The sequence below is a fragment of the Mauremys reevesii genome, linkage group 1 (assembly GCF_016161935.1).
Source record: "Mauremys reevesii isolate NIE-2019 linkage group 1, ASM1616193v1, whole genome shotgun sequence".
Classification (NCBI taxonomy): domain Eukaryota; kingdom Metazoa; phylum Chordata; order Testudines; family Geoemydidae; genus Mauremys; species Mauremys reevesii.
In genome coordinates, this window is record NC_052623.1 from 108,243,182 (window position 1) to 108,387,360 (window position 144,179).

The 144,179-nt window shown below is 41.6% G+C and overlaps 2 protein-coding genes across 5 annotated transcripts; both read right to left on the reverse strand.

Annotated features, from left to right (window-relative positions):
• Positions 1-35,676: 35,676 nt before the first annotated feature.
• Positions 35,677-89,361, reverse strand: EFNB2 (ephrin B2). Its single transcript, XM_039520335.1, has 5 exons — positions 88,303-89,361; positions 62,790-63,073; positions 41,584-41,676; positions 40,729-40,842; positions 35,677-39,218 (listed from the first exon to the last, which is right to left on the reverse strand). The coding sequence occupies exons 1-5, from the start codon at positions 88,428-88,430 to the stop codon at positions 38,836-38,838; spliced, it is 1,002 nt and encodes a 333-aa protein (XP_039376269.1). The 5' UTR covers positions 88,431-89,361; the 3' UTR covers positions 35,677-38,835.
• A 9,163-nt stretch (positions 89,362-98,524) lies between these two features.
• ARGLU1 (arginine and glutamate rich 1) lies at positions 98,525-108,550 on the reverse strand. 4 transcript variants are annotated; one of them, XM_039498529.1, is made up of 5 exons: positions 107,895-108,546; positions 102,675-102,900; positions 100,795-100,852; positions 100,286-100,369; positions 98,525-98,662 (listed from the first exon to the last, which is right to left on the reverse strand). In XM_039498529.1, the coding sequence occupies exons 1-4, from the start codon at positions 108,242-108,244 to the stop codon at positions 100,347-100,349; spliced, it is 657 nt and encodes a 218-aa protein (XP_039354463.1). In that variant the 5' UTR covers positions 108,245-108,546; the 3' UTR covers positions 98,525-98,662; positions 100,286-100,346. The 4 variants fall into 4 exon arrangements, with proteins under 4 accessions (XP_039354463.1, XP_039354433.1, XP_039354444.1 ...); XM_039498499.1 differs by having other exon boundaries at positions 98,629-98,662; positions 100,741-100,852; positions 107,895-108,550; XM_039498510.1 differs by lacking the exon at positions 98,525-98,662 and having other exon boundaries at positions 100,728-100,852; positions 107,895-108,550.
• Positions 108,551-144,179: the final 35,629 nt, after the last annotated feature.

The window sequence follows — 144,179 nt, forward strand, 5'->3', positions numbered from 1 at the left end:
ACATACCTACTGCCTCTTGCGGCGGTGGATTTATTACACTGATTGGATAGCTCTCTCCCTTAGGCCCTTAATAATAGCTTAACCCTGGTCTACACTACAGTGTTAGGTCGAATTTAGCCACATCAGGTTGATTTTATAATGAATGCGTCTACACAAGCAACCCCGTTACGTTGGCCTAAAGGGCTCTTAAAATTGACTTCTGTACTCCTCCCTGGCGAGGGGAGTAGCACTAAAATCGACCTTGCTAGGTCAAATTCGGGGTAGAGCGGATGTAAATCGACATTAATGGCCTCCTGGAGCTATCCCTGAGTGCTCCAATGTGACCGCTGTGGACAGCACTTTCAACTCTGATGTACTAGCCAGGTACACAGAAAAAGCCCTGGGAACTTTAGTATTTCATTTCCTGTTTGGTCAGCGTGGCGAGCTCATCAGCACAGGTGACCAGGCAGTCCCCCCAGAATCCCAAACAAGCTCCAGCATGGAGTGAACGGGAGACACTGGCTCTGATTGCTGTATGAGGAGAAGAATCTGTGCAGGCAGAATTCTGATTAAAAAGAAATGCTAATATATATGCCAAAATCACACAAGGCATGATGGATAGAGGGTACAACAGGGACACACAGCAGTGCCGTGTGAAAGTCAAGGAGCTCAGGCAAGCCTACCAAAAGACAAAGGAGGCAGATGGTCGCTCTGGGTCAGAGCCCCATACATGCCACTTCTATGATCAGCTGCATGGCATTCTAGGGGGGGGACCCTACCACTACCCCACCACTGTCCATGGACACCTGCAAGGGGGGAGTCTCACACAACACAGAGGAGGATTTTGTGGATGAGGAAGAGGAGGAGGAGGAGAATGTGCAGCAGGGAAGCAGTGAATCCGTTGTTCCCGGCAGCCAGGACCTCTTCATCATCCTGGAGCCAATAGCCTCCCATGGCGGGATCCCCGACCCTGAAGGCGAAGGCACCTCTGGTGAGTGCACATTTGTAACTACACTATAGAGTTTAAAAGCAATAGTGTTTAATGTTTGATTTTCCCTGAAGAATTGAGATGCATTCATGGCCAGTACAGCTACTGGAAAGGTCTGTTCACATGCCTGGGGATGGAGCGGGAATCCTCCAGGAACATCTCCATGAAGCTCTCCTGGAGGTACTCTGAAAGCCTTTGCAGAAGGTTTCTGGGGAGGGCTGCCTTATTTCGTCCTCCACGGTAGGACACTTTACCATGCTAAGCCAGTAGCAAGTAGTCTGGAATCACTGCAGCACAAAGCATGGCAGCGAATGGTCCTGGGTTTTGGTCACATTCAAGCAACATTCGGTCTATATCTTTCTGTGTTAGCCTCAGGAGAGTGATATCATTCATGGTGACCTGGTTGAAATAGGGGAATCTTTGTACGTGAACAGTAAAAGGACCCCGTTCATGCTGGGCTGTTTGCACTTGATTAAAAGGGATCATTCCTGAGAATAGCCATGCGGCAGGGGGAAGGGGGAAGATATCATCTCAAATAGCCATACAGATGGGTGGGGGAAGGTGTGTGCTGCACATCCACCCGAAAACTGCAGCCCCTCCTTTAAATGGCAAACCCAGTCAGCATTGCTTGCTATGGGAAAGGAAAGTGCTGCAGTTTGAAAACACTCCCACATGTTATGAAGGCATTAGAAGCCAAACCCACATACCCTTTGGCTTACCATAGCTGCCTGGAAACCAAATTCTGTTGCCCAGACATGTATGATGTGTCACCATACTGGCAGGTGCTCAATATAAAAGGCAAAATGCAACCTTGTACCTAAAGCACATGTGCTGTCTGCTGTGAATTGTTTGATTCACTGTGAAAAAGTCTCCCTTTAGTTCTCAGAAATGTATCTTCTTAAATTTTACTCTCTCTTTTTATCCCCCCACAGGTGCAAATGTTTTTATGCTTCCCCTATCATCTCCATCCCTGAGGTTATCGCAGATTAGAAGGCGAAAAAAACGCACTCGCGATGACATGTTTTCCAAGCTCATGCAGTCCTCCCGCACTGATAGGGCACAGCTGAATGCATAGAAGCATCCAGTGGAAGAGTCCAGGAAAGCATTAAGTGAGCACAATGAGAAGAGGCAGGATGCAATGCTGAGGATAATGGGGGAGCAAACGGACATGCTCAGGTGTCTGATGGAGCTGCAGGAAAGCCAACAAGAGCACAGACAGCCCTGCATTCACTGTACAACTGCCTGCCTTCCTCCCCAAGTTCCATATCCTCCTCACCCAGATGCCCAAGAACATGTCGGGGGAGGCTCCAGGCACCCAGCCACTGCACTCCAGAGGATGGCCCAAGCAACAGAAGGCTGTCATTCAAACAGTTTTGATTTGTAGTGTGGCTACAATAAGCAATGTGGCCTTGTCCTTCCCTCCTCCCCTCCTCCCCCACCCCACCCTACCCCACCCAGGATACCTTATCAGTTATCCCCCTTTTTTTTAATTAATAAAGAAAGAATGCATGGGTTCAAAACTATAGTGACTTTATTTCCTTTGCCAGCGGTGATTGAAGGGGGAGGGTGGTTGGCTTACAGGAAATTAAAATCAACAAAGGGGGCAGGTTTGTATCAAGGAGAAACACACACAACTATCACACCATAGCCTGGCCTGTCATGAAACTGGTTTTCAAAGCCTCTCTGATGCACAGCGCACCTTGCTGTGCTCCTCTAATTGCCCTGGTCTCTGACCATTCAAAATTGGCAGCCAGGTGATTTGCCTCAACCTCCCCCCCGCCATAAATGTCTCCCCCCTACTCTCACAGATATTATGGCGCACACAGCAAGCAGTAATAACAATGGGAATATTGGTTGCACTGAGGTCTAACCTAGTCAGCAAACAGCACCAGCGCACTTTTAAATGTACAAATGCACATTCTACCACCATTCTGCACTTGCTCAGCCTATAGTAGAACTGCTCCTTACTACTGTCCAGGCTGCCTGTATAAGGCTTCATGAGCTATGGGAGAAAGGGGTAGGCTGGGTCCTCAAGGATAACTATAGGCATTTCAACATCCCCAACAGTAATTTTCTGGTCTGGGAAGTAAGTCCCTTCTTGCAGCTGCTGAAACAGCCCAGAGTTCCTAATGATGTGGAGTTCCTAATGAGCTTGCACCTTTGCCGGCCATCCCTCGTTGATGTCGGTGAAACGTCCCTTGTGATCCACCAGAAATACCCTTGTGGTTTATGTACTGGTTGGCAAGGCAGTCCGGTCCCAAGATAAGGATATGCGTTCCGTCTATCACCCCACCACAGTTAGGGAAACCCATTGCAGCAAAGCCATCAGCTATGACCTGCACATTTCCCAGAGTCACTACCCTTGATAGCAGAACATCAGTGATTGCATTGGCTACTTGAATCACAGCAGTTCCCACAGTAGATTTGCCATCTCCAAATTGATTCCTGACTGACCAGTAGCAGTCAGGCATTGCAAGCTTCCACAGGGCTATCACCACTTGCTTCTCAACTGTCAGGGCAGCTCACATCTTGGGATTCTTGTGCTTCAGGGTGGGGGAAAGCAACTCACAGAGTTCCAGAAAAGTGGCCTTATGCATGCAAAAGTTTTGCAGCCACTGGGAATCATCCCATACCTGCAACACTATGTGGTCCCACCAGTCTGTGCTTGTTTGCCGGGCCCAGAATCAGCGTTCCACTGTACCAACCAGCCCCACTGCCGCCATGATGTCCCAATTGCCACATCCCATGCTTTCAGGAATGTCTGTGTCCAAGTTCTCATCAAAATCCTCCTCGTGCTGGCATCTCTTAGCCCGGTTCTGTACGTACTGCAGTATAACTCGTGAGGTGTTTACAGTGCTCGCAACAGCAGTGGTGAGCTGAACAGGCTCCATGCTTGCCATGCTATGGCGTCTGCACGGGTAACCCAGGAAAAGCGTGAAATGATTGTCTGCAGTTGCTTTCACAGAGGGAGGGGAGACTGACGACATGCACCCCAAACCACCTGCGACAATGTTTTTCCCCATCAGGCATTGGGAGCTTCACCGAGAATTCCAATGGGCAGCAGAGACTATGGGAACTGTGGGATAGCTACCCACAGTGCAATACTCTGTGTGTCGATGCTAGACACGGTAGTGAGGATGCACTCTGCTGACTTAATGTGCTTAGTGGGAACATAGACAATTGGCTGTATAAAATCGATTTCTAAAAATCGACTTCTATAAAATCGACCTAATTTCATAGTGTAGTCATACCCTTAGAGAAGCAGTTGTGGGTTCCTGAGATACCACCATGTGCTATTTCTAGGCAAATGTTGATTTTTAATAGTAGTCACGGTAACTCATCATTATTCATTAGCTTTAGCTCATTACACTATTTCAGAAGCAGTGACAGGTTTTCAGATAGGTACAATGCAATTTGAGTGGGAAAGGTTTTAGCCTCTTAAGGGCTGAAGTGGTGAAGGAACACTGAGCACTGACAAATGTTGTCATTGATGTTACTGAAAGATTTGGTAGCAGAACTAAAGAGACAGGCTGATGTACTCAGGAAAAAAAATCAATGAATAAGAGGTATTTCTTTGATGACACATGGCTGGTTTTAGACTCCAAAGAGGTGACAGAAGAGAAGAGCCAGCTGCACAGTTTGAAAATATGAGTACAGTGGAGATAAAGCGCAGAAGAATCAGGATAACATGAAAGGTAATGACTGGGTAATTGTGTGGACAGGTATTAAGAGAGGAAGGAAGTATGGCAAAAGGAAGGCTAAAGTAGCAGGGTCTAATGTGTCAAATATTAGATATCACTGATGGTGATTCAGAGGATGGGATTGTACAACACAGGGAAATGAATGAGGGAGTGATGGAGTAAAATAAATTGGAGCTGAACAAAAATATGTTTCACACATGGCAAAATCGGAGGATAGAGGGGAAAGTTGTTCTCGCCTCACTTTTTTCACAAAAGACAAAAAGAAACAATAAATCGATATATTTTACTGGGATCGCTGTTCAATTCTCACGTGACTTTAATGCAATGTGTTTGTTGTGTCTCTTGTTTTTAATGATTTCTGTCCTCCTCTTATATAATTCAGAAATGGTCTCCATGTCTCTACAAATTCCTTCAGTTTATTCCCCAGCCTGTATTATGTACATTTTTGTCAGGAAACTGTGCTCAGTTAACAGCTGCCATTGTTTAGCATATGCACCATTGCCATGAAGTTTTCAATGAAGCCCACCCTTGTTTAGCAGCTACCATCAAGGCCAAACTGTGCCTGTGAGGCACTGGCCTGGCCTAGGTAGCTGTGAACCTGCACTGCTAATGGGGAGGTTAAACTAGGATTATACTTCAAAGAAGCACAGTTCCTTCCTGGTTCACCTAAACTGCTCCTTTCTACCTTCATACATCCTGTGCCCTTGGAGTGAGAGGCACTTCCATGAGTACTCAGAGGAAAAAAATCACTACTGTTGCACCTGGGCCATCCAAGAACCTGAAAAAGAGGAGGTGGGGAAGACTTATCCCTATCTCCTGCACAAAGATCTGACGCATTCAGCCTTTCATTTGATAGCCACAATTTTATCAGCACGCAAGCAGCAGGGAGCAACTAATTAAATGTCACAGAAATCATGGGGATTATAATAGAGCTGGTCAGAATGTTGTAAATATGTCTCAGTTTTACCATTAAAATGGCTGTTTTTCAAAAAACAGAATTTGGTTTTTAGAATCCAAAAATTGTTTGTTCGTTTGTTTGTTTCCTTGTTTGTTTTAAACAAAAATGTAAAAGAAACAAAACCTTTCCATTTCCCCAAAGAGGCAATTTTTCATCAATTCCTTTTAAACTGTCTCTAATATACAGTGTTACCATTACATAAATAAATAGTTACTACCAAAATTGTAACCCCTTTCACTTCAAATAGCCTTTTCATTTTTGGACTGCCATGTATTCACTTTCCTGAGACCCCTTCCCACATTTAATTAGTTCTCAGATATTGTCAAAACTGCTGACTTTTAAAAATTTGCAAACCTCAACATTTAAGGCACATACTGAAACAATTGCATAAACTGGTCCTCCAGATTTTCCTGAAATTCTGTAACAAACCACTGCTCCTCTCCTGTGCAACCTAATCTTAAACAACTTATTACCCGGGGACTCATTCATTGTGAGCTGCATTTATAGTGGAGGGGATTGGAAGTCTGAATTGTCTGAATGCATAGCAATGTGTGAGCTTTCCAGCCACAAGGAATTTCCCTCTTAATAGGTGAAATCCACCCCCTGCAGAAGGTCAACACAGGCACCTAAATTGAATTTAAGCCATCAAAATATTGCTCAAGTAATTTATGGACCTTGAGCTGGCTCTAGGCACAGGAGTGAATTTCACCAATGGTGAGATTGTTGTGTGAAAGGATAGAAAAACTTTTTAAGAACAAGATTCCACAGCACTAAGCAGACTGAGTTAAACAAGAGACCTGACAATGAGCCTGTTATGACCAGGCATGTTGGAATGTACAATATGAGAAAAGTAATCTGAGAGTTTTGAAAATCCATTCTAAATTCTTACATGGAAACCAAAGAGAGAGAGACTGCATTTTCATTTGGCTGAGCAAGCGGGATCTTGAAGTAGAGATATTCTCATTCAATTCATGCCTGTCCAAAGGATTTGAATTTTCAGACAAACTGGAACTGAAGTGATGGAAAAATCTGAGATTGAAGGATATACAACATAATACTGATAAGGCAGTGCATCATTGTTGCTACCACTGTTATACAATTGCGACAAATCTTGTACAAAGTATATCATGAAGGTGTCAATAGAAAAGGTATAATCTATCAAATATGATTATTCTGCTAAAATCCATGTATCATCTTTGTATCTAAGGTTATGAATATTGGCTATTGATTTATATCTTATATGTGTGTTGTATTCCTGGGTAACACCCACCAGATAAGATTTACATCAGGCTAAACAGCTATATATTGATGGCCCATTAAAGACACTTCATTCTAACAATGGGCCATCAAAGAAACTCATTCCACCCAATAAACCTTTTCTGTGGATACCTCAGAAAGAATATGGGCAATGGCTAACCCCCTGTGAATCATCAAAGCATATAAGGACATGTGATATGCTCATGTGACCCTGGACACCATCTTGGGCCAGTAACTTTCCACAAACAGAGGCTGTGAGCTTTGTTTGAGAGACAGTAACATTCCATGCACATGGCAAAGGATATAAAAAGGCATCTGAGACGTCCCCATTTTGTCTTTATTTCCTGCTTCATTTCTCTGGACTGGATTTCTAACATGGAAGCTCTAAACACGGACTGATGACCCCCAACCCATTTGGGTAATTCCAGGGAGAGACTTTACAAACTAGCAGTTTATTCCATCACTGCTATGATCATGATCTATGAACACTGAAAAATCATTTGTATATATATATATATATATATATATATATATATATATATATATATATATATATATATATATATGATCTATTATCCATTTATAACGCTCTTCTTTTCTTTTATTATTAAATCTGTAGTTTTAGTTACTAAAGAATTGGCATCAGCATGATTATTGGGTAACATCTGAGTTATATATTGACCTGACTAAGTGGCTGATTCCTTGGGACTAAAAGGACCCTATGTTCGATGAAATTGGTTTTTGGTAACCACTCACCATAAAGTCTAATGTCTGGGTGGTGAGCCAAGGGCTGGAAAGCCTAAGGAGACTGCATTTCTGACTTCTTCTTAATCAGTGTGGTGAGACAAAAGTTTACTTTTGTTACTGGCTTGATATAATCTAATGATAGAATAACCACCAGTTTGGGGTAAGTCTGCCTTATTTCTCAGCGGTCTGTCCTGTATTTTCTGTTCTCAGCTGTGACCCACTGAGGCATGATGACAGGGAGGAGACAACATTATAGAAAGATTCCACTGATCCTATGTCTCCACTGCTTAATACTGTAGGAGAAAAAGCCATAGAGGGGTTAGAAAAAATATAGTTTAATCTGGTAATGTTTGTCTATGTGATACAGACCAGAAATGAAAACCAGGGGTCATGAACTAAGCCTTAGGAAATTAGGAATTTCAATTTGTACTGATAAGGAAATAGACGGGATAACTTAATAGGTATTTTCCAACTCTAACTTCTATAATAAGAGCAAATATGTAGTTCATTGTGTAAGGTTACACAAAAGATAAATATATAAGGCCAAATTTTGAAAGATGCATCGACCTATCTTAAGAACATAACTGCCATATGAGGTCAGACCAAAGTTCTAGCTATCCCAGTATCCTGTCTTCTGACAGCGGCCAGTGACAGGTGCCCCACAGGGAATGAACAGAACAGGTAATCACCAAGTGATCCATCCTCCATTGCCCATTCCCAGCTTCTGGCAAACAGAGGCTAGGGACATCATGCCCATACTGGCTAATAAAGTGAATTTATCTAGTGCTTTTTTGAATCCAGGTTGACTGTGGAACTATTACAAATTTAGAAGTCTATAGTTTCACATACCCCTTTCCTGCTAATGTTTCTGGATGTGGGTGTGCGTACTGAGGTATAACTACATCCCTCAGGGTGTGAAAAATCCACACCCCTGAGCAACACAGTTATACCAACCTAAATCCTGGTGTAGACAACGCTATGTAAATGTTAGAGCTTCTCCCATCAACATAGCTACCATCTCTTGTGGAGGTGGATTAACTACACCAACCAGAGAAGCTCTCCTGTCAGCATAACAGCTTCTTCACTGACGTACTACAGTGGTGCAGTCGCTCCACTGCAGCATTTTGAGGGTAGACCTGCCCTAAAGCTATGTCTACGCTTAAAATGCTACAGCAGCACAGCTGCAGCATTTCAGTATAGACACTCACTACAGCGATGGGAGAGGTTCTCCCATCACTGTAGTTAATCCACCTCCCTCAGAGGTGGTAGCTAGGTCAACAGAAGAATTATTCCATCATTGTCTGCACCGTAAATTAGGTCACCATAGCTACGGGCAGGTTTACACTATGGCAGGAATCGACACTCTGAGATCGATTCATTGGTGGTTCATTTAGCAGGTCTAGTAAATACCCACCAAATCGACTGCAGATCACTCTCCAGTCGATCCCTCACAGTGTAGACCCTGCGGTAACTCAACCTAAGGTACGTCGACTCCAGCCACGTTATTCACGTAGCTGGAGATGCGTAGATAGGTCAACTTCCCGCAATAGTGTAGACATAGCCTACATCTCTGAGGGGCTTGGATTTTTCACATACCTGAGAGAGATAGTTATGTCAAGGCAAGATTTTAGTCTAGACCAGTCCTAAGCTTATATATGCATTTCTTGTTCCTATGCACCTAACTAACTAAACTGCAGACACAAATGCAGACTGCACATCTACATTCAAGCTTTTACATAAGAAAGGTCCTAAAACTAGAGAATGAATTTGAAACTACATGGTGCTCAAACTAAAGGGCAAACTACTTATTATATTTACCTAATCACGGGTTGTTTCAATGCCTGTCACATCCTAGTACAGCATTCACTTGAATGGATGTTCCTAGGAATAAAACTGAAAGTTCTGAATACAAAAATAGTGAAATTTTCTGCTGAATACTCATTCACTTTGGCTATGTCCAACTACCACTTATGTCGGTATAACTTATGTCACTCAGAGATGTAAATAAACCACCGCCCTGAGCAACGTAAGTTACAGCGATGTAAGCACCAGGGTGCACAGTGCTATGCTGCCAGGGCATAGCTACTGCCACTCATTGCAGGTGGATTAATTATGTCAATGGGAGAGCTCTCAGAGCAGCTGCACACAAAAGCTTACAGCAGTAGCATGCAGCATGCATGATGCATTGTGCGTAGCTCTTGTGTAAGCTCTGTAAGTAGACAGCAATAGTCAGGTAGTATATGTATTAACTAAAAAAATTACTAAAGAGTTAGTGCAATTTGCAAAAAAGCCCTTTGTGCATTTGGCATTGTGAAGATTTTTTTTTTAAACTTTGGTCTTGCACAAATGACAAATTTTTTTTAATTAAATAATATATATATGAATGAATGACCCTTTTTTTTTTTTTGAGTGACACCTGGTATTATTCTGAAAAAAAACTGAGTACAGTACAATAGAAAAGGAAAAGAAAAAAATACAGGTTTTTGGAACATAGGTTCACTTTTGCAGGTACTCAAATATGGAGTTCATTTTAGAAAATATGGCATATAACTACCATATAACTGTCCAGAATGCTACTCCCCTATGCAACTCTACTTCATTGCCCTGTTATATATAATTTCTGAGATTGATTTCAAAACTGTGTAATTGAAATGGCAAATTCCTCAACAACTTTTACTCCAGCTCTCTGTTAGGTATTCAGCAAATATAACAAGGTCTTGTACTAGTGGATGTAAAATTGATGTTGTTAACCTATTTTCACTGATTGTGAAAAGCTTATTCAATATGTGATTAGCCAAAGCAAAACTGGTATCTGACACTAGAAAATCTGAACTGATTTATTATCTAAAGCTATCTATGATGATTATCTATGATGATAACAAAATACATTTTATGTTGCATGGTTCAATTACTCAGACTACCTCAGCCTTGAGAGCTAATCTATATCAATGCTCATTAAACATAACCAGGACTGTCGTGCATCCAGCTATATCCATGGGAGAGGACTGCAAAAGAAACTCTCCAAACTGAAAAAAGTGCTACAATGTACCATAGGCTAAGTATACAGTCTTCTTCCAGAATGTGTATATATAACATGGAACACTGTGTGGGCTGAGTTCTCTCTTTCCTGGCTATTTACCCTTCTTTCCTGATTCTTAAATATTCTGTATACTCTTTATGACCCTCCGCTTTAATTAATAGCAGCAGTGGGAACTCATCCACCCAGAAATTTGTTTTAATTTTATTCCTAGATTTGTTTAAATGATTTTTATGCAAAATAATAATTTTTAAAAATTACACACATGCACGCACACACAAAGAAAAACACACTTTTACAAAGTAAGGCTCAACAACGTCAATGAGTTGATGAGAAACATTAGCATTTCTACTGACTCAGGTATTACAGGCTAGAGCAAAAATCAAGTGAACAGGGATTGAGATAAAACTAAGAGGCACATACTTATTGGACCAAACTGCCTTTCCTCTTCGGCAAGTCTTAATGTTCTTCAGCTATGACAGCATCAACTTGATTGTGCTCTTTAAGCCATGTAGAATGAATGCTGAAGTTGCCCTTTCTGAATAACATATCATTTGATTACACCATATGCCACAATAATGCACTAGATTTAATTACCACTTAGCACCTGAACATTGAAATATTTGAAACCTACCAAATAAAATTTTCTAGGGTTCTTCTGAAGGGACATTATAATGATTATGATTATTATTGACAGGTCTATTGTGTGAAACCGACTTATCATTTCTTTACTCTGGGACATTAAATTGTTCAGAGCACTGAGCTCATTCCCTGCTCAGTGTGTTGAGTCATGCAGCTTCTATGCAGGGTTTTCAAAATTCCATTATCTCTTGTCACCTCTGTGACCTCCCCTTGTGACTGACTGTCACCTCTGCTGTGTGGGGTTACGCTACCTTTGGGTTTTCACTTTGAGGAGCTTTTGTAAACTGTTCTTTTAGAAGTCAAACAAGGCCTCACAATTATGAAGTAATCCAGGAACCTTTTCTCTCTTTTTAAGTTCTTGCACATATCTCCAGTGTAGATGAATCCCAGTGTCTGAAAGAGCTCTACTACAAAAAAAGATAAGGATTACAATTGTAGTGTTTAAGATGACATGTGATTATTTGAATTGAGTCTGACATGGATATACTGGATTCTAAAAGTTGAAATGGCCATTGGCAGACTATTAAATCCTGACAACTCAACAAACAGTATTTTTAAAAATTGTATCACAGTGATGCCTCAGTTCGAACGTTCATATTTTCATAGTCTGGGTTGGAAACTTTAGCTGATAATGTTGTCAGTAAAATCAAACATTCTATCAAGTCAACTGATAGCTTTGGGCAATGATGGCTTTTTTCAATTAGCAATTTGCTTTTCAAAGTTGGCCCATGTGTAAATTGGCAGGAGCACTCAATGAGCTAAATCAAATGAAGCTGAACAGCCAAATATCTGAAAAGAGACAGCTTTATCTAGGCAACTTGCAAAAACAAATCAGAGCAACAGAATTTTTTAAGCAACACAGAATTCAGTACAACAATCTGTCTAATAATTTTGCTTCAAGGGACAGGTAGGTGTGGAAAGGTATGGACTTGAAAAGTTTTGACTTGATTTTTTTATAAATGTTCATATACAAGCCTACACTTTTAAAGAAAAAAAATATATTTGGATTTAGGTTTTGCTAGTGCATGAAAAATACAAGTTTAAGATATAGATTTGCAAGTAGTTATTTTTAAATGATTTCTTGAGCTTTGTATTTTTCTTGAATTGTACAATATTTCACAGCTGAAGGACATGAAAACAAAATGGAGAGAAAAAGGAACATTAGTTGTTCAATGACTGCATGTCACATTTGATCTAGACTGTAGAAAAATAAATTAACCAAAACACATTGGTCACAATCCATCTGTAAAAACATGGCAATGTAGGTCTAAATTTAGCAAAGCACTTAAGAATGTGACATGTCCCTTTGACTTCAGTGGAACTCTTTTATGCTTAAATTTAAGCATTTACTTAAGTGCTCTGCTGAATGAAGGCTGTAGAGAAGTACAAGGTGAAGACACTTTTGGCCCAAAAGATTTTCAAGAAATAGAAAGTTATATCCATGTGTTATGCTAATACAAAATAAGAATTATTACTTTTTCTTTTCAGGAAGAGGCACTATATAACAAAGTCAAACTGAAATACAGCTGGTAGCAAATGAGCCCCCAAAATCTCAGTGATTCAAGTTTATAAGAAATTTCTTCTACTCCAATCAGTCAGAGCCAGCCCCCTTGCAACATGTGAAGTACTAGCATATTAGCACATAGCCCCACTGGTTTCAGTAGGATTATTCAAAGAATAAGGAAGTAAGGGTCCACAGACTAGCCCTTCCTGTCTACAAATGTGCACCTCCCCACTTATCTATCTTGACCTTGATAGCGTTGCTGTCATGTACCATAGCCACAAACTGTATGCTATTCTCCCCAGCCACTGCTTCTAAACTCTCCCCTCAGGAGCAGTCTCTCCTTACTCTTAACAGTTCAAATTTCTAATCAGTTGATGAAATTGTCCCCTGTAAGGGCATCATGTTGTTAATAACCAATGAGAGTTTTTCAAGGCTCTATACCCTTGTCAAAGCTGGGACCTTGATGGGATTGGTGGGTGGGAATGGAGAAATCAAAGTAGTTACCTTGGGGGCTGCCAGAGAGAGTTTACTGCTTCTAATTTCTTTTATTTCTGGTAGACATAGCTCAAAGGTGGGGGGAAGACTAACATTAAGTAAAAGATCTATTTTAGATCATTTTTCACTGCAAAATACTCTTCCAGTGGATAATAAGGAAGGAATCTATCATAGCCATCTTCCTCAGCTGCTCAGTAGCACTCAGTGGTTATTATTTCACTAAATACATTTTCCCCTTAAATGCCACTTTGTTGTGCTATATTTTATTCAGTCATGATCAGCATAGTGCTTTACTTCTGTGTGAGTAGCCCTGTGGCCTGGAGCCTGAGAGAGAAAAAAGCTCAGCACTGTCACCTGTAGATGACATGGGAGAAGGGCAGACCAGAGCTGCAGATAGGCAGAGGATCCACTGGGGCTGGAGTTCTCTGCCAGAATCAGCGGGAGAGAAAAAGAGGTTGACTGAATGGACCAGGCCTCATTTGCATTTTAGTTATGACAGTTTGGGGCATTTGGTCAACATTCAGGTAAGTTTTGAATTTGGGGGCAATAAAACGTAACTGACTTTGTTGGAAAATGCATTGACACTGAATGTGCCTGCAATCACCTGACCAAGACTGCTGTCAGGTGCAGTTGGGTAAGGGAGCCTGCGCAGAATTAAAAGAGCCCCCAAAAGACTCCTGTTTTCTGATGGGAGCACGTCTCTGGTGGTGAGGACTCTGTCAAGTGTCCTAGATACCACTTTTGCTGAGTTGAGACTGTGAAGAGTGCAGGGCAGTGGCAGCTTCAGGGCAGTGGTAGCAGCTTGGTGGTAGACAGCACAGAATGGGGGCAACAGCAGCTTCTCTGAGGTGACGGACATCCCAAAGCAGCAGTGGCAGCGTCTTTGAATAGCACAGAGTGGCAGCAGATCTAAGCAGCTTGGTCTGAAACTATAGACAGAGCAGCAGCCTAGCCAATGGACTCTGCTGTGGGCCTCCCTTCCTAGAAACTGAAGCTGAAATCAGTCGAGATGGGTCAATCTGGTAGAGCCCCCAAAGCAGCACAGGCAACATGGACCTGCTAGAATCCTCAAACCCAGGCCAGCTAAATGTGAGTGGGTAACTGAGGAGCAGGGAAGTGACCAGAACACAGCAGCCACTCACAACAGCCAAAGGACTGAGGTTGGACTATGACACACTAGGAAGGTGGGAGTCTTACATCATAGAATTTGTTAATTTATTAATAGTTGGTTTGCCCAAATTCATTCTGCTATCATCCTTTTTTCCCTGTTGTAATCCCTGGACTCAGTGCTTGCAAGTGGGGAAGAATTGCCCATCAGGGTTGCCCAAGGTTGTGTATATAGTTTCCCAGGTTTCTAAGTCGGGGCTTGAGCTGGTTTTAAGTAGGTCTTTAAGGAAACCGCCTAGAAAATTGAACCCGGCCCTTTTTGCTACCATCAACACCTGGCAGAATGGTTACATCTGTTCTTTCTTAGTAAATGTTTCCTCAAAGGCAGAAAACTATCCAAGTTCCCATTTATTTCTTAATACAAAGATGGAATACGGAAAGTGCTTGCTCTGCTTTTTATTAATGCACAGCTTACAATGCAGATAATCCACATGATCCAAAGAAGAAAAATAGCCACTTTATGCAGGTGTGTGGGCACGGCTGAGCTGGCAGGTGCTGCAAGAAATCTAATATAGGTCTGAGGATTTATCCTTGTTGGATAAATATGTAATCCTTCAAGTGGTTTTGCACCCAATACCTCACTCAGTAACATTACAAGAAGCTATTTGGCATGTGGCATGAGGTACAGTATTTACAAAGCCATGGCACAATAGTGATTTATCTTGTTTAATGGGGGGTGTGGGGGGAGGAATGACTAATACCCAATCTCTAATATTTCTTGGAACCTGGAAAAAAATATAGCAAGAGAGAATCTTCTTGCCCAGTGACAAGAAAAATCTTCAGGGATTTTTCAAACTAAATCTGCATGAGGCTATCCAAAAACGGCATCTTTTCTGTCAGTTTGAGGGATTTTGGGGGGGGTGGGGACTATTAAGTAGAATATTCTGTTTGGCTCTACTCTTACATTTTAATACCAGATGTCACTGTAAAATGAAAGGGATGTCAATCAAAAGCATATCTATTAGCTCCCATGCTCACATAGGCTTTATTGCTGCTAGACTGTTGTAAAGACAATCCAAAAATTCTACAATACCTCCTGTCAACTACGCCAGAAGGTTACACACTTTATTATTATGTATTACATGGATTCCAGTGGCATCTAGAGCAGGGGTGGGCAAAATTTTTGGCCCAAGGGCCACATCTGGATGGGAAAATTGCATGCAGGGCCATGAATGCAGGGCTGGGGCAGGGGGTTCAGGTACAAGAGAGAGTGCGGGGTGCAGGAGGGGGTGCAGTGTACAGGAAGGGGCTCAGGGCAGGGGGTTGGGGTGCAGGAGGGGGTGTAGTGTGCGACAGAGGGCTCAGAGCAGGGGGTTGGGGCACAGGAAAAGTGCAGCAGGGGGTTGGGGTGCGGGGTGCAGGAGGGGTTCAGGCCCAGCGCCGCTTAGCTGGAGCGGCTCCGGGGTGGCAGCGGTGAGCAGCGGGGCTAAGACAGGCTCCCTGCCTGCCCTGGCCTCGGGCCGCTCCCGGAAGTGGCCAGCACCACAACCCTGCAGTCCTGGAGGAGAGGAGTTAGAGGGCACTATGTGCTGCCCTCCCTGCAGGTACCTCCCCCAAAGCTCCCATTGGCCATGGTTCCCCGTTCCCAGCCAGTGGGAGCTGCAGTTGACGGTGCCTGGAGGCGAGGGCAGCACACAGAGCCCTCTGCTCCCTCTTCCCCAGCGGCCGCAGGGACGTGGTGCCAGCCTCTTCCAGCAGCGGCATGGGGCCCATGGCTCCATGGGGGTGGCAAGCCCGCGGGCCAGATCCAAAGCCCTGATGGGCCACATCCGGCCCGCAGGCCGAAGTTTGCCCACTCCGATCTAGAGGCCCAAACTGATTTTGAGGCCCCCATTGTGCTAGGCCCTGTACATGAGAGACAGTCCCTGCCATGCAGAGTTTTCAGTCTAAGTTGATAAGACAGACAAAGATTGGGAGAAGAAACAGAAGTGAAGTGACTTGTCCCGGTTTGCACAGCAAGCCAGCGTCAGAGCTGTAAACAGAACCTTCTAATTTCCAAATCAGTGTCCTGTTGTTTGGACAGTGTTATCTCTCAACTTTAGCTGAAAGTACTATAAAAAGTAAAGACAATTTACCCTAACATTATACATCACCTTCATTTTGTGCCTAATTCTGCAATGCTTATGCTTCCTCTTTGAGTAGCTCCATTGATTTCCCTGGGATATCATAGTAGGTTGGTAAAGCTATTCAAACTACTTACAGGGCAATGTAACACTTTGAGTGAATAAGAGTGGCAGAACTGGGTCCTTCATTAATAACTGAGTAAGTGAGACTATTAAGCAGAATATTTTACTGTTGGTGTATTCACAGTTTACATAGCCTTATTTCTAAAAAAAGCACACTCAAAAGAGTGCACTGAGATGATGTAACAGGTATTATAACAACTTATGTGGTTAGATAATTATAATTAATATTAATAATTTGTCTTAACTGAACATACCTTAATTTTGTAGCAGAAAATACAAAGTATTTTTTCTCTCAGGCAAAGTTTTGAGAAACAGCTATTTAAGAAAAAATATCATGCTTGTATCCATGGATTTGTAACCTATAGGTGTTGACAGTACAGTGTCCCAGTCAATGCCTTTCAGATTTTATTTCCATGTCCGAAGATTCAGGATTTGGTTCCGGGAGCAGGCAGCATATGCTCTGTGTGAGCATGTCTGATCACCACAGGGAATGCTATGTGGAATGTTTGCAGGACGGTACGCCTAGGGTCAGTGGGTAGAGGGAGGACACAGGGTGACTGGATAGGAGGATTGGGGAAGTTGGATGGGGAGGTTAGGAAGTGGGATACTTTGCCCTGGAAGGGGAGTTGAATGCAGGGAATGTAGGGGAAAAGGTTTAGAATAAGATGTGTGCATCAGAACTAAATAACAACAGGACAGAATTTTAGTAAACCTCATCCACCAGTTTTCCTACTTCCCCTCCTGATGTTTATAACTCTTACTTGTTCCATCATGCCTGTCATTGGATTGTAATCCCTTTGAGACAGGGATTGTGTCTAGCTGTATGTTTTGTGCACTGCCTAGAACACTGTGGGGGTTATCAATATATAATTTTCTTCTCTGCTGCTCACCGGCCATTTTCTCTGTTTTGTTAATTGCTGCTCCTAAAAAATCCAAGTGCTACATATTTACTTGTGGCTTGGCTCTTTCTACCTGGTGTGATATGCTGCCTTCAGTTCAAGCAACTAAACTAAGTGAATGGCAACTAGCTTCTCTCTCTAGGTTTTCACTTGCTGCTGCAAGGCGCAAAACAAACACGCTCTGCCCAGTCTGGACTCTGAGAGATACAGCTGTGGTCTAATTATTTCTCCAGTCTGTCAACAAAAAGTTAAAGTGATACACACTTAAAAAAAAAACAAAAAACCATGGCCCAGATCTTACTCCAACTAATTCTCCCATCTTCCCCCACTGACTTCAAAGGGTATAAATAATAGCTGCATTTACCTGCATATCTTTTTAAGGCATTTCTAGACTGTAGGTATAACCTTACAGATATCCTGCTACACTAGCCAAACACATGAGTTTCTTGTTTCCTGTATGATTAATAATTAATGCTTATCGTGAATGCACTTTACAAATATAGTGCAATCCTCATAAAGTATCACAGATAAGTCTCCTCACATGATGGGATAGATACATATTACTTCCATTTTGCATAAAGGGATTCTTAGGCACATCCATTATGTGACTTGTCCAGTACCACAGAGGGAGTACGTGTCAGAACTGGGATTAGAACTGAAGTTACTGACTCCCAGTTCTCTGCTCAGACCACTAGAGCAACCTGCCTTCCTTTGTTAGCAACAGGGTGTTCATAATTAGTTTGCAGGATAAGTAGCTTAATAAATGTGGAGGGGTCATGTGCATCTGAGTCTATTGATTCAGACTTTCTGGGCCAAAGAGATAACGGTGCACTGGTTTTACATTACCAAGTTTCTTCACACAACCAAAAAGGCTACGAATTTCATTCTTAATTTGAAATGAAAATCTAAATATTGAAAAATAAACCAGTTTTTAGTAAGACCCTAAATTATATCTATTTATCAGTTTTTCTAGGCCTGCAATTCCTATTGTCCAAACTCCTGATTTCACTGTCATTGTCTAAGAATACTAATCATGGTATAAAGATAGACGAGAAATACAAATATATACCCCTAACCTTATGTGTTGCTTTTTCTTTTCTTTTCCTCCCCTCCCTAACCTTCTTAAATGCATCTGTTTTTAGACTCAGCCACCTCAGATCTTTGTTGCTTTGCTTGGTCTTGAGCAGTGGTGAGCTGGAGCAGGTTCCCACTGGTTCCCAAGAACCGGTTGCTAAAATTAGACCTCCATGGAGAACCGGTTGTTAAAGGCCAGGAGGTGGGCAAAGAACTCTGGTCCGTGGGCCGGACCATCCTGTTGCTCCCAGGATTCCCAGCTGGGGAGGCTGAGGATCCCCAGGCCCCTCCCCCGCCTCCCCCCAGCTGCAGCATGGCCAGCCTCCGGCACCAGCTGGGCAGCTCAGCTGAGCTCAGGAGTCATCCTGCTGCCGCTTTTTGAGTGGCCCGGCAAGGGGGGGGGGGCTGCTGCACGCTCCAGGGCTGGCCAGAGAGGAGGGGAGGGGGCAAGTGCGGCCATTGGCCCAGGCCCTGCAGGGGCCCCCGGCCCCACGAGGATGTCTGCTCCGGGCTCTCCCCCGCTTCCTCCTCCCCACAGAGCCACAGCATGGCCAGCAGCTGGGCAGCTCAGCTGAGCTCTGGGCTGCTGGCAAGGTAAGGGGGCAGGGGGCTGCGAGCTCCGGGGCCGCGGGGGGGGGACAAGTAGGGCAATTTGCCCCAGGCCCCCAGCCCCATGAGGATGTCTCCCCCGGCCCCTTCCCCACTTCCTCCCCCACCCCACCCCCCGCAAAGCTGCAGCATGGCCAGCAGCTGGGCAGCTCATCTGAGCTCCTGAGTTGTCCTGCTGCTTTGAGCTGCCGGCAAGGTAAAGGGAGTGGGGGCTGTGAGCTCCAGGGCTGTGGGGGGCGGGGGGCAAATGGGGCAATTTGCCCCAGGCCCTGCAGGGGTCCCCATGAGTATGTTTCCCCCCCGCTCCAGCCCCTCCCCCCCTTAAATCAGAACTTTTTATAGGGAACCAATTGTTAAGATTTTGGCAGCTCATCACTGGTCGTGAGGGTTCTACTGTCAGGTAGGATCTGTAACCAGACCTGCATCTGGAGAAAAGAACCAGCTGCAGCCTCCCCATGTTTACAGAAATACAGAAAACCTTGATCAGTTGGATAGTTGCGTAGGACGGTCTTCCCCTGCCCTGGGCTGAGCTTTGATGCAAAGCCTTAGTGAATCAAGAGCAATTAAAGACACACACCCTCTTTTTCTTCTCTTCCACTTGCATGTGTTTATGTGTTTCAGTTAGTGGCGGTGTCTGAGGGGAAAACCTAGCCTCACTTCCACAGCCAGGAAGCTCCTCCTAGCAGAACTGGTGCAGTTCTTCAGTAAAAGTGGGGATGGTGGACATGAGAGGAACAGGCCGGGAGTGTATGCCCCTCTCCACAGCAGTGCCTAGGAGCAGGAGGGGGTTGGCACAGGCAGTTCTGGAGGAGACTATTTCTCTTAATAAACTACATAGGAATAAAAGGGCAGCATGACCCCAGGCCACCTCCAATACACGAGGCTTCCTCAGACAAGGGAAATGATTGCATGGGGCAATGATGAATACAGTGTTGACCTTGTGGTGCTTTTGTTCTTGTTGCCATGGAAAATATGTTGCATGTTAATTAGTTTACTTAATTTTTTGCATTAGCTTGTACACAGACATGTGTAGGTTAAATCAATCATTTGTCAAGAATCTGATGGGTTGGCCATGTCCTTGTCTGGGAAAATGGCTGACATTGCATTAAAGAAGTGAAAATTGTCATCTCCACTAATGGAAGAGTGAAGGAAAACTGTCCTAATCTCATAGAATTCATTCTAAAACTGAAAAATCAGATCTGTTTGGGGACTTTTCTCTTCCATAGCATAGCAGGGGAATTAGAAGCTGTATGGAACACCCAAGCAACTAGCACCTGTGAGAATTTACAAGAAAGACACAAGGGACAGTACTTTTCATTCCATAGGATTATTTGAATAAGAAATACTGAAAGATGACAAAAAATGTCAGCTTGAATTAGGAAGCAAAGAAGTAAACAGATTTGACTGAAGAGTGGGGTGTTTAGATGTGTCCGAGATAAGAAATTAAGGGGCCAAAAACCGGCTGAAGACAGTAAGGGTCAAATTTTCACTTCGGCCTTTAAACTTGGGAATACAGCTTTTTGATGGTCACCCATTTGCATGTGAAAATGGGGTAACTGCACAAGATATCATTTAAGCAGACTAATTATATACTTGTCAAATGTGGGGGGCTGAAGTAAGGCCCCTGTGTCTCTATTTAGGCATCTTAATAAAAATAGCCTGAATTTCAGAGGTGCCAAGAACCCACAACTCTCACTGAAGTCAATTGAATCAGCATGTCTGAAAATCAGACTGCTTTTATTTAGGTGTCTAAATAGGAACTATGGGCCTAACTTTAGGAATCCACATTGGAAAAATTTGGCCATATATTTCAGGACTGATGTACTGCTACTCAGCCTCTCTGACAGTGACTGGTTTCCGGGAAGGGCATTATGTATGTTATTTGGGTCTGGATAGCTCCATTGAATTCCCCACCAAACTACAAAAATCATCTAATCATTTGTTTCAGAGTAGCAGCTGTGTTAGTCTGTATCCACAAAAAGAACAGGAGTACTTGTGGCACCTTAGAGACTAACAAATTTATTTCAGCATAAGCTTTCGTATACATATCTCCTGTCTGTGTGTTCCATTCTATGCATCCGAAGAAGTGAGCTGTAGCTCACGAAAGCTTATGCTGAAATAAATTTGTTAGTCTCTAAGGTGCCACAAGTACTCCTGTTCTTTTTATCTAATCATTTGGTGACTGATCCTGCTACCCTTATACATAGTGAGAGGCACCTAAGACCCAGATCCTCAAAGGTACTGAGGTGCCAAACTACCATTAATTTTCTTCTCTAGCAGCACCGGATTTACTGGTAGGTGGGCTGGTTCTGTGCTAAATCAGAGCAAAGAGTGTCACCTACTGAATCGCCAGCACCACTTCCTGTGTAGCATATAGATGCTCTTTGGAGTTTCACTTATGCTCCTTTACAGGTCTGATTTTCTTTTTGCTTCCAATACACTTTCTTTTTTTCCTGCTAAGCCCTTAGAACAACACTTTCCTAGCTCCCCCTACTCTTTTTTTTGGCATTGTTCAGATGGTAACTTGAGCACGTGTTCCAATGACATGAAGATGTCTCTCATTTTGAAAAATTCCAGATTATTTTTAAACAGCCAGAAATCTCCTGGAATACTGCAATGGGAGGGTACTTCCTTCATCTATTCTACATTTCAAAACTGTCACAATTGCCAGACAGTTTATTATATATGATAAACCAGACAAACCAGTTCTCGCTGGTAGAAAATGCATGCGTGAAACTGGAGGTTAAAATGTTAAGATACAGTCAGATCTGCCTTCATTGGTGGAATTGTATGCCTTTCCTCTTGCTGAAAAAAAGAAAGGTTCCTTCCTTCCCAGCGACTGTGCTTTTTTTCCCCCATTCAGAGTGGGATGAACCTCAGGAGATTTGGAATCATTGTGGTAAAGGGGTTAAACAGCTTTATAAGCAAAGAATATATGGGACTAAACTTGCTGAAGATCTTAAAATATCATCTAAAAAGCAGCATATTCGTATAGGAACCATCATGGGACAACCATGGAGCACAAAAAGCTGCATTTTAAAAAAGAGCTCTTTATTGGTCAAGTATTTTAAAAGTGTATTTTTAAACATCTGGGGATGTGAAACTAGTACAGCTCAGATCTATACATTAAAGGATAAGGCAGGGGATGGCAGGCAGCAGTGAAATCAACAATGCAGCACCTGGTTCCTGACCTAAAATGACTATGAAACTGAAGATCTCATCATTGGTTGCCACAGCTCCCTGCAACATGATCCCTTTCTAATATATTTTTCTAATGCTCCTTTTAGGCCTCCTGTAGACTGTTGCTGCAGCGAACCATCCCTGTGAGCTCTTTCTGTGGAAATTGGCTAAGAGACGGGAAACAAAGTATAAAAGGAAACAAATGGATTCAAGTTTTCTTCTATCTTGTTATCACTCCCAGCGAGCAATTGTGTCTACTTGCTACACTAGGCAAACTCAAGATTTTTTAAAAATAAGCAAGGGTCCTTGAAGCCATCTTGAAACCCCATGATTCCCCCAATTTTACTCCCTTTCTGCCATCAAAACTCTGTATTATAATAGTCACATTTACAGCCAAGGACTGAATGCATCAGTATTGCTTCTCAGCTGGCCAGCTGTGTTGTTTCTCAGCACTGCAAAGTATGCGCTCTTCACTTCCAAGGAACAAATGCAGCTTTGACGTAGGCAGGTAGAGCACTCTCATTGAAGTCAATTGAAATTGTGCCTTTTACACTAGGGATGGATTTGACCCTAGATCTGCTGTCTTATCCAGCATTCCTAACCCTTGACAACAACCACTAGAGTTTGTTGAAAGACAGTGTGAATTGCGACTGGCTTTCAGATGGCTGCCCTGTGCTACCCCTTTGGTCAAGCAGTGCCTTGCAGTTCAGTTTCCCATTTGGAGCAGAAACTGGTGACCCACAACCAGGTATTTTTTACATTAAGGATGTACATTTTCCACACTAGGGGTGAAATCCTGGCCCCAGTGAAATCAACAGGAGTTTTGCCATTGACTTTAATGGGGACACAATTTCACCCTTGGTGCTAAAGGGTGCTTCCAATCATATTAGCTCACTCAGGGTACGTGTTCATGAATTACAGTAGATAGCTACATCCATAAAATCAATTAAACTGGTCCATATGTTACTGTAGCTACAAGGTACTGGGGACTTATTTACACATCTTGAATATACATTTCTACTCTGGCTGTCATGAAATCAGCACCTCAGCCTTGCCATTACACATGACAGGTACTTTAAATTACAGTCAATGCCTCATATTTCCTTTCTTTCTGGTGGCCAAATTATGAGGCTCTGCCTTGAGTTAAAATAGGGCTCATTGTCCTGGTTACAAATACCCTCTTGAGCAGGGCCACCCAGAGGGGGGAGCAAAGGGAGCAATTTGCCCCGGGCCCCGCAGGGGCCCCCAAGAGAAGAGCGGAAGCTCCCGCCTCCGCCCCTCTCCTGGAGCCTCAGCGCATCAAGCGCAGAGTCTCCGGCCGAGCCCCTGAGCCCCACCCCGCTCAGAGCCGCGTGGTGAGGGGGCGGGGCTGGGAGCTCCAACGGGGCCGGGGCCTGAGCCCCGCCCCGCTCAGAGCGGCATAGGGAGGGGGCGCGGCTGCGAGCTCCGGGCTGAATTCCCAGCCCCGCCTCACCACGCGGCTCTGAGCGGGACGGAGCTCAGGCCCCGCTGGAGACGCACTCGGGTAAGGGGACGGGGCGGGAAGCGGGACCCGCCGCCGAAGCGCAGCCCGGTCTTCGGCGGCGGGGGGCCCCTTCTGTTCCGGGACCCGCCGCCGAAATGCCCCGAAGGCCCGCGGCGGGGACCCCCCCCGCCACCGAATTACCACCGAAGACCGGGCTGCACTTCGGCGGCGGGTCCTGCTTCGGCGGTAATTCGGCGGCGGGGGACTCCCGCCGCGGGTCTTCGGGGCACTTCGGCGGCGGGTCCCGGAACGGAAGGGCCCCCCGCCGCCGAAGACCCCGGGCCCCCGGAATCCTCTGGGCGGCCCTGCTCTTGAGGCTTACTCCTGGTTCTTGGCCCCATGAAGGTATGCTCACTGCTGCTGGAGGAGCTGTGCTGATGGACTCTGAAGGGAACCATGCCAATCTCTTCCCAACACGATGGTCAACCTGATGCAAGTTTGAGGGTGGGATCAGAAAAGGTGAAAGACGCAGGGGTTCTTCTGAGCATGGATGATTTACCTGAGCAGAGGGGAAGAAAATGGATGAAGAGCTCCTTTGGAAAAGGATTTTTATGCCCCAAATTGGTAGCTACTTGGTATAATGTTAGGAAACTGATGCAGGAGTACCGGTATTTCAGGGATGCATGGCCTATTTTTATGTTGTGAGGGAAATGTCCTGAGTTCACGGAAAAGAAACAAAGTTAGAAACCCATTGTGAATCCTTGTGACTGCAGCCAATAAAATATAATGCCTCTCTCTGGACAGGATCTCTAAGCGATGCTAAGCACTTTATATTCCTATTGATGACAATGGGAGTTAAAGGTGCTTAGCACATCCCACAAGGTTTTCGGCGTCTCAAAGGATCAGATTCTATGCCTGCAGACAGAAATAACAAATATAGAAATGGATTGTCAAGAATCAAAGAATTAAGATAAATGGAAACACCTACTACCTGTATTAATTTAACAGCTGAGCTGTAGGAGGGAAGATGAATCAATGTGGGTGAACTTGTTATACATAACTAATAATTTTTATAACAGGATGTATACTTACTGTAACCCAACACTTAACTGTCTCAAACATTCCTTATTAGGTCCAGTATTGTTTAGTATATTTATTAATGATCAAAAAAGGGGGCTGAGTAGTGAAATAGCAACATTTGCAGATGACACAAAGTTATTTAGATTAGTCATGACCTGAGAGGAGTGGGAGGAACTTCAGAGAGACCTAACTAAGTAAGGTGAGTGGGCAATATGTTGGCAAATGAAGCTTATTGTTGATAAATGCAAAGTAATATACACTAGGGGAAAACTTTTAAATTTACAAGGTTATAAATTAACTCTATAAACTTAGGAAAGGGACTTGGGTGCACTGCAGATAGCTTGATGAATATCTCTGCTCCATGTGCAGCTGTGGTTAAAAAAAACTAACAGGATGCATAAGGAAAGAGATGGAGAATATTATGTAAAATACTATAATGCCCTTTTTATAAATAGCTGATGCAGTTATATATGGAAGACTGAGTACATTATTGGTCACCCCATCTCAAAAAAGATATTGTAGAATGAGGGGGGCAGGGTTCAGAGAAAGGTGACAAAAATGATTAGGAACATGGAAAATCTCTTGTGTCTACAAAGATTGAAAAGATTGGCATTGCCTGCCTGAAAAAGGAGATGAATGAGAGAGAATATGATAAAAGTATACAAAATAAGGAATGGTCTAGAGATCATCTGTTCTTCCTGTATTACAACACAAGGATAAAGGAATTAAAAGGTGTGAAATTTAAAACTGAGAAAAGGAAATGCTTTCTCATACAGTGTGTAATTAGACTGTGGAACTCAGTACCACAGTCATTGAGGCCATGAACTTAGCAAGATGCAAGAGTGATGGAGCATTTAAACAGAGATCAAGAATATTCAGAGTTATAATTAATGATAACAAAAATGGTGGAAGGGATATTGAAACTCATGCTTCAAGGCTTAAGTCAATCTCTAATTATTCTAGATCAGGATGAGACCTAGTGTTTACCCCACATCTGCCAACTGTGGGGTTCTTGTATCTTTCTCTGAGGCATCTGGTACTCACCACTGGCAGAGATTGAATACTGGACTCGATGGACCTTGGGTCTGATACAGTCTGGTAATTCCTATGTTCCTAGCTCTGCTGCATTCTTTTCTCTTGCATATCTGACCCTCTCTTTTACTGGTTATGCAGGAAATGTAACTGGTACAGTCAACAATTTTGTTAATCTTCAAATAAAATAATTAGTAGCTGAAAAGGGTTTTTGCATAAATAACATTGCTAAAAGGCTTAACACTGCCATATTTTTAAATAGTTTAATTACTATCTAATTTATAGCTCTCACTTGGCTAGTAATCATGGACCAAATTCCCTGGTGGGGTAAATTGGTGCCGCTCCACTGACATCCTTAGTCAATTTACATCAGCAAAGAATTCCACCCTCTATTTCAAATAACATTTCTAGACTTCAGACACGGCCCAGGAATACCAACAATGCCCTGAGAAGGAATTATGTACCTCTGGATCATTCTGCAGTCTGTAAGGGATGTTGCTAGGCTAGCTGCTGTTGCTGTCTCTTCCTGTCTTGTTGATGATCATCGCCACACACGGGATCCTGCTTATATAAGTGTTAAGCCAAATCTTCCACTTTGCTCCCCGACAACATATTGTAGGGAAAGCACTCAGCCGTGGTGCATCAAGAGATATAACCAGATATACTGTAAGGGTCAATTTCTGCCCTCATTTGCACTCCTCCATCCATTAGTTACTCCAATACAACCCCACTGACTTCCACACTGTTGCATAGACATACCTGAGGGCCAGAATATGTACATTTTGTACTGCTCAGTAACGTCACATGAAATTTTCCTTCTGTATTTAGCATACGGTATTTGTGTTTGGCAACTTACTCTACCCAGGGCTGACTGTGAAGGCCATGTGCAAATTCTAACTTGTCTAATACACAGCAGCCCATCCTCTGATCAAGGAAGAACACCAAAAGCACACCACACTAGTGCTCTGCATGTTCCACTGGCTCCCCAGTCATTTCCAGATTCAGTTCAAATTCTTAGTCCCAGTCTTAAAGCATTCCTTGGGCCTGGGCTTGGCTATTTGAGAGACCATCCATGATGTACTCTGACAGTCAGGGCCGGCTCCAGACCCCAGCGCGCCAAGCGCGCGCTTGGGGCGGCATTTTGCCGGCAGGGCAGCAGGCGGCTCCGGCGGACCTTCCACAGTCATGCCTGCGGGAGGTCCACCGGAGCCGTGGGACAGGTGGACCTGCCGCAGGCATGACTGCAGAGGGTGCGCTGGTCCCGCGGCTCCAGTGGACCTCTGCTCCACCGGAGCCGCGGGACCAGCAGACCCTCCACAGGCACGTCTGCAAGAGGTCCCCCGGAGCCACGGGACCGGCGTGCTTGGGGCGGCCAAATTCCTAGAGCTGCCCCTGCTGACAGTTGTGCACAATGGGGCCACTGCAGTTCTATCAGCTTAATTTCTTATAAAAGCTGCATGGCTATGGTATCTGATTCCCCTCAAAATGATAAGACATAAAGATATTTATATCTCCCCTGTCTAGTTAGCTGGCCCTGAAATTTGTTTATTTATTTGTGCGTGGTGCTACTTTGGGAAGGCTGCATTTAAGACATGCCATTTGCTCTCATGCTCATAGCCACCTGGATATCTTCAGCAAGCGAGTTTTGTATTAGTGGCCAGAACTAGACCTGGAGAGGAATTTTTCAGCTACAGTAGAACTTCAGAATTATAAACTGACCAGTCAACTACACATCTCATTTGGAACCAGAAGTACACAATCAGGCAGCATCAGAGACAAAAAAAAAATTAAAAGAAAATACAGTACAGTACAGTGTTAAATGTAAAGTACTAAAACAATAAAAGGAAAGTTTTTTAAAAAATAAAGATTTAACAAGGTAATGAAACTATTTCTGTGCTTGTTTCATTTAAATTAAGATGGTTACAAGCAGAATTTTTCCTCAGCATAGTAAAGTTTCAAAGCTGTATGAAGTCAATGTTCAGTTGTAAACTTTTGAAAGAACAACCATAAGGCGTTGTTCAGAGTTATGAACAGTTCAGAATTATGAACAACCTCTATTCCTGAGGTGTTCGTAACTCTGAGGTTCTACTGTAAACATTTTTTAACTGAAAAATGCTGATTAATCAAAACTGACAATTTGCAAAATGGGGTTGCTTCTGATAACTCTCCTGCCTCAAAAAATTATTGGGGAAAAAAAAGTGTTTCAAAACTGTTTAAACATCTATGACGAAGTGGAAATTTTCTATAATATTTTTATGATGCCTATGTGTGCCTCAGCTTCCCCTGTATATGCATGGTTATCCAGTGGAGGAACAAGGCTTAAGGCATGGTCTACACTACATGATTAGGTCAATGCAAGGCAGCTTATGTTGACCTAGCTGTATATGTGTCTACACTCAAACTGGTCTCCCACCACTGTAAGCACCCAGTTATGCCGACATAGTCACACCACCTCCCCAAACAGTGTAGCGCCATGGTAGATGTACTTAGGTCAACAAAGTGCAAGTGTAGACACTGTATTAGTTAGGTTAACCCTAACTGTCCTCCAGCAGCGGTCCCACAGTGCCCCACACTGATTGGTCTGGTCACCATTGTGAACTCCACTGTCCAGGGGTCACAGGGACTGGAAGTCCCCCCTCCCCTCGAAAGCTCCGTGAATGTTTGAAATTGCCCAGCTTGATGAGCACACCAAGCAGCTCTCCATTGTTGAGTGCAACTGCCCAGCTGTCCATGCTGGCTCCATTCGCCAGTTGCACTCCTGCCTGGAGTAGACAGGAGACATTGGAGCTCCTAGGCCTGTGGGGAGCACAGCAGGCACAGCTCCAGTCCAGCCATAGGAAAGTCAATACCTATGAGCAGATTGCTAAGAGGCATTGGGGTGGGGGGTGCGTGTGGCCTGTGGGTAATTGAAAAGGACTGGCTCTGGGCTAACCAGAATGGACTATGCTTTAAGCTTCATTTCCCTGTGCTAACCTAAGACCTTTCATATTCTGTGTGCCGGGTGACTAAAAAATGGTTACCTTGTTTTGAAAAGGCTGCCTGTGTCATTGCAAATACTCACTGAGATCATTGTGCCCTGAAGGGGCACAGTACAAGCCTTCCTTCAGACTCCAACCTGGCTGGATATGCCACAGGGAGCCAGAGAGAGAGAGAGAGAGAGAGATCACTGGGACAGAACAACCAGTCTGGGAATCTGTGGAGGCCACAGACTTGCCCCTGTAGAACCATCTGGGTCTTTGGGGCCCAGCACACTAATGGGGTCACTGCCAGGAGACCGTACAGGCTGGGCATTAGACCAGACCTCAGGACAACATCCCATGTAAACATTTTTTTAAATAAATAATTCCGGTTTTTCAAGTCAAAACAACTTTTCTTTCAAAATTTTAGTAAATATAGTCTAAAACCAAAATGTTTCAACTGGCTCACACCAAAACATTCTTCAATTTTTTGGTTTGTGAAAATGATTGAGATTTTTGACTTTTTGTTCTGATGGGAAATTTGTCTGAAATCTTGAGAAATTCTCACAGGACAGAAACCCCATTTCCTGCCCACCCTAGGCAGAACCCAGGACAAAATGCCTGCCCCCAGGTCATATTAGTGTCCATGGAGAACCCTCAACTGAGATCAGAACCAGCACAAGCCTGATTGTTTTGGCACATTATACAAAAAAACAAAACAAAAACCCTTTTGCACAAGCCTTTGCTCAATTGGAGCTCATTATTATTTCTTATAATCAGATCATGACTGAAAGAAGAGGAAGAAAAAAATCCAAATACTAACAATTTGCCCAAGATATAGAGAAGAGCCCATTATAGACAAATGTATATTTGACATCTAGATCCCTTGATGATTGAGCACAGTGAAATGTAATAGAGGAATATTTCTCAAAGCCACTGTATGAAAGCTATACATAAATGTAAGCTGCCCTGAGAATCCCCCACATGTACCTAGACATTAGTATATTACTAGTGTCTTCAGTGAGGGAATGCTCTGCAAACATCGGGAGCAACCAGCTGCATGGAGAAACAAAAATGCTTGTGTAAGTACATTTCTGACAAATGTAGTACTTACTATTTTATCTTTAAAATATTTTAACTTTGAGGTGTGGGATGAAAGGGAGGGGGGAAAAAACCCTGCTGCTCTAACACAGACTGTTAGCATGGGGAGAAGGGGAATTTATGTTTTTGTTGGAGGAGCTGTGTGTTAGTATAAATTGCTTGTATTGTATGTAATCACATAGGTTACACTAGCTGGTATCCCAACCCCGCCCCCGACTTCAGTTTTATCACGGCATGTCATAAGAGACTGAACGGACAGTGCTACATAAATAAGCCCAATGCTGGCTGACACCATACAAATGCACAGAACAGTAAAACTAGTGAAGACTTTGACTTCTCAGTGCTGACTATTAAAAAGAAGTATTGATTATTGCCAAAAGTCAGTCTATCTTTTAAATACTTGCATTCACCTGTGGGCTTCAAACTAGTCATGGTCTCTTGATTCTGCCCAAAGGATGTCTTCCAAAGTAAACTACTTAGACTTTCTTGGGAGCAGATTTACTAAGATTTACTTTAAAAAAACCCACCACACAGCTGAATGTTTTTGTATAGCACAATCTACTGAGGAGAAGAAATGTAAAACCAAATGGAATTAAATGAGCTCATCTTGAGTTTGTACTTAGGAAATTCACTGCATGCATTTTTTTAACTTGGACACTCAATTTAATAAATACTAAATGGGAGTTCCCGGCTAGAGGAGATTGGAAAATAGGTGAGTTGTAGAAAATCATGAAAATTTTCAACAAAACTTTGTTTTTCTTTTTCATCAAAAATTTTTGATCAACTGTCATCCAGACTCAGCCATACAAAAGGAAGAAATTCTATGTTAAAAAATTCCAAGAGAATCATGCTCTTTGCACCTTTAGGAACCTTTTGTACTAAAGCTTATTTTGGGCTACATCTCCCACTGGGGAAGTGAATTTAAAGAATCTCTTATCCCCGTCAGCATGCGTCTGATGAAGTGGATATTCACCCACAAAGCTTATGCTCCAATACGTCTGTTAGTCTATAAGGGGCCACAGGACTCTTTGTTGCTTTTTATCCCCTTTGGAAGCAGCAGGACAGGATGTCACCTCAGGAGAATAACAAAGCGCACTATGTACACTGTGCAGCACAATCAAAAGAAAGCATGGTCTGCAAAAGTGCGTGTCCAGCTGCGATCAGCAACCAGGCTCTAACTGGGGATGCATGATGCTCCTTTTCAAAGCAGCAGCAAAATGTACCCCACTACTTGATCTGTACGTTTGAACCATAGAAAGTGCCCTGATTGCATGGGTTCTTAGATCAGAAGGTACATAGGCCAGTGTTCCTGCTCCCCGACCTTGCCAGTCCAGGAAGGATTTGCCCCATAACATGTACCAAAGGATCTTGGGGTTGGCAATACTGGGTAAGTGACTGGGACACGGCACAAGGGTATGTGATAATGGGACTGAAGGAAGCTAACAATGTGTATATAAGATGTCCACCATTTTGGTAGACACCAAAAATTCAACTGGGGACCTCCAGAGATAATAGAATATTCTTTACTGCTAGAGCTAAAGAGCCAGGTTCTGTCACTAGGGCCTGTAACGGACTCACATCCTCTGTATATCAGGCACAAGGAGAATGCGTTACTGATCGTGGGAGGGGGTTATGCATAGAAGGAAAGGGAAAGGAAATATGAGGAGTAGCTTATATGCAAGAAACAGGTGGCCAGTAGTGACAACCCCACAAATTCAAAAGTCATGAATCAGGCTCCCAAAAATCACTAGATTGGCTTAAGAATCACGAGATTTTATAAAGTAATAAATTTGGAGTTCCTTTTATTTGCCTTCTGGCTTTTCAGGCTTCAAGATCTGTGTTCTCTTATGTTTCTTCATAGTCAGGAAAGCTACAAATTTATATTAAAAAAAACCAAAAAACCCCCACAAGAGCTGAGATTCTCATGTGACCCCATGACTCCAGAAGGAAAGGCTTTTAAAACAATACCAGATGTCATGAGACTCATAATAAAATTGCAATAGCTGGCAACCCTGGGAGCGCAGGATGTGCAAGCGAACAGCTACTGTAAAAGTAACTAAGGGGGCACAGACCATTTGGGTTAGTGCAGAGGGAGCAGGGAGCTGAGGTGAGAGACTATTTGGTGGTGGATAGTATGCCCAGAGCAGAGAGGGGACAGACCATTTGGTAGGTAGGTAGTGTGCCCGGTGCAGAGGGGGGCATAATAATTGAGTTTAAATATTGTACTGAGAGGATGAGAAGAGACATTTGAATTGAAACCATTTTTATTATACATTTGTTAGTAAGCCAGCCCACAATAGCTATTTTTTAATAAAAGTAAGTAGCAAACTACTGTCTATGTCCAATGAAATACAAATTACAATTATTATGGAAATTAAATATCACTTATAAACACATTGTTATTAATATAGTTTTCAGTCCACTAATGGTAGTGCTAAGTGTAGTGACACTTCTATAAAGCATTCTCTCCCCATTGAGGGGCTTGGGGTGCCATAATACAATCAGCATTGTGGATGAGTGTAGAATTCAGGACTGTGAGAATATTGAACCAGATGCTAAACCGAGCAACGTTAATTTACACCAGCTGAGGATCTGGCCAGAGAGTACAACACAATCACTTTCCCCAAGTTGATACCCAAAGACCAGAGAGATGAGGCAGGCCCTCCCTACTTCTTGTTTAATTAGTTGTATTCTGGCAGCACCCATAGACACTGTCCATACGTGTATGAAAACACAAGACCAGGCCCCACAGGGCTCAGTATCTAAGTGGCAAGGGGGCTTGCGCTTTTGGATCTCTAGTAACTCCAGCTGAGTCCAGTTCCTGGCTACCCTCTCTCTTCCACTGGCTTCTACTCTGATCCTATCTGTGGCATATTTGAATGCTGGTTCCCACTCTCCTCTGAACTGCATGTTCCTTCTCTCCTCCCAGTATCCACTGGCCGAACTGCCTAGAACCTGGCTTCCCCCCTGCTCATAGTACAGTCTATCACCTGGCTATCCTGATTTCCCTTTCCAGTATCAGCACTTTTCTCCATGTCTTGTTCAGCTTTGCAACATCTTTTCCAAAATCTGCACCAAGCCATTATCATCAGCAATGGCACAAGAAATTCTTGTGTCCAGCTACCCCCAGAACTGGGTCTGACATCTAGGTCAAGTTTGGCTCCCCACTGCTCTCACAATTACTGATTCTTCTCTGCACCCCTCCCTGCCATTCCCAGCACTGCTCAAGCAGATGCGTCCCCCCTCAGCTCCACCCCATCCTTCTTTAGGACCTGCTCTCCACCTCCATCATGTGTGGGTAGAACCTTGCCCATGTTTGGCAAGGCTGTTAGGCTCTGTTCCCACTTTTAGCATGGGCAGAAGTTCCATGCACAAATAGGAAAAACACCACACCTCCTATCATTCTTCTTTCCATCATCACCATTACCTGTCTGACAACTACTAGGAAGAACATGAAGCCCTGATTAATTAAGCCTCAGAGCATGCCTGTGAGTTAAATTGTATGTAGATAGAATCTCATTTTACAAACTACAGAAGAGTCAACAAGCCAAGGCCAGGCAGTCCATCAGTGGCAACAGAACCAGAGTTCCAACTCCCAGCTCCCTTATTTTTCCAAAAAGTCATCACTCTACTTGCAGTCTGATGCTTCTCATAGTGAAGTAGCAACTGTGTCACTAGTGTGTTTTGTATTTTACCACACCGGGGTTTGTTTCCCCCCTTTCTCTCCCCCCTTCTGATTATATCTTTGGTGGCTACAAAGACCAAGATCATCCTTCAAAAGTCGTTTTCCATATTTTATTGACTTTTCTGATTTCTATTGCTATTACACCAGTTTTTGAATGAGTAAATTTTCTGCAGAAAGGGAATTTACAGTGTTCATGGAATCAAAGTGTGTCACTCACTGAGTGAGCATTTGATTGATGCAACATTGCAATGTTCAAAAAAAGAGAGAACACTTCAGACATAGGTAGTAACATTTTGCTATGCTTACTCTGTGAGACAATATTTCATGTAATAGATTCTTACTCCACTTTAGATGGATAACAACTGTACATTATAATTTTATTTTCCACTTAGCAGAGCCTATTGACTCAGACAGACTCCTACTAGGGAACCAGGCTTCATAATGAGGGCAGTAAATTTTGATTTTGTGCTTGTTTGATAATTAATAGTGCAGTGTCAGCAGCAGTGCAAAAATGCAAGTACATTTTTTTTCTCTGCATGTTATAAAAGATGGGCTAAGTCAGCAGCTTTATGTTGGGTGTACTTCTATAAGGCACATACCATTCACCAAAAGAAATGTCACAGACTGAATGGAGTGTCTATCTGTTTATTGATATGCCCCCCACCCCAGTAATAGAGTATCTCAGCACCTCACAATGGTGAATGTATATTCTCATAATATTCTAGTAAGATAGTGAAATATTGTTAACCCCATATACAACTAGGGAGTGGAGACAGGGAGACTAAAGCCCTTGGCCAGCAAAGCATCCCAGTAACTTTAAGCACGAGTAGTCCCAAACAAAGTCATCTACGTGCATAAGATTTTATAGGATCAGGCCCAGGTGACTTGCCTGAGAAGTCAATGGGACTACTCACATGCTTAGTTTTACATATGCTTAAGTGCTTTGCTGGAGCAGGGCCCAAGTGACTGGCTCAAGGTCATACAGGGGGTCTATGGCACAGCAAATTAATGTCACTGACATTCTAGGCTTCTCTCAAGTCCAGTATAAAAAAAGTGTCAGTGCATCTCATGCTTCACCTATAAGTTTACTTTTCATCTGTCAGCCATTCTTTCCTTGATTATTCAGCAAAGACAATTTGACAAATGGGAATTACACGACCAAAAGCGATGAATAACTAACTGCCTTTCTCGAGTGGAAACTCTTAAGACAACTTGGCATCAATTGTTAAAGTGACAAAGGCATCTTTCCCCTCCTCAGACCTCCCCATATATTACTCTACACATGATTGTTCAAATTATGTGCTTTCATGGTGACTGGGCTTTGTGGAAAAAAATGACAGTATTTGTTAAATGTGGGTGTCAGTTGTTTAAGTGAAAATTATAGAGCAGCACACCCACATACTCTGTATTAAGGCTTGTGTTAGCTTGTATGTCATAGGACCCAATCCTGGGAAATCTTATGCACTTTAACTTTATCAACATGAATAGTCCCATTGAGTTCACTAGGACTACTCACTGATAGTAAAGTTAAACATGTACGTAAGTATTGGGAGCACTGGGACACTGAGAAATCCCACTGACTTTAAGTTAAGTGTCTGCAGGTCAGACACCAGGTCCTCGTTCCGCAAGCTGATCCATGTTAGTAGGTCCCTATGCCTTAATGGCACCCACTGACTTCACTGGGGCTCCGTGTGGGCATAGTGACCAGCCAATACGAATCAGGTTGCAGGATCAGGGCCCTAATTTGAAACAAAAGTAGACTTAAGTTCTCCTTATAAATCACTAGTAGCTGTGGAGAGTTTTTTTTTTTAAAGAAAAAGAAAACTAACAAAAAGGAAAAAAATAAATAATCAAAAACTAAAGAAAATACTTAGAAGGCAAGATTTCCATAGGAAAAAAATATTTTATTTTTTTAAGAACAAATTCAGTTTGAAACAGTCGTGGAATGTGATTTTCGTAATTTTCATTTTCTGGGGGCTAATTGCAATGTGGAACTAAAGCAGATTTCAAACCTATGATAGGCTAGTTAAAAAACGAAAGAAAGAAAGAAAGAAAATTATTTATAACTCAAGCATAATACTGTGTTACTTACAAACTGGACAAAGAAATTCTTAAATAAATATTCATGGTACACACTTACAGCACAAATATGCAGCAATTTGGCAACCTTTTATACCATTTTTTTTCTCAGTACAGTGCAAAGGGGAATGACACTGCCTTTAAACAAGCTGTAGCTAAATACATTGCAAAATTCAAATTTTATACAAAACATCTTGCTTAGACTTTATAAAAAACCAACATTGCTCTATATACACAATCTGGTTAAGAAAAGCCATTTCTATCTTGTTTTCGTGTGTATCTTTTTTTATTTAAAAAGGTGAATAAGGCTACTGTAACACCCCAAATCCATATACAGTAAATCTGAACCTATTTACAGCATCTTCACTTAGACATGATGGTGCAAATTCCAAGTCGGGTGACTAGGGATGATAATACAAGCAAGGCATTTACAGTAACTTTTCAAAGCTGAACCAACGTCAAATAAAGGAACAGTTGGTAGATTGTCATAATGCTGCACCAAACACAAAACAGAAGCACAGTACATTTTTTCAACTGGTTGCAGGTTGCTCTTCATCAATTCATCTGATTTTTTTTCACAGTTTAGTACATAACCAGAATGTAGCCAACTGATGAAACATACACTTGATTTAATTAAAATCAGATTCACTATGCCTTTCTCCTTTTCCCCTTTCTCCCCCTTCTTCAAAATAAAATCTTAACGACTTACAAGAAAATCTTGTATGGATGGTTTCACAGAAAGGAGGGGTTGTTGCAAAGAATTACATATGTACTGTAGTTAGTCACCATGGTAACCTTCCACAGAACCAGGCTTTTTTTTTCTTTTCTTTTTTCCCCTCCTTTTTGACCAACATCATTTTCAGGTTCAGGAAATAGAGAGAGTAATCATTTCTATGACAGTTCATTTTTTTGCAGGTGCTCGCTGGAGGTTTGAGAACCTTAAAATGCTGTTGCTACATTTTCTTTCCAATTCTGAAAGCAAAGTGTTACCATAGTAACATGACCACGTTAAAGATGTCTATTTTGCATAGCACATAAAAAGTAGGATTCTTTTTGTTGCTGCTGTTCAGCGTGGGGAATGTGGGGGAAAAAACATGCTAAAGCAGAAAAACTTTAACCTGAAACTCCCCTTCTGTGTCACCTGCTGAAATCTACAGAACACTTCAGTCCATAAGGCAAGGGAAAACACGACACAGAAAATAAATGCCGGAACATCTTGTCATTGTAAAATATATGATTCAGTAACATTGATTTCCTGGATTTCTGGGCTTGTGTTTCCTAGTCTATGGTTATGTGAGACGCCTTTACAGGGCTTTGTTATTTTTGTATTTGCACTCATTATTGTTATTTTTGGAATGAAATTGTTTTTTTCCCACAAGCAGTCATCCAATTTTTATTTTTATTTTGTAATGCTGAGAAATTAAGACCATTTAATTGCCACAAATTAATTTCACATCTTCTGGTGTAGATTCTGTGCAATCTCAAAATATATATTAGAAAAACAATCTTTCACTTTATATTCCTTGTGTTTTATACACCTATTATAAATAAGTCATATCGTCCTTCTCCCTCTCAGTGTCATAATTTATTTTATCCTTATGGTAAGAGGTTTTCCATATGTGCTTTAACTTTGAAACAGAGCACCAATGAACTGCTGTGTCAGTCACCGTACCTACACTGCACTGTGCAGGGACAGCCCTACCATAAACCAAAGAGTCAAAAGGCTCAATCAGAAACAAAATCCTGTTCTACTTGGAGAGCTGAGAATGTATTTAATAACTCCATTGGTGATGGAATTACTGCTCTTTTGACCCTTTGGCTTATAATCATCTCGGTCAGATTTGGCTCTCCGCTATTTTCTTAAATGCTTTCCCTGTGTTTAGTAAAATGTGATAAGTATAGCAGCTGAGTCTGCTTAAAAAGTCATCCAAAGCAGACTACGATTTTGCGACAGCGTCCAAGCTGTATATCTTATTGCCAGTACCACAACAGTTCTGCCCTAATACATCATCAGCGGCCTACTATTGTCTTGTCCTCCAGGCCTGTTCATTTACTAACACTACCCCTTTGTCCTACTGTATTGAAGGTACTATTTTTTTCTGCACATTGCTATTTGATAACCGTGAACTCCTTCAAGTGCAGCCCTAATCCACTGCGCATGTTGTGTCTCCTACTTGCCTCTTAAAACTTAGCACACCAAAGTGCTGTGCTACCTAAATTATGTTTCTTTCTGGCTTCTATTTCAGAGGCAGCAGCATTCAACTGCAATTGCAGTCAGCCCTTCCCTGCCACCGTCCAGTCCTGGTCTTGACTTCACTGACAGCCTAACTTTTGGCTGGAAAGCTCCTTATTAGCAAACACAGTTTCTATAAATGTATTACCCATTCAAGAGAGACTGCTGTAGCAGATGCATGGAGCATGGCACTCCAAATGTTAATGTTCCATTAGTGATGCAGGAGGTGGAGTGAATGGAAATCTTATGTGAAGGATGGCAGAACCCTGGATAACAGAAATAAATGTAACAGTGACGGACTAAAAGCAAGAGAATTTAGAAGTCTTACTTAGATGCCGAGGTCTGTGTGACAAATCCAGTCTGCACTGAGAGAGACACACAAAAAGTTGTAAGATTGCATTTCAAGCCTGATATCCTAGAGCACCTTCCCAGGATGCCTAGAACTATTAAACGTCCACAAATCTTCCCTTGGCTTTTGTACATGCCTGGATGCCTGCAGCACATGGCTTCGAGGATGATGAATGTAACAAGAATACAGCAATCAGAGAATGGGTATCTTCTACGGAAAGTCTTCCAGCTTTTAGTGAATGTTTGTTCACTGAGACAGGAATTCTACAGACTAGATAAGCTGTCCAGCTCAAGAAGGCTCTCTGAGAAAAGGGTGTTGCCTCTTCCCCCCGTGCCTGAGTCAATACTAGTGCACAAGGGGGTCATCACAAACCCCAACAGAAAGCATCTGACCAGTAAGTTTCCTCTATAACTCAAAGGTACCACAGTTTGTCAGACTTTGTAATAAATGTTTGCTGGACTCTGAGGAGGCATCTCTTGAACTATATACACTGGATGTCCATAGTCTCCGCTGACCTTTTCATAGTGAGGGCAAAAAACACTGTCTGCAGTCCTTAGAGGAATGATAATGTCACTTGGCTCAGACCCATTGTTGTTGCCACTACGTTTTGGGGTGGCTAACGTACTAAGTGACAGAGCTGTAGTGTGCTGAGGTGAATGCTTCCTGTGTCTTCTCCGGTACTTCAATAAAAGAACCACCAAAGTGATGATGATGACGATGAAAATGATGCACCCTGATGCAATCCCTGCAAATAAGGCCACCTCTGAACCAAGTATACTGGAATGTCCAGCCTTACTGCCATCTGTGCTGGATCCTAGAAAGAGAGGAAAACACAAAGGAAAGTTATCACTGTCCTGTGACCATTTTATGGTGCTTAACTTAAAAATGTGAAGACTCAGCAGGACTGGAAGAATTAACTGGCAGCTAAACTTTGACAAACCAATTACCCTGTTAGGTAGCTAAATGCAAACAGCTGAAGTCAGCAATCAATATTAAACAAGACTTTGTGTCTGTTGGTCTTACTTTTATGCTGCTCCCAAACCGCATTGTTTTCTTTTCATATATCATCATCCATCAGCAGCAAGGCCTGGGACTGACAAGGCAGCCTTTGATACATTCTGCATCTTTTAACAGATGCCGGCCAGCTCAAGGCAGCAAACAGGGAAATGGCAAATCTCAGGACAGCTGACACTTTGGTATCATAGTGTTGCGACTTTCACTTTCAGATCCTAGTTTAAATTAAACCACGGATTTTGTCTACGTATTTTGCTTACTAATGAAACAAGGAAGCTGCAGGCAGCAGGGGAGGTGGGTAAAATGTTTATGATGCAACTAGTTTTTATTATTTAAATTACATTTATTTAAAAAAAATAGATTTGGAAGGCAGAAAAAACCTCTCACTCTGAACAGCCTGCTGAGTGCATGGCATCATCGCATTATCAGTTTGCCACAAGAATTCAATGAATTCTTACTTAGAAAGTTTGAAATAACTTCCCTCTCTTGATGCTCAGTTCCAGATGCAATAATGCTGTGGATGCTAAATTCTCATAACTATCAACTCAGCCTACAATAACCTTAGCACAAAATTGCTGACACCTGCTCGACAACTGCCAACTCAAAGATTCATTAGCAGGGTAGCAAATAACGTAGCCAGTGAAGACAGACTTGAAGCCATTGGTGAAACCCAGAGTCGACTGATAATCAGTTTGGCTTTGTCATATTCTAAATTTGCTATCTTTCACAGTGACCTTGTTTATTTTTTTTTTCACTTAAAGCAGTTTGAAGATATTGGTCTGAAAACCATGAGCTCCTCATATTAAAAAGATACATTTTTAAAAAACCTTTTAAAATTTAGGATCAATCAGTCATCCGTAGACTTTATAAGATCAGATAAGAGATTAGAGCATTAATTATACATGCGTTAAAATAAACCTTACAAATGGCTGTTGAGAACCACTTGATAATGTATCAGACGGGAAGAGATAGAAATATTCTCTCATCTGCCAGGGTACTAAACATAAGTCAGCACTTACCACTGTAAAGCTATTCAGAGAAACTACTACCCAAAAACTTTCCTGGAAATGAATGATTTTCTTAGAAGATGTAATTTACTCCAACTGCAAAATGGGATAGAGGCAATACGTGCACTGGCCAAAATGTACAGCTTCTAGCTACCATCCACTGGTGCATCAGAACACATTTTTGTTTGATCTCACTATGCAAATATTTGCTTTTAACAAATTCAGTGCTAAAATAATGATGTAAGGAATGGAAAAAATCCCTTAAAATGGCACTTCCCAAGACCAAAAAATCCTGATGTGTACCTGAATTATCCTTTACAAATGGACTCGTTGTGGAGCTTTTTCCATTGGTACCAGCTTCTTGTTCAGGACGTTTAGTTGGATCAGTATTACGGGGTGATCCAGCAGAATTGGGATCTGTACGAAAGAAAAATGATTGATTTCAATTTAGACAACTGAAGATATTAAGCTTTATAAGGCTGCTATATATCATGAGATAGGACTAGCTTTGAATAGAAGATTCTTTATGCAAAGGGCTATGAGAGAGAAGAATATAATTTTCCTTTTAAAGCAAAATTGATTTTTTCAGAGGTTTAGATTGTGAAGCCATCTGCAGAAACTATAGGGATTCCTGTAATTGGCTAGAAAAGCTTTGCAGATGACATTTCAGTTTAACTGAGCAAGTTGAGTGACTCCTAAACCAATTTCTAATTAGAAGAATAATTCTTTCTTTCTGCACAATAGGTTATCTATATATAAAGAGACAATGAACAAAACCCTCTTCTGTAGTTAGAATTCATAACAAAAAAACTATAGAAACATTAGTTTCCCTCCTCTCATTTATTCCAAATAATTATGAACTGTGAAGTTGTGGTTTTGTTTTTAAAATAAAAATAAAAATGACTGAAATGCATTACTGGCTGTCCTTCCCTTCTAGAGAGCTCTACAATAAAGAGATCTTATTACACTAGCGCTCCTCTTGTAGAAATCTGTCAGTAGCTTAGGTACAGAAAATAGGCTTTGCACTCAAAATCTAAGGGAAGAATGACCAAACTAGACTCAGTTGGCACTCTGTTCTATGCTATTAAAGGAAACCTGCACAAAGTGGGGGACTGAGACTGATCAAAGTGATTTCATGAAACAGCAGATGGTCTTTACCTTGTCCAACTTTCATGAGGATCTTCATGGCTTTTGTCTGGCACACCCCTCCCTCCTGGTTATCCAGGCCCTCTAATGACCCATTTGATGTTGCTGATTAAAAGAAAAACAAAAAAAGATTTCAGGAAATCAGTAGGCAAAGTGATGTGAATATGCATGCCTGAAAACAGGGATTCCTTTAATCTACTGGAATCTGTTCCTGTTGCTCAGGTTGACCTAGGAAAAGCTGTGAAATGTTGAAAGCCAAAAGAATGAATACATCGGTAAGTCATACATTATATACAAACGCTGGAATGAGTTATCAGGTTTCAAATTTACTCAGCCACTTTTTCTTCTATGCACAATTGACTGACTTTCTATTATGCCCCTGGATGAAATGGCATCACCTTCCAAATAAAGGTAATGGAGTCAGCTGAAAAAGAAGCCCTGCCAGGCTCAAAGCAGCAAAGTACTTAATTCACTTTTTTTTTTAAAAGCAACATCATCATAATCACCACAGTACACCTGCTTCCTCTGTGACAGATCTCCTGTTTAAGGAAATGTGCACATACAAAAGACAAGGTGAAATCCGAGATTCCACACTGATTGGAAAACAGTATTTTATTTTTTTTAAATACAATCTTATTTTTCTTAAGGCTTTTAAAAACTGTTCTACTTTAACAGAAACCTTTCAGCTTCTACAAACAAATTAGTGTCTCTCCCATGTTTAAATTGTTCTTTCTTATCTGTATGCTTGCTTGAACTCCACATACCCACTTGCAGCCAACTGCTAGCTGGAACTGCAATCTGATTTGTGTATGAAGCACAACTCACTTCGGGAACTCATACAAATCAAGTCAGAGTCTACATGATTTTACTCTATCGCCAATATTCAGGGGAAGGGGGGGAGATCAGTTTTCTTCCATGCTACACTAATACTATACTGTATTGTATTCTTACGACTACAACTACAATCCTTTACTAGCCTCATCTTTGTAAGTATGCTCCTGACAGACAATATTGCAGATTAACCAAATACATTAACAACAATGCAGTATTTAATAGTGGGGGATGATTCTAAATCTACTTCATTTCATAATTTGTATGAGTGTTTTGTCCATTTCCCTTTATTTCCCAAAACACACACACACTGATACCAGAACACCTAGTGCAAAAAAATAAATAACAGATACCAGTTGTATTACTTGTTGGGATTCCCATGGACTGCTTATATTAAACAGCACTTTTCTTTCTCTAGACTCAGTCGTTTCATCTGAGGACCTAATTCAGCAAGGGCCTCACACTGTCCAGCTCTTTGTTTTCAGTTCCCCTTCCCCTCCCCTTTCAGCTTCCTCTGGGATTTGCTTTTAATATAGCTTATGTGTATTACCTACTTCCTTCACAGTGTCTTCCCAGCCCATGTTAATATTTTTTCTGCTTTAATCTTCTCCTTAGCTATATACCCTTTACACTGAACCTACCTTCCTACCCTGTGATCCACTGCTTGTTTTTCTTCCACTTCTGCTTCTTTTGTGTGTAACCTGTTCCCCACTGCCCCACATACAATTTCCAACTTGTTACTCCTTCTCCTATACTTTGCTTTCCTTGTATTTGGGCCCTCCCGTTTTTTCCCCCCCCTCTACAACTAATCTTGTTTTCCCCTCCCTGACTGCACAATTGTCACAAAGAAAGTTACTGAAACTTCAGTTTGTTTTTATTTCTAATCTTTTCTTTTAAAAAGTTTTCAAAATGAAAAAAATAAAACCCAACAACCCACACCACAATAAGTAATTTAAGATAAAAGCAGATCTGAAACGTGCCATTGCATTGCCAGACTCAGAAAATAATGGAGACATATAGTTTTGAGGTTTTTTGTTTTGTTTTCCAGAGGGAAAAAAATCAATACTAAGAACTAGTTCTGGACATAAATCAAATGTGTCTTTGCTGAAAGTGTTTTTTATGACCTATTTGCCAATGTACAGGCACAAGGACAGGAAAAAAGGAGTAAATAGAAATATCAAAACTGAGCATCAGCTGAGAGTACAGCTAATAAACACTGACTTTATTTTGGGGTTTTTTTTGTTTGTGAGTTTTGGTTTTTGTTTTTTATATCTAGGCTACAGAGATTCACAATCACTTTAAACTCCACTTTCTCAGATTGTAATTGATTAGAGTACAACCCCTTCTCAATATCAGTATCCTTTAAAAATTTGTCTAATTTAACCTACACTGTCGGAGACCACAATAATATTAGAAGACCCACAGTTTAATCCCAGTCTAATACAAGGAAAGTAAGATGGCAATAGGAATGCAAAACTATTACAAAAGCCCGGTCTCCATCAAGATAGCCCAATATTACAATGAAGCTGATGTGTGCTTTTCAGAGTTCAAACTGCCTTGCTTGCTTACTAAAAGAATGCTTTCATAGCTTTGATGCTGGATGAATGAATTTGCAGGAGTATTCACTTTTTCCACAGTCCTTCAAGGGGTTTTCTGAAAGCTGATGTTATAGTTTAGGGGAGAGAACACCATATCCTGTGGAAGGAGGAGTATTCAGTGAAGTATATTCCAGTGGCAAAGCAACTTCTCCCCTTAATTAAACTAACAATTAGTCAAGGTTGGTGGAGGAAATTATTTGAAAAATTTCATTATGGCTGTCAAGATATCACCTCACATATCCCAGTGTGTGGGGAGGAAGACAGGGCAGTTTTAAACAGTTTTAAGATTCAAAAAGATGAAGGATTTTCACTGAGAGAGAAAAATAACATGGGATACCAAAGAAAACACTCTTTCCTGTCAAAAGCTTAGTATGCAGAAGTCAAACAAGGGAACTAGTGCAAAATATTCCTAGAACACTTGCAGCTGTCTTTATATTTGATCTCTGAGTGAAAATTACACCTCCTGTGATCTAAACCTCCTCCATTACACACACACGCACACTTCAGGTGGGTAACCCTGTTCCTGGAGTTCTAATTACATTAATGTTGCATCCTGATTCCTAAGAATTTTTTAAAATAATTAATAAAGGTTTTTACTGTGATTTTATTAAAGGTCATGATCATGAAATCACAAAAATAATTAACTATATTTTAAAGTGCACTTGCTAATCTGAGATTTGTGTGTTTATAAAATATTGAACCAAAATCTTAAACTCTCCACTCAGTTTATTTTAAAAAAGAATGTGCATTTTCTATGCCTCGGCTTGATCTGCTTTAGGAGCATTTGCTCCAAATATTTTATCTGACAGCCTATTGTCATGCTAAGAAGAAAGTTTATTAGGCTCTAGTTACATGCTGACCATGATGTGGTATGCTTGAAGATGACCATTTGTATCATTGTTCCTACCACTGTTATACAATTGCAACAAATCTTGTACAAAGTGTATCATGTCAGGTGTCAATGGAAAAGTTACAATCTGTCAAGTATGATTACGCTGGTTAAATCCGTGTATCATTACTGTATCTGGAGTTATGAATATTGGCTAGGTATTTGTATCTCAGGTGGTTTTGTTCTTGGGGTGATACCGACAAGGTAGGCTATGCCTTCACTAGCACTTTTGTCAGTAAAACTTAAGTTGTTCATAGGTGTGAAAAAACACAACTCTTGACCGATATAAGTTACACTGACAGAAGCGCCGGTGTGGACATCGCTATGTCGGCAGGAGACACCTTCCCATTGACATAGCTACTGCCCCTCACTGGGGAGTGGTTTAATTATGTCGACAGGAGAGCTCTGTCCCACCAGCATAGACCAGCTACACAGGAGCTCTTACAGCGGCTCAGCTGCATCAGTACAGCTGTGCAGCTGTAAGGTCTCTAGTGTAGACACAGCCATAGTTTACATTCAGTCTCGCCAGCCAATTATGAATAAATGAATACAAGAACAAATGGATATAAACTGGCCATCAGGAAGTTTAGACTTGAAATTAGACGAAGGTTTCTAACCATCAGAGGAGTGAAGTTCTAGAACAGCCTTTCAAGGGGAGCAGTGGGGGCAAAAGACATATCTGGCTTCAAGACTAAGCTTGATAAGTTTATGGAGGGGATGGTATGATGGGATAGCCCAATTTTGGCAATTAATTGATCTTTGATTAGTAGCGGTAAATATGCCCAATGGTCTGTGATGGGATGTTAGATAGGGTGGGATCTGAGTTACTACAGAGAATCCTTTCCTGGGTGTCTGGCTGGTGAGTCTTGCTCACATGCTCAGGGTTTAGCTGATCGCCATATTTGGGGACGGGAAGGAATTTTCCTCCAGGACAGATTGGCAGAGGCCCTGGGTTTTTTTTTTTTGTTTTGTTTTTTTTTTGCCTTCCTCTGCAGCGTGGGGCAGGGGTCACATACTGGAGGATTTGCTGCACCTTGAAGTCTTTAAACCATGATTTGAGGACTTCAATAGCTCAGACATAGGTTAGGGGTTTATTACAGGAGTGGGTGGGTGAGATTCTGTGGCCTGTGTTGTGCAGGAGTTCAGACTAGACGATCATGATGGTCCCTTCTGACCTTAAAGTCTATGAGTCTAATAAGCTATTCAAGCTTGATGGGCCATTAAGAATCCATTTTTCAGAAAGCTCTTTCTGAGACTGCCTCAGATAGCAAGGAGCCAATGGCCACCCCTGTGATTCAGCAAAACATGTAAGAGCGTGTGATGTGAACATGTGACCTCAGACTCCATCTTTGTCAGTAGCTTTCCATACTCAGGGTCTATGGGCTTTGATTGGGCCAGTAAATTTCCATGCATGTGGCAGAGGTAGGGTTGCCAACTTTCTAAGGCTTTGGCTACACTTACACTTCAAAGCGCTGCTGCGGCAGCGCTGCCGCAGCAGCGCTTTGAAGAGCTAAGTGTAGTCAAAGCGCCAGCGCTGGGAGAGAGCTCTCCCAGCGCTGTCCGTACTCCACCTCCGTGTGGGGAATAAGGGACAGCGCTGGGAGCCGCGCTCCCAGCGCTGGGGCTTTGACCACACTGGCGCTTTGCAGCGCCGCAATTTGCAGCGCTGGAGAGGGTGTGTTTTCACACCCTGCTGCAGCGCTGCAAATTTGTAAGTGTAGCCAAGCCCTATTTACTAAAAACTGGACCCCCCTGGTCGGCCTCTTCCCCCTAAGGCCCCACCTGCTGCTGCATCTCTTCCCTTGAGACCCTGCCCCACTTTGCTTCTTCCCCCAAGTCCCCACCACTGCTCCACCTCTTCTCTTGAGGCCCTGCCCCTGCTCTGCCTTTTCCTTCAAGGCCCCGCTCTGCTCATTCCTCTCCCCTTCCCCCCATCACTCGCTGCTCTCCTCCCTCCCCCACCCCATCCTTGTCACTCAATCCTCTCCACCTCCCCACCACCCCTCTTGGGCTCCCTCTGCTCCGGAACTGAGACAGGAGCTGCAGCCTGACGCCTGCCTGCCCGCAAGATGCAGGTAGAAGGCAGCCCCGGCTGAGCAGGGGCTGGCACAGGCTGATGACCCAGTGCCTCCCCCCACATGGTAATCAGACTTTTGGTGTCCGGTCAGTACACCAAGTCCCCCTTTTTTACCAGACTTTCCAGTCAAAAATCGGGCACCTACCCTAGTCAGAGGATATAAAAGACACCTGAGACATCTTCATTTTCCCTCATTCCTGCTCCAGTTCTTTGGACTGTGGATTTACAATTAAAAAGGAGTATTCTGTACTATGGACTGAGGACCTTCCAATCTTTTGGAAGTTACCAGAGACACTTTTACAAGCCAGCCATCTGTACCATCATTGCTATGATCCTGATCTATGAACACTGAAAATCACTTTTATGTATATGATTCCTTAGCCATTCAATAACTCTCTTCTTTCCTTTTGTTAATAAAATCTCTAGTTAGTTTACTAAGGATTGGCTGACAACATGATATTTGGCTAACATCTGAGATTTATATTGACCTAAGGGACATGTGTCTGATCCCTTGGGAGTGGTAGAACCTCATATATGGTGAACTGGGTTTTCAGAAACCTCTCACTGTATTTAGACCTGTTTGTCTGGATGGGAACCAAGGACTGGAATGCTGAAAGGGGACTTTGTGTGGCTTCTGGCTAACCAGTGCAGTTAACTACAGAAGCACCTTTGTTACTGGTTTGGTGAATCTAATTATAGAATAAACCACCAGTTTTGGGAGACTGTCAGCCCACTTTCTTGCAGTCTGTCCTGAGTGTGGCATTCTCAGTGTGGTCTATCCCAGGCAACCAGTCACATTCATCATCAGAAAAACTATATAATCCTGCAGAAATGTACATACTTAAACAAAGTTGCTCAAAGGTATGTTTTCGGGATTGGGCTCTGTGTTTTTTATATCATGTCACCAGCATCTTCCAGTAAACTGAAAATAAGCACAACAGTGCTAACTGCATAAAATAGCATTCATTACTCCTTCCTCACCCCCCCCCCCCCCGGATGACACAGGTGCATCTAAGCTTCTGAAGTCCAGTCATGCTCCACTGAAGTCAATGGCAAAACTTCTGTTGATTATACTCAGAAGCAGAATGCGGCAGTTGGTAAGCAAGAGCCTATACCCAACATTTAAACAAACAGACAGATGCCTAAATCTCTCTGAATCCCAATTGTCCCTGTCCAAAGTTTAAGACTAACACATTTTCAACAATAAACAGAAATTGATGTTTGATCACTATACTAGTGGCCTGAGCCAGAATTACTTGAAGTTCACAGTTGTCAGAGTGCAAGGAATACAGGGTTGGGCTCAAAGTGTTTTGTGGATTTGTGTCACTGGATTTTTAAGAAATGGCAGTTAAAGAGACCTGACTAATTCTTGCTTTTGGGACATGAAATGCATCTATTCAGTAATCATAAAATACATTCTCCATATATCCCCTGATTTGAATGGGAGGTGATGAAATTATTCAGATCAAAGCATCCAGTTCTAGTTCTGCCTTCTGTGGTTTAAAATACATAAAAAGCCACTGGAAGTCATAAATCAGTGTTTGATGTTTCATATTTATTTGCTTTTAAAACTTCACAATCCCTGTTTATTGTGTGAAATGCATTAGCCATAAATGCAGAGGCAGGGAATCAGTGACTGAAACAGAATCAGCAGACAAGAATAGTTCCTGGCTATGATTTTTATACAGTCCCCATGGAGAGGAAGTAATATTACATTTTAATATGTCTTCATTTGATTGTTATTACTCGGCCTCCCAGGAGGCTAAGCCGCTCCATGGATCTTTGGCTGTTTTCAACCAATCAGGTTGGTGACTTTGCTCTAATCAGATGAAGAATTAAGCTTCTGGATTTGTGCCTCTATATAGCTTTTCATTCACAAAGAGATTAGAAATGAAGGCAAAGTCACAAAAATCAAGGCTCATTCACTTTTAAAGACATACAGTACAAAATTAAAAACTCCACCACCATTACTTCTAGGAAAATGCTACTACAACAAAGTCTTAGGCCTTTGTATCTGTCACAATTACCTTTATATCTGTCACAGTTACAAATACTTCCATGCTTTTTAAGCTACAAAATAGGCCACATTAGTGATATGTCCTTTGGCCTAAAAACTTTGTAACCACTTTACTTCAGGGCTGGATTGTGACATGGATTACACCCACCCACCGAAGGAAGTAAAATCACACCCATTCCCAACATGCCAGCGCTGCCTTCTCAGACCTTGTGTCTGGGCATGCAGAGATGAGCAAGCACTCACGGCTGAGTGCCTGCTTCCTCCCTTTGAGAAATTGGGCGGGGGAACAGGTGCAGCCTGGGCTCTGCAGCCACCTAGTGTGAGGAACAGCACAAAGGAGACATTGCAGACACAGAGGTTGTTGTAATTTGCTGCTGGTGTAGGCCAGAGTAAGGGCAAAGCAGGAAAGGAATTGTGACTTAGAAGGGTCTATTTGAGGTACAAACCTCCCAGGGATACTCCTGGGTTAGTGAATTCTGTGTGCCACCTCTTGCTCAGAACTGTGCCTTAAGTCACTATCTAGGCCTTTGAAATGTGGGTTCTTACAATTAGAGTTAAATAAAATCAAAACCCTATAAATCTCTTATCCAGCTTTCACCCGATGCTATTCTTGAAGATAGAAAAAGCAACAGAAAAACCCAAGAGTAGCAAAAAAAAAAATAAAAAAAAAAAAGCCAACTGTAGATCCAACAGTAATAAGAAATTATTCTTATTGAAAAGGTATACTTGATCTAATATGTGCTCACAGGATCACTAAGTACATGGCTTTTTTTAATAAAAGAAAATTCCTTTGCCACAGCATCCTGGATGTGTGTTCTAGCTGCTTTCATTCACTTTTCGTCTTTTTAAAGACTTTCTCAGCAAAGCACCAAATAAATAATTCTTTCCCATAAATTATCTACATTTACGAGACAGGTTTAAGAACACCAAGAACCACATACCAAAATAAGCACAAATCAAGAAAGTTGTTTTAGAACAGCCAGGATGATGGACAAGGCAGCTGAGGAGATATAAAGAGTGTTTTAATTAAATAGAATTATATTTGCCTTTTTCACCCAGCAGCAATGTCAGATCTTGATGAGTCTGGAACAACTAAAGAAACTAATTTAGATCAGTTAACCAAAGAACAGGTAAGTCAGCAGGCATTCTGCTTGATGGGCCGCAAGAAATTTTACAGTGGGGATAAAATCTGTTTATTTTAATTACCTACAGATTGCTGATAGTTTACTTTTGCTTGTAGTTACAATCATCATCAGATTAATATTAGCACATATTAAAAAAAATCTCCTGAATCTAAGCTTTGTTTAAACAAGGAATCAGCTTCCAAACTGTATCCATAAAAGGTACCAAATTAGGCCCTGACACTGGAAATACTGACACCCACTCATAATTTTAAGCATATGAGTAGTCCCACTGAGTCAAGTTAGCACGTATGTATATACCTGCAGGTTGGGGAATAAATTACATGCCAATTTTGCAACCCTTATTCACATTCACTACTGCCTTAGTCAGTGAATAATGGCACTTATTCCAATGGGATATGCTATTACGCAACTTGAGTAAGGGTGGCAGACTTGGACCCTTTATTATTAATTATTATTACTATTAAACTTACATCTTTCCTTTTAAGGGAAGTGGCATTCAATGAGGCTGAGCCTGATGCTGCTTGTGAGCTCTAAATTTATTTGCTTCTGCCTGTCAATCTTGAAGAGAAAGGCAGTATCACTCCAGATTAGTGGATACCATGGGTGAAGTGCACTAACCACGTGAAAGCCCAAAAGATCCAGAGCTACATCTTGATCTAATGAGCAGGCACTTCAGGGGCCACACTTGTCTTTGTACAACAAAGGCCCCGCCTGTCATTGTCCACAGTAAGGCAACAGAGAATGACAAGACTACAAGTACCTACTCATGCTAGCCCAAAATATCTGTTCTTTCTTATGAAGTTCAAATAGTGATGTCACTAATGCATGATCTTGGTCACATTTAAGTTAATGGCAAAACCCCATTTGACTACAGTTGAAGCAGGATCAGGCCTAAATTTCTTCCCTTCCTATTTACGGATATTGGACAAATGTATGAGGTGATATGAAGTAATTTGCTTGTGTCCTCCATAATCACTACCTCCTCCTCCCCACCAAAAACTATTATTGTTTCAAGTGTCTTAAAATGAGTTGTAAAGGTTCAGAGCCAATTAAAGAGAACAGTCCTCAAGGCTTTATTGCTAAAAAATATTATTTATACTTCTAAGATCTTTCATTAGAGTTAATTTTTTTCCAACATTATTTCCGTTAAATGGTTCTCATGAAGAACACTCTAGGAAATGTTGTATTTTTGCCATTGTGATCCAGCTACGCATGTCTACCACACACATGGTTTCCTACAGTTTATACAAACAAATTATGTCTATGTGAGTGGTGAACTAAACTGTATAGCAGATGTAAACCTGCTAATTAAAATGTATTCACTTTATAACTTTTTTCTAAAGCAGATTACTGGATAGTTAACTTCATGAGACAGGAACAGATATTTTACACAGTTTGCCCTTCTTTCTGCTGGCAAAAACCCCACATGGATAGAAAGAAATGCTCCCTACTGCCACAATAAGCTTTGCTTAACAGTTCAGCTGAACAGAACTAATAGAATTAGTTAGCATTCAGGTTACATTGATTGTCCCTAATGACAAACGGGCTGTCTAGAAACAAGACCATGAGCTTTAATATTATACAGGACAATATTTTCTATAGCACACAAACTCGACAGCTTCCTTTTCGAATCTGCAGCTGTCTTTAAAATCTCTCTGGTTTCTGACTGAAGCCCTTGGATGAGAAAAGGTTATAGTAAAATGTTTATATTAAATAAACAAAAAACAAAATAAAAGCCCACTCGTGCTCATTCTACTGTCACTAATTGCATGCAATGATATTAATGACCCAGTAATTGCTATACGAGTGGCAGTGAAGTGGAAAACATCATTTTGAGGCAGAGTTCATCTCTAGGTGGTAGGACTTCACCAGTGATTGAGTTAATGCCTAGTGACAGTTTAGAATATAACACTACAGATGAGAAAATGTGCCACTCTCGTGCTTATAATAGTTTAGATGGACATGACGTTATTTGCTTTGACCGTGTAGAGTCCAGCAGTAACCCCAATAAAGTGAAACAGTTAGAGTTTGCCCTACAGATGAACCTCATTCCTTTCAGGGGAGATGCTCTATACTATAACAATCTAGAGCAATTTTCCACATGTTTGCTTCAATAAAAGAATACCTTCATCTCCTGCTTTTACATCAAGCACAACAAAGGCATGCTTTATTGCAAAACACAAAAAGCTATTTACATCATCTAACTATCCTTCAGCAACACACAGTTTGGCACCTTAGTACTAAGATCAATTATGATACTATTGAATGGCTTTGCACTTGGCAAAGCTAATCAGAAGTTAAGTACTGTTGTGATTGTTGTATGTATGTGTCTGTGTCTAGAACTATAAACCATCATCGTTCAGATCAGGGCCCAAGTTTTGAAACTTGGGTGTAGCACTTAAATCAAAGTGGCCTGACCTTCAAAGGTACTGAGTGCCTGTTATTCTCATTAGCTTCAGCAGGAACTGTGGGTTCTCAGCCCTTCTGGAGATCAGACCATTTTTCCTTAATTAGGCTATGTCTACACGACGGACCTTACAGCGGCACATCTATACCGCTACAGCTGTGCTGCTGTAAGGTCTCCCGTGTAGCTGCTCAATGCTGACAGGAGGGAGCTCTCCCGCTGGCATAATTAAACCGCCCCCAATGAGCAGCGGGTAGCTATGTCAGTGCGGGAGCGTCACCTGCCAATACAGTGCTGTCCACACCAAAGCTTTTGTCTGTGAAACTTATGTCGGTCAGGGTTGTGTTTTTTTCACACCCTGACCAACAAATTTTTTATCAACAAAAGTTCTGATGCAAACAAACCCTTAGGAGTCAAACTATTGATTTAAGTATCAACTGCCTAATTCTGAACACCCAGGTTTGAAAATTTTGACACATACCTATGACTGGATAGGAGGATAGATATTTTAAATAAAAACTTTGTTAGTCAAATTTTAAAGCAACAGTTATTCGTAAAAAATAATTTTCAATTCATCTTTGAACTTCATTTGTTCTAAGGTCACAAATCAGTTAGAGTCTGGCCCTGATCCTGCAATCAGAGCTACGTGCCAGCACCCATGTAGATCTCCACTCAATCAATGGGGTTTCAGTGGGTCTGCACCAATGGGTCTGATTGCTGGATAGTGGCCTACAAATGCATTTGCATGCTAACACAAAATAGCTGAAAATCAATTCCTTTTCAACTTACCTGCCAGGACCTGAGTTCAGAGCTCTTTATTTTCTCTGCAGCAGTTCAAACATCACAAGCATATAAAGATGTGTATTTTCCTGCACTTTAGTTGCTTATGGTGTCATCAACTAGTGCATCAGAAACAGATACGCCTATTAGCAATTAAAGCTCTAACCATGTTTTTAAAACAGTTTTTGCAAGTAGGATTCTAGTATAATTTCCGAGAACACTGTGAAGAAGGAACCACTGAACCACTCCAAAGAACCCCTGTTTTAGACTACCTAAGGCCAAATCCTGCTCATCTTACTCACATTAATATTTGTATTGATTTCTTTTGGACTGAAAGCAGAAACTAAGGTGTGGCCCTAGTTTATAGCAGAGCTGGTCAGAAATCAAAAATGGTGATCATTTTTTCATCAAAATTTTCAATGTTGACTAAAACCAGAGATGGGATTTCGCAAACAATTTCACTCAAATTTCACCGTTTTCCAGCCATTTCTATTCTATAATACACTTTATCTAGTGCAGTTCCCAGATAAAAAATTCTACACTAGCCAGGGAAAGTATATTCTGGAAAAATGCATTTATGGCCCCAGGTTGGGAAGGGTCTAAGTAAGGAGGGAAATGATTTTTGATTGTTATATTAATATATTATTTATTTATTTATTAGATAAACATTTCTGTAGATGTCTATGCAATTCTCTGGGCTCCTGTTCCATTAATTAGAAATACATACTATGCAATAAAAATAAAATAATACAAACAACTGTACAATATATAAGACTGCTCATCCCACTTCATAGATAAATATGCATCAACAGAAATATAGAATAAATGTAAGTGTGTTTCTGATACATAAGTGTTTCTTGTTTTAGGTTAATAAATAATATATACACTGGATCTTAATTAAGGGACCTACTCTTTCACCTTGCGAGACAAGTTAAGTCCCATTGATTTTAGTGAGAGTTACTCAGATCCTGCAGCATGAGAATAGGTCCTAAGGCCCTGATCCTGTGAAGATTTACGCATATGCTTAATTTTACACGTGAGTAATCCTACTGAAGTCAATGGAACTGCTCATGCACCTAAAGCTAAGCATGTACATAAGTCTTGGCAGGATCTGGGCTTAAGGTTTTTTTTTAAAGCATTTCAATTGTCTCTTAATGCTAATCTGCATGATGAATAAATAAAGGCTCCTTAGCAAGGAAATTGTTTTCCTTCGTGCATATACTACATCTCCAGTATTGTTGAATCATTTATAAAGCTAAGTGAACTAAAAAAAAAATTGCTATAAATAAATAGTGGCTGAAAATACTAAACTGTATCCTATGAAATATTAAAAGCAGTTTCATTCTGAGCAATTCTTAAATAATTCTTTCTTCACTTCTAAGCAATCATTCTTCATTTCCTGTCTGCTTACATATCCACTTTGCATATATTTTTTTTTCTCACCAGCTCCCATCCTACTAACAATCAGAGCAATCTTGTTCTTTCATTTACTGCCCTTGGGAACAGAGAAGTGGTACTTACAGATTTCCTGCTGTAGTACCTCTGTCTAGCTTTAAATGAGATAAACTGTCAGTATTGCCTAGGTAATGGCACTGAATATGAACAAAGACCATCAATCTAAAATAATCTTATTCTCTTACAGATCCTGTGTGGTCTGGGGCAAAAATCCCAATAGACCATGACTACATTAGTCCTTCAGGTCTTAGACACTGTCAGGAATTTGAAGCTGTACAGACACTGATTTTTTCTCTCTCTCCAATAATATTATTTGTATGAATTGTATTTATATACAAGAGTTAAGTGTGTTGCTGATATATCCCTTAGAAAACTCTCAACAAACTCAAAGACTGACCTTTGGATATCATTTTACACTAAGAAGAGTTGAAGGTAATTCATTTAAGTGTCTGAGGAAGAGGAGAAGTAGGACGAGGAAGGAAGAGAGAATGTACTTCATGTATAGCCAGAGTCAAGGTGGCTTTTAATACATGGGCTTTGCCTCCTGGAAAAAATACAAATTACATTAAATTGCTACAAATGTATGATCTGCAATAAAATTATGAATGACTTTGTATAATGGGAGAAGGAGTGAAAGTCTATAGGTTTTGTGCAGCTTTGTGCCATTGAAACTAAAAACATTTCATAATGGCATCTGTGCTAGTTTCTTTTGGGTATTCGAAAGTTCTCTTGTGAGCCCTTTTGCAGGTTCCAAGTATTACAGACTGAGAACGCTGTGTAAGAGGCATTAGCATCTTCAGCCACTCTGACTAGCTGAGGATTAAACATTGTTTTGTCAGAATACAAAAATAAAATCAAATGTTCATGTAAATCTGCTTGATCACACAAAAAGATTTACTCCTTCCAAGCAGGCCATATTTCAGGACACAATCTGTGCAGTCTTTTTATGTGTTTTTTTCTTTGACGGTTATTGCCTTTTAATTGTAACAGAATGACACACAGATAGCATAAAAGCCTTATGGTTTTATTAAAAATCCACTTAAGGCTAAAGATTCAGAATGAATGTTTAGATCTTAAAAGCCACCCTATTAAAAGACTTCTCTGAGCGCTAGTTCTGCTAGCCAGTCCAACCTTTTAGATCAGTGAGGGATTAAAGATTTTTTAACAATTTAAGCCAGAGGCCAATTACATAAATGGGTCACTTGAAAAAGTTGACCAAAAACATTTAAGGAAAGCCGCATATTCCATTTTGCTAGTGTCAAAGCAAATGATCATCTAACAGTAAACTGAGCTAATGAGGTCGGAGGCAGACCTGGGGGTTCAGTGGAACCCTTGCTAGGGGCATTCTGCAGTCACTCCTTGGGTCTCAAGCATTCTCTATTGAGGAATAAAATTTATTTTTCAAATTTCTAAAACGCAGTGATTACATTGAAAATGGCTATTTAGTGCTTCATATTCAGTTTCTTAAAGACTTTGGACCATATCCCCTTTGCTTTGTGCCACAGAATGGAGGAGATTAACAGAAAACGTGCTCCCTTCGCTACAATTCTACTATATGGGTGGTGTTGATTTGAACAAAAATGACACTGTCTCTTTCTCCAACTCCACGGAAGCCCCTCCAAGCTAAATCAGTGCATTTGGGGCTCTGCAGTTTCTGGGGCTGAAGACACAGCTGGCTGGAAAGGGGACAAAGCCAGAGAAAAGTCACTATATAAAATCATAATCTTCCTGAAGTCAACGGGTGTTTTGTCATTGACTTCAGTGGGGTCAGGATTTCCCCTAGTGCAGCGGTTCTCAAACTTTTGTTTGGTGACCCCTTTCACACAGCAAACCTCTGAGTGCAACACTCCCTTATAAATTAAAAACACTTTTTAATATATTTAACACCTGTATAAATTCTGGAGGCAAAGCGAGGTTTGAGGTGGAGGCTGACAGCTCACGACTCCACCATGTAATAACCTCGCAACGCCCTGAGCGGTCCCAACTCCCAGTTTGAGAACCTCTGCCCTAGTGGTTTTGGCATCAATTCCTTTAAACTCATAATAATTTCCCTAACTAAGATGATTTTGCATTTTATTTTATGTAATCTGGCTCCACCTTAAAAAATCTCCCCTTCCACCTAGGGAAGGTTGGGCCTGCTGGAGGTACCGGGCCTTTTGTGGATATCCTAATAACACAGAGTTTTCCTGTGCATATTGGGATATACAAGGAGTAGAGGGTCACACCTGCCACCTACACAGAGTGGCAAACACATGATGAGATGGTTTAGTGGAAACTCCACAGCCTCAAATCTGTGGTTTTCTGCCTATCTTTGTCCTTCCCATGGATATTTACATTGAAGAGCACGATTTAGCTCCATGCATTTAATTACAGATTTCCTTAGGGAAATAGGGTATGCTAGTTAAATAGCTGTATATTTTAGAGTAATCTGATGTGAATGCATCTCAAATCTCAACTACATTTGACCTCACCCAGCTCTGTTGGAAAGAAATCAGATAATACAGAAATAGATCTACTACAGTAGAACCTCAGAGTTACAAACATCTTGGGAATGGAGGTTATTCATAACTCTAAAATGTTCAATAACTCTGAACAAAACATTATGGTTGCTCTTTCAAAAGTTACAACTCAACATTGACTTAATACAGCTTTGAAACTTTACTATGCAGAAGAAAAATGCTGCTTTCCCTTTTTTTTAGTAGTTTATGTTTAACACAGCTCTGTATTTACTTTTTTTTTTTTGGTCTCTGATGCTGTCTGATTGCATACTTCCATTTTCAAATGAGGTGTGTTGACTGGTCAGATTGTAACTCTGGTGTTCATAACTCTGAGGTTCTACTGTAATTTCCAATGAACCAAAAATTGATGATAGCAAAGTAAGGACATTATTCTATTGCAGTTTATTCATTTTAACAATAGTATGCAACATCATCTTTCCAGTACTGCCATTAGCAGCATTAACTCTTCAGACCAGATTCTGATGCTCTTACTTACACTGAGTTGTACCTCACTCTATCAGTAATCCCACAGAAATGCACTGTATTAATTGCAGGTCAATGTGAGAATGGATAGTTTCCAATACCCTTTCTTTTCTAATGCATTTTAAAGAATCCTTTTGTTTGTGAGGTCATTTTTTTACATGTAATTATTTAATGGAGAAAAACTGCATCCCTACCTTTATACAGGGCTTGTCTACATGGTACTTTAGTCCAAACCAGAGGGTGTAAAAGCTAGTGCGCACTAGTGTGTTGCACACTAACTGACCTGTATGGACCCTGGTGGCATGCACTAGAAGTTTCCTAGTGCACATTAATGTAGTTCAGTTTCAAATAGCACTACATTAATGCATATGAGGGAACTTTTTGTGTGTACTAGCAGGGTCCACACAGGCCCCTGACATGCTAGTGTGCACTAGAATTTACACCCCTCTGGCGCAGACTAAAGCATTGTGTGGACAAGCCCACAGTCAGACTTTTGGGGGAACTGTGGGTATGAAGATCTCTCTCTTATATTTCCATTACCAAAATGTGTAAGTGCCATGGGAAAGCATGAATTTAACCGCACCTTTCCCTTATGGTACGTGGTACAATGGTGTTTCTCTACCCACTTCACTATTAGCAGTGCCATCATCATCATTGCCAGGATCCTATTTTATGAATCAAGCCACAGACAATTCTCAATAGAGGTGGTGCTCCATAAACCTCCCTCCCAAGATCATGATTCCCATCATTCATCTGGTCACACTTAGTCTAGTGCAGGATCTTACAGTGCTTCCAAACTAGACAATGTCAGATAGGAACATACTGTCAAAAATGCAATGCAAAAAACACACACAGAGGGGGAAATATTACAACAAAATATTTGTGTCTCTCATACAATAGATAACTCAATGCATTCTTCCAGGGGAACTGAGCACCTGTTAAACTGAAGATTCAGGAATCTGGAGTTTATGCAAATTATTTGTATCCTAATTTGCATGGATAATAAATATGCATTATGTTATTTACATAATTGACAGCAAATATCTTGATTACCAGTACTTCTGACAGGGCTATATCAGGGAATAAGCTTTATGGACTTGGGAATTTCTGAGCTCCTAGCTGGCTCTGGCATATTTCTGGGCTGGTGTTTAAGTAAATGGCTTCTCTTTGAGGCACTGTCCCTGGTTGCTCCTTGTCCTAGCCCAGGAAGGGGCTGTGCTTGGGCTGCTTGCCCTGGTCTGATGATGATCATAGAATCATAGAATCTCAGGGTTGGAAGGGACCTCAGGAGGTCATCTAGTCCAACCCCCTGCTCAAAGCAGGACCAATCAATCTGGAGGGGATCTGGCTGCTTCCTCCCATCAGCTGGTAATTCTCTGCCTTGCTGGCTACCCTAGTTGGATACCCCTTATCTTTTGTGAACTAACTGGGATGGGGTGTGGGCTCTGCCTGCTATTCCCTAGTTATGCTCCAGCATTGCTCTTGCTCTAAATCTAGGTCTCTGGCCATGGGTGGGTTGGAGGACTATGCTCTACATCTCTGTGGTGAGAGTCCTCCAAGCTGGCGCTCTCTGGTTAGGGACCTGGAATACTCTATTTAATGAGATCCCACTTGGAGCAGCCCTGACTGTAACAGCTTAGGTAACAGCCAAGTTTCTGGCCAGGAGGAACCTCTTGGACAGAGTGGGCCTGAATAGGACAGGCTATGGGTGGGGTAAGCCAAGGGGCAGAAAGGCCAAGTCCTTGCTCCTGCCCAGCTGACCATGCCCTTTGCCCTCAGCAGCGAGGCTAGCTTGGTGCAGCAGTGCCAACTCGCACCATATGTGGTATTTTGCTCAGCTCTCATGGGCGTGTGAAAATATGTGAGAATTTCAGCTTTCATAAAAGAATTTCTCATGATTGTAGGAAAAAGGCTTAGAATAGATTCATATCAGGGTTGGAAGGGTCCTCAGGAGGTCATCTAGTCCAACCCCCTCCCCAAAGCATGACCCATCCCCAGACAGATTTTTGCCCCACATCCCTAAATAGCCCGTTCAACGATTGAGCTCATAACCCTGCATTTAGCATGCCAATGCTCAAACCACTGAGCTATCCCTCCCCCCTTGAAAACATGAACCCTGAAGCCTCAAAAAATAGAAGTCCAAGAAAAAAGCATTTATTATTTTTAAAATATGATGATTTAAGTAATTTTGGGGTCTGACTTGTGATTTCCAAACATTTGGGATTGGCAATACTGTTGGGGGCAACATTGTCACTGATTCCCCCATTCTTAGCCAGGTATCACCTCCCTTCCAAGGAGTGCAGAAGCTGTGGAGCAGAAGTTAACACTGCTCCAAGTAGCATTAATGAAAGCAGCAATTTACAGCCAAATTGCAATGGATTTTCCTGGCTCTGCTCCCCTTGGTTCACTCATCTGATGAATATTAGACCTGATTCTGGTTTTGCTTAATTGGTGTAAAACAGGAGGAGTGCTAACAAACTCAGTGAAATTACCCTGATGTAAAACTGGCATAACTAAGATCTGACTCAGACCCACTTACCTCTGACCCACAGAAAAGAAGGGAGTTTCAACTCCACGATACCTGATTTTCAGAGCTACTGAGTGCTCACAAGTCCATTGCTTCAGCTGTGGGCAGTGGGTGCTCAGCACTTCTCAAAATCAGACCCATGGGCCCAGATCCCCAAAGATATTTAGTTGCCTAACTAGTTAGGGGACTAGATATCTTTGAGAAGCTGGGCCATGGTGCTTATGGGCACTGCCAGCATAATACCAGGAAGGCCTTTTCTTGACACCACAATAAGCAGTAAGTGTGGCAGGCCATACTGTTAGGCAGTAAGCAAGGTATTACTGAAAATCTAGTATGGTTTCTGAGGAGTAAGGCGGCAGGCCAAGCGACTTCTACCCACCAAAGAATGCAATAATCCTCCAGGAAAGGCAATATCTATTATGTCTTATTGTTATAATGAAATAATTATAGAAAAATAAAGAAAATGAGTCATACTCATGGATTTACCCAGAGAATTGTTGACTCACATATGACAGACCTGACCGCCTATCAGAAGGTTTTATTTGAGCCCATAATTCTCAAGTTATAATTATAATGGTGACATTTATTCCATTATATCTGGTCTACTGTGGATTTTTTCCTACACTAGCATTACAGAACTAAAATATTTCACCCTTAAAGCCAGCTACACCTCTACCCCGCTATAACGTGACACGATATAACACGGGTTCGCATATTGCATGGTAGCAGCGGGATCCCGTGGCACATGAAAGGGTCCGGGGCTCCGGCTGCTGTGGGGAGCCCCGGGCCCTTTAAATCACCGCTGGAGCCCTGCCACCGCTACCCCGGGGCTGCAGCAGCAGGGCTCCGCCAGTGATTTAAAGGGCCTGGGGCTCCCCGCAGCCAGAGCCCCAGCCTCTTTAAATCACCACTGCAGCCCTGCCACCGCTACCCCAATATAACGGCGTTTCACCTATAACGCGGTAGGGATTTTTGGCTCCCCACGACCACGTTGTATCGGGGAAGAGGTGTATTTGCGTATAAATGGACATGTTTATGTTCCACATTTTCATTAGGATTACATGCAACTGACACAGCATCTGATCCTGCAGTTTTTACACAGGCAAAGTTCAATGGGTGCTTCACATTGACTACAGCATCAGGCTCTTTTGCACCTACTTTAGTAGACTGGTGGGTTTGGGGTTTTTTTAGATAGAGCCTGACACCATCAACAAACTGCATTTTAAAACTCCCACATTTCTCTATCAATTCTGTGATTATTTCACATTTTAATTATACTGACCGGTTACATATTTCTCAGTAATTTATTATATATTTTTAAGTATAATGAAACTACTAGAAGCAGTCCATATGAATATGTATGTAATAGAGGAGTACGTATCCACTTTATTTTTATTATTTGTTTCCCTTTAACACTCCAATTTTTGTGTATGTTTTTTAAATGATCTATGTTTATTACAAATGAAAAAAATATCCAGGGCAGCTTCTTTCCGGGGCTCAGTTTTCAAAGATAAACACACAAAGAAGAAGATGGGAAGAACCAAGGTCCACCAATGCCCAACCTACCTGTAATTGCAGGAAATGGACTTTCTGGAGTATGCCCAACTCCTACTAGCAGATGATCTCTGCTCAGTTCTCCAGAGAAAGATGGAATGCCTGTAAGGCTTTGAATGAGATACTTTGACCTTAATGTTAGAGAGCCAAACCCTTGGCTGGTGTAAATTGGCACAGTGCCTCTGAAGTCAAGGGAGCTATGTCATTGTACACTCGCTGAGGGTCTAGGCCAGGGGTAGGCAACCTATGGCACGGGTGCCGAAGGCGGCACGTGAGCTGTTTTTCAGTGACACTCACACTGCCCAGGTCCTGGCCACCGGTCTGGGGGGCTCTGCATTTTAATTTAATTTTAAATGAAGCTTCTTAAACATTTTTTAAAAAAACTTATTTACTTTACATACAACAATAGTTTAGTTATATATTATAGACATAGAAAGAGACCTTCTAAAAACGTTAAAATGTATTACTAGCACGTGAAACCTTAAATCAGAGTGGATAAATGAAGACTCGGTACACCACTTCTGAAAGGTGGCTGACCCCTGGTCTAGGCCATAATCTTTAATAAGATTTGGCTGCAGCTAGGTTTAGATACCTTAACTCACAATTGGTAGAATATTACCTTGCAAGAAGCCCCACTGACTTCAGTGGGACTCCTCATGTTGTACGGTAATATGTGAGCAAGGATATAGCCATCCGGCGCTTAGTAAGTACCCAAACCTATTATGAGAAGTCCTTATAGGCATAATGGTACAATCTATAGTGACTGAATACAAGCCTGAAAAAGAGACGGGACAGACCCTACAGATGCAGCAGGGAATGTTAAGTATGTTGTTGAAAACAAGTTGGCAAGAAAATAATTTAAAAGAAAAAACAATACAAATCCAGGCAACTTCTTTACTTGCATACAATGTACATAGATAAAAAAAAGAAAAGAATAAACAAACGCTAACTTGTACTTACATATAATGTAATAATCTTTTTTCCTCTGAAATTCTAGGCCCCAGAGGTTAGGGCTGAACTCTTGAAACTTGATGGTAAATTTAACATCTTGATCTGGCTTGGCACAGTTGAGTAGAGGTGTGTTGTCCTTTTTAATAGTACAGCTATCTGCTTGGTCTTTATCAACCATGTAGACCTTATAATACTCATACTGACCAACAGTTTTAGAGTCCACTTTTGGGCATATAATATCCAGTTTGTCTCCTATTTGTGGGTATAGTACCAATCCTTGTCCAGGAAGGAATCTAAAAGAACAAGGAGAAAAGGGGAAATGTGAGATATCTGATAAAGACTGATTCAAACAAATTGCATGTGAAATGAGCAGACAGGAATACACCGTTTCCAAACCATACATGATACAGCTGAACGAAGCAGCTGTTGATAGTTTGTGCCTGACAATTTAAAATCAACAAGGTACGAATTTAGTTCTTGAAAATTAGAGCCAGAGTATGTCTTATAAGCACTACCCCACTTTGGGGGACTTCAAAAGGCTTTGTGTCCCAAGCAAGCACAATGATTACCAAAGCTTCCTTCCACAGCTAGCCAACTCCACAAGCCAGCGCAGGAAGGGCAGGGTCATGACATCTTTTCTCCTTCCTGTTTTAGGTGGCTAGCGTCTCCAGCCTCACGCTGTCTTGCACTTATTTTGTTTGATTCCTGCATGGGAACCCAAAGGGTGAGAGATTTATTGCACCTCCTGTTCCAGGGCATGGCACAATCTAGCCCTTAGGATTTACTAACATATCAGTTACTATTATGTGTATCGCACAGCACCTAGGAGCCCCAGTCACGGACTAGGGCTCCATTGTGCAAGGTGCTGTACAAATACAGAACAAAAAGGCATTCTGTGCTCCAAAGAGCTTACATTCTACTGCCAATCATACAGTAACGTGATCAGTTTTAATGATCTCCTCTTCTCCCTTTCGCTGCCCGATCCCATCGAGAACATGGTTGTGGTCTTGGTAACTTCAGAAAGGCTTTATTTCTTGTATTGCAATCCAAGCCTCCACTATTTCTCTAGCAGTCCCTTTGGAAACGCTGACACAGATTTCATAATTCTTAGGGAATCACAAGTGTGCAAGCATTTTGTTTCCATCCTGCTATTATATATTTGCTGCTGAAGTTAATTAACAGGCAAGCTTCATCAAGAACATGTCGAGTTACTTATCATAATTAGTCACTCATTGATCAAACAACAGGACTTATTTTAAATTGTGCCTTAAAAGAAATGTTTTACAAACCCATAACGGAAAACTAAAAATAATTAATTGCAATATTGATTCAGCTACAAAACAAAAAGCCCTATTCTTGCAAGGACAAAAGCCATTGCACTTTTCTGCTAATCTTTTTTCTTAAGATGTATTTGGTCCAATTAATGCCTCAAAGCAAGTCTTTAGAGCTGGAGCTACTGATACAATATCCCCTAATGCCTACAGCTAAAAGCTTCTCTCTTCCCTTTTTCTCCTACCTGCCAGCCATATTGCTGCAAAGATCCTCCTTAATGGAGAATTGCTCTGAAAAACTGAAACAATGGCTTCCTAATGAACATCCTTCTTCAAGTGCTAACACTAAACAACACACTTAGAAAACCCAGCTCATCCATAGGCAGTCATCCTGCAGGCTCATTAAAACATCAGAGATGGAGAACAAAGCTGTAAGCCTAAAGTACCCCCATCCTTTACGTAACTAAAGGAGCCCACCAGCTATAGCATTATTAATAGATCAGAAGTCACTAACTCAAAAACAGCAATGAGGTGCCCCAAGTTTCTGGTCTGTAAATTGTGATTTCTTGGTCCTGCACAACGTGAGTTTAGGATTTATGATTTGTACTAATGAATGGGGTTATTTCACTCACAAAGCCTTTCGAAGAATTATATTTGTTGTGAAGCAGCATGTAGCAGGAGAAAGGCAATTGTAATTACAAATGCATTAAAAAAAACAAGACAGTGTTATGGCAAGAAAAGTGCATGTTGCTGTAATTCACTGGGTCCCTCTCGCTCGTGCTATTTAATTTCTGTGTTACAAATACTGGGCTCAGCCATGCCTACTAGGCACAGGCCTACGTTGGGGCCAGTGTGAAGCTGCACTGCCTCCCACAGCTCATAGGCATGCAAGAGGAATTCATCCTGTGCTGCATCCCCCAAGGGGGCTGCATATGTCTCTCCATGGCAGAGATGGCCAGAATGGAGAAGCCCCACACCTTGCTTTCTTCTCCCTGTCACCTTTGGAGAGGCCAGCACCTACAGTGGCACAAGCAGCGTGGCAGGGAGTGGCCAACCCTGCACAGGGAGCATAAGGAGTGTTGGGGCTGGAGAAGAATTTACTGTACTTCTCTCCCATATACCAATACAGGGGCTGGCCACAATCCTGGGGCAGAGGGAAGATTACTTGGGCTCCTCACCACTGTGTGTCAGGACAAAGGCCAGCGGCTGTTTGGTCCCAGGCCTGCAAACATTTACTCCTGTATTTCCATTGCAGATGATGGAAATACTTCATGCAATTCGCAGAAGCGCTTGCAGAACTGGGCCTTTCGTTTTTAAGAAATCAGCTTACATTTGCATGTAACATGGACATAAATATTGCATTATTTGGGTTAGAACATGTACCTGCTTACAATCAATCTTGCCGATATCATTTAGAAGCCTTTCTGAAAAATAACAAAAAGAACCTTTTGAAGCTGATCCTAAATTTTGGGGGCAACGGGTCAATAGAGATGAGTGAAGTGAATGGAAGTTTGGAGTGCAAAAGGAATGCAGGCCAGGGCCCAAAGTCAGTATGGGAGAACAGTTTCAATTAGAAACAGACACATAATGGAAACATGCTTTCGGCGGTTGTTCTTGTTTGGGTTTTTTTTAAGGAAATAAATAAATGCAAAAGAATAGAAAAATGGATGGGGAAATAAAAGGTTAAAGAGCTTTAAAAGCCACTTAAAAGCCAGGAATCAGAATATAAAGGGTAAAGGATAGAACAGTCCCATTTTACCAGAGGTGGCCAACCTGTGGCTCCGGAGCCACATGCAGCTCTTCAAAGGTTAATATGCGGCTCCTGGTATAGGCACCAACTCCAGGGCTGGAGTTACAGGCACCAACTTTCCAATGTGCTGGGGGGTGCTCACTGCTCAACCCCTGGCTCTACCCCCACTCTACCCCTTCCTGCACCCTCCCCTTGGCCTGCTGTGCCCTTGCTCCTCATCCTCCCCCCCCCCCCGCCTCCTGCATGCCACGAAACAGCTGATTGGGAGGTGTGGGGAGGGCTGCACCACGGTGGGTGGGAGGTGCTGGGAGCAGGAGGGGGAGGGGGAGAGCTGATGAGGGGGCTCCTGATGTATTACTGTGGCTCTTTGGCAATGTACATTAGTAAATTCTGGCTCCTTCTCAGGCTCAGGTTGGCCACCCCTGCATTATACTGTTTACAACACATTTTACAAGAGCTTTAACTGATGCACTGGTTAGACATTACAGCAGATGGAATATTCTGGCTATGTGTCTGAACTCGGCATATTCTGAAAATTGAACCTGACAAAGCTACTTCCGCTCCAATTTTCAGACTTCTAGCATCTAACACTAATGAAGTAAAGGGAGGAAAAAAAGGGGGCCAGAAAATGAAAGGTGGTGCTAGGAGCCTGACTGAGTTGAAACCTTCTCCACAGTTTGTGGCTTTGGCTGTGACCTTTACATGAGCAGAGTTCTTGCCATTTACTTTCCTTGTGATAGTAACTTATAAATATGGGTGGAGACTGTAAAAATCAAGAGCTTCACCTGATTCATCTATGTGCCATCACAGAAATGTAGTGACCCATAACTGGGAACAGTTATTATACAATAGCATATGAGTAAGGCTGAGATTTGCAAAAATATGAGACTAAAATTAGGCTCTCAAACTTCATTGCACTACGACCGCCTTCTGACAACAAAATTACTACATGATCCCAGAGGAGGGAGAATCAAGCCCAAGCCCTGCCGCACAGGGTGGGGTGGAGCTCAGCTTCAGCTTCAGGCCCAGGTCCCAGCAAGTCTAATGCTGGACCTGGTGACCCCATTAACATGGAGTCGCAACCCACTTTGGGGTTCCGACTCATAGTTTGAGAACCACTACAAAACCTACACTGCAAAAACTCCCCAAGGTTGCGAGGCTCAGATCCTGGGTCAACTGACTCGGTCTCCCGGGGCTCATGCTATTGGGCTAAAAATATTAGTGTAAATGTTCCTGCTTGGGCTGCAGCCTGGATTCTGAGACCCTCTCACCTGATCAGGTTTCAGAGGCCAGGCTCCAGCCAGAGTAGGAATGTCTACTGCTATTTTTAGCCCCACATCATGAACCCTGCAAGCCCAAGGCAGTTGACCCAGGGTCTGAGACTCACTGCTGCGGGGGGAGGAGGGGAAGAGTTACAGTGTAGATATCCTCCTATATTTTTTCATTTAGGTTCCTAAATAAATAAACTGATTTTCAAAATAAGGCCACTAATATAGGTACCTACATATGGAATTAGGAGCAAAAATCTAGGACCCCACTTTTTAAAAAATCTTGGACTAAACCTTTACATCTGCAAATGGAGGACTACATCCAGCTTTGGTGTTAGTTAACAAAACTTCAGCAGGGCTGAAAATAGCTTCTAATATTTATATCATTGCATCTACTGTTTACAAGTTTTGAGCGTAGCGAGCCAAACACCTCCTTGTTGAAATGGTTGAAGGGCTGCATAATAAAGTCAGTAAGTTGCTCTCATCCTACAGTCCTAACAAAAAAATCAGTGTTTGAAGACAACTAAGGTAGCAGCAGCAGGCTGACTGCAGTGTTAAGACATTCACACATCCAAAATCCATCCAAGTACGCTGGAAGTGTTTTGAAAGGTGTGCATGAGAAGGTGCCTTCAGCTAATTAAAAGCTTATGTCAAATAGAAGTGTAACTAATACGGAGGATCAAAAAGTCTTCTGAATCCCACGAACGATGCCAAAGCAGTGGTGCCAGTGGCATGTGTTACACTAAAGATTACACTCTGGACTGAGTTTCACAGCAAGGATACATTAATTATGTCTGAAACAGTTGGGGCAAATTCTACAGCAAAGATACACAGTATGAGGCTTAAAGGCTAAATGCAGAGCCCATAGTCTAAAATGCTGCCCTCCAGCTGCCTGCTTTCAGTACAGATTTCCATTGCTGGTGAATTCAAACAGGCTATTTCTGTTAATCTATCAAGGAGGTATAAAAGAACAAACAAATACTAATGGGTAAACATACACATACACACATGCAAAGTGAGGAATAGATCCTACTTCCATTGAAATCAATGAGCATGCGGCATATTTTCTAAGAATGGGAGTTTTAGCCCGGCGTGCAAGACCGGAGGAGACTGAGGGACAAAGGTGAATTTAATCTATCTTCATCCCTCCCCAATGCCAGGAATTGGATGGCAGCCACAGGGATGTTCTAATTTGTACTTGGTAGCTGTCTAAGGTCCCAAGGGATCATTCCAACAACCAGAGTTTGCCTGGCATAGGGACACTCCTTTTTGCCCAGGAACGTCCCTTATGCCAGCAGCCCATCACCAACAAAGAAGTCTCCCATTCCAACACAATCCTCAGGGGAAGGATCTACTGGTTTATGGCTCCTTTATGCAGAGAGGCTGCTGCGTGATCAAATATCTGACCCACAGAAATTTGTCATCACAATTACTTTGGGAAAGTATGCAGAAAATATTTTAGGTATAATGAAATCTGGGCATTGAAATTAATGTACTTTCTCTCTGTGTAGGCATATTCATACCAACAGTGCATTTTCACTGAGGGTCCAATATTTGTTGACACTGTTCAAAATCCCATGAACACAAGTCCCATCCATTATTTAAACTATTCACCATCTTGGCCTAATAAACAGTAACGTAACAAATAGCACATTCAATTTTCCCAGAAAACATTCTCAAAAGACATTTTATTTAAAAATTGTACACCATATATTCATATACTCCAAAAACAAAAAAAAATGAGTTGGGGGGCTGGGCAGGAAAGAGAACTGGAACGAACAAGGTCTGACCCTTCGCTCCCATTAATATTACTGTAATTTTCTACAGTACACTTTGTGCTTCTACGGTAAGCCCCAACCATTTCCTGGCATTAATATACTATCCTGGTCAAAGTACTATAGAATTTAAATTTAAAATTCTATAGAAAGGATCTCATTCTCTATTAAATTCGATAGAGTTTTAAGTCCAATTTCTTAAGAATGTAATTAAATTTTATAAAAACCTATTACATTCACCCCTATTAAATTATATGGGACTTTTCCATAAGAGTAACCGGTCAAACCTGCCCTATTTCCTGATATTAGACGCTACCAAAATTAGGAGTACATCTGTAAGTGGAACTTTTCATTGAGAATATGTGCTATCCTTACTACATACGCTTCTGAAACTGTAAAATAGTCAAGGGAGACAAATTCTTAGACTACATTAATTAATCCTGACGCTAAAAATATGTCCTGTTGTGCTTTTCCCAACCAGGGAATCTGTATGTACTCAGCTTTAAAAACTTCCCAATAATGTTTAAATGAATGCAATTATAGAAAGCATGTTAGTACCTATTAACCTCGAGTATGTAACTAGGGAAAGAGTGCCAAATTTACATCCTCTAATATCTTATCTGAAATAATTGGTATCAACATTTAGTCTTAAATTAACATGACAAAAATAACCCTAAAAATTAGAACAATCAAGTTGCTTCTTAAAAATGAAATATGAAACCTTCTGTTAAAGAATCCTAGCTACTTAACTTTATGAAGTTTAACTACCAATCTGACTATAAAGCTACCCATTGAAAAGTTTCATTAAGGAAATGTCATGAATACTAATAGCCTAATATGTTAGATGTGGCCATGTTGCTTGTAAAAGTATAAATTGCAGCAGACTAAAGACTATTGTGCCAAGTATATCTCCCTATTTAAAAAAACAAAAGGAAACAATGGCCATTAAATAATATATATATATTCATGATCTTGCTTTTAAAACAATGACAAAATTAGTATTTTGCATATCAAACCCATATGTCCAAATCCTATTTGCATATCAAAGCCCAAGTGACTGGAAACCAGTTGTAAGTGAATGAGTTGTCTGTTCGATACAGAAATACAACTTTTTATATCAATCACCTTCTTATTCCATTTCAGGTTATGACTATAATTTGGAGGTACTGCACACCTTATTAGGAATTGTATCTATGCATTTTCAGAAGCAGTAACTTTATGGGCCTGATCCCACTGAAGATTAAATTGCCACTGAGCTCAATGGGAGCAGGGTCAGACCCGGCATGTACTTAGCTCCCCAGCAGCTGATGTGGTAGAAATATCAAAATGAGCTGCATCAAGAAAGATGAAGGGGAAGCTCATCTTTCAAAACTCTTATGGAATTTGTTTTTTGTTTTTTTTCTAAAAGCCACTAGTCTTGCACAGGTCCTCTGAGAGAAAAATTACCTCAGACTGTGGGATTGACACCAAAAATATGTGATGACTGAATACACAAATTAGCAGAGTAAACTTTGAAAAATTAAATGAATGTATTCCATTTCATTTCATTTCAATTGACTTAAACATGGTTTGGAATCTATTTTCCTTGCCAGTGTTATATTATTAGGCTATCAGAAAAGCACATAACAAGGTGTGACACCAAATTTTAAATGATGTATTTGTTTTAAAAAAGTCAACTTCTCATCTAGCATCTAATCCACCAAACTCTTACTCACATCAGTAATCTTTGATCATGCAAGAACTCTCTCTTACTTTAATGGGACTACTCATGTGAGGAAGGATTATTTGCATTAATAAAGGACTGCAGGATCAGGCCAAAAAAGAGATTTAATAACAAAAAATAAATTCACAGTTATAACTTAAGATCATGGAAAGTCAAATTAACAAACTACAAAATATCACAATGCAAGTTTCTAAAACTGGGGCTCTTTGACATTCCCTTTCACGAAGGAAAAAATAATGGGGGAAAAAAACCCTCGACAAAGGTACTTTTTAGGCTTGGAAACATTCTACTTATTCCCTTTGGCAAGCCATTTGAATACAAAAGCTTCAAAATAGTATCCATTGAAACAGTCACTTTTCTCCATACTCTATTATTGGATTGTGCAGTGCACTCCACCCTGCTTCTGCCTAGATAGGAGGAAGTACAGGCAGTGTGTTGGAAAAGTAGTGTTTCAGGGGTTCAAACCACTTAGGGCTTGTCTACACAAACATGTAGTTCGCAGCAAGCTGGGGTGTAAATCTACTCCACTTTGAAACAAAAGTAGATCCAAGCGCATTGAGGAACTACTAGTGCATGTCCACACAGACACTCAGCGTGCAGCAGGCTAGTGCTGGGCAGATATACTCACCTACCTGGCCGTGAACTAAATGTTCATGTAGACAAGTCCTCAGTCTCCATTCTGGACACAAAATAGCAGCATTGCCACCAGTTAGTGTAACAGAAGTCATCACAGCACCAGACATGTCATACTACTTTATAGAGGACCAGATCCTACTCCCACTGAAGTCAGTTGCAGAACTTCCATTGACCCCAGTGAGGAAAGATCAGGGTCATCTGGAGAGAGGGGGGTGTCATATACCTATTGCTAAAAGCCTGGCAACTTTTCTACAACGACTCTGTGATGTTAAATTTAGTCTAAATTATAGGTGGATGGGAAAGATCAGTTTCAGCTGTTCCAATTATCAGTTTTTGGTAATCATAGAATAATAGAAAATCAGGGTTGGAAGGGACCTCAGGAGGTCATCTAGTCCAGGGGTCGGCAACCTCTGGCACATGGCTCACCAGGGTAAGCACCCTGGTGGGCCGGGCCAGTTTGTTTACCTGCCACATCGGCAGGTTCGGCCGAGCGAGGGATGTGCTGGCTGCGGCTTCCCGCCACCCTCATTGGCCTGGGACGGCAAACCGTGGTCAGTGGGAGCCGCGATCGGCTGAACCTGCCGATATGGCAGGTAAACAAACTGGCCCTGCCCACCAGGGTGCTTATCCTGGCGAGCTGCGTGCAGAGGTTGCCGACCCCTGATCTAATCCAACTCCCTGCTCAAAGCAGGACCAATCTCCAGACAGATTTCTGGCCCAGATCCCTAAACGGCCCCTTAAGGACTGAACTCACAACTATGGGTTTAGCAGGCCAATGCTTATACTTTACCAAATGCTAGAGGAAAAAGAAAAAGAAAACACAGAAAAAACCAGTGAAGTACTTTTATGCATGTGCCCCAAGGTATATAGATTTTTGAACAAAATAATATTTGATTTGCATAGAGGTACAGAACTGTGCATTGATTGTCAGATAGTGCCGTTATAGCACAGTCCTGAAGAGGGGACATTGTGAAGTCATACAGCCCCAGCTACTCAGCCCTGAGCGACATTGGGAGGCATAACTAGCTCTTGGGGAGCGAAGCCCCTAAGCCACCCTTTAGGAAGGTGCAGCATGTTCTTGTTTATATGGCCAGCCAGCTCAGGAGGCCATTGCCTGGGAGGAGGATGGGGGTGGGGGGGAAATAAGCATGGTCACATTTCTTCCGAACCCCTTATAGAAGCACCTCTAGGGGGCCACAGTCTTGCACCTGAAGGAGCACAAAGCCTCCAATTATGACCAGCTCCTGGGAGGGGAAAGTCCCCGCGCCCCATCCTTTGTGTACATGCAAGGGGCCAGCCACAACCTGGCACTGAATCTGCTCTCCTGGAGATACCATTAAATTAGATACCTTAGCTTCTCATGAGAACGTCTGGTTTTCAAAGGCTATGACTTCAGCTTAAAAATTAGTTCTCATTCAACGGGAACAATGAATGATGCAATGAAGTGCAGCCCAGGCCTTCTACAGCTGCCACCTCAAGCCCTGCACTGATCCACTGCATCTCCAACCCACGAAGCCCAGCAACTGGAGCCATGTAACTGAGTAGTCAGCAGCTTCTTCCCCAGCATTTCTCTCTGTACTGGCCTATTCAAAATTAGCCTCCCCAGGGCATGGAGTGCAGAAGCCCTAATGAATGGCTGCTCTGCCTTCAACCCCCTCATGCAGGGCTACCACAAGATTTTTGGAATACATCACGTTTTCCGTGCGTGCTCACCCATGGGGATGAATTTCAACCACACTGCGTAAAAGGCAAGATTTTACTTTGCTGGAGAACCTCCTTTTCCCTCTCTGTTTGACTGTCAATTAGGAAAAACATTAAACCATGCCCTCCAACCTCCTGAAAATTTAGACAGGCTCATGCTTTACATCCCCCACTACCAGACATAAATCTGGGCTGAGCGATTGGTGCAAAATATACCACAGAGATGGGGAAAACCGCCCTTCCTTGTGCCTGAAAAGCAAAACACTCTCACAGCAAATGCCTATCTGGCTTTTTTTACATCAGTATGGGGAGTAAAGTCTGGCTTTTCTCACACCAGAATGCAAACCAGGTAGTAAGACCTGAGATTATGAAAATGTGTAGGATCTAGCCCTTTTAACTGGACTGATATTAGACTTCCGTTCAAAACTACAGCTTTTATATTAAGCTTTCTTACGTGACCTCCACATAAAGTACTATTCATAGCAATTAGCTTTTTTGTATTATTGTGCAGAAAGCAATTACTGCAGTGCATAAGAATATAAAGCATTAGAGAATTCAGATCCATTTACTAAATCAATTCTGGTTACCACAAAAGAGAAGCTAACATGCTGTAGGCTTGGTCTCCAAATTGAAGAATGTTATATGAATATTACCAATATTCTATTTTAAACCTGTGTTTGATTATATTACCAATATTTTATTTTAAAATGGTATTAGATTATCAGTTTGGTAACACACACACACACACAAACACAACACACTTCAGCAGAAGAGGTTTAAAAAAAACGCAAATGGCTGCAGTGGAGAGTGGAAGCTGGTCTGTATAAATGGGTTATTCTGTGGAATTTCTGAAGAGAAAACACTCAGTAGGTGCATTGTAATTAGTTGCTCTTCTAGTTACCTCTTGATAAATGATGCATGCGGCTCTGGATGAGAGCCCAACTCTTGACCCATGACACCACTACACACTTTAGTACTTCAACCAGGAATCCCAAGCCTCAGAGTTCTTTTTGTTTTGTTTTTTACACAGATGCACTTCTGGTAATACACAAAATGAGCCCTAGATGTTAGACTTCTTTCAGAAGTGCTTTATGTAGTTATGTTCTAAATACACTTGAGGAAGGATTTCTGACTCAATCGTTCCAAATGGGCAGCATGTTTCATGATGGGGTTAAAGGACGGAGTACAGAAAGACACACATATAACATTTACTGCCACAGTGCTTAATGTTAAATGCCTTCCACGATTTTTTAAGTCTCTAAATGCAGAAAATATTCATAAATACTGGTTATTTTAAAGACAGAAGATCAGAAGCCTAGAGAGAAATGCGGCCTCTACCATGAAAAAATACCCTTAAAAAAAATCAACATTTTTTGGATAGCACTTTACTGCCCCCTTTTGCACTTTAACATTAGAACAGGTTTCAGCATGAACTTACTTATGTGAAACTCTGTGTGCTAATGGGGTACAACAATAGAGCACTAGGTTTACATAGGATTAGGTTATCACACACTGCTTTTGGAGCATCTTGCAATTACCTAAAATGTAAACAAGTGAGGTGTTGATCCTTCATGGCCTTCAGTATGCCAGGAACCGATCAGTAATTGGAGGCTTGAATAGACATTTTCTACTTTAATCTGCTTGCATGTGTGTGCTTGGGGTGATTGTTTGTTATCGCAGGTGGCCCTTCTTTCATACTTTTCTAAAGCAAAGATCATCTGCAACTTGAACCTGGTTTATTCATTGGAAAAAAAAGAGTGACAAAGGGTCATCCAGTGTGGGAGCCATTAAGGTGTTAGCAATCCCTGTGCTAAAAGTATAGGTGTGTGTTTCAAACCAGAACTTCACAAACTGGCAGGCAAAATATTTTCATGAAAGGTGAAGACAAGAAGCCTCTAGACATTCAAATGCCCTACAAGCCCAAGGGCCACAAACCCGTTCTGCAACTCTGCACTGCAGCTACAGTAGTTACAGCATTCTTGTGTGTCTATGTCTGTGTATACATATAGTGCAAAAGGTAATAAATCTATAGTCTATTGGCTAGTTATTTACAAAATACTAATTCATGATGACAGAGCCAGAGGGGGCTCTCCCTGCCCCAGTAACCTTGGCTTTCATTTGACAAAGTCCATGTGCTGTTGTGTACACTTATATTTAAACTTAATCCATTTCCCTCTGTCATCCTACAATTACTATACAAGTCACAGTAATATTAAATTTCACTGCCTACAGCACCCACAACTGAACCTCTACTGTAATGAAAACCGATTCCCTTTGATATTAATGCTGGTGTTTTTTCCTCCATTTCTAGCCACAAAATACAGGAAGAGCCTGATGTTGACTTAATTAAAGAGTTTTTGTTTAAAATATGATGCTGGAAACATTAAACTAGTCTTTGCTCTCCCAGTAAAGATAATCAAGTTATTTATTTGTTTGTTTAAAATCCAGGCCATGAATTCAGTGTAACACAAACCTGGTGCTCCACTCGAAGTGCTCAAAAATACTCTGAGCCGAAAATGAGAAGCACAGCATTTCCTTGAAAAGATGCAGAGCTGTGTGTAGTGTGTATGGAAAAGAAAGTCAAATCAAACCATGTGTATTTCTGACAGAAATCACTAAAGTCTCTGCTCTTAGTAAGCTAACAGAGACCAGCTGGCATTTGCCAAAGAACTGGCTTTTAAAGGACACTATAAATCACAAACTAAAGCTGGTAAAGAGACAATAAAAACAGATGTTCTATTACTGTGTTATTCTGTGTTCCACTCTGTTACTGTTACAGAACCAAATCTGGTGTCAGCCACAATGCAAGGAGGTGAAATAAAGTTTTCAGTCTCCTTTCTCTTAAGTATAATTTGTTTGCACCTGTACAGTCTTGTTCCAAGCAATGCTGCCAGCAGCAGTCTATAAAAAAGGGTGGGGCCTGCCTTGTTATTTGGTGAGACATTAATAATCACTGACTATCGCTTATTAAATACATTCCGACAGTATTTTCAGCTGGTTCACAGTTGTTCTAGAATAAATTATTCCATACTATTTGTCTGCATAAGGAAACTGTAGAGTTGGAACAAGTTCCTATCTCATGCCATTTCAGTCTGGGATATGCCGTACCAGCGGTTTGTCACATTATAGGATGGAATAAACAAACAACTCTTTGATAATACACTGGCATGTTACAATCTAGAATTTATATGTAAATATTTTCAGAAAACCCATCCACCCATTTCATTTAACCTTTTTGTTTTATCTTACTTGCTCTTCTTTTCATGTAAAAAAAAAAAAGCTTCAAGAACAGGAGTAATACACAGAAGTTTCATTTAAAGTGGAGATAGACCCAAAGCAAAACTCAAGATATAAACTTGGGGTCTAATCAGAACTACATCTCTTTGTAAACCACAGATTCAATCACTCCTGAACTTGGGGATCTGAAATCCAGATTTAAATCAATACTTTCCCAAAATTCAGATCCAACTTTCAGACTCAGCCCATTTTAGAGCTAGGCTCAAGCTGTGAGCAAGAATCCCAGCCTGGATTCTCTCTCAGATCTAAGATCTTGACTTTGCTCTGGAACAGCTTGGATTCAGCACTGGTGGCCAGCAATCAGGGTAAAGACACTGGCCATACTCCTAACAGCAGGCAATAATATGCAAAGGTTTGCGTCAACTGAGGTATTCATATAAGGTTAGAGCTTGATTAGCAAAATTGATGTGCCTCCTAGGGTGATGAGATAGCATGTGAAAAACTGGGACACATTTTTTTTCGAGGGGCGGGCATGTAGAGTTGCATATATAAGATAAAGCCCTTAATATTGAGATGTCCCAATAATATAAATATGTCTAGTCATCCTATGTACCCCTTGACTTGTCCTTTACTATTAGGGGTCTGCACTGGTAGCCAAACTTTTTCTGTTACGCCTCTCCCCTTACCCATAATGGAACCTGCCTGCATCCCCCCCCCCCTCCCACCACCACCCAAACCATGGTCAGGAGCCGCAGCCAGGAATGGGGCTGGAGTGGAGCTGTGGCTGGGAGCGGAGCCGGGGCTGGCGTCCGCAGCTGAGGCCAGGGCCAGGAGCCGAGGCCAGGGACGCAGCCAGGAGCGGATCTACGGCCAGCAGCTGACCTGCAGCTGAGGCTGGGCCAGACTGAAGCTGGTGCAGAGCAGGGCTGGGTGGCACTCCCGCCCCACCCTCCTTGGGGGCTGGCCCAGGTCCTGAATGTGCTCCCCCCCCCGAATGTTCCTCTGTGCCCCTTTGGGGGGCACACCCCACAGTTTGGGGGTCACTGAGCTACATCAATTACTTGCCACCAATAGGTGAATTGGGCCTATTCCAGAGTGCATAGAAGGCCTTGGGGTTTGATTCAGGCCCATCTCGAATGTAAAGGATTTTACAAAGCTAAAATCTAGGAAGAAATTTATATTTTTTATTATCAAAAGCCTTCTCACTCTAGTTTGAATTCAGGAAAGCACATAAACACATGCCTAAATTCCTCCCTCTTTAGCAAAGCAGTTAAACAGATGCTTAAGAACTCTGTTGAAGAGGGATGCTTTCCTGAATCAGGGTCTCTCAGAGCAAACATACTTAAGGACAAATCCTGCTTGCTCTACCCTTGCATAAAGACCCACTGAACTCAATGGATTATACATGTGAATAAATTGTGCAGGATTTGGCCTTTATCTTTCATGAAAAATCTCTGGAATCAGATTGACTTCTGTAAATTCACAGCAATACAGATTCCCCAAAAAATTCATGTCTTTACAAACATGCCTAGCAATCTTGGCTGCCAACATGATTTTCCCTGCTCAACTAACCTACACATTCTGGAATTACCTTGAATAACCCCCAAAGGTTAAACATTGCACAGTGATTAAAGCAGGCTGCTCCTGAACTAAACTGAAATTAATTAAACATAAAGAAAGCAACTGAAGTGTGGACAGTGAATGCAATGTGACTGTCGAGCCCCAAAAGGAATCAAGATGTTCCTAACGCCAAATTTGCACTTTTATCCAGTCAGGTATAGAAACCAACTGCTGTTCAGGCAATAAGAAAACAGACTGCTAGCACCAGTGAAAATGGAAATGCAAACTGACGCACCACTTGAGAGTCAAAACTGCAGCTATGTATGGATTCACCAGTATTCACTGCATAGTTCCTTAAGCAACCTGCTTCAAACTTGAAGAACATCAAAAGCCAGATGGGTCTTACTGAATGACCCAAAGGCAAAAAGCCAGGATTCCAGTCTGCCGTAGAAATAGGCCTGGACTTGATTTGAGTCTTCTCAGCTCTGACAGGCTGGAATCTGGCAGAATTCCCAAATCCAAAATAATATGGCATTCAATTTTGACTTGACTTTCTCTTTTAAAAAGTCAGACTTTCTCATTAGCTTTAACACATACTTTCCCCCTTAATCCAGCCACTACCCATTGCCAATCTTGCCCCACTGCTCTTTGCAAAGAGTAACTAATAATATATTAAACAGAAATCTTTAACAAAGACACAATAAAACATTAAGAAATAATTCGGAAAGTGATAGGTTATAAGGCTAAAAGGGGTCATTGTGAGCCTAGCCCCCTGCGTAGCACAGGCCATCACTTTATTTTGCAATATGTATATTTTGGTTATTCTTTAATATGTGCAAAGGTCTGGTCCTGGTGAACAAAATCTTGGAAATGTTAATTTAGTCTTTAGACATGCACCTTTTTGAAATGTCTATAGATTAAAAAACTCTACAATGATATGTATATGTCATGCACCAGGAATGATTTACCTAGCAATACAATTTCCTATCAGTCTCCGTAAATCATTCTTGGCTGGGGAACTGTGTTTAAAACCAGACGAAAGCCTAGACTGTTACATCAAAGTTTAAATCAGCTGCATTATAATTATCATGCTGATACTGCAATGAAACACTGGGTGTTGGCTCCTCAGGGATGCCAAAAAAAGAAAGACAGAGGTCCTGCGCTTCTCACTTATATTTAAAATACATATAATCACAACATCGATGCAGAGTCCTATGAATAACGCAACTGATAGAGAAAAAAAATGGACTGTTCTCTTATGCCAAATAAAACTACAAACTTTCAACACTGCTAGAAAATAAAAACCTGGACTATGATTCAGATATACTGAAAGAAAACAACCTTGAAATCTTAAAATATAAAAGAAGGTGCTATACAGCTGAAGGTTGCTCCCTTAGGACTCCATCTAACTCCCACTGAAGTAACTGGGAGTCTTTCCACTTAACTTTATTCGGAGGTGGACTGGGGCCTTAAACATGTCTGTCTTCTTGAAAATGAAGTAATAAAACGGACAAGGTCAAGATTTTCATAAATGAATGCCTACATTTGAAAATCAGATCCTTTATCTGAATATAAATATAGAAGCCTACCTTTAATTGCCCATTTTTGAGAATTTTGGCCCAAGACTCTCTCATCGAGTCTTGTAGTCATAGATTTAGTTAAGGACTTTGAATACAGTGAAGTATTTGGGGGCCTGATCCTGCATGACTGGAATCAATGGGTATTTTGCCATTGACTTCAGTGGGAGATGGAGCAGACTCTTCCTCAGACAGAATTAATATGCAAAGGCTGTGGTACTAGAATACAGTTCCATGTATTCTAAATGGTGCTGGGAACCCTCTACCCATTCACAGAATTTGTACACATACCTTATACCAGGGGTCGGCAACCTCTGGCATGCGGCTCGCCAGGGTAAGCACCCTGGTGGGCCGGGCCAGTTTGTTTACCTGCCACGTTGGCAGGTTTGGCAGACCGCAGCTCCCACTGGCCACAGTTCGCCGTCCCAGGCCAATGGTGGCGGTAGGAAGCAACGCGGATGAGGGATGTGCTGGCTGCGGCTTCCCACCACCCCCATTGGCCTGGGACGGCGAACCGCTCTGGCAGGTAAACAAACTGGCCCAGCCCGCCAGGGTGCTTACGCGAGCCGCATGCCAGAGGTTGCCAACCCCTGCCTTATACTCTCCATTTTGAAAATCTACCTATTCATGTACTGGAGAATGGAGAGAGCAAACTAAATAGTGCTCTTATACTGCCACTTTGTTTTCATACTTTGTTTAGAGAAATGGGCTGAGGGCAATGAGGCTTGTTTTCTTTCTTATGAGTTTCTCCTACTATTTATTTTCTTTTGGAATCAGAGAACGCAGTCACCAACCTCAAGGTCCCCTTTGCAGGACTACTTGCAGATGTTCATAAGAACATCTTTAAATGTAATGTATACGAGTGAAGAGTATTTTAAGAGAATACGGCCTGCTGATTATTCTCAACAGGAACAACATAAATAGACATACCTGACTTTTGCTGCATGCGAAACATTACATAAATGATCACCTACTCTTTCCTATGCCTCACCAAATGTACATAACATTATCTAGTACGTTTCTGAAATGTGACATGACAGGTAGGTTCGAAAGCTAAATGTTGGATAATGGTTAGCAAACAAAGGACATCGGTTTTTGCATTATTTCTTTAATCACTTTAACCCTTGTTCTAACAGAAAGCATAAGGCCAGAGTAATTCAGCTTCCTCTTTTGTCATTTGCCTGCCATAAATATGCACCAGTCTGCATTTGAAAAGCTGAAGGAGGCCGCAAGCTTGCTGGACATTTATCATGCTCTGTTCCCTGTTAACAAGCAAATACTTTAGTTGAATGGCCCATTAGCAATCATTGTCAAATGCAGAATGCAAGGTGCTTGGATGTGACCAGCCTGTAAATTAGAGGAGGGTGCCCCCGTACTTTGCAGAATTTCAGCAAATGAAATGGATCTTTCTATATAGATTTCTGAAGGTTAAACTGGAATAGAAGAAATGTTTTGAGTGCTTCAGATTCCATATATTACACAAATCTGCTCAATCCCCCTCTACCTGGTGGTGTGTGTGCATATAAATACTTGTTAAACCATATTAGCTTCAGAAGCATGTCGATTTTGGTTTGGGACTCTGGATTTGTGTCAGACCTATCAGCTAGGACAAAAACTGCAAATTTGAAAATGCAATTTTCTGAATTCCCTATTCCCTGAGAGTTCAGAAACCTAGAAAGTGACCAAGGCACTGCCAGCAAACAGCACTGAGTTTCATTTTCTCAAACTCATGGAAGGCCCACTTAATCAAAAGAGACAATAGTTATGGTATCAGAGTTTTTTTTCTGTGTCTAGACTCCCGCTTTTTTCCCCTTGCACACAAATGAACAGATAATAAAGCAAATATTCCTTTCTGGACTGCACCTGTAGTTTGCAACACAACAAATAACCCAACAGGCTGGTCTATGGCCTTTTTCTGTTTTTCGGATGTTTATGATGGTAAACAATGCAAAAACAAAAGTCTTAAGCTATTTACAAAGCTGTTTGGGACAAGAGGCAATGAAGGACCAGTGTAGCAGCAACAAGCAAAATCTTTTCTCAACTTTTACAGCTACAGAGCACTTAAAATAAATGACAACACAAAGAGCCAAATTCTTTGCTGTCCTAACTCCATTGCAGTCAATAGAGTTAGGCCAACAGAGAATTTAGCCCAATGATTTTAAATTGCAGGGGGCCTATCTCATTCAACTTTGGATTTCAGATTGCCTTTCAGGAGCAAATACCACCTGGACTAAGCCATATCAACTTGGCTATCAGCAGCTTTATTAGCTAATTTGAATTAAAGCTGGATTTTTTTTCTTTTATATGTTTGCAGGGTGGGAAACACAAAAATTGTACAAGAATCGTCTCGCTAAGGGAAAAGGACAATGCGGAATGTTTACCTTTGCTTCTCCCATGGAGTGTGAGATTGAGACCACAGTCTGAAAGATGGCTGAAATCAAAAGGTCTCTGTTTTCTTTTCAGATAACCCTAGTTCTACCTATCCCCTCTGCTCTCTATTCCTTGCCAGCAGGTTGCTGCCTGAAGCCCAAATAGATTAAGGAAACAAACTCAAAGTGCTGCTAATCCTACAGAATTGCTGCTGCTGCTAGGCCAGGAGTTAAAAAGGAAAATCTTCCACATCCTAACAATTGCAGTGATCTGAAGTTCTAATCAGTCCAAATCTTAATAAAAAGCAGTAAATGAAATCTACTTTTACCATATTATACACCACCAATGAGCAAGAACTGAGCAGCTTTTCTTTACTACTTTAACCATCCCAAGCCACAAGTAGGCCTTTCATACTTTCTAATCCTGGCCTCCAAGTTTTGTGCAGTTCTCACATAATACCTTACAGCCCGGAGCAAGGCCCTTAGTTTCTAACACCCCTTTCAGAGACGTGTCATTTCTAACATCAAGCTAATCTATATGTTGCCATGGCATCACCCTTTATCTGCTTTTACATCTTATGAACTGCATGGATTTACCACATTATTTTTATCTGAAAGACAGAAAATGGTGGTTTTATTGCCATACAATCAGATTACTGCTGCTAGTTTCTCTATGCCTTTTTACCATACTTCAATCAAAAGGGATCAGTTTCTTTATACTCTGCCCTTGATTTACATTACATCTGTAAAGACCTAGTCTGAGTTGTAATCCCCTTATTAACTATGACCGGGGTTGATTTGCCTAAAAATAAAAGCAAATTGTGTCAGACCTTTTCACTTTGTTTTTGATTCGGAACTACAAAATGGATTACTAAAGAAATCTTCAGAGTTCACACGGCTGGTATAGTACTGAATTTAAAATGAGAATTAAACAAGTTAAACATGGGAGCCGTGTCAACGGTTTACATTTTCCATCATGGGAGAAGGGCTGAATTGCATATGTCTTTGTATTCTCTGGCTTTAAAGAGACAATGAAGCCACAGGAGTTTTTCCAAGCTGTTCTAACACTGTCCATTTGCCATCCTCCCTTCCTTTTTTTTTCATATACCAAAATAAAAAAAAATCACCCAAAGACTTAAGTCTTGGCTAGAAGTTTATAGTTCTGTGGACCTGCGTATTTTAATTAAAACATTTTAGACAGTTGAACACTCCTATTTAAGTGTCCACAACATCGCACAAAGGGTGATCTCATAAACAAATCTATGTAGATGTATGATAAATGACCTGAAAAACAGGTTTCTTTATGTCAGGAGCCAGAGAAGGCAGAGATTAGACACACATGAATAACATTTTAATCACTATTTTTCTCAGGAAGATTGTGTCTCATTTGTAATAAGCAATTTTGAGTAGTAAGGTTGCATGATACATTAAGACTAGATCCCTAAAAAAAGTTGATTATGGCTGCTACACCTATTTTTGCCAACACTCCCTGTAGTCATCTTGGTATTTCAAGTAATTTCCCATTATAGGAATGTTTTGTGAGCATGAGATATACCCTACGTGCCATACTAAAGCAATGTGAGCTCATTACAATAAAATATGGGAGAAAAAGAGGTTGAAAAAAAAGAAAGAAAAATGTAATGATTTCAGCTTGACTTTCAGTCACTGCCTATCTAAAGACAATTACCACACTAATCAAAGTGCTTTTCCTTAGTAAGGTTTACAGATAAGAGGCTTTAAGATAATTACTATAAATAATATAGCATTTATACTCCAACTGATCCTGTGTACAAAGGGCTGTAGAAAATCACTGAGTCAAACATTCAGCCTTCGGCTTGTTCGAGGTTTATGTTGCTAATTCACCTGAGCTAGGAGTTGGTCATAGGTGTCAGAAATATCTAATGGGACAGAGGACACTGTTCACAGTTCTCTGCACTAGCATGCGAAGTGTCAACAGCTATGTTTTGGGTAAGATTTAGAAGCATGTGTTTAAATCATTTTAACCTTCAGCTCCTGTTTCTTCAGCTTGAAGCTGTAATTGTTAAGGTTAAAGAGCGCAGTCCCATGGCACAGGATTCCCAAATAAATTCTTGTCTAGAAAGAGGAGACCAAACATGTTGTGAGATATCGTTTTAGCAAGCTCTTTGTGCTTCGGTTGGCTCAGTTGTCCTGTGAAACAAGGACTGTCCATTACCTACAGTTTATCATCCTGACAAAATGTGAGGAATGTGGATGTGAAAGCACTAACAATTCCACCCCTGGTGCTTTGTCCTTTTTTCTCTCTATATTAAAACCGACAAGATTAACCCAAATGCAAACTGCAGAGCATAGTTCAAGGGGCTATTCAATCAGGAGTGAATGTGCATTTGTTTACCTACAAAAATAAGAATTTCAGATACAATGAGAGGCAGACTGGTTTATATGCTCTTGAATAGACTGTTTAAACAGGGCCATCAATTGTAGTTTATTTTATCAATCTCTGACACATTGGTATTTATTCAAAGGCTGATTGTGGCAGATTCCACATATATCAGGTTATCATAGATATTATTTAGCTACCATTTGTCTTCCCTAAGACAATCAGTATACAAAATACAGCTTTTTATGGAGAGGCTTCATTGTGTTATGACAGAAAAATGCTTTGTTAACAGGCCTACCACATACAGCAGTAGCCTCAGACACCAGAAACACTGTGTTGATAAGTGGATCTCTGTAATGTTTGACTAAAATCCATAAAACTACATTCTGCAATGTAGTACAAAGGCAGTGTTGTGCACTGTGAGATAAAACTGAAGTAATTCCCACAATCTATGCATCTCATTTCTCTAGGTGGAAACATGGTACATGGGGAAAATATCTCTAGGTACATGGAGAAAATATTCCCTGATTGAAATGTGTCAAATAACAGGAGTTACATTTTCATAATCATTTGTCCTTATGTTCTAAAGAACATGGCTTAGTGTCAGAGAGTCTGCAAATGAGAAGTCTATCACGAAACAGCCACTATGATGGCGTTTAATTGAACCATTTCTCCCAAAAATGTAATGTTATAGACAATAGATTATTCCTTCCCTTTTACTATGTTTTTTTAAAATTACATTTGAAGATTTAGTCAAGGCAATGAAAGTGGATCTCTAAAGAGAGAACTGTAATGGGGGAGGGGGCATTGATCTTATGTTCAAAGGACTACCATGAGCACTCTATCCCAGTCGCCAGCTAAAAATTATGACCTCTAAATCTAAACACAAAACAAATTTAGTGTATGCTCCCCTCAGCCTACATTTATTATTCCATCCTCTATATTAAACTTACTAATAAATTCCCCTGGCATTTAATTGCTACCCTGTACAGAAGATTTATGTACTGAAACTTTCAACAGAAATATACATGCAACTTCCATAAATAAATTAGCTGTAACACCAAAGCTGGTAATTATTTATTACAGACATAGAAAGCATCTTTAATATTGCACTATCCTCAGATCCTCCCGGCAGCAGCAGGAGGAAATTTTCTAATTTCTCAACCTAGTATTGAGCTTGAGACCTGTGAAAGATCGACCTTTTCTAAGGAGAAATTATTCAGTACCCTTCAGGCAAACCATTGTGACAAGAATTAGAAAGAAATCCTGCTCCTGAAAAGTGGAGCAATCACACCAACAGCAATATCGCTAATGCATTTGTAAGCTTCCTCAAACTACAGGCCTCCAAGTGCCCTATAAATCACTAGGCCCAGCCACTGAAAAAGACTAATTTTAATAGTGTACTTCTTCACTGTGGTGATTAAACTTCAATGAATCACTCAAGAAAACTCAATTACATCAACAGGCAGAACCAATTTTTTTAAGTGTAAATTTAAGTTGAAAAAGTAATTAGGTAGCATCATTAGAACTGCCATTAATAATGTTCAAACCTTTTTGAAGTAAAATATCTTTTAGAATTAGCAAAATTGAAACTTTATTTTTATTTGCTATGATAGGCACTGAACCTTGTACTATAGCAGGGATAAAATTTGGTTATTTAGGCATCAATGAAATGAAAATATCTAATGCAAGCTGTCAGTGTAAGCAAAAAAAGTGAAGGTAAACCAGGACTGGAAGAATGGCATGGAGGAAGGTCTGGTGCACAGACTGTTCTGTTTTGGAAGAGTGACCTCTATAGGAACAAACTGATCACTGGACTGTGGACACAGGGTGGGTGCTCTGGTTCCTCTGCCATTGTACTAAATCTCTCTCAACAGTCACTGCAGGCCTGCTAATGCAATGCAACCTGGTCTTGCCACCAATCTGTGAGTTCAGGAATTCTGGTGGCATTTTAAAAGTGTCTTGTTTGTCTTATTCAAAGATTTGGTGTTTAATCAGAGAAAGGATTTAACTAGATAGCATCATATAAATGCAGGTCCATAGATCTAGTTTAAACTGTGGCTCTGTTTAAACTGGCTTTTCATCTCATATAGTATATGTGATCATTTGTCATATAAAACTAGAAAAAACTGCATTTGAAATGTTTCTGTTCATGATAATCATTTTCCATATTTTAATTAAAAACTACATTGTCCTTTTTAATTTTCCTGTAAAATTTTTACAAAGGACTCATAAATCTTTCCATTCTTGAAAAAAGTCAGGAGACATCTATAATAAATTATCTTCTAAAAGCAGTGGAAGATAAATGTTGAAGTTAGGATGTGATTTCTTAATAAATATTTTCAGTTCCTAGATCTAATCCAAGCTTGTGTAATTTCAGTCAGAATCTGGGTTTTGCTACCAATACACAGTTAGTTCCCTGATTCAGGAAATACTCCACTCTTCTCTGGGCACTTTCCAATATGTCTTGTTCATCTAAGGGCACTTTTACAGATATTTACTAAATGGATTAAATGGGAAAAGCTGAATTCAGTTAATAAACAATGTGAGTATGCTGAAATTTACATTTGTGATCTTCTGTGTGTCTGGTTTGTTTTTAAACACATTTAATTAAAATTATACATTAAATAATATGTTTAGCATAAAACTTTCTAAACTCATTATCAAACTATCCTTCCTGATAATACTGTGAGGGGGGAGTTCAGACTATGCTAAAGAAAATCTTTCCATATCACTAAAGTTTTGATGGGTTTCAAAGTTTATCAAAGCCAACTTTAGATATATGCCTCAGTGGCATAAATAAAACAGTTTGGAACAATACACGTTTTAAAGCAAGGAAGGTTCTCTTTGCATCATTGCCTAGTTTTCTCTTCACCAGGATTTCTTATGCAAATAACATCCCTATTTCCAAAAGTAACAATCTCAATACACCTAAGGAGGAGACTTTCAAAGAATAGGACTATATTTTAAGACTGTGCCTTAATAATTAAATCTTAGAACACATATACTTTCTGCCTGCTCTGACTAGAGACATGAAAATGCCCTCTGATGGACAATACTCAGTACATTACTCACAAGCATGTGCCCTGTTCTCATCAAGTCCACTGGCCAAATTTAGCCTTGCTGTCAGCCGGTGCAACTTCACTGAAGTCAATGGGCTGAATCTGGCCCTGCATCTCCACATGGAGAAGTTGAGCAGTAGTTCTCAGAGTGCACAAAGCACCGCTGCTCTAAGGAAGTGGGACCAACCTGCACTCCCTGTTTTGCTGGAGGTGAGGCGCTACAAGGGTTGGCAATGAGCCCCGCTGGATCTGGCCCTGCTGGGGATCTGTATGAAAAAGCTCATCTGCCCAGAGGCTCTGTACTCAGTCGTGCCCTCTCCCAGTGCTGGGAGAATAAAGCCAGGCCGGAATCCAATTACTGTAGCCCCCATGGGGCCCAGTCAGATTTGGCGTTAGGCGCTGTGCAACTGCAAAGTCATCTGAAGTCATGGCCCCCGTCCCCATCGAGTATGCAGTCTAAAGGGGAAATTCTGGCCCCATTAAAGTCAAGGGCAAAACTCTCAGGAATAGCAACAGACTTCACTCTAGGGATCCTCCTTTACTCTTCCGTCACCCATATCTCCCCCGTCCCAGAGCCCTGGCAGGATCCTTGCACTTCTTGCTCAGGCAAAACGCCGACTTCCAAATCATAAGGCACTGCCTCTCCCTGGGAGCGGCCCCTGCCAAGCACAGCGGGAGCTGGCCCCATGGCCGTGTCTATATTTGTCCTGCAGAGAAACAGAAGCCGGGCAAGGTCTATCGTGATACCCTCCCCATTGAGACAGACTCTGTGTACAAATCCCCCCCGCCACCGGTGTCTTCTGGGGGAGGGGGTATTTAGTGGGCGGCAAGATCCTGAAGTGCACTGGGGCGTTGGAGAGTTTCTAACCTGGAGAGAGCGCCCTGAGCAGAGGGAGGGAGAGAGCAGGGCGAGGGATCGCCTCGGCGCATAGGGAGCCACGGAAAGGTGGGTAAGGAGAAGCGCAAGGATCCCGCTGCCCGTGCCCTGCCCGGACTTGCTCCGCATGTGGTGCCCGATTAATCACAGCAGTACCCCGGCGGCAGCACCTTGCCCTCGGGGTGAGAGCAGGCGCCGCCGGGAGCTCAGCCTCCTGGGACCGCAGTGCCTGCCACTCGCGCTCTCCAAGCTCCACGGACCCACGTCGGCCTCGCTGGCTGGCTGTGCCATTAAAATTAAATCAGACCCCGATGGGGCGGGGGCGGGCAGGGATGAAGCAGAAAGAAGCAAACTTACTTGGGGTTGGAGGAATTCCAATAGATCGGGTCTAAAACTATCGATCTGGCCATTGCAGTTCTGCATAAAACCATCAAAACTCCCCAGCAGTACTTCCAAAGGGAGGAGTCTCCCCTCCGCACAGCCATGGTCGAAAGCGGCTCCAAGTCCCTTGCCCAAACCTCGCCAACTCCTCCGTGCGACTCCCCGTACCTGGTCAGCGGGGGCGGGTGGACGCTCGGTATCCCCCAGCAAGAAAGACTGACCAGAAACAAACCCAACAACAAGACGAGCGACGAAGCACTTGGTGAGAACCGCACGCAGCGTTACTGAGTCATTTGTGCCCCAGGCATGTCGGAAATTCTCCGGCGAGATAAGAATCCAGCCACCTCCGAAGTAACAACGCCACCACCAATGCAAACGCCTCAGTCCTCCCTGCTCTTTGGGGGCTCCCGGCTGGCTTGCAAGACGCCACTCAAACTGCCAACTCCGCTTTGGATCCAGTGCGCCATCCACGGTCACGGCGCCTGGGGATCGCCTAAAATAGAAACCGAGCAGAACTGGAGATGGGGGCGATTAAAGGGGAGAAGTGACCCGGCCTCCGCCAGGAGGATCCCCCTGGGTCTCTGGTTGTGCTCCCTGCTCCCCGGCGCGTGCAATCCGTGCGGCCACCGGCCCGGGCAGTTGCAGGGATGGCGAAGGGAAGCTTCGCTCTATAAATCCACTTCGAGTATCAGCTCCCGGGGCCGCTGGAAAGCGCATCCGCAGGGTTCCATGCCCGCCCCCGGCGCGGGGGTGCTGTCCCCGCTGTGTGCTGAGATGGGGGGGGGCGGCTCCTAGCGTCAAAATCTCCCCTCTTCTTGCTTCTTCCACTCGAGATCTGCAGTGCGTGCCCAGCGCCGGGTGGCAAGCGGGCAGACCCAGCCAGAGACAGGCAGGAGCCCCTGGGCTTGGAGTGCCTCTGCTGCCGCTGAGTAGGTGGCTTGTGCGTGTGTGAGACAGAGAGAGAGAAAGAGCCGGGCGAGCTGCAGCCTTTCCCTCCCCTGCTCCTTCAGGCTCCAAGTCGCTGCTGCTGCCGCCGCTTGGAGTCTCCCTGAACAAATGTAACCGCTCCTAGCGTGCTGTCATAGCAATATAAACTCAGCCCATCCTCCCCTTCAGCCCGCGCTCATAGGGCTGCTGCAGGAGCGGAGGCTCTGGTTGGGTGTCGCGTGTGTCACTTACACACCTCAGCCCTCGAGATTCTGTCTTCGGGTGGGGCCTTGTGCGTGACAGGTGATCCCCTTAAAACGCTATAATATAATCTTACTGTTAATAACATGAACAATTAAAAAAAACGCCATCGCTATGTTCATGATCACGATAGTACAATGCAAGATGAGACTCCAACCACGGTTTAACACCTTTCCATCCGATTATAGTATTAAAAAGAACAATTCAAAAAAAAAACTTTTACGCAGCTTGTCATAAAGGCTCAAACAATGTCTATGGCTGCGAGGTACTGGCAATGTTATACATGAGATAAAAAGGATTAAAGTGGAGTTTATCCCTCTCTGCATCCAACCTGTACTTGCGGTGTAATTATATTTCCCTATTTTCAGGTCGTGCTTCCTGACTTTAATTACGTTTCACTGGGAGAATCGCTATTATGGAACTTCACGTCGTCAACTTTATCATATGAAGCCACATATAGCGTATACTTTAATAACAGAGATAATGAGAGAAAGCTCTCCGTCCTCCCGGGCCCTTACTCCCACTTTTTGATATTTTCAGTCGGTATTTTTCGCTCCATCCTGTCACGTTGACCCTGGCTGTCAGCATTTCCCACGGGGTCTCTTAATTACAGTTTTCAAAGTTTATTTTGTTACAAAACAATTAGCCACGGACAGTCTTAAATAAACAGGATTTTGAAATGCAAAGCCACTTCAAAGAGATGTGGAGCCTGAATTTGCAACAGATAATTAGAGACTCTCAACTCGGGTGTGAATTTTCTCGCCCTTCCTTGTCTGTCACTCAATGCCACTTTCTTCACGTCTACACGTTTGTTATGATGACGGTTGTTCGGTCAATACTCTCTCCAGATCTTGCGAATCTCAACAGCACCGGGCAACTTTTTGCAACGAGGCAAGAAATGGCAAATTAGAGTCAACACTGGGCTGTCTCCTTGGGGTCAGACTCTCCCAAAGGTCCCTTTACACAGGGCTCAGAAAGAACAAATCCGATCGAAAGTGGCACAAAAAGTAAAAACTGAGTAGGTGGCCGGGGAAGACTTCAAGTTCGAGCCTTTGCACTCAGATCATTCCTCGGAGCCCTGGAGAAAGAATCGGAACGTGCTGGTCTCAGACGCCCTTTGTACGTTTCCACAGAGCCACAGCGCCCACTAGCGGCCATTTGGTCAACTGGTTTCAACATGAAGCAAAAGGAATCTACACGGGTTTAATCCCCGTCCTGTGACTCCTTTCCTTTTCTCTCTAAAACCTACATCTATTTCTCCCCAGAATATAACAACAAACACTCTAATGCTGCACATCTGTTAGGAATTATTTTTGGAATGGAGGTTTGGCGGAGGACTAGCAGTTCAGAATGATGTTGATCCCAAGACTAAATAATAATTATAAGTAAGTCATACAGGTTTTTTTAAAATTATATAGGTTGACAAATCTCTTGAAATAGGTGTTGTATCCCCCAAAATCGACAAAGTAAATAAAAGTCAGATCCCTGTGAACTACGCTGTTCTTTTCCTCTCTTGAAATAGAATCATTCCCCCACCGTTTAGTTAAATGACATACAGAAAACATGTGAACAAGCCACGAGAATAATTTTATTCCACGAGAAATTTTTTTTTTCAAATCAGTATTGTTCGTTCTGTTTGTACTGAAATAGGAAAAGGGTCTTATAAGGAAAACCAGCTGCCGCTTTCATTTGATTCCTTTATTCCTTTTGGAGAAAGTGGCTACAATTCCACTTTTTACCAAATTTGTGATTTAGGGTTCACAGACATGGCTGGCACAGATCACTCAAACCGTTAACAACACAATGAGAAGGAAAGGGAGGTTAAAGGCGCTTTTGATGCCTCGTGGGTTGTGTGAATTGCATATGGTAGTTCTCTAATGAAATCGACAACTCAAGAAAGAGGGAAAATCAGTTTGTCTTTCACACAAAACATCGAATATGTCTTGAGTAAACTATTAATTAAATTTAGCCTGCAATGTTGTCAGAATTGCAGATTCGGCGCCGCAATTAGGTAGAAAAAGATCTGAGTCCCAGGATGGGATCCGATGCCTAACACAAGTGGGAGACAGAGTTTGTGTATTATTCACACCGAGAGGCATCAACCTTCGTCAGTCGGTGTGTGTGGGGGGGAGGGTGTGTTTAATTTATTATTTTTAAAGAAATTGTGTGATTTGTATCCCTTCATGAGCCAATATAAACAGTGAGTTTGATCAACGCTTCCAGCGACTGAGAAGTGTAAAGTAGATTAAACTCTCTATTTTATGTTTCTACTTTTGTTTGGTTTGAAGCAAAAGGATAGGGAGTGGTGTTCTGTAAAAGCTGTGAGTAAACGGTGACCTCTAACTCTCTGTATCCTTGTTTTAAGTAAACCAGAGGAAATGAAGAGCTCTGCATTGTCTGAAAATATCCCTCAGCGGCTAAAAATACAACTTGTAACACATTATATTTTTGGCTCTCAGAGGTTAATCATGTTTCTAGGCAAATCAAATTGTTTTATCTAGTCTCCAAAACAACAACAAAACATACCTTAAAAAGAAACCCGTCTTTGTATAACTAAACATCGCATGATGCTCACTTACAGAATTTTTATGAAATATACATCAATCAACATATACATCAATAATTTTACATACAAAACAGTAATGTGCTAAATGATGTATTTATTCATTAGTCGTTTTTTAAAGTATCACCAATAACTTCTTTGATTGTTTCCTTACTGGCGATTTAAAATGATTTGACAGTAGCATTATTTTTCTTCCAGCAGCGAGGCGTAATTTTCCAAGTCTGAGAGGCTACGTTGCCCAGAAGTGAAATTCAGTGCGAGTAGGTGAAAGCCGAGTGGGACCAAAGTTCCAGTGGCAGCATTGTGTTTTATAACAGGGCAGGAACCCTTCCGAGCTACCTCATAGCCTGTTCCCCCATCCCCATTAGTGTCCGAATCTTGCCTGGTTGCTCAACACGGTTTACTCCTGTAAAACTCAACAGTTCGCGGGATCGGGCTCTAGCTTTCCTGGTTTACCTCCGTACAAACCAGAAATCGCTGTGGAAACGTAAGATTTTATGAAGGCTACAAAACTTAAACTACCAATCGCTTTTTTAGCCACAGGAATCACTTCTTTAACGTAGGTTTTTTAACACATTAGAAGATCAGGAAGTTTGTGGCCGAGATATATACCCAGGGCTTCGCATTTAATCGAAAACATAGTTTCCCCACTGTCTAAATTCTGGAGACCAAGGCTCGATCTCCCGCGAGAAATTGTGATATGGTTTTGGGGCACGATCCTGAGTGCCTAGCTCCCGTTTTCGGTGGGGGGTTTTGCGTGAGCAAAGGAGGAGAGGATCGGCCCCATGAGCTGGTGCAGAAAAAGAAACAATGAAGAGAAACTGGTACGCGTGTTTAGCTTATGTAAAAAGCAAACAAAAATAGAACGATACGATTTGCGCTCTAGAAAAACTTTATTTCCTTCTTTCATTCAAACCGGAGAGCAGAAACCAGAGATTTGTCTCTGAATAATTTGACCCCCCCCCCCCATCGTGGTTATCACACAAATATTGGCTCTGATTCTATCCTCACTGCAACCTTCAACAAAACTCTCATTTAGAGGAATAAAAGCAGGATCGTCCCCCAATTTTTCACTAATCCCTTTTAAACATCAAGTTGGGGGGGGGTCAAAATATTTTAAAGTGCAAACCCCTACCCTCATTGGTCAAATGATGGACAAATGTGATGCTTACTGCTTTTAAACAGATTGTTTATATTTTGTAAGGCCAACTGAGTTGGGCACTTGAAGGAGATCCTAAAACTCTGACCACTGCCATCACTCAAAATTTAACAAGATGTATTTTCCATGTCTCTGACACAGTGAATATAGATCTGAACTATTAATGTGCCCTTTCTCTGTCTCTGTTTTGTAACAGAGCAATTTTGGTTCCCTATGCTTTTGCAGAAAATGCTCTCCTCTCCCACTAAATACCATCACTGACAGAATGCATGCTGTAAAACATGGTAGTGTGCAGTTTGGCCCATGCTTTTTGGCTCTATGTTTGAATTATTTTTATATTGAATCTTCTTAGCTCAGGTACTGACCCCCAAAGGAAATTAAAAAAAACCCCAAACATAAATAATTCTTCTCTGAAGCCTCCCGCTGGGGGCAGGGGAAAGAACCAGGGAGCAAAGTTAATCTATTTCAGTGGCCTTTAAAGAGGGTGTATGTCCACTCACACAGAACTGATCACTGAGCCAGTACAACCTTTGGTCATTCCAGGCAGATAGGAGTCATTTGGATATCCACTATGGAGATATTAAAAAGAGGCTCTGCTCTCTTCTCTCCACTACCATGAAAATTAAGCCCTCAATTACCACCACACAAACATAAGGGGGGAAAAAAAAAGTCTGTCCTTTGGTTGGGTGATACAAACATGAAAATATACACACACAGGCCTGGAAAGTCGTGAGAAAAGGAACTCCAGTTTCTGTAGCTGCAGAATCTCAGGGCTCGGCCCGTTCCCCTCCTCCTGGCCTTCGCTGTCACGGATAAATGCAGCCTCCACTGTTACTTCTAAAAGAATTGCCAGAGCATACAAATTGGAGTGTGTGTTTCCTATTTGGTTTGAATTTCTCCACTGCACTATAAGGGCCCCACCCTGTTCCCATTAAAGAGAGTGGCAAAACTCCCAGGGACTCCAATAGTGCAAGATCAGGCCCTCACTGGGGACAGGCAATTGTTTTCCTCCTCCAAAGGGACAAAGGACAGAGCATGCTATAGTGACGGTGCAACAGTCCACACCTCCCTCAGTGCTTTTAAATTATTAAAAGATCATTTGCGTACGTGGGGGCCAAAAGCAGCAGCCTGCATGAAGGAAGTTAAAGGGTGATTATCGTAAGTGCAAAAGAAACCTCTGATTTTGAAAAAGTTGTTTGAATCTATAGCTAGGGTAGCAGCGCTAGTTTATTCCACCATCTCTATGCCTGGTGTTTAAAAAAAAAAAAAAGGAAAAAAATAAAAATAATAAAAGAATCCAACAGTCATTTCCTGAAAAGCAGGGGTAGCTAGGGCAGGCAGAGAAAGATTGTTGGAGAGTGCATAGCCTCTATTAGTGAGAAACAACTTATTCCACATTCTTGGTGAGGATAGTGGTAGAGCATGTGAAATACCATAGGGAAAAAAGCAGGTGGTAGTATTTGGGGCAAGTGCATATGTGAGGGGGAAGAAATGGTAGATGAGTGGTGGTGGTGGTTTTTCCTTTTTTTCAGGAAGCAAGCTGAGAATTGATTCCAATATTAAATGCCTTGAGGTGTAGTGACACGCCCTGTTATGTGGGTGGGTAGGACATTGGTATGTTGCTTAGATAGCTCACAGGCCAAATTGTCTCTGTAGGCTTCAGGGGCAGCAGCTCTTCAGCCCACTTCATATCAGAAATCAGTTTTCATCAGACTAATGACTGTGGTATGGTTAAAGGGTGGTTTATTGTAACTGCAAAAGAGCCTCTTCTGATTTTGAAAAAGTTGTTTGAGTCTTTGGCTAGGGTTGCAGCTCTAGTTTATTCCACCCTATTTATTCCTTTAAAAAAATCCAACAGACACTTCCTGAAAAGCAGAGGCACCGGAGACAAAGGCCATCTTTATCATCAGATGAAAAATGTATGGTGCACACTGCCTTTGTGCATGTGGACACCAGAATGTCCCACTCCTATCAAATATTTAGTAAGCTAACACATTCAAAGCAAAGGCTGAAGTGGCTTAAAAACAGGGGAGAAATCAGCACCCCTTCTACACTAGATGAGAAATAACCCCCCAAAATAAACTAATAAAGTCAATGGGAGCTGCAGCTCATAATCGTGACTTCAACAAGGTTCAGTGTAACTAATGCAGTAGTTCCCTGAACTTTTTACTAAGCATACACACCAACTGCATGGTCTTTTTTGCAAGGTACCCAGGGTTCAAATTGGGAGGGGGAGGAAAGGGACAAAACCATAGGCAAGTGTCCTCTTTCACCAGCCCTACTGTCTCCTCCTTGCCCTGCCAAGGCAGTACTGACCACCTACAGCAGCACCCTCACCCTAATCCCAGTGCTGGGAGACCCTGGGAAGTGGAGAGCAAGCCTGCCCCTCTCATCCTCCACTAATGGCTCCAGTTCATTGCAACCTGGAGTGTGCGGTTACAGCACTGCTTAAGCTTGGCCTGGCCACCCATCCCTCATGCCAGAGAGTGGGCCAAACCTGAGTGGTACTGCAACCCCACATGCCAGGTTGCAATGCCTGGAGTGGGGAAACAAGGACAGAAGCCATTTTTGGGGGGTGGGGGAGAGGTGGGTTACAGAGCGGGTTACGGGGCAGGCTCATTCTCCAGCCCCTTCCCACCCTCCCTTCTTCTGAACCATTCTCGCAACCCACCTACAACCTTCCCATGACCCATCCTTTGGGGGAAACTGACAGACTAAATCCATCTGATCAGTTTAATTGTTGCCTGAAGTATTAAGGAATTTGTATATGTAACAAATACTTGTAACTGTAGACAGATACAAATATCAGGGAGGGGGCTGGAGGCTTAAGTCATTTCTTGTGACAGGATGTCAAACATCAAATAGCAGTGGAAGAACTGAGTCTTCACTATTGCCCTCAGGGTTGCCATTCTTTTAGTGGCAAGAGAAAATATATAGGTATAACAAGAGGACTATTCCCACTCTCCCCTTCACAACTCTAAGTCATCACAAACAACTGACAAACAGGTTTTTTGGGGAGGCAAGGAGAATTAAGCACACATGAATCTCTCCCTGTACAAAACTTATAAAATGCTAGCTGGTAAGCAGAAATATTTGAAGTTGGTGGAGTTTGACAATTACACACCAGCTGAGGATCTGCTCCTAGGAAGAATACAAATACACAAGTGTAACACGTAGTAGGATGTGAAACCTATTTTTTTTTTTTTTTTGGACTATACTACATTGTGTCAGAGGAAGTATGACTTAAAAATTATGATCTCAAGAAAGCCACTTATACTGCATAACTAAGACAACCAAGATTTTATGTATTGTATTAGTGCCATTATTTAACAAAAGAAAATAATTAATGAAGTATGAAATATTACAACTGCAAATCTGCATTAGGGCAGATTTAGTTTCTTGCATTCAGAACAGGAGAGGAAACAAAATACATAGGTTTGTTTAAGTATTGATTTTTTAATAGCTTGTTTCTCATATAGGGAACAAGGGGAAGTTTTATATTTTAGAAATACAGGTATCAGTTGAGTTTTTAAATAAAGCCTGATGCTTGCTACAGGTTACGTACATTGTTTGGCTTCAGTTTGTGTGCTTACTCATTAAGCAACACTATTTCTGTAACAATTTATAAAGACAATTTTAAGTACAAGTACTGTTGTAGGTATTTTATATCTTCATGCTTATTGTGACACTCAGGGCAAAGCCGAAAGTGTCAATCTGCACCCGACTCCAAGTTCCAGACAAAGATTGCTGCATACTGTTACAGTGACACATTCAACCTGCTACATTTTATTTATCAAATCCACAGAAACAGATCTGGTGAAGTATCAGGAATTCTTTCCCTCTTAGTCCGGAAAATCTTCATATGTTTAGTCAACAATTATGATCTTTCATTTTAAAGTATTCACTATAGATGTTGTAATACCAATAGGAAAAATGGAATTTTAGAACTGGACACTACAGTAGCTGAAGATTCTGCAGAAGAGTTACATACAAAAGGGGATTTTATATATAGTTTTCAATCTGTGTTTTCATTTGTTAGAATAAAACCCGTATATAAATGGATAACATTCAGGATGCTGCACATAAACAATAGTTGCTTTGCGCCTAAAACAATGTATTTAAACAGAACTTCACTTTCTGCTTTCCATTACCTCGCAAGTGTGCTTGCCCTTCAATTTAAAAATAAATATATATAGGGTTTGTTTTCCCCTTCCTAAATTATCAGATTCACTATATATGGTGATGACCCTAAATTATACAACATACCATATAATGACGCAAACTCAAGGGGATTAGATACTAAAGTACTTTTCTGGGTTCAGTAAGCTAAAGAAGCCAAAATAAGTCTCTGTCAGAATAATACCAACACTTAATGAAAATAGCGACAGCCATTAAAAAAATATTAGAAACTGTAGGTTTTTTAACTGTCTGTGTAATCCTTGCATTAGAGGTAGGAAAAGCAACAATTTTTTGGAAGTGAACTTAAAAAATGCCACTATATTTTTGAATTTAGGAAAGTGAACTGTCACTCTTACTGTAGTTATACAAGTGTACTAAAAAAATTTACTTAAACATATGAATTTAAGACTTTACTTTATTCAGCAAATTGGTTTATTTACACAATGGGGAATGCTGGTTGAATTTTGTCAATGTAATAAAAACAATCTAAGCAACAATACTGAACTCTCAATCTCTCTATATATTCATAGCAGAATTGACCGTTTCCTTACCTGTATCAGGAACATCAAGTGCAACAGTGGGACAGTATCATAGGACACTGATTTAACAATAAACCACAGAGGTCCAGTAGTACTTTGGGAATTTACTGATGCATATACTAACTTTTTTTGTTATTAAAAGTCAGCAAAACCAGCATGAAATTCGAACTAATATCAGAGTATAACTCTGAAATCAGTGGGTCAGTAAAAACCTTATCAGATCATACACAATTTATAAAGTGACCTGATCTGCTTCAAACCACTATTACAGAAACAAAATGGATGAGAACAGATTACTCTCTAAAAGGCAACAGTGATCTGATAAGGATTTAACTTAATGGAAGTTAAAAAAAAAATATTAAGAAATGCAGAGCACAGCCCCTATTAGAACAAGCTAACTTTCCAGACTTCAAAAAAAAAAAAAAAAAAAAAAAAGACACCCCCAGTCCCCCCCAAAAAAGGTGAAAGAAACCACTTCAACATGAAGCTACCATACAAAGTTTTTCTGTTTCATTTTTCTTTTTAAGAGTTCAGAGTTCCAATTTAATCCTGGCTCTTTAGTGAGAAGGACAGTTTTGGCCTAGACTTTCCCTTGCCCAGGATCATTTTTTGCTCTTCCTTTTGCTGACGTTGCCTCTCTTGTTCTAGTTTCATCCTCTCCTCATGAATCTTTCTTTGTTCTTCAACAATTTTCAATTGTTCTTCAGCCTGTGTACAAAACCAGCAGAATTTAGAATGCATAATATTTTGCAGCCCCTGTAGTAGTGATTTCTCAATCTCTATTTTACATGTATTCAGCAAACACAGAAGCTAATTCTGCAAACTTAAGACATGTCACTACTCATGTTACAAGTTCTATTGGCTTCACAGAAGTAAAGTTTTGCACATGTATAAACATTTTCAGTGCATATCAAAATGCATATCAAAATCTCATACACCAATATAGTTCTTTCCATTTTCAACACACTTTACAAATACTATCTGTACATATTTATATGCATTACAAATTTAAATATAACATTGTTCCAGTTTTCATTATTAGGGAAATCAATTTATAAAAAGGAATATTCTCCACTACTTCTCGTTTGTGTTTGATAACTTAATGGGACACTATCAATATAGAGCAAAACCCTGCCAAGTTTTCATCCAATTTCTTTCTCAACCTACTACAAGTTACCATTTAGGCTCAAATAGTGCAAGCACTTATGCATTAAACTTAATGGAATGACTCAGGCATAAAGTGACTTATGTCTATTTGCACCATCAGGACATAGTTACTAATGAAAGAAAGATTAGCAGAAGAACTTCTGTATTTTAAAGTTTTTATTTTGTTCATTTAACAGTATTTAGCATATAGTTAATTTGAATATTTTTTTCTGTTTTTATAGTTGTTTCTCCATAAAGTGATAAATTAAAAATGTAGTTGTAAAACCACAAAAACTGACAGTGAGATTTTAAAAGAAGGTGTAAATCCAGAAACCAATTTTAACAAAGGCCTTATCTACACAAGAAAGCTGCATTGGTTTAACCTGTGATTTTAAACAATTTAGTTAAACTGGTGCAAACCCCTTTGTAATCAGGCTTATTTTGGATTATTTTAAACTGATCAAGCAAAATAAACCACTCAAACCAAAGTAACAGCATCTACACAGGGAAGCAATGTTTTTGCACTGATTTAACTAAGCTGGTTTAAAACCCACTGATTTACTTTAAATGAGTGCAACTATCATATACAGAAGTCTGACAAAGTCCTCCTCAACCACTGTACACTGGAATTCTGCTTGTGTCAAACACGTTTATACCTGTTTTGTTACACTAGGAACACTAGCAGGGTCGGCTCCAGGCACCAGCATCCTAAGCAGATGCTTGGGGCGGCAATCTGCAAGGGGCGGCAGTCTGTGTGTTTTTGCCCCCAAGCAGCGTGCCGAATTGCCGCCGCAGACGGCGGGGGCAGTCCATGTGTTGTTAGGGCAGATTGCGCGTTTCCACGGCGGCGGCAATACGGTGGCAGCGGAAACGCGCAAGCCGCCCTAACGGCACACGGACTGCCCTGCCCCCGCCGAAAGCGGCGGCAATTCGGCGCGCTGCTTGGGGCAGCAAAAACAGTAGAGCCGGTCCCGAACACTAGTCAAAGCCTGGTCACCAGTCAAAAACTGAAAGGATACATTGGGAGCTGGGAAGAGATTGTTTGCCATCAAAGTCAATCGGAGCATTCACACCGATTTCAATGGGAGTAGGATTAGATGTTTAAAAAAAAAAAAATAATATCTAGCACATCAGGCAATAGGATTTGAACATGTCTACATTAATGTAAACTTCATTTCTACCTACCAGTTTAGCTTGTGCTTCTGCAATTTTTCGATTATTCTCTTCTAATATTCGCTCTAGTTCCTCACGTTTTGCACGCTCTTCCTCCTAAAGGGGAGGACAGGGTAAGATGTTAGAAAAGTAAAATACTCATTTATGTGTCTTCACTAATCTTCCTCAGAATTCTTTTGTGAACTGACTTACAGGGCAGCTTTACAGCCACCTATTTTGTCTCAACAGTAAATTGTGCAGCCACTAAAATTGGTCTCTAATACTAAATTTAAATCATCCCTCCCAGTCCAAACAGCAACCAACTAAACCCTCCCTAATCATAGATTCCTGACAATTTATTACTAGTATTTTAATACCACACAAATGAACAAGGACAACTACAAAAACTGGATAGTATTTACCAAATTAAAAAAGTAATATATAAAATATAAATAAAGTGAATAGTTGGTCTCACCAATTAAGTATACCTACGTATTCTTTACCTATACTCCTTTAATCAGCATTAAAAGTTGAATATTTACTGTCTTGTCCAGTGTCCTGCAGAGTGTGCTCCTCGGCTGCCATACGCGCCAGCTTCCTCTTTAAAATGATTTGTACTGTTAGCTTGGCAATACCTGCATCAGCAGCTCAACCATTTATAAAGAAACAACATACAAGGAAGGCTGAGCTGAGGAATGCAGATGTTTATGATAAGAAGGAACAAAAATATGTAAATCATTCCTAAGGCAAACAATTAATAAGAAAAATACATTTACTGTTAGTGAAAAATACAAATGGTAATCCATACTTCATGGAACTAAGGGCTTCTTTCGTGGGGAAAATGGACTTAACATTCAATATTTTGACAATTTTAAGACAGCTTAAACTGTCATCTACAGTTTGAACTGGAATTCAGGAGTCCAGGAAAGGCATGATGAGGAAATAGAGCCTTATAAACTGCTGTTTCCTTGGTGAATTTAATAAAACTTTGTTATGCAAAACATAAATATGAAGAGTGCGGGAAGGTTTTTGAGGTGCTTCAGTTCACATAATAAATATCCAAATTATTTTAATATTTGGAAGATTTAAATCAGCCAGAGGTTTGTGTCTGTGTAAAAAAGAAAGTTAATATGAAACAAAACAAGCATATGAAGAGAAAACTTCTTACGATGACTAGTAATCAGCTACTAGCTAGCACGCTATGCTCCAGGAATTGAAATTCATTTTAACATAGTAAAGCACTGATGAACTACTCCGTATCAAACTTAAATGATGGTTTTTAAAAAAACTTTTTGTGAATGATGCATCCATTTAGTCAACTAAAATCCAATATATACAAATTTCAGCAAACTTTAATGTATATAAAGTCAAAACGCATTTCTCTTAAAGTTGAACTTTGAATTGCACACATGTGAAATTCTGCATATCTTAAGTCTCAGCAAAAGAACTTTTATTTCAAAGATATTATATTCGCAAACAGTTGACATTTAGCCTTAAGGGGAAAGCATCATTATTAATGATTTTTCTCTTGTAAACTAATCAAGTTATTCATTTAGACCAACTAGTAAAAGAAGTACGGAGTGAGAGAGTTATTGGACACTCAGTGCTATTTAGCTGAATTTTCTTTAAGGGTTTAAAAGATGGACTTTAAATTTTTGGATCCCGGAGTGATTAGTGCAGACAAGCATCAAAGCCTTAGTAGCAAATTACTGCCTCACAGAAAGACGTTTTTCAGCTTTTCCTTCAGCTGCTGATAAAACAAGTCACACGTTTAGCTTGACTTCAGACAAGGACAACCTGCTCCTTAATAAATTCTAGAGAAAAAAAAGGAGTTAGTAGTTATTGAAAAATGGATATAATGATTTGGACATAAGTCCTTAGTGAAGACGGTGGCTGGGCTTATGTTCAAAGTACAGGAATTAGTCCAATGTATGCTCAAAGAGAATGTTTGTTTTAAAGGGAGAACAGTAAGAAAACCTAGTTAAAGACAGGTACTGCAGCTCAGTGCTGGACCCTGCTCTTTTCCTGACTGAAGGCAAAAAGCCTCTTACAGTCTAGGTAAATAAAATGAAACAAATGAAGGATACATTATTATAAATTTTAACCCTTTCCCCCCCAAATAAGAAAGGATTGTGGATAAATCCTGCAGCCATGGCAAAAGTTTCAAACAATTCTCAAATATGTAGGTCAGTTCCATTAAAATTCAAGTATCCTTGTACAGGTTTTAGAAGAGTAACTGTTTTAAGTATCAGTGAGCTCCTCTGAATAGGCTAAAAATTAAGTTTCGCAGCAATGCAAGTTTACACGAGAAGGGAATTAGATTTGCTGTATTCCATCTCTTTCTGAACCGAACAGGAGGCACAACCAGACACTGAAAGTTTTGCCATGGACTGTCTCTACTTTCCAAACGACCGAGCGTTACCTCTCTGGCTTTCTGTGCCGCAAGTTCAGCTTGTCGCTGTCGCTCGAGTTCTTCGAGCAACTGTTTTTCCATGATGCGCTTAGCCTCCTCCACCCTGCGGAGAACCTCTCGCTCAATCTCATCCTTCCGTTTCTCCAGCTCTTCCTCTACACGCTTAGCCACAAGTTCTTCCACTCTTCGGGCTGTCTCTTCCTCTATGAGTTTCTCTTCAATTTCTTGTTGGCGTCTAGAAAGAGACATGAAAATAATAATTGAATTAATTATTTCAATAATGAAATTTAAGTAAAACTTTGAATTCACAGATTGATGTAGAAGATTATGGTTGGTATTATATATTTAAATGTTTTCCTTTATTCTTTGTTCACACACAACCCATACAAAAAATTTGCTTTACATTTAAGAGAAAGCGAGTAAGAGGACTACAAAAGCCATAGGAACATACCATATTTAACACATCTTAAAATGTTACATTTAACAACAAAATGGCATTTTGAGTAGGTTATGGTACAGCAAATGGATTATTTTGACTCTGAATGTTACTTAAAACACAGTAACGTTGAAACGTAGCTACCAGCTAGAGTACCCATCCCCCTTTCAAAATTCAAAACATTTTAGGTTTTGTGTTACATGAAGTAATAAAACATTGCCCTAAGACATCCACCTCAAAGGCACCAAACTGGTCTCTAACAAACAGAAAGCAGAGACAATAAAATTTGTAATTTGAATATTCCTAACAAAAGCTCCAGGTGTTGGCGTAATCTAGATCTCCAATAATTTACCTTATCACATATCAAATACTGCAGATCTACTTAATTTCTTTATGATGGTATTGAGTGTCAAGCATAATTGTACAAAAGCAAAAAATATCAATTTGGAGTCCTAAATAAACCATTACTTTTGTGTTCTGTATTTTTATAAAGGATTTTTTTCTAAAGAGTGGGGGTTTTTGTTTGTTTTTTAGTAAGATGTTTTTTTTTTTTAAAAGGGTAACACCAAATATGATAGGATGCAAAATGTTATATTCACTTAACTTTAACTCTGTTCACATTTTTCACCAAACAGTAAAATATTGGGTTAGATCTTATAAACGCTTAATACCTGCTGTAGTGCTTGCTGCCATGAAGATGAAAAAGCTCCTCATGATAGCAAGCACTATGCACAGTAGTGAGCATTTGTAGGATTGGGCCCGTTCGTGAATTAAATATTCAAATACTAACAGAAGGTTCATTTTATATAAAATAATATTCTACAGCTATTCCTTAAATGGTATTCACTTTTCAGGGTTACTGTACTGTATTATTTTTACATTCACACTGGACTTTTATTTGAATTGAAACTTAAGCACACTAGTGAAATACTGACAATATGTTTAAGAAATACATCTTAATTTGTCAGCTAGGACCAATAATCTATGGTTTACAATATAAGACCTAAAATAGAATAGTTTCCGGTCACTTTCTTGTTAAAGTAAGAGTTTCAGATGTTATTCACTCAATTATAAATATATTTTTAATATGAAGACATTTTCAATTATTCATACATTTTCAGAAAAATTATATAATTTGACAGATTTCCTAGTGGGGATTTTACAAAATAGTAAGACAACACATATCCTAAAGGGAATGGATTGATTATCTAAATAACATATTTGAAACACCTATGGACTCCTTCAACCTATAGGTTTAACCCCCAGAAGAGAGAATTTAGTCTTTCATTCTACTGATACAGACGTGGGCTCTTTCTGATGAAACCTTAAACCAAAGTTCTCTGCTTTAAGTGGATATAAAATATTCCATGGCCCATTTTCCTCACCTCACTGTTGCCCAGTGTATTTGTTGCCCAGTGCACTTTCATTCCAGAAATAACTACAAGGTTCTTGTAGACATATTCTCTAATTTGTTTTTAAAACCTTCAGAATAAGGATAAAATCTAAAATATTATATTACTGCGTAGGTTGTAATTGTGCTGTAAAATTTGCCTCACGTTAAGCCTTGGTATATATCAGGTATCGATCTATACAAATCTTTATTTATTGTTGCCCTCTTAATAAAATATTTGAACATGAGAGGTTAAATCCACGTGAACATTTTTTTTCCGAATTAAAGAAAATATTTCAGGCAAATGAACACGTGAACTGCTCATTTTTAAAAAATAATGTAAGTAAATTATGTTGTTCTCAAATTAGCATCACACTGTGAAGGTTTCGCACCTCCTCCTACTCCTGGCAAAAAATTTCAAGATTCATAAAATTAGGGGCAGCACTTGCATTGCTTTAGAAAATTACAAACAATTATTACATTACACCCCTCCCCCAAGTTAGTGTTCCAGGAAATGTGATAAAAAAACTATACTATAAAAGCTGTGTTAAAAAAAGTGACGACATGAGAATTTATTCTCAAAGATTTAAGTTCTGTATTAGACCATCACTCTAACATCTACATTTGAAGATTTAACTCTACAAGTCAATGTTGTAGATTCCCAATAAATGTAGGATCAGGCTTAAATATGGTAGTGTAGTTTCTATCTATCTATAATAATAATAATAATATTTTCTGTAACAGGTGTATACAAGACTTCCTATACAGAGGTAAAATTAGCATCTTCCTCTAACATGCAACATTTTCAGAAACAGCAGAAAGTCAAAGCATGCTTGTGTCAGATTTTTCAGAATAAGTTATGAGATTCATATAGAGTATGTTAAGAGTTTTAGGAGAGCTGCAAGAAGGAAAGTGGATTCAGTGGATTTGCCACATAAACATTTCCATATTCATTTATTTGTAGACCTTGAAATTAAGCGTCACTGAAAAGAACAGAAAACAGGGTAAAGCACAGAGGTCTCATATCTCAGGACAGCCCTGTACAGATTCAGAAGACAGCTACATACATTGAAAATGGCTATCACTAGGCAATTTGATAAGTGACATAAGCCAGTATGAAATATGAAGTGCTTGATTCAACTAGTGAAGCACAAAATTTAAATTTAATATAGTTTGCCACACTAGCAAAGCCCAAATGGAATCCCCTCCCCTCAAAAAACATGGAATTTTTTTTTTTTTAAGTTCACAACACTTTAATAACCTGGACAACTAAAGACTCTTGTGCACCTCTTAAATAGTATTTTGACAAACAGCAGAATTCTGTTTGCCTAACAAACTCCTGTGAGAGAAAGACTACACTTTACTGCACTGTCGCTACTTCGATCAAATCCCATATTGCCCACCTAGATCATAAGTATTCCACCATTTTTCATAATAAGCTGATTTGTGTAGTATAACAAAGTTGTTCTAGAAAAACATTAAAGTGCAGGTAAGAATGCCAACAGATTTTTTTCTTAATGAGCTCTGGCCTACTATTCAGGTAAACAGAACTAGATTTGTTGCAAATCAAAGTTTTAATGGCAACATAATGATCAACTGCTTGACTATTTGATATAAAGATCTTAAACCTTTTATTTTCCTTCAGTACTAGAACAGTTTCTTCCCTCCCCTAAAAAGCCATTTTGGTTTGGTAAGAAATCAGGCCTTTGTTATAAAAAGTAGATGTCCAATTACTTTAAAATCGCAAAAATTTCACAAGTCACATATACGTTCTCAAATAAAATATTTAAGTGTTTGCCTTACAGTTCATTTAAAGGGTTACCTGGGAACGAAAAAGAATCTGGAACAAAAGCATTAAGATTCCAAATTGAGAAGAGACTGAATGTTTAAAAATAAACAACCAGAGCAGGAATCTCTTCTCACTCTTAACTATAGGCTAGAGCAATGGTTCTCAAACTTTTGTAATCTTGACCCCTTTTACAAAGGAAGCCTCTGAGTGCGGTCCCCCTTATAAATTAAAAACACTTTAAATATATTTAATACCATTATAAATGCTGGAGACAAAACGGGGTTTGGGGTAGAGGCTGACAGTTCGCGACTCCCCATGTAATAACCTCACGACCCCCAGTTTGAGAACCCCTGGGCTAGAGTAACTTCGCTAATTTCAATAGAATTAATCCTGATTGACCCAGGTCTAACAGGAGAATCAGGGCCCAGTGTCTCTAAGACAAAATATTTTGAAATTTTTCAAATGTGTGTTCTGTAACCCTACCACATTTGATGATATCGCTATCAAACTGCAATTAGCATAGGTCAAGAGGACTCTCAACAGCAGAATACATTAAAATAGAAATGAAAGAAGCAATATGGAGAGATCAAAATTTCCAACATATGCATAATTTGTAATTATTTCATTCATTTTGATATAGCTAGAACAAAGACAAAAGAAAATGAGTTGGTGTAAAACTGACTGGTTGTCATTACTGGAGTCTGCCTAAGCATTCACTTACAAAGATAGGATCAGACAGTATTTTTGTTTCCCCAGGTCAATATTTTTGCATCACAGTTTCATATATCAACGTGCCAGGTTTATAGGACATTCAAAAATGATGGATTTATTACAACTTGTTACAAGGAGTTTTGCTGCTGTCTGTGATGGAATAAGAAATCATAAGGGAGAATAAAAATATTTCTGATAACTTAAATAATGCTGCAAGTGAACTATTCGGGCACCTAATTCCAAATCTATAACAAAATGAAGGAAGGCCTGTGAGTTTTATGAAATATAACAAGAGCTACACACACTTGAACACTTAACATGTTAGTTTTGTTCAGCTGAGCAAGTGTTTCATGATATGAATCCTCTCTGATTCAGCACTAATGCAGAGACAAACACTCACTTCTTCGGATGCATAGAATGGAAGTGCATCCGAAGAAGTGAGCTGTAGCTCACGAAAGCTCATGCTTAAATAAATTTGTTAGTCTTTAAGGTGCCACAAGTACTCCTGTTCTTTTTTATACTTGTTGAGTGCATCTTTTTAGGAGGCACAACACAGCCCTCAGGGCCAACTAGGAGTGCCTCAGCCTAAAGAGTGAGCTGCATGCTCGCAGAAAAGGGGAGGGACAAAAGTCTGGCAGTGAGTGCTGCACACACAGCCCCAGAGGCGGCGAGGCCTCGGACAGAGGAGGAGACCGAACCGAAGGCCCTTAGATGCCTGTTAGCGGAGGAAGGGAGGGGACGGGAGGGAAGCAGCGGCTCCGCGGTGGGTGTTTTCTAGCGGGGAGCATGGGAGGGAGGGGCTCGGCGAGCTCGCCCCGGGATCGAAGCGAGAGGAGGGCGCCGCTGCGAGCCGGGCTCGGGGGGACGAGGCCCCAGGCGGGGATCCCCGAGGTGGGCACTCACATTTTCCGCTGCCGCTCGAACTCCGCTTTTTTCTCCTCCTCCTCCCGCTTCTGCTTCTCGTCCAGGCTGCTGCGCTTGCTCACCGTGCGCCCGAAGATGTCGATGCGGTCCGGGGGGGACGAGGCGCGCTCCCGCTCGCGCTCCCGGCGGGACGAGGGGGCCGTGTTGGAGCGGGACCGGGAGCGGGACTCGCGGCGCCGGTTCCGCTTGGTCTCCCGGGACTTGGAGCGCTTGCGCGCCCGCTCCTTCTCCCGGGAGCGGGACCGCGAGCGGCTCCGGTTCTTCTTGGTGTGCTTGGAGCTCTTGGTGTGCTTGGAGCGGGACGAGCTCCGGCTGCGGGACCGACCCATGGCGGAGCCCCCCGGCCGCGGCCGCCCCGCCCGAAGCCTGGACGCTAGCGGCACCTGAGAGAGGCGCGAGGGGACGCGCGCATCAGCCTGGCTGGGCCTCTCCCCCGCCCGGCTCACTGAGGAGAAGGAGCAGGCCCCGGAGGCGGCAGCGAATCCGGACGGAGACAAGATGGCGGCCCTAACCCAGCGGTGACTCGGCTCCTTGCCGCCCCACAATGCACCGCGCACGCACACTCGGCTCCCTCCTCTTTTTGACCGCCGAAGATACCCGAAGGCGCTCGGAGAGGTTCGGGCCGAGTCGGGGTGAGCTCGGGAACGGGTGGGGGCGGGAAGAGGTATAGCCCGTGCGCATGCGCACAGCCTGTCCTTGCGCCATTGGGTGGCTGGCGGCGGCGGCTGGGCCCAGTTAGCCCTTGCCCCGCGTGGCCGGGTTATCAGGGGGGCGGAGCCTCCTAGACGCGCACGCGGAGGCCGAGGGCTGTAAGCGCCTCGCCCCGCCCCATGTCCAGCCCGAAGGTGTCACACACTGTGCGAAGCCCCCTCCCTCGCGCCTCGGTGACCCCCACGTCCACTCCCACGGGTGTCGGCGGTTGTCGCTGTGGCGTGCCGGGAGCCCTGCTTGGGGGTAGTGGCTGGGGACAGTTTAAACATTTAAAAAAGAAAAAAAACAGTTGAGAGAATTTTCACCCTGCCGCGCGCACACAGACTAAAGGGCTGGTCAGAAATTTCCCCTCACTTGGCTCTAAATTAGTCTGTCCCTCTGCTGCTGCCTGGACCCGCCGCTGCGGGGGTCTCACTCCATAGGCGGGGCAGTTGCTAGAAGTGTGACTACTACCTGCCGGGGTGCCCTGGTGGCGCATCCGGTTCCCTCCTCGCTGCCACCCTCCCTGGCAAGGTGCTGAGTGTGGGCCTTGATCCTGCCCTTGAGTCCCCGGCCACAGGCCACCCCCTGCACATCCCCACTGGCCTCAGTGAAGCCCACGTGGCCACAGGAGTCCGACATCTTGTGTCTGATTACAAGATTGGAGCCATAATTTCAGAGGGGCAGCCCTGTTAGTCTGGAGCTGTAAAAAGCCACAAAGAGTCCTGTGGCACCTGATAAACTAACAGACGTATTGGAGCATATGCTCCAATACGTCTGTTAGTCTATAAAGAGCCATAATTTGGCACTGTGTATGCATGCAGCTACACCAGGTTCAACCACAACTAGGTAAATGTACTAGTGTAGACAAGCCTGGGATGCACAAAAAATCCTTTCTAAAAACAGAGCGACTAATCACTGTAAGGGTAGGGACGGTGTCTAATCTAGTGATTAGGCTGAGCATAAGTGGTTGAATGAAGATGCTTGGTTCTGCTCCGAGCACTGCCACAGACTTATTTATCTTCAATGGGGAAATTTACCCAAACTGCCATTGATGTTTTAATTGGTTCAGGTAAAATGGTGGGAGCACTAGGCAAGGCAGTTCTCTCGTAGCTGAATTCCCAATTTAAAAAAAGACCTAATTCAAATTGATACAGCCTGTTACTATATGTAATATGGAAGCGTAAGGGGTAAAGTAAAAAAATAGTTAAAATGACACTTTATTGTTTTATTTATTTTTTGGCAAAAATATTTCTGTTAATGATGATTAGTTAAAGGTGAACTGCAAATTATTTCTAAAAATATAATCCCTTTTGTGCCCTTTTTTCTTCTTTATGATAGATAAAGGCCTGAAAAATATGTAAGGTTTTATTTCTGCTTGTTTTACCATTCCATTTCATGGAGGATTTTGATATTTTGAAATTTGGTTTCATTCCAGTTTGGAATAAAACCCAAACATTTTGAAATCCTCTGCAAAAGTAAATGGACCCTGAAAGTCCTGGAGTCCCCAACATTGATGCAGTCCACTGGGGTCCCCAGCTCAGAGATAGTCCAAGCCTTGGGGTCCCAGGATCAGTGGCAGTCTGCATTGTGGACTGCCCCAAAGCTGTGGATCCTGGAAGCCTGGGCTCCTCAGTAGTTGGGTAGGTTAGCTGGCAGAAACTAGGTTTTCCAGAGGATCTTTGTCGAAATTGAATGATCAGTACTAGCAGTAAGTTTCAATTTCAATGAATCGGTAAGTTCTTGCCAAGAATTGTTTCACTGGAATTTTTTTGACCAGTTTTAGCCTTAATTTTACTAGTACTCCAGTCACCAAAACGTGCATAGGACCTGAACTGTAATGTAAAAAACAAGCAGAAAACGATCATATCTTTCAGGCCTCCTTTATAAATCCTAAGCAAGGAAAAAAGGACACAAGCCTATGTTTTCCCCTTTGCAGGTCACCTTTAGCAGCATCTATATTTGTCCTCTCCAGTCCTCTATGTTACAGAACTCTTCCTCATTCTAATCAGTACTATTAATGCATCAGAGACTGTAGGCTTCATGAACAGTGTATTATCATAGTTTTTTATGTGATTTAATAAACAAATTATTTGATCATGTTTGGTGGTGCAATAAAACAATTACAAAGGTACATTATTCATAGCAGGACTCCTTTTACTAGGAATTCAGGATTGTTTAATTGTTATTCCTTTTTTATTCACAACAGCATGATAGGAACACAGGGTTTCCAATACACAGGATCAGACCGACATTTAGGTCTTGGTTATGGCCAAAACCTGATGTTTCAGAAAAAAGATTCCTTTATCCTAAATAATGCACCCATCAAACTATGCAGTGTTACAGAATGGAGAATATTTTCTGACTCTTTCAGTCTTTCACATACCCTGAAGTATGAGATTTGTTTTTCTCATCAGTCTAAGTTTGCCTACCACAATAATAATAATAATAATGTATAATAAATTAATATCCAGTCTTTTTTACAAATACAGCTACAGTATATTTCTCATGACCTATAGCAGATAATTCCATAGGTTGATTATACACTGTGAAAAGAAATATTTCATTTTGTAGGTTTTAATTTTACCATCCTTAATTTCATTGAGTGTCCACAAGTTCTTGTACACCTCGACCCCGATATAACGCGACCTGATATAACACGAATTTGGATATAACGCAGTAAAGCAGCACTCCGTGTGTGTGTGGGGGAGGGAGTTTGTATGCTCCAGCAGATCAAAGCAAGTTTGATATAATGCAGTTTCACCTATAATGCAGTAAAAATTTTTGGCTCCTGAGGACAGCGTTATATCGGGGTAGAGGTGTATTAGGTAAATGAGTAAAAAGAGGGACTGGTCATTTCCCTAATCAGTTTCCTTTTGTAATTTTTGATACTTTAATGAAGTCTTATCTAATTTTCTTTTTTCTCAGTTAAATAATCTTAGTTTTTCCAGTCATAATTTCATGTTTTTCTCTTTAGGGTTAGGTAACCAAATCAGCACATAGTACTTCAGTACTGTGCATTCGTATATATTTTTTACATTGTTTTTCCTCCGTTTTTGTAATGCATTATATATCCCATTTGCCTCTTAAAAAGCTTTTGTACACTTCAAGAACATTGTAATTGAGGGCCAAATCCTGGCCTGGCTAAAGCAACATCTGCCCCCTTACTTCCTTGCCCTGGCTACCCACATCATGGGCAGCAGCACGGGAGAGAATGTTACATTTCCCACCCTGCACAACCTAGACATACAGGGGTATCCCTGGCCAGGCACTGTGCTCTGGCAATCTCTAACTCCATAATCCATGTAACTAGGATATGCCAAGGACTGGTTTGGCCTTCAGTCAGGCCAATTATCAGAGGAGCTGAAAGGATCAGAGGAGCTACCTTTTCTACTCCATTTGATGGTCCTGCTTAGAATTTAGCTCAGTTGGTCCTGAGGATCCAGCCCCAGCAGTTTGAAGTGGAAAGGTTCTGCTGTGCAAGCAGGGAAAGAGCAGCAGAGCATAAACCACTTGATAAGTATTTTATGGTGATCTGAAATAATCTTGTTCACAATAGTAAGAGGAAAAAGAAGGTCAGAAGAGCAAGAACCTTTAACAGCAAAGAGGTTCAAATATTTATCCATTATTTCAAACTACAGTAGCTATTTTCAGCTTTACTCAGTTATCAGCTGTTTATTACAAGATCAGGAACTGTTACATTGTACACAGTGAAAAAAAAAGCGTGAATTGACTGTGATTTTGTGTCACATTTTGAATTGCTAAGGCTAGGCAGGTGCATAAGTTGTATTGCCTAATAACTTCTTTCACACATACTGCCAAAGCTGCTAGTTTTGGTTGTGCATTTTCTGTCAGCTGCTTTGCTTCTCTGTTAGCAGCTCCACAGATTTCTTAGCAGTTCTACTACAGATACAGCAGAGGCCAAGCATCTGGGAGATCAGCAGAACAGCTGGGTGGAAGCATGGCAGAAGCACAGAGCAGGTGGCAAGGAGGAAAGCAACCTTTTTCTTTTAAAGCTTGTTTCTTTTGAAACTTGTGAGAACAGACTGAGTCCTTAGAATTGTTGAAGAGGGATTGCTTTGGAAAGGGAAAATTGTTTAATTGGAAGATGAGGGGGAAATCATGTAAAATTTCAAGTCACACCAATACAAAGGGTTTTTCACACAGTATTGATACCAAAGGTGCAGGATAGGCTGTATACATAAATAGAATCACTAGCTTAACTCTATAGGGAGAAGTAAAAGACAGTTAATAATTGTGTGTAGAAAACAGGGATATTTTTGAGCACAGACAACACATTATAATGCAGTTGACAATATATTTCATAACTTTGATATAGAATTTCTGTTTCATCAGAATTATGTGTATAAGAGAATACGGTTAATTTAAAATTGGATCTAATTTTATTCCCAAACCGATTTAGTTTCATGAAAATTAACTAATTTACTGAGAGCATGACCAATAAGGTAATTAAAAATGGTTTTAGATAAAATAACAAAATACAAATGTCAAAAGATGGATGTATTAATGTTGAAGTTTGTAAATATTGAGGCTGCTCAGGGCTGGAGTACATCAAACCCCTGAGGTGCCAGCTCGGAGGCAAGTACAGTAGGTCACACTTTGAGGCCACCAAAGCATTTGTGAAAACCCCTGAGGGACTGCCATGTGCCTTAATGTGTATCCTCACAATGGCCGATAGGTGGTGCAGCATCACCGGGGCATAAAGATACTCCACTAACTCTCCCTCCTGTCCCTGAAATTCCACCACAGAATTCCCCATGAACAGAGAGTGCGGGGAGAATATGGGTACTAGGTAACTGTCTATCATGCCTCTAGCCACCATGCTTCTTAACATTCCCCATAGCACTTCCAAAATGGAAGTGAGAAAGGCATGGAGGGTGGAGATAAGTGGGGAAATAAGATAAAAAATAAACTTTTTTTGAGTTGTACTCTCACATAAAGTATGGAGCTTAAATCACAAAGGGCATTGGTGCAATTATATCATCCTACACCTATGAGGTCAGGTCTCTGGAGTCTGGCACACAGTTTCCAAATTACCATCCATATTAGTATAAAAACTAGAAAATCCAAATTTTCAATTTTAGTAGTGGCAAAAGAAGATACAAGTTGGATCTACTTTGACTTCCTGCTAATAAATTCTGCTAGTTGATCTGTATAAAAATGTTGAACCCTTCAGTTGGAGTTCCAGCCAGAATTGGCATAGGAACAAAGGTGCAAATAAAACAGACTTAATATTCATGGATCATCAAGGAGATTTTCAAAGACACAAATGACGGAGTTGGGCATCTAACTGTAATTTCTGCCTTTGAAAATCTCACCTCTAGGATTAACAGGACCTCAGGCTGTATGGGCTTTGGCCAGAATTTAAAACAGCTAAATAGAAGAAAGAAAAATACAAAAATATCTGAAGTTTCCCCTTGATATTTTACTTTGGAACATCCCTATGTGAATGGCTATGTAATGCACCTCTAGAGATATACAGTGCCAGATTAAAAGTGTTTCTCTTTCACAAAGAGAATATACAGGTAGATTTCAGCCAAGAGTTTAAAAACAGGAATGAAAAGTTAGGCTCCTAAATTAGCAATTAAAAACCTGCCTGATTTCCAAAAGTGCTGAACAGCCAGGAGCTCGCATGCAAGTAAATTGGAGATGCTGGGTGCACAGGACACAAATAAAGACTGTGCCTGCCCTGCCCTGATAAGTTTACAGTCTATGGGTATGTCTTCACTGCAGCATTAACTCAGATGGTCAGCACCCAGATTTGCCTAAGCAGGGTGCAAGCAGCCACACTGCAAAGCTGTAATGCACTCCCCACTTGTGTTGCTAGGATTTCTAAGTGTTCATCCCAGGGTTCTTTGTGCTGCAATAAGCTGTTCCCTGTGAATTGTGGGAGAACGTATCTGTCCTGATTCCCATTGGGGGAATTGTGGGAAGGCATTGGAGGACTATCAGCACTCAAGTGATTTAGCCTATGTCCTCGCTGCAAAGTGGGTGTGTCAAGGTTCCTTCCCCACTCTGAACTTTAGGGTACAGATGTGGGGACCTGCATGGACACTTCTAAGCTTAATTACAAGCTTAGATCCGGTAACACTGCCACCAGCCAGAATTCCAGTGTCTGGCACACTCCCTGTCCCCCCAAAACTTTCCCCTCCCTGGATAGCCTTGAGGCTTTTCCACCAACTCCCTGGTGATACCGATCCAACCCCTTGCATCTTAACACAAGGAGAAATTAACCATTCCCCCTTCTTTCCCCCACCAACTTCTGGTGAGTCCAGACCCAATTCCCTGGGATCTTAAGAAAGAAAGAAAATCAATCAGGTTCTTAAAAAGAAAACTTTTAATTAAAGAAAAAGAAAGGTAAAAATCATCTCTGTAAAATCAGGATTGAAAATATTTTACAGGGTAATCAGATTCTTTTGACCCAGAGGAACCGCTCCTCTAGCCTTAGGTTCAAAGTTACAGCAAACAGAGGTAAAGTCCTCTCAGCAAAAAGGAACATTTACAAGTTGAGAAAACAAAAAGAAGACTAACACGCCTTGCCTGGCTATTACTTACAAGTTTGAAACATGAAAGACTGATTCAGACAGATTTGGAGAGCCTGGATTGATGTCTGGTCCCTCTCAGTCCTGAGAACGAACAACCCCCAAACAAAGAGCACAAACAAAAGACTTCCCTCCACCAAGATTTGAAAGTATCTTGTCCCCTTATTGGTCCTCTGGTCAGGTGTCAGCCAGGTTTACTGTGCTTCTTAACCCTTTACAGGTAAAAGAGACATTAACCCTTAACTATCTGTTTATGACAGGGTGGTTTACCAGCCTGAAGAGAGGCAGGAGGGTGATTCCAACCCATACCGTCAGCAGGGCCTGCTAGCTGGGGTTGAAAGCACCACCAAATTCGGGTGAAAGGATTTTGTGTGTGGATGGGAGCAGGCCTGGCGCAATGTCTGACTAAGAGCTAAGTCTGTAGTGAAGACATACCCCTAAGGGTTAGCTAGATTGTGCAGTTTAGGCACAACCATCTGTTAGGGGTGGTGCAGAACTGGACGACCTCAATGAGGCTGAATTCCTCCTTACCAGTACAAAATCTACCGCTCTACTTTAAGGGCTTCAGGCAGCATACTTTGCCCTCCTGCATTTGCAGAGAGGCAAATCCATTGGTTATGTCTATGTGCCCCCTGGATGTGGATGGAAGCAATCTCTCTGGACTGCAATTATGTCTGTCTCTTATATGTGTAAGGAGGGGGAAGCGCCTTACTTCTGGTCCTCTCTCCCCATACATTGTGCACCTGCATAAGCGCTAGGCATAATCTAGCCCCCTAAATGAGTTTACAATCTCCTATGATTATCTCTTGTCATTAGTTTAGATGTCTTAGAAAAGGGTGGGGAGAAAAACTGTATTTTGAGCATCTCTTTCACAAGCACAGATAGTAAAACCGAAATATTGATACAAATAAGAGTTGTCCTAGCTCCGGAAACAAAACAATTTACCAATGGTCATGATGGATTTTCCATCACTGAGAACAGTTTTTAAATCAAGATTGGATGTTTTTCTAAAAAAATATGCTCTAGGAATTCTTTGGGTAAATTCTATGGCCTATGGTATACAATAGGTCAGACTAGGTGAACACAATAGTCCCTTCTGGCCTTAAAATCAGTGAATGTACGAATATTTTGCAATGAGGTAGAGATGTGTTTTTTTATTAGACATTATATGCAGCCATTTTAAAAAAATGTCAGTTCAAAGATTCTTTCCTTTTTTTTAAAGGAAAGGACAGCTGTAATTAGTGGACTGATGACAGCGTTTAGGAGTCAGAAGTTATGGATTATTCTCCTTCCCCTTCCTCTGACTTACTCTGTGTTCATGGGAAGACCATTTAAATTCCCTGTCTCCATTTCTCCATGTTATCCCTATGACACTCTGTACCTCAGGGCAGTGCCCTGGAACCCCCATATCCACCCCGTCATATGGTTATGAGATATTTCATATAGAGCATGTCAGTGGGATGGCATATGAAAGGTCATGATCTCCTGAAGCCCATTGTGTTGTCTGAGTATGTGTATCATTGGTGTGGGGTGGGTTGTGGGGTTTTGCTGTATGGTTGTTACTGAAATATGCTGTGAATTTGCTAGTGACATACAAAGGCGGCAAACCACTCTCAGGAGAGTGCTCAGCGACCATTAATCAGCAGGGAAGTTGTAATCAAGGGATCTACAATTCAATGAGGGCTGCCCAAGCACCATACAATGGGGACTGCTCAGATTTATGACTCAGTTGCACAAGACCACCAGTGGGATTGCTCAACCCTGTGACTCAGCAAAGCCCGCCAGGACATTTCTGGGCAAGTGTTATCTAGGCACATGGACTAAGGATATAAAATATAAGGCAGTGGCATCATGGTTTTGCTCCCCACCCCCCACCTACGCTGGAAGAAACAGGAATGCTGAGAAGATTAAGGTAATCTGAGGAGCCTGGTCCAGGCTTAAGGAGAAGCCTGTGCATTAAGAACTGTAACATCCAGTGGGGTGAGAAAATTGCTGATCTAAATACTGCCTAGTGTAATAAGGTTTACGATTTAGATTGTATGTTTGTCTTTTATTTTCTTTGGTAACTATCTCGGACCTTTTTTTGCTTACCACTTAAAATCTATCTTTCTGTAGTTAATAAATTTGTTTTATACTTTACTAAAACGGTGTATTTTGGTTGAAATGCTTGGGAAACCTCAGTTCAGTTTACAAAGGCTTGTGTGTGACCTCTCCTCATTGAGGGAGGGGCGGACTGGGTAATACACCTACACTGATCAGGCTTTTGAGCAGGGCAGGATGGTACAGTTCTGGGGTGCAAGGCTGGGGAGCTGGGGGGGAATTGGCTGGTGCCTTTCTCTTTGTGATTCATCAGTGGCTTTGGGAGCATTCATGCAGTCTAGCTGAGTGTGGGGCTCCACATGCTGTTGTGCTGAGTGATAGCAGCACCTGGAGGGGTTTGCTGCTTGTCACTAGAAAGCATTGTGAGAGACAGCCCAGGCTGGAGAAGTAAGGGGGCACAGTGGTACCCCAGTTCCAGGTTATACCCAGGGAATCCTATGACAATCCCCACATAAAAAGTGAGAATAACAATGCTTATTTGCATTTGAACACTCAAATCATCACTTGTGTGCTGAAAGGACCATTGTTAGGACCCAGTCCAATACTCATGGAAGTCAGTGGAAGGATTCCAGTGCGTACATTTGAGACTAGATTCAATTTGAATGTACAAATGTAGCATTTTGATGTCCTATTAAAAACTCAATTCAGTAAGTCACTTAAGCGTGTGCTTAAGTCCATCCCTATTCAGTACAATGCTTGAGCAAATGGGATATGAACATATGCTTTAATGCCATGATGAACGGGGTGGAATTGAGCATTTGCTTAAAGTTCTTACAGGAGTGGTCTATAAATGAGAGATGTCTAAAATTGGTTAGTTAATAGATTAGGTGCCAGTAGATGGCACTCATGAATACATCCCATAGTTCCTCGATTTTGCAGGATTAATAATGTTATTGGACACAGCATTGCATGGAGCTCTGAACAAAAGTTAAGCCTGTTCTTAAATGCTTTACTAAAATGGGGCCTAAGGCACCCACATTAGAAAATTGGCCCCTATCAATGCAAGCTGCACATTTCTTCTAATGAAGGTTAACAGCCTCACTCAGTTTTCTCAATCTTTTTTTTGTTCACACACTCTTTTTCTTTTAAATAGTGTAACAATTTTAAATGAATTTGTCCATTTCAATACATAAAAAGCCTGCAGTTGGAAGAATTAGAATTGCACAATTAGAGGAACTCTGCTTCCCATTCAAAACAAAGGCAATTTAGAGAAAAAATCTACAAGCAGGTCAACCTTTGGTGAAAACAACACTACGTTTCCTATTTTGTGGGACTACACTAAATTTACTCCTTTGCCTTTGATTGATAAATGAGCTAACTCTTTGTCTTTCCCCAATGGATGTGGGATTCTAGATTGAGACTAAAGTTCCCTTTTATAAAAAAACACAGATAAAAAAAATTCTTCAGTGAGCACTAGACTTAACACCTACCATTACTGGTTTATCAAAGCCTCCACCCATTCTGTGGGGATAAGGGAACTGGCTCTATCCTTAACATAATTATTAGTCTAGACTGGAGACATATCAATTTTGTATTTCCACATACAGAAGGTTTTTTCCTTCAAAGCCAGATGGTGGCTTGAATGACTGTATTTGATTCTGGAAACAATTCCTAAAAGGAACATGATTTGGTCACAGGGGCAGAGATTAATGCTTTGGGAACCACTCCCAGAAAAGGAAAATGTGTTTTAGAAGCAAGCAGAATTGGTTCCCTGTGGAATGGATCTAGTGAAGGAGGCTTAAGCATAGTGTGGACTGAAAACATATATTTGTAACCATGAATTTCCTTTCAGCTCTGGATCTGGCCTGCAACTGTATATATGCTTATATACTCAGGCGTCTGATGAATTATTGATAATATAAGACAGTAGATTATGCCAAACCATAATGGAACCCACATGTGATTATTAGGTTGCTGTTTCTTGTACCCTTATCAGATAGAGATTTTCTGAGTGTCATATTATTGGACACGTGAAACAAATGGGTTATCTTACATTTGTTCTGAAAAGAAAAAAATAAATTGGCAATGACATTTCAGCCATTTCTTCAAAGCATTATCTGTAACAGAAAAAGTAAAAACGACGAGGAGTACTTGTGGCACCTTATAGACTAACAAATTTATTGGGCCAAATAAATTTATTAGTCTATAAGGTGCCACAAGTATTTCTCATTGTTTTTGCTGATACAGACTAACATGACTACCACTCAGAAAAAGTAAAGTGAAGTGCTTGCAGTGCAATTCATGCCTCATTAACACATCTTATAATACATCTTCACTCTCAGTTTACAACAATTCCCTCTTCAAAGCTATTCTGGGAAGTCAGGAAATTTGCAAGATAGTGATTTGTTGTGCAAGATAGTGCCTGTGCTGTAAGGGAGGTATCTGCACTGAACTGCAAAGCTGTGACATGAAGCACCGTATATCAAAGATAGCCTCAGATGCTTATAAATTGTATGCGGGTGTGTGTCTGGCTAGCACTGTTATAGTTAACAGTCTGTCAGCGTTTCCATTATGAATCCTCATTTTCAGTGGCTTGTTCAGTAACAGCCTCTAAAAAAATTTTCATAGCGGAAACTTGGGATGTAAATTCTCAGTGCAATTATTTTTGTATACATTTTGAAACAAATCAGTTTGGCCATTTTTATGTTTTACCAGGAGGTCATAAAAAAGAAATTTTCTGCTTTCAGATATTTTAGTACATTCCTGTAATATAGTTATCGCTTAATTAAAACAGGTTTGCAACTCCTAACGTGAACTATTTGTGCAATTAAAAAAAAAAAGACTGTCTTCTTTTAAAATTAGAAAAGCAGCTACTGTAGTATATGTGTTATTTCAAGGATTTCTTTTTAGCATTAAAGTTTCTCCACATGGACAGATCTGCTGATTGAATACTTCCTACATGTGTATTGATACAATACACTTAACAAAGTGTATAGTCAAAGATCTGTAAATTAAGGATTTGTGAAAGTTATGTTCAAATTTCGAGAATAACACTCTTGAGAGAGGCCTAGGCCTGGTCTACACTTAAAACCTAGGTTGACGTAGGTCATGTCTACACTATATAGTTAAGTCGATTTAAGTTACATCAACTATCATAAACCGTTGTAATTACATTGCTTGTGCATGTTCACAAAATGCTCCTTGTGTCGGAGAAGTGCATCCACAGTTGATGCTCTAGCATGGACAGAGAGAGTAGTGCACTGAGGGTAGCTATCCCACTGTGCAAATTGCCACCGTCTCCCACTAGGAATTCTGGGAATGGATCACAGTTTATCATGGGGGCGGGCTCACTGCCTCATGATGCAGTTTTCTGGCTTCTGACTGTGTTTTACACTGTTTTTCAACTGCCCCTGTAAACTTTGCGCCTGCCATCTCTGCCTGAAAGCATGGATCCTGCACTACTCACCAGTCTTGTGATAAGTGTTATGAACACAACACAGCTGATTCTGCAGTATTTTATGAGCTGTGAATCTGAAAAGGAATCCATGCTGCCTGCCCTGCTTTGTGCCATGGAAAGAAAATTCAAGACTGATGTTGGCATTCACGGAGCAGCTTCACACGGTGGACCGTCACTATTGGGCTTGGAAAACTAGTACTGAGTGGTGGGATCAGATTGTGATACAGGTACGGGATCGTGAGCAGTAGCTGCAGAACTTTCATATGCACAAAGCCACCTTCCTTGAACTCTGCACGGAGCTCGTCCCTGCCCTGTGGCACAAGGACACCAAAATGAGAGCTGCCCTACGGGTGGAAAAGCAAGTGGCGTTTGCTGTGTGGAACCTCGCAGCTCCAGACTGCTACCGGTCAGTCACGAATCAGTTTGGAGTTGGGAAGTCCATCGTGGGGGTGCGGTGATGCAAGTGTGCAGGGCCATTTACCATCTCCTGCTACGAAGGACTGTGACTCTTGGCAATTTGTGGGAAATAGTGGATGGCTTTGCTGCAATGGGATTTCCTTACTGCGGCAGGGTGATAGATGACACACATCCCAATTTTGGCCCCAGACCATCTTGCGACAGAGCACATCAATAGAAGGGTCTGCTTCTCTATGGTATTGCAGGTGCTGGTGGATCTCCGGGGTTGTTTCATTGACATCAATGCAGGGTGATTAGGGATGGTGCATGGCGCTTGTATCTTCAGGAACACTGTCTTGTATAGAAAGTTACATGCAGGGACTGTCTTTGCAGACCAGAAGATTACAACAGGGGATGTGGAAATGCCGATAGTGATTCTGGGAGACCCAGCCTACCCCTTACTCCTGTTGCTCATGAAGCCATACACTGGAAACCTTGACAGCAGCAAGGAGTGCTTCAACAACAGGCTCAGCAGGTGCAGCATGACCGTTGAATGTGCATTTCGTAGGCTAAAGTGTAGCTGGCACTGCCTTTTTGGCAGGTTAGACCTCAATGAGGAAAATATTCCCAGGGTCATCACAACCTACTGTGCTCTTCCTAACGTTTGTGAAGTCAAGGGAGAAAGGTTTCCTGAGAGGTGGAACGCTGAGGTGGATCACCTGGTGGCTGATTTTGAGCAGCCAGACACCAGGGCTATTACAGCAGTGTTTCTCAAACTGGGGTCGCTGCTTGTCTAGGGAAAGCCCCTGGTGGGCCAGGCTGGTTTGTTTACCTGCCTTGTCCGCAGGTCCGGCCGATTGCGGCTCCCACTGGCCGCGGTTCGCCACTGCAGGCCAATGGGGGCTGCTGGAAGCGGTGGCCAATTCGTCCCTCGGCCCACGCCACTTCCAGCAGCACCCATTGGCCCGGAGCAGCGAACCACGGCCAGTGGGAGCTGCGATCGGCCGGACCTGATGACGGGTCAGATAAACAAATCGGCCAGGCCCACCAGAGGCTTTCCCTACACAAGCGGCGACCCCAGTTTGAGAAACACTATATTAGAGGGTCTCAACAGGGGGCTATTTGAATCAGGAAAGCTTTTAAGCAGCATTTTGTCAATGAGCCCCAGTAATGTGTATTTCTGTAATTCATTCAGCCAGACATTGTTTACTTATCACATTGAATGACCCCTGTAATGATTCCTGCCCGAACATTAATTGTAGTCTGCAAATGTACCAATTGCCACCATGTATGAATTTCTGTTGCAACCACCCTATGTTGTTCACAAATAAAGAACCACTGTCTTTGTAAGACTAAATTTTTATTAAACAGCAATACACACATTAACATTTCTTACAAGGGGCATGACAGTGAGCCAGCACTCTCTGAAGTGAGGATCTCATAGCTGTGTGTAATGGCCAGCTGTTGTTATGGAAAATGTCCCTAGGGGTGAAGTGCAAGTTGTACTACTATGGGCCAGGAATGTGAGAGAAATGCGTGGCGAGCTTGGAGAGGGCAAGGAAGACAGTTCTGTATGGGCTGCAGGGGGAGTTGAGCATGCATGTGTTCTGCCTGCAGTGCAATAAGGGACCACAGCATTTCTGTTTGGGCCTCCATGAGCTTTATTATCTGCTCCTGACCCTGTATTATCTGCTCCTGGCCCTGTCCCCTCTCCTGGCTATCCATTTCTAGTTTTCTCATTTATTGTTTTTCTCCATGCTCTGTGCTCGCTATTGGCCTGATGTGATAATTACAGCACTTTGTGAAACATGTTGTCCTTATTCCTTCTCGTTCGCCTCCTTATCTGACAGAGGTGTTCCGTCGGTATGTAGGAGCTGGCCCTCAAGGGCACATCTGCAGAAGCAAAAGAAAAAATACACAGAGTCAGTATTGTGTGTGCACTCACAGTCTTGAATCATAGAAGTTACGTACACCTCTGTCTCACTTTCTGTTGGCAAGCATGCAGGACAGCCAGAACACTAAACATGGTGAGTTCAGCCCGGGGGGTGCAAGATGGGACAAAGGGTCTGGGTGGTTTTAGATGGGGATCAGAAGAGGCGCCTAGGGACACTGTTCTGATCACTGGCACTGTTTTCCACGGTCAGGGTGATCAAAGCTGAAATCACACTACTGAAGGTAACTGAAGATGCACAGGTGCATTTCCTGCATGCGTTCAGCTTCTGACTGGGTCTGTATGTTGCTTACTGTGTGCTGCTTTGGTTCCTTCAGAAGTAATTTCCAATTGGTGCAGCAAAGTTTCCCACAACAAGGGCAGAAACAAAGCAGCTCTGCCAAGCAACCTTTGGCAGAGAATTGCAGAGTATCTGCAGGAAAGTTTCCTAGAAATCTCTGTGGAGGATTCCTGGGAGATCTTGGTGTGCATTAAGAAACTTTTCTGCAGGGCTCCCATTGCATAAGTGCACAGGGGACTGTGAAGCAGATGCAAACAGTACCTAGTGTTGTTAAGTTTGATCCCTTCTCCCAATTGCATCGTGTAACAAAATAAAGGACACCTCAACCTCATGTAACCGTGCACTATCAAAGCAAAATGAGTACTTACTGGAGCTCCTCTCTCCTGCTTCAGACATGCCAGAGCTGGACTGCTGGGACTGGCTAGACTCCTTCAGAGTCAAAAAGAGGTCCTAGTTCGACACGCCACTGGATGGGCCTGTTGCCTGTTCCACATCCTCCTCCAACTCGACTTCCTTGACCACCACTTCATCCTTGGGGTTGACTCTGCTGGCTGCTGCCTCCAATCCCCTCAAAGTATCCACAGGGCTCTTGGTGGTGGAGGTGGGGTCACTGTTGAGGATGATGTGCAGCTCCTTGTAGAAGCAGCGTGTTTTTGGTGCTGCATCAGAGCAACGGTTGGCCTCCCTTGCCTTCTGGTATGCCTGCTTCAGCTCCTTGACTTTAGCATGGCACTGTTGTGTGTCCCTTTCATGCTCCTTCTCATCTATGCCATGAGCAACTTGCTCGTAGGTATCAAAGTCCCTACAGCTGCATCAGAGCTGTGACTGCACAGCCTCCTCTCCCAACAGATCCATCAACTCCAGTGTACTCCAGGCACTGCCGAAAGCCGATTTGCTGCCAAAAGCCGGCATGGTCAGTTGGGAACATGCTATGTAAGCTGTCCTTGCCGAGCAAACAGGAAGTGGAATTTCAAAAATTCCCAGAGATTTAAAGAGGGAGAGGTGCATGCCTGTGTACCTGGTAGCAGAATAGAAACTGCTGACCAGAGTGGTCATGATGGGCATTGTGGGACACCTCCTGAAGGCCATTTAAGGCAACATAAATATTCAAGTGTCTACACTCACACTGCGTTGCTTTAACTTTGTTGCAAGAAGTTCTATGCTGTTCATCAAGGTGATTTTATTATGTCAACATAGCAAGAGAGTTAAATCAGGGGGAGGAGCATTGTTTTGTACACACCTCCACTGGTTTGTTGACAAAACTGTGTAGTGTAGATAAGGCCATAGCAATGGCACTCGGGAGTGAAAAATCCACACCTCTGAGCATTGTTGCTATGTCATCCTAATCCCAGGTGTAGATACAGCTAGGTCAATGAAATAATTCTTCTTTCAACCTAGCTACCATTGTTCAGGGAGATGGAGTTCCTACAGCAATGCAAAAACCCCATCTGTTGCTGCAGTCTGTGCCTACGCTACAGGGTTACAGCAGCATAGCTGAGGCACCGTAGCTATGCCGTGATAGTGTAGACCTGACCCTAGTCTAGGAAAAAGAGGTGAAGTTAGATCAAGAGTAGACACAGGGTAACACTTTTTAGCTTGATGTAGCTGGTTGAGGGCCACCCTCCACTCCAACCAAAGAGAACCCTGACTAGCTAAATTGAAGTTAAAAGTATTAACTTGCATCTGCACTAGGAAGAAGGTTGAGGTTAGCTGAAGTGTTGGCTGTACTCTGAACTATCCTTGACCATTTGTCAGCAATTACTCTTTGTGTGGTTACAAAATCCCCCAAAACAACAATCTCCATATCTCCAAGTTGTGGAATGGAGCCATCAAGGAAGAGAGCAGCTCATAGAAATAAGCATCTCTCCATTCATGGTCCACAAATCCTAATCAACCTTGTTCCTTTAAAAGCCACTACCAACCTCCTTGTGGCTGCTTAGTAAGCAGGATTTACTTTATTGTTAGGCTGGGGTAACTGTACTATAAGATCATATTGGGAGGAAATGGACAGCCTTCATTGATAAATGAGAGACTAATTGATACACAGATTTTCCAGAACACACTGAAACCTTGTTGGCTTTGCCTAGTTTGATTGCTGTACTTAGGTTCTTGTCGGTAATAATTTATAATACAATAATAACTTATAATAAAATAATAAATCATAATTTCTATGGCATCTTTCAGCCACAGATTTGGAAACAAGCCTATCCAGAGAACCGTGCTCCGATACTTTGGACCTATTGTATGTGTGTTTTAATAAATCTGGTATGTGTGTTTAATCCCCTCTGGAGGCAGAACCTGTCTCACCTTCTGTCTGACCTAGTAACTGTGGGAGAGGACAGGGATGACATTTGGTGTGTCCCCTTTAAGTGTTTTCCCCAGATGACTAATATTTCTAGTCAACCTTGGATTATCTGCTCCCATGTAATGTTTGGGGAACATTCAGATTATGTCTCCAGCATCATTCTTTGAGATCTTAGATTGAAGGATGCTATAGAAATGCAATTTTAAAAAATATTATTAATAATAAGCACAAGTATAACAATAAGATTGTGCAAATCCAAAGAGTCTGTTCTGAAGAAGGGCTGACACAGATGCTTTATTCATCATTCTGCAGCTTGTGAAGACAGTGATTTTACCCCCTTACATTTGTCCACTGGAACCTTTTAGCAGCCATTAATTATGGAGGTCCTTAGAATTTATTGTGAGTATTAACGAAGGGGCATATCACTAAAATCCTAGCAGGTTCTTCTTGATGTTGTCAGTAAACATTCCCGGAAAGTGATGTCTTTCTTGTCATTTGTAGCACATCCTTTGCTAGTGTGCTTGTATAGACCATTCATCACCATTCTGAACCCTAAATGAAGATGTGTCACTCTGTGCCTCAAAGCAACAACCTGGAACCCCCATATTTACCTCTGTCATATAATCAGGATATGTTTTGTACAAAGTATGCCTTGTGAGGCATCATTTTAAAAGTCTTGATCTGCTGAACATCAATATCCTGTTGGACTGTGTGCTCTATAATTGTGTGTGAAGTTATGAAGTTTTGCTATGTGTGTGTTTCTCAAATATATTGTGAGGCTTGCAACACCCACAACCAATCTTTCAGGTACAACAAAGGAACAGCCAGATGCACTGATAGTCCATTAAAAGGAATCCACACTCCCTAGGACTATCCCAGGAGCTGTATACAATGGAGACTTCTCAGAGATAGCATGTAGACACGGAGACTGCTTGGTCCACATCATAGCAAAGGATCTTCCCAGCAAGCTGGAAGAAGCTATAAAAGAGGGGAAGTGACATCATCACTGGACCTCAGTCCCCCCACAACTCAACACCTGGAAACACATCCAGAGGAGAAAGACTTTGAACTGGAGAGGTGGTCCCAGGCTGAAGGAAAGTTCCAGCCTGTGTATTGAAGATCTGTAATCTGCTTGTATTATCTATCAGGGCGAGACACTGCTTGATTATAGAACTTAGATTGTTAGCTTGCTTTTATTTTCTTTGGTAAGCATTCTATCCTTTATGCCCATCACTTATAATCAGTTAAAATCTATCTTTCTGTAGTTAATAAACCTGTTTTATGTTTTACCTAAAAGTGTATTTGGCACTGGGGAAACCTCTGCTCAATGTACAAAAGCTGGTGCATGTCCTCTCCACATTGAGGGAGAGGTGGACTGGGTAATAAACTTACACTGGTCAGGCTTCCGACCAGGGCAAGACAGTACAACTCTGGTGTCCTAGGCTGGGGAGCTGCGGGGAACTGGCTGGAGCTTCTCTGTTGTTGGTTCACGAGTGGCTGGGAGAAGCATTCATGTAACTCAGCTGGGTGTGTCCCTGCCTCTAGATGTCTGTGTAAGTGCAGTACCTAGAGACAGTTGCAGCTTTTCACAACATCAGACTGTGAGAAGAGCCCAGATTGGTAAACCAGAGGGCTCAGTGGTACCCCAGTTCCAGGTTGCATCCTGGGGAACCCATCACAGAAGACCTATCCAGGCAGGATCCTTCCGGTTTCATGACTGTTATACTTTCAGAATCCTCTATTTAATAGCCAGGCATTTGCTCTTCTCTGAGTGTAAGGATGAGTCATCGCTGAGACTGACTCTGGCAAGCATCAGTACCAGCAGGAATCAGTTGTAGAGTGATTAGACATTATCCTCCTTACCTGCAGTACAAATACACAAAGTAATGAAGAAAGGGACTTCTGGCAGTTGTGTTGTGTTGCTGTAAAGCCACCAGATTGGCTTGTTATATACAGGAATTTCAGATGTGTAGGAATTTATGAGACATTACCTCTCAGCTCCTCTGAATTAACAAGCCCCATTGCAAATAGAATTATGCCAATTAAGTATTTGTCCCAATCTGTGAGAGTCTGATAAGTGTACATTGTGAAGGAAGTACTTTTATTTTATTAATTGTTTTAATAATTGTCATAATCTAAAGCACTACATGATTGAAAAATCTATATTAAAGTCATATTGTTTCTTTTAGCAGCTATAAGAGAGCATGAAGACATGAAGGATCACAGGATTTTTGCCTTATGAATCACACCAATTCATGCCTTTGCATTATTTAGAATTACTGAAATTCATTATACAGAATTTGGTCCATGGCAATCATCTCATATCATACCAGGGTGGTGTTTTTTCAGCATGCCATTTTAGAGGCATTTAGTACAATAGAGCAGTTTGCAGAATGTTTGAGAACTTGTCTATTGCAGATGCCAATAGGCTGTAGGCATTGTAAAGGCTTGCAAGTTCCTTCTTAAGCCATTTTGAGTTAGTGAGTAATATATTAATTCTTATATTGCTGTATTCCTGCTTCAGTTTGGAATTATATTTGGCCACAACAAAACTCAGGGCTCAATATATTTTTTTATTACACAAGGATCTTACCTGAATAGTATAGTATGAAAGAGTTGAGAAGCCCACTGAAATTCCTCCTGAAAGCTTTTACTGCTGGAGCAAAGGTTCTCTGTACATTATTTTACCTGATGTGTGTTTTTTGGGGAGTCACTAAATTTTTCTATCTGTAAAATAAGGATAATTGTACTCACTCCAGGATGTGGTGAGGGTTGATTAGCAATATCGCCAACACCAAGTATTCAGAAATCATGAGACTGGTTTAAAAATAATGAGATTTTAAAATATAATAAAGGTAGTGTTCTTACTTGCTTCCTGTTTTTTGAGGTTATAGGTATCATGTGTTCAAGCTGTTTGCAGCAGTCATGAATACTACAGACTTTTTTTGTTTGCTGAAGGCTCAGAGTCTCATGTAATCCCATGACTCCAGGGACTGGGGCTTTAAGAAGAGCACCAAATATCATAGGACTTATGATAAAACCATGGAAACACTGGTAGTATTGTCTGTATTTTGCTTTGACCATATAAATGTGATGTATTTATTTACCACCATTGGAACCTTCATATTTGACTTCCCTATAGGACTGCACTGAGCCCATCTCAAGGCACTTGGCCTGATCCCTTTGGGACTGATCCTGCAAGATACTGAGCCCCTGTATGCTGAGGCTGCTTAGGAGGTGCTCAGCCTTTTACATGATTGGGACTCTTGTTTTCCCGGCAATCCTACCCTCATCCCCATAAGATATCCATTTTCCAATTAGTCAGCTTTAAAATCTCCATAGAGTTATGAAATGAGTCAAAGTGAACTCTGTGGTCAAGCTTGGTGTATGAAGAATGTTGTCTGCAGTGACCTCTTGTCCACTCACAACAGAACCCAATAATGTTTAATTCACCAAGAGAGACGTGAGTAATAAATGAATGCATTAAATGTTATGCATTTTTCAATATGGTACACAACGTAGTTAACCCAACTGATCTGCGAATAGAAAGCCTGGCTGCAGAAATCAGTAGAACATCACTGAAGGTATTTTTAAACATAATTAACAATAATATTTTAAATAGGTATTTAGCATTATTTTTAGAGAAATTACATTAATATCTCTCTCCTATCCATTGCACATACATAGGTTATATTTTTTATGAAATATGTGTTTTTTTAAATACATGTTTTTGAAAGACAGACATGTTCAATAGGAAAAAATCTTGCAAAGCAGATTTCAGTGAATGGTAAGATTCAGTAAGCACACACACATTGTCTGTCTTGTTTGCCTGTCTAGAAACGGGAACAGAGCCACAGATACTATGTGTCATGGTGATATCCATGTGATAAAATGCATTTATCAATACACATTTGACCACCTCATCTGAACTCTATCCACTGATTTAGCTTTACAGGGACTACTTCTAAAACTTTAAATTTCTGAGTAGATTCAAATCCTTCTAGTTAACAACAGCACAATTCTCTTTAAAAAACCCAGCCCACCAGAGAAATGTTTCTTGTGTTGCCCTTTAGATCTACATAAGGAGTGGTCCTCCATATGCAGATATCATCCTCTTTTTGTGGAAAGGAGGCTCTAATGCGTCTGTGGCACCATCAGATGCCTCTCTGGCTCCTCTTCAGCCAGGGGAAGTGCACTCCCTCTGAATCCATACAATTTACACAACCACAGACTGTGTTAACTTTACTGCTGATCTCTTCCCTCGACTGCTGGAATACCCAGGAGCCACCATATACAGAATGGCAGAGCCTGCCCTCATGTTTCCAATACAGCTGCACTACCAGGAAGCCACCATTGCCGGAGTTGTTGTGGGATGCAGGTAGGGTTGCCAACAGTCCTGTATTACAAAGGATGTCCCTTATTTAAATAGAAAATTGTCTGTCCTGACGCCTTTTATCCCGTATTTCAATAGCAGGGGGCCAGTACTCAAGGGTGCATCTTTCCACTACCCTCCCGATCCTGGCCTTCCAGTGCTGTGCAGGGAAAGCAGACAGGGCTGTGCTCAAGGGCCAGGGTCAGGAGGGGAGTGTACATAAGGAGGAAAGATGTACCCCCCTGCTGTACAGGACTCCCTGCTAACTCCAGCCCATGAGCAACTGCTTTCCCTGTGCAGGCTCTGTCTGGCAGGGCAAGTGGACGGGGCTGTGCTGAAGGGCCAGGGTCAGGAAGTGTCTCTGTCTGGCAGGAGGGGTCAGTACTCCTGGGGTGTAGCCTCTCCACTTGCAGAGTCTCTGCCAAGGTCCCCTGCAGGGTGCACAGCCCTGCACCAGGCAAAGACAAGCAACTGAAACCTCCCGCTCAATTCTTGACACTGGTACAGAACCTGAATAGGAGTCACAGTGGCTGCTGGCACAGCACCTGAGGCCCTGGGTTCTCTGCAGTATCCAGAGCTGGAGAGAGAAAAACCCTGGGGAGAATGGGGCTGGGGGGGAAGGGACTTGCCCCCAGAGGTTCAAGTCAAGATTGGGGACATCTGAGATCAGTCCCATATTTTTTAAAGACAATGTTGGCAACCCTAGGCAGGTCTCTACATGGATGGCCCTGACTTCCTGTGGTTCCCAGAGAAGCTGCCATACTTGGAGGTAGATTTTCCATGGGGCTAGGAGTGGGGAAGAAACAGTGCCTTGCCATCCTCAGCTAGACATTGTAGACATATCTCTGCAATGAAATCCTCACAGAGGACTTATAAAAAGTCCCCTTCTGTGATTTTTATCATAGAAAGGGACAATCCAGGTCCAAAACTGACATCTCCCACCATTCCTCACAAATTACACTGGCCACTGGATCTTTTGAACTGTGTAAAAAAGTTAGCAAACAAACTAAAATAAAACAGCATAATGGCTCTGTAAAAAGTGTAGGGGAAAGCAAGATTCCCATTTGTATAGTTTTGCTATAGTTGCCCATAAAAATGTAGCTTTTGCCAAGAAGTATTCAATAGGTGGGAAGGGACAAAAGAAAGCCAGGAAGGCTCTTTTGTTATTCAGTTTACAGTTCTTTATGGGAAGGTGCAAAGGACTTGTTATGTAGTGTTTCTGCTATACTCATTTTTGTTTATTTCTGGAGGTAAGCTTCTTTACTGTTGCTGTTTCTGTCTTTCCCCCCGTTCTAACAATTACATTTTTGCTCCCTTATGCACTACCAAGTGAGCAGATGCATTAATTTTGCTCTCCCACATCTTTTTTTCAACATCTAACCCATATGCAAACAAAATATATAGTGCTTGTCTCTAGTATAATTAATTTAGCTGAAAATTAAGTTCTACAGAATGTTGCACAATGTATTTCTCGTCCCCCTGCTGAAATTTTCTGTCCTCTTGAATGAAAACTAAAATCTTCTGTTTCATCTATTTTGCTTGCAGTAAACAAGTTACAGCAGAATGTTAGATATGCATACACATAAATTATACCTTTATTTATTAACTTTAAGGTATGAGTGCATGGCCTCTTCCATGTGCTAATGGAGTTAATTAAAAATTGGCTATTAAATATAAATCATGTCTGCCCATTAGGTATTTTGTAATTTCTTTTCATTTGTACAGTGTCTCTGCAGCATTGTAAACAAGTGAAAAGACAGCAAAATGAAGGAGAACATTATGATGAATAATAATAATGCTTTACATTAATATAGTACCTTTCTCCCCAGAGGATCTCAAATTGCTTTGCAAACACTGAGTCAAATCTCAGGATATGGCCAAAAAGTGTTCACTGAGAAAGGGAGTGTAAATATGGCTTTAAGCTACCTCTGCACTCTCCTAATATTAAGGCTGTTCTGGGTCAAGCCAGTTCCCTGGTGGAAGTTAGTGCATCCTTCAAGCTTCTGTAATTTGCACTGCCTGCTTATGGTCTCAAACAGCATGCTGGAGTGGAGGCATTCCTGCCCATGAGCCCTTCACTGGTTGCTGTGGGATGGAATTGTCAGCATAGGAGGTCCCTATGCAGGGAGAAATCATCCAATAGCCAGATAAACTATCTTAAGGGCAGCTTTATATTGGCTTATGGCAAGACAGTCTGGCCTCTTAGGGTATGTCTACACTGCAATAGAAGATGTGCAGCATGGCCATGGCTGGTCCAGGACTGCTGATTCAGACTCATGGAGCTTGGGCTGTGGGGCTATAAAATTGTGACGGTGTAGACATTCAGACTCTTCCCTGAGCCCAGACAACTACACTGCTATTTTTAGCCCCACAGCCCAAGTCCTGTGAGCCCGAGTCAGCTGATCCAGGCTCTGAGACTCCGTGCCACAGGTTTTTTTTTATCACAGATGGACATACCATTACACCTACAGAAATCACTTCACCCATTACTGGTGCCTGACACTGCAGCTGTTTAACAGTGCACAGCAAAACTGCAAAGCGGTTGAAGACAGGAAGTGAAGAATGCCATATCTAATTGAAGTCAATGGGAGTTTTGCCACTGAATTAGGCAATCAGGATCAGCACACTGTGATTATCCGAACTGGAACTTGGGCTGTACATAAGGGCTTCACTGCTACTTTAGTTAGTGAAAGATGCTATAAGATTTTTAATGGTCACACATGATCAGGACCTCGGTCTTGTATCTCATTTAGAATATGGGCCTTGAAATATCACACCACTGCCTATCACCATACTGGGCTATTGGTTCAGTATTGGCTCAGAGGATGAGTGCCACCCACCTTTCCTGCAGCACTTAGATGACATTCCCATCCAAGTGGTGACCAAATCTGGTGCTACTCAGCTTGGGATATTTGACAATAGCATGCCGTAAGGTGGTATAGCTGCAAGTATATTTGTCTTACATGGAAGCCTCCCCATCTGCCCCACATCACCCCCTCATCCTGCTGTATTTCTGATATACACTGCAAACAGTGAACAATAGGTCTGATTAGCTCACATATACTGTCTCTTCTGAATGTATTGTCTAACCTGGGACTCAGAATAAAAAGAAAGATATTTCCTTGCTTTCTTCTAATAAGTCAATGGACACTTAAGAGGACAGCATTTGCCATGTGTGCAATTCAAAGAGTATGAGCAAGCAGGTGATAAAAGAGATCAAAAGCTTCAAATTGTAGTGAGTGGGGAAAGATGCTGTTGAACAAGGTAAAAAAAAGCTATGGCAACACAAGTATTCTTTAGGAACTGAAAACTTAAAAGGAACTTTTAAAATGTGTATCAAACAAAATCTAGTGTGTGTTATCTAGGGACAAAAGAGAAAATGCAGGCTGGCTGTCTCTCAGTGGAATGAAAACAAAAGTCCTGTTTGTTTGGGTTTCTTTTTTTATTTAGCACAGTTACACAGAAGAAAGATGTACAGTGGGAGAAGAATCATCTTAGCAGCTGGAAGAACTGTACCCAGAAACACTTTTTATTGTTCAGAGAGCTGAGTTCTAAATGACGGGCTGACTTAGTATAAACAGTAGTAGATTTGCAACAACTTACATTTGTTAGAGAATTATATTTTATTTGATCACATTTTTCTCCGTAAAGATTCACAACTTTAGGCTGATCAAAATGTAACCCTTCTGCCAGGTGGAGTCAGCAGCAACAAGGGCCAGGTTCAATATTCAGGGTCCCTCTTAACTATACAATAGAGAACTGGCTTGAGTCTCCACCCAGTAATCTGGGAAAATTAAACACCACTCCTCAGTGCCTCTAACAGACAATACTTCCCCTCTCACAAACACTGAATCTGTGTATAGCAGATAAAACTTTTAATATAAAGGGGAAAGCGCATTGGTTTGAGAAAACATCACAACCATTATTCGGACAAATCTGATCATGAGCAAAACTCCTGCCCCTGAGTACATTGGGCAGTGTCCTTTGCCTCCATTTCTCACCTTGTCCAACAAACAACTGTCCCTCTAACATGCCACTCCCCTTTCCCTCTGCCACATCCCACTCACAGCTGCTGTCCTTGGTCAGCAAAGACCTACAGTTGAGAGGTGCATTCATGTGAGTTCACCTCCCACTGGGAGGTGGGTGGGGGGAAAAATATCAAGCAATGACTTCACTGCTGCTGCCGTAACTGGACTCACTGTTGCCACCGTTCACTTTGCATCGCTGCCTGCTGCTGCTGCACCATCATTTACTTTGCTGCGGCCCACACTTCCAGGCAGGAACACCTACCCCACCCCCTCTCACTCTCCACTGGGATCTATAACCTGGCATCTGAACCCCCTGCTTAGTGAGTTCAGTTGAGGGTGACTCCCTCAATCAGGACAGACTAAGTACATTTCTGCTGCCCTTTCCTCATACAATAAGGATAACAACATTTCATTATCCCTGCATTCAATACTAAAGTGATTTGTAACCCAACGCCAGCCAAAATTGATCACTTAGGCAACACAACTCTGTTGGATAGCGAGGCACAGTATGTGTGTTCATGTAAATACAGTCTAGTCCTGACACCCAGCTCATCACTAGCTGTCAGGGGAGAGTTCCTTCAGACCTTGCTTACATCAACAACAATTGAAATTGGTTAAAGGCCCCTAAATTATCCCTGGTACTAAAGCAGCATTTCAGGTTGTCATTTGAAGTATCTCATATTTCTTATTGTACATAAAACCTTTTTATGTATAGGACTTTCAAGACATATTAACTGATGAATTCACTGAGTTCTGAAAATGATCTGCATAAACAGGTAGAATTAATGATATGTCATCATTTATATTTAGCATGATTATTCACATAGCATTTGTGGGCCCTTGTAATCTTATTGCATACCTTTTTCTACAGAATCTGGTCACAGTGGCATATTCGCAGGAGATACATCACCATCAGTAGGCTTACTGAAGTCATCTCATACCACACCCATATGTAGATAAAATATTTGAGACAAAACAATGCATTACAGGATGTATATAATGATAATATGTTGTTCTAACTATATTTTGGTTACACCCTTGTTTGGAAAAAGGGTGCTGGGACATTTTGTAGCACTGTTGTTGAGGGAAGACTTATGCAAAGAGATCTGTCTCACATTGGGTCCTAAATATGGCAATGCTCAGGCTTCCCTGTTACTAGAGATCACAGGGAGAGTGAGAGGGGGAGAGGGTGGGGGAGGTGTTCCTGCCTGGAAGTGTGGGCTCGGCCTAAGAGTCCTAGGCACCATTTAACTTGCCCCCTCCCTGTTTAACTATACGCTAGTATTTCCCTAGCGTACACAAAGAAAAGACCTGCCTCATCAATTACAACATCCCTCTTTAGTGCAGCTGTTGCAGTGGATCATGGAAAGAGAGTCAGTTTCTGAGGCTATGACTTCACTAGAGAGCTCTCTGTGCAGCCACTCTAAGCCAATGGGAGAGAGTTCTCCTACTAACTTACTTAATTCATTCCCACTGACATAGCACTGTCCACACCAGTTCTTAGGTCAGTGTGATTTATGTTACTCAGAGGGTGGCTAATTCACATAACTTGTTTTGACTTAAGCTGTAGTGTAGCTATAGCCTGAGACAACTAGGTTCTGACAAAGTATGTCACAAAAGCTGCTCTGTGTTTTACATATGGCTTGAGGGCTAGATATGAAACACTGATCTGTGCTCTAAAACAATTATGTTTCCTCTTTTTCTTCCTTTCTCCATTTGCCCTGGATTAAGTGATATTGAAACCCTGCACCATCCTCCTCCTTCCCCAGTTATGCAAGATATTTTCTAGATATACATTTTTGCAAATACTATGTGCAGTCCTTCTGCACGCGCGCGCACACACACACACAGAGACAGAGTGTGAATAGCATTTGGGATATAACTTTCTAGGTAATATTTTCATTTTTACCAAATTAATTTTACCTTAAAGGATAGCTTGCATCACTTGTTGGGTCACTAAGTATTACCTACATCAGAGGTTCAATGAAGTGAGAAAATGTAGAAAAACATCCAAAAATATTTAAATCAATTATATTCTATTATTGTTTAACAGTGTGATTAATCATGATTAATTTTTTTAATTGCTTGACAGCCCTAATTATAAACCCCAGATCCTTTTCAGCACAACTGCATAGCTAGTTATTCCCTATTTTGTAGTTATGCATTTCTTTTTTTTCTTTCTAAGTGAAGTACTGTGCACCTTTGTCTTTATTAAATTTAATCTGGTTGATTTCAGACCAATTTTCCAATTTGTCAAGGTCATTTTGAATTCTAATCCTGTCCTCCAAAGTGCTAGCAACCCCTCCCAACCTGGTATCATCCACAAATTGTACAAGCATATTCTCCAATTTATTATCCAAGTCAGTAAAGAAAATACTGAATAGTACTAGACCCAGGACAGACCCCTGCAGAACCCCATAGACAATTCCCCCCAGTTTTACAGTGAAACATTCATAACTACTCTTTTAGCATGGTCTTTCAGCCAATTTTGGACCCAATTTTATAATAATTTAGACTACATTTCCCTAGTCTATGAGAATGTCATGTGTGACTGTGTCCAAAGCCTTACTAAAATCAAGATATATCAAATCTATAACTTCCCTTTTATCCATGAGGCCAATTACCTTGTCAAAGAAGGAAACTAGGATGGTTTGTCATGATTTGCTATTGACAAATCCATTTTGCCTATTACTTACATAACCCTTCCGTCGGGTGGCATCAACTGCAACAAGGACCGGATTCAAAACCTAGTGGTTCCTCTTAACAATACAAAACAGAACTGGCTTGAGCCCCAACCCAGTAATCTGGGAAAACTAAACACCACCCCTGGGTGCCTCTAAGAAGCAATACTTCCAAACTCACAAGCACTGAGTCTGTGTATAACAAAATAAAACTTTTATTAAAAGGGAAAAAGGGGACTCAACATTAATTTTTGAAAACATCACAACCACAATTCAAAAGCATATAATGATAAGCAAATACCCACCCCACAATACATTGGGCAATGTTCTTTGTCTCAGTTTTTCACCTTGCTGTGTAAAAGTCTGACAAATGAATGTCCCTTTAGTACATCATTCCCTTCTCCCATTGCTTCACCCCAATCACATGGTTAGCAAAGACCCAGATTTCAGATGTGTGGTCACATGAGTTCACCTCTATGCAGATGCGGCTCTATGTACTTTGCCACCCCAAGCTTGGCAGTCAGGGAGCCTTCAGCGGCGTTTCTGCGGGAGGTCCGCCGGTCCCGCAGATTTGGTGGCGGTTCTGCAGATGATCTGCCAGTCCCACGCCTTTGGCGTACCTGCGGAAGCGGCAGGTAAACAAACTGGCCCGGCCCACCAGTGGCTTTCCCTGCACGAGCGGCGGAACAAGTTTGGGAACCACTGATCTAGAGAATAGCAAGACGAGATGTCTTTCTAAAAGATATGCTGTATTTCAGATAGAAATTATGTGCTTGATTCAGAGGTTACTAAATGAGAAAATTTGGCTTGTGTTGTGGAGGAAGTCACACCAAATGATCATTATGGTCCCTTGGAATCCATGAATCTAGGTAGCCTTTAATTATATTCAATAAAATAGTTTTATTATTCCAGGATTAAAAGACATGCATCTGATTGAAGGACCCTGATGTTCCAGAGAAAGACGAATATCAGCTCTACCTTGAATGATCTGTTGAGCACTTGAACACAGACATTCTTGGTTTTTCATTTTTGTGTGTGTGCAAAGGTCAGGAATGTTTGTGCTTGAGTGGTGAATAGATCATTCAAGGTAGAGCTGATATTCCTTCTTTGGAAGATCATGGTCCTTCTATTAGATACATTTCTTTTAGTCTTGGAATGGTACAACTATTTTATTGAATTACATGTAGCTTGTAACACTAATTTTCTGTCCCTAGGGTTATGGAAGTGCATTATCATTGGCTTTAGTTTCTTTGCATTTTGCTGCTGGAGGCCTGCAGTCCAGTGGGTGAATTCAATTTTAACTTTGCTATTATTAGAAAGCAAATTATTATTAGATTATGTGGATCCACATCTCAAATAAAGAAACTGGATAATTGTTCTCCATTTCCTCCAGTAATCTAATAATGCTGATGATCTTCCTTTTCTCCTGAGTTGTTTAAAAGTCCTCAATACACTATTAAAATTCCTTCCTGGTTTCAACAGCTGTGTAGTTCTTTGGGCTTATTATCTGTTCTTATACTCAATAGCCGATTATCATTGTTTAACTTTCTTGTACAGTTCCTGAGTTGCTTCTACTTTTGTTACAAAGCTGCTGATCTGATTTTCCAAGCAGGAGAGTTTAGTATCTAAGGCGCCGATCCTGCAAAGACTTACATATGTGCTTAAATTTATGCAGTGTGAATGGTCCCATGATTTCAGGGGAACTATTCACTGTGTGTAAAGTTAGACACATAAGTGAGTCCCTAAGCAGCAGGGTTGAACTTTGCTATTGCATTCCATCAGAAGTTTCTTCTATTAGACACTGCACCACTGTGGAGCTGTTGACCATATCTTCAGGAGGTTCTCCTTACGCTTATATCCCCATCATATTCTCAAGATTACAGGTCATATCAAGGCAGAATGTTATAAACAATGTTCTGAGATAGGACAGAGAGGAAATCTGTAGCTGCATTATGCGAGTACTCTATAGGCGGGCATGTCAATAAAATCAAGGAAACTTTGTAGCTGTCTTTCTTTCTTTTTCAGATACTAATCTAACTTTGCACAAGTGCTTTCAGTCACGTTATCATGGCTCTCAAGCTTTCATAGCACCAAAGGTGGACATGAGTCAGAGTTTAAGGCCAGAAGGGACCACCAGATCATCTAGCATGACTTCAGGTATATCACAACCTGAGGCCATTGCAATGGCATGGAGTTGATTAAGTGAGATATACCTAGATTATCCTGGCAAATAACCTGCACTCCATGCTGCAGAGGTCACTGCACCACCCCGCGGGTCACTGCCAATCTGACATGGGGAATTTTTTTTCCTCCATCCCCTCATATGGACACCAGTTACACACTGAGTATGTAAGCAAGAACCAGCCAGCCATGCACTTGAGAGAGAGAATATCTGGCACCTCAGAACCCTGGCTCTCACCATCCAATGCCTCATGTCCAGCCATGGCCATCTCTGACATTTCAGAGGAAGGGGACAAACTCTTTCCCTTCCCAAGAATACACTGGGGAAAGGAATCTCTTCCTGACCCAGCAGGTGACCAGCTGAAGCCCTGAAGCATGAGTTTTAGGAGCACAAGACTTAAACCAGGAGGGACCTTCAGGGCTGCTGAGCCCTGCTCCTCACCACCACAAGCAACCCCATCGTACAGTCGCACTCATAAATTTATCCAGCTCTCTTAAAACTAAGGAAGTTGTTTGCTCCCACAACTAATGTTGGGAGTCTATTCCAGAACCTCACTACTCTGATGGTTAGAAACCTGCTCCTAATTTCTAACCTGCATTTGTTCATGGCCAGTGTATATCCATTTGTTCTTGAGCCAAAATTTCAGTTTAGCTCAAATAGCTCTTCGCTTTCTTTGGTGTTTACCCCCAATGTATTTATAAAGAGTAAACACGTCCTCTATCAACCCTCTTTTTGCTAGACTAACCAAGCCAAGTTTTTCCAGTCTCCTCTCATAAAAGAGGCCCTCCATTCCCCTCATCATCCTAGTAGTTCTTTTCTTCACTCTTCCAGTCTGAATTAATCTTTCTTGCACATGGATAACCAGAACTGTGCACAGTATTCCACTTTAGGTCTTACCAGTACAGTAGCATTAATACTTCTCTATCTCTACTGGAAATGCCTTGTGTGATGTATCCTATATCACATTTGCCTTTTTCGCAACTGTTTCATATTGGTAGCTCATAGTCATCCTGTGATCAACCAGCACACCCATGTCTCTCTCCTCCTTTATCACTCCCAACTGATGAGCCCCCAGCTTGTAGCAGCAATTCTTATGATTAGATCCTAAGTGCATGACCTTACACTTTGTGCTATTGATTTTCATCCCGTTTCTATCACACATGGGTTGCAGGTATCACAGGCCGGAGGGAGGCTAAGCCTCCCCAAACAGCCTGGTGTGCCCCTGCCCATGCTCTGCCCTCCAGGCTCCCTTCAGCTTTCCACTTTCCCCCGCATCCTCCTCCCCTTCTGGGGCTAAGGTGGCCTGTGGCTGGGACTTTGGACAGCAGGGGCCAGTGCTTTTGCTGCCCAGCACTCCAGGGCTGGGGTCGCTGGTGCCGCGCCGCCTGCCTGGATCTCTGGGCCTGGGGATGCCAGGGCAGCACTGCCCACCTGGCGCACCGGCACTGGGGGCACTGGGGCTGGGGGGGCTGGGGCCACGTTATTTGCCCAGTGCTCTGGAACTGTGGCTGGGGGTGCCGGGGCCGTGCTCTGGGGCTAGAGGTGCTGGGGCTGTGGGGTTCTGGGCTCTGGGCACAGTCTGCTGCCTTCTCCCATTTAGTCAATTCCTTATCCACCTTACAATTCTTGTACTAATTCCACCTTCTCTAATTTAACTAATAATTTTCAGTGTGGTACCATATAAAATGCTCTACTGAAATCCAAGTATATTATATCTATTGAATTTCTCTTATCTAAATAAATCATTTATTTTCTCAGAGAAGAAAATCAGGTTAGTCTGGCATGATCTACTCTTGGTAAACCCATGTAGCGTTATATCCCCTTTTCTGTTTTACCTCTATGAGTTTAATCAGTCTTTCCTTCACAGTTTGTTCCAAAGTCTTGCATATACTGAGGTTAGACTAACAGGTCTGTAATTGGGCAGATCTCTGTTTTTCCCTTTCTTAAATATAGGTGTGATATTAGGTAATCTCCATTCACATGATAGTACCTGCTAACAGATTTATTAAACATCATTGTTCCTGGACAAACAATCTCATGTGCCAGTTCTTTCAGTGTTCTGAGATGGAGATTATCTGGTATTCCTGATTTGAACACATTAAGCTCTCTGAGTTTTTCTTCCACCTCAGATGCACTAATTTCCATTTCTATACACAGCTTCAGTGTTCACTAGTGACTGAGTTTTAAACTGAGTCAGCGCCACCCCCTCACTAAGGGCTATCAGCAAGGACTGGATCAAGCCACACACCTAGAGAAAATCACCCCAAAATCAAGACTGCACCTCCAGAACACAAAATTACACTCTCCTCTCAGACGAAGCTCCCACAGAAAAATCCACTGTTAGCTGCTAGCTATTCACCACACTTCAAGTTCTTTTTCAGGGTAATATCTATTTTCCAGCAAGAGAATCTTTAAGATTAAGTAGGACAGACCTTTTGTTCTGTAAAATCTGTACAACAGGATCATCTAATGAAATTTTACCCTAGCCACTAGACATTCTATAAAGCGCGGGTAAAACATGCTTGAAGACCAGGCAGCATCACAGATTTTTGGATACTTAAAATTGATAGGAAGTACAGAAACCATTTTTTCTTTATGTGGCAAACAAGGATTTAAAAGAATTCTTGCATTTGGAAAAGGGAAAAAGCAAGTGGTTTTTGACATTCATCTGTTGAGAGAGGCTACATTTCCATTCTCAAGATTGTTCTTCAGGAACTCCTGGAACTAATTTTTCTAAGGAGAAGACTATTTCACAGTCTTCTTTGGAACTTTCAGAAGAAGATCTAGGACCTAGGGAGTGAGAAATTAGCATTCTCCTATTAGATTTTTCTCCAAAAAGAGGAAGGTTCTGATTTTGCTATGCCACATAAGGGTGTTATTTCATTTACATCTTGGGTTTTTGCTTAGCTCTGCTAAGCTGCCTTGTCCAGGGGAGAGTGAAATGAAACTGGGGAACTAGCAGCTGTTCAGGCAAGGCAGAAGAACCCTGCCACTGTTACAATGTCTGCAGTCCTAATCAGAGCATTTATTTATTTATACTGCCATAGCACCCACTAGCCACAATCATGGGCCAGGACCCTATTATTACTAGGCACTGTATAAACACAGAACAAAAGGACAGTATTCCAAAGATCTTACAATCTACACCCCTTTCTCCTAGAAGCCTTTGTGTGAGACATTTACCTTGCCACAATCACTGTCTGGCCACCCCTAAGGTGTGAAAGAAGACTGTTCCAGAGGAGAAACTGTGGCACTAAAGATTCCAAAGCATCAGTTCACCTGCTTGACAACTGACACCAGAGTGACAAAGAGTCCTGTGGCACCTTATCTGACGCAGTGGGTATTCACCCACGAAAGCTCATGCTCCAATACGTCTGTTAGTCTATAAGGTGCCACAGGACTCTTTGTTGCTTTTTACTGATCCAGACAAACAAGGCTACCCCTCTGATACTTGACATAAATCCAGGTGTTCGTAATGGGGAGTGACTCCATTAAAGGGAAACATTTATGGAAAGAAGTGACTTTCCTGTGTGCTTGAAGTAGGGCTGTGGGTTTTTATTCTTTGTGGAATCTAGGGTGAAATTAATAAAGCAGTTGCTTTATGATGTCATGCCTGCTTTGCAAGACCACACTAAAGCACCTGCCTTACATCACTGGTTGTGTTCCAGGCAGAAATGCATAATGAGATTACCATTTTTTTCTAATTTTAGATGTTTTAGCTTTAGGAACACAAAGCTAATTTAACCTTTTACAGCAATGCAGACTTTACATTTTCTTTTGTTAATTTATCAGCAGAGCTTCCAGGTTTTTGGTTTTTTTTCCTAATGATTAGTTACACTTTTTTATGGAGTGCAGAGTCCTACTCATTTCCTTGTTCCAATTCCATTAACTTCCTCGTAGTATTGTCTAAAGCAACCAGACTCTGATGTGTAATCCAACTGTTTCCCTAGTATGTGGGAAGCAGTAAACTTTTTGTTTATCTTGTAAACAGTTCCGGTTGTATGCCTTCTGCTGTTTCTTTCCCATGGCATTTCTGGCCACATTAAGATTAAGATTAGCATAGACTCTAATCTCATTGGCACCATGTAATGCTTTTGAAAACAGGGATGAAAACATCCCAGACTATACTGTGAGCCTAGATCACAGAAATAATGACCTACTGATTTGTTTTCTCTGAGAGTGTTATGCTATATGCACATATAATATAGGAGTGGGCAACCCTGGAGAACTTTGAATTCTGTAGTTGATCCCAAAATTCAACAAATTTGTAGAATTTGACCTAAAAACTCCTTCAATTATGGAATATTAAACATTTAAAACTAACAGAAAAGAGCTGAACAAAACATCCTGGGGAGACATTTCCTTAATTCTCACAAGCCATAATAGCTAATGCCAAGCATGAAATAACCACTTAATCATTTTAAATGATGCTGTTAAAAATTACAGCCAGGTTATGATAAGCATTTTTCACCCATTAAAAGTATTTACAACCAGAGAAATAGTTCCCCATCTAAGGACTACACTCTCTTTGGATGTGGCAGAAATCAGCTCCAAATCAATAAAATATCATTTTGTTTAAGGTCTAATGGTCTCTGCCCTTGAATCTCTTTTAAAGAAAGTGCCACTATGCTGAACATTGGCTACATAAACTTAGAAAACTCATCTCTCTGGCTAGTCTCAAAAGGGCTGAAAGCTGGAATTATTTTTGATTCTTGGACTAATGCTATAAAGGATGAAAGTATTATCCATGTATGATAGTTAGTCCATTGGTTGAACCCAGTGACTCAATTTCCTTGATTCCCAACAAATACCAGGGTCTGACAAGGAAACAGTCAAAGCTTCAGGCAAAGCTATAAAAGCTTAATTTATTATTAATTATTATTATTAATTATTACAATATTTGAAGCTGAGTTCTAGCAAAAGCATTTTGTGTACCTGAGCCAATTCACAGTAGCAGAGAAAGATCATAGTGCATCTAACTCAAAAAGGGGGTAAGCCAGTGCTACCCAGCCTTCCCCCGAGGAGTCTTAAGAGGAACTGGAGCCCTGTACTTGACATACAGCATTAGGGGGTTGATCCTTCTTACTGCTTCATAAGTCTGCCACTTGACTGTCTTCTTTACGCTGCGACCTCTTCTGCTGTATTTTGCAGAACTAGGTTGAAAAGCACTTCACATACTTAGGATTCTAAGCTGAGGAATCTTGTTTCTAGGTTAGCAGGCAAGGCAGAATAGAGTGCCTTCCAGCAACTCTCACGCAGAGGGATCCTTTCCAATTAAGGCAGCGACAGGTGTGTCGCACCAACATGCACTTCAAAGTT

What these genes read in the sequence shown, in the direction of transcription:
- EFNB2 (XM_039520335.1), bottom strand. Translation starts at nt 88,430, where the DNA reads ATGGCTGTGCGGAGGGGAGACTCCTCCCTTTGGAAGTACTGCTGGGGA. An exon ending in TGGAATTCCTCCAACCCCAA is followed by an intron (nt 63,074 to 88,302) that starts GTAAGTTTGCTT and finishes TTGTTCTTTTAG; the next exon opens with ATTCCTTCCTGGACAAGGAT. An exon ending in AAAAGATTATTACATTATAT is followed by an intron (nt 41,677 to 62,789) that starts GTAAGTACAAGT and finishes TCTTTTAATCAG; the next exon opens with CAACATCAAATGGGTCATTA.
- ARGLU1 (XM_039498499.1), bottom strand. Translation starts at nt 108,244, where the DNA reads ATGGGTCGGTCCCGCAGCCGGAGCTCGTCCCGCTCCAAGCACACCAAG. An exon ending in TTCGAGCGGCAGCGGAAAAT is followed by an intron (nt 102,901 to 107,894) that starts GTGAGTGCCCAC and finishes GTCTCTTTCTAG; the next exon opens with ACGCCAACAAGAAATTGAAG. An exon ending in CGGCACAGAAAGCCAGAGAG is followed by an intron (nt 100,853 to 102,674) that starts GTAACGCTCGGT and finishes ATCATTTTAAAG; the next exon opens with AGGAAGCTGGCGCGTATGGC.